The following is a 144179-nucleotide window of genomic DNA, read 5'->3' on the forward strand; positions in this document are numbered from 1 at the left end:
TTGACCGCTAACTCCCACCCCATTCTCAAGTCTACCCGGACTATGACACCTCTCCCTCCGTTGTTGATCTCTGTCCCCAACATTGCTTGTTGCAGGTTGACTGCACTGACTCCCACGGTTGCCTGTTCCTCTTCGCAGGGGACAGATATCAAATGAGATCTCGTATATAAACCCACTGACTCCCACAGTTATCTCAATGGGACAGGCAGCATCTCTGGAGAGAAAGAATGGGTGACATTTTGGGTCAACCCGCAACATCATCCATCCTCTCCAGAAATGCTGCCTGTCCCTCTGAGTTATTTTTTGTGTCTATCTTTGGTGCAAACCAGCATCGGTAGTTCCTTCCTACCCACAGTTACCTATTCCCCTTCGCAGGGGAGAGACCATTGACTGACCCCCCAGATATAAACCCACTGATTATCATGGTCACCTGTTCTCCTTCGTGGGGGGAAGACCATTGATTGACGTCTACTATAAACCCACTGACTCCCACAGTTAGCTTGACTACACTCAAATTCACTTGGACCACCTCTCTCCTTGTGTGGAGACCCAATCAGTCCCCCTAGCCTAACATTTTCGTCTGCCTGTCGGACCTCATCAATAACACTTCTCTTTTGACTCGTCACACTTTTTTCAAGCTAAAGGTGTAATGGCTATGGGCCCCAGCTATGCCTGCCTTTTTGTTGGTTATGTCAAACAGTCCTTGTTTCAGCATACAGTGGCCCCATCCCCCAACACTTTCTTTGTTACATTGATAACTGCATCAGGGCTGCCTCCTGTTTATTTCATCTTCCTTACCTGTACCTTCCACCCTGCCCTCAAATCCACTTGCACTATTTCTGATATTCCTCTCCCCTTTCTCAGTCTTGCTAACTCCCTACGCTTTTTCCCCATCCTACTCCTTGCAAGTTTGCCAATCCCTACTCTCAGTTTCTCTATTTCTGCCAGATATGCTCCGAAAATGAGGCTTTTCACTCTGGGACATTCGAGACGAACTCTTTCTTTAGTAAACATGGTTTCCCCCCCTGCTGTGTGGATGGACCCCTCACCCTTGTCTCCTCTTTGTCCTGTAGTTCTGCTCTCACTCCCCCCCCCCCAAGGGGAATAAGGATGGAATTACTCTGGTCCTTGTCGTTCACACCACCAGCTTCCACATCCACTTTAATTGTGGGCTGCATCAGTGAGGGAAGCTGAATACAGAGATGTGGTCAACGACTTTGTTGAGTGGTGTGGGCTGAATCAACTGCAGCTCAACACCGACAAGACTAAGGAGTTAGTGGTGGACGTTAGGAGGAGAGGAATACCCCTGTCTCCATTAAGGGTGTGAATGTGCAGCTTATCAAGAAGTAAAAATACCTTTGAGTTTAATTGGACAGTAAACTAGACTGGTCCAGGAACGCTGTGTAAGAAGGGACGGAGCTATCTACACTTTCTGAGGAGGCTCCGCCCTTTCTACGTCTGCAGAAAGACACTGCAGATGTTCTATCAATCAGTGGTGGCCAGTGTCATCTTCATTGCTGTCGTGTGCTGGGGCAGCAGGGTGACGGTATCAGGATTAACAAGCTTACCAGAAAGGCTTTCTCCATCTCGGGGTGGAGTTAAATTCAAGGGAGATGGTCTTCGAGTTTAGGATGCTCCTTAAACTGCAGAGCATGTTGGACAATACAGCTCACCCCCTCCATGACACACTGATCAACCTGAGGAGCACCTTTAGCAACAGACTGGTTCCACCAAGAGACAGCACAGAACACCGCAGGAGATCCGTTTTCCCTGTGGCTATCAAACTGCACAACTACTCCCCCTTCTGCCATGGGGTATACTGACCCCCCCCTCCCTCCTCCAATCTTTACACATCCCCAATCCTGGACTTTCCGCTTGTCACTTTAATTTCATGTATCTTATTGTGCTTTATGACTGTTGGCAGGCCAATTTCCCTCGTGATAAATAAACACATAATTCTCCTCAATTCTGCTACCTGCAACGTGATCCCACCACCAGTCATATCTTCCCATCATGACAGCTTTCCGTGGAGACCACTCCACCTGCAACTCCTTGCTTCACTCATCCCACCCAACCCGCCCCTTCCCCAAGTACTTTCCCCCACAACTGAAGGAGATATAACACCTGTCCCTATGCACCTCTTCAAATCTCAATTACATTTAGTAGCCTCCTTTGCATCAGCAGAGACCCGATGACCTTTTAGCTGAATATTTGCATTCTGTCCAACAATGCATACTGAATCTTGGAGTTGCTAACTATTTTAATTCCCCTTCCCATCCTGTCCTTGGCCTCCTCCATTGCCAGAGTGAGGCCACATGCAAACTCAAAGTACATCACCTAATATTTTGTGTAGGGAGTTTGCAGCCGAATGGTATGAACATTGTATTCTTCAACTTCCAAGGCAGGGTCCTGGGAAGTGTTGAACAGAAACCTTGGAGTACTTATAGAGTCATACAACATGGAAACAGGCCCTTCAGCACAACTTGCTCATGCCGATCACCATGCCCCATCTACACTAGTCCCACCTGTCTGCATTTGGCCCTTATCTCTATAAACCTATCCTATCCATGTACCTGTCTAAATGTTTCTTAAACATTGCGATAGTGTGTGTCTAGAGTTCTATAACATCACCCCTCCTGTGCTCCAAGGAATTCAGTCGTACCCTGTTCAACTTCTCCCTACAGCTCAGGCCCTCGAGTGCTGGCTACATCCTGATGGTGGTTGTGTGCAGTTTTGAAATTCTGCTTTATGCAACTGTTTTAATCTCAGTTTGTAGATTATGAAGCCACTGGAAGTAATTTAAAAATATTTATAAATTGTTTAATCTTTTCCTATCATGGTGAAAATCAGTCATTTTATGTTACAGGATTATATGGAGACCCTGCAAAAATTCCAGTGACACCACAGTAATCTCAGCTGCAGCAAGGATAATAAAACCGCAAAGGCTCACTGCATCAAAACATTGGAACAATGTTTGGGCTGTTTGGTAAGAATGTTTTAAGAATATATCTGTAAAAAAGTTGAATAAAGGACACATCAATTTAAATTTTATCGCAGTATAAACTTTTGTTGGTGTTCTTAGCTCCACCAAATTTTTAGTGACAAAGTAAATAGTCTATTGAAGGCAAGAAAATGAATGTTAGTTTCTTTATATAGAAGTTCTACAATGCTAAACATAGTAGCTGCATAGATTAAAGCTCCAGTTTTGTGAGAGAAATGCAACTGGAAGCTTAGTTATCTTTTTTCGAGTCACCTAGCTAAAGTCAGGTTCAGAGGAGTCGGGTAGTGGATATTTAGTGCCTGTAGTTTTCTAATATTTAGTTCAGAACGTAGATATTATTAGCAAGGGTGCTATTTGTTGCCCATTGTGTTACCCTGAGAAGGGAGGGTCATGGATGGTTTTGGTCAAGATGAAAAGCAACCTGGTGGGTGTCTCTTTCTGGTCAAATTTCCTGAATACTGCAAAGGGACCTCAAATGCTTATCATGGAGGGATATGGGTTATATGCAGGCAGATAAGTGATGGTTTTGACATACGCCGAACCTGGGATTCATTGTATTCATCTGGTAACCCAAACCTCATCCTTGCTCTGTGCCTGCATGGATTCATTTTATGGACTTTGTGTGTTCTGTTGTGGGCCGATCGTCCTGTTCCTTATGCTTACTGTTCTGATTTAAAAGAGACAAATAAATGTCCCTAGTAGCAAGGAGCATTCATGGAAGAGAAGTGGCAGTAAATTACATGGAATTTAAAAAAAACAACTCCACAGACTGGAAATTTGAAACACAAACAGAAACTGCTGGAGATGCTCACCAAGTCATGGAACATCTTTGATAAAAGAAACATTTAACATCTCAGAACTTGTCCAGTTTTTCCCAATAACTGCAAAAAATTAGATCTTGCTTTGTTGAAAGTGATAGGCTGTTGAGGGAAAATTGCATTCTAGTTTGGTAAAATGTACATAAAATATATTTTCTGCTCATTTTTCTCTTTCATTCTTATAGGACTCATCACTTTATCTCATTTGCAACTTGGTGAGTCACAATATTGCTGGCAAATGCAAAACCTCCTTCATCTCTCAATTGTCCATTTTCTTAGAATGCTGTAAATGGTTAAACAATAAACTCAGAATCTGCATGTTGGACAGGTATTTAAAATATTTATGGGAACATTTTAAAACAGTATCTCTTAGATATTTTTATTTCTATCATCCTGCACATTAGAGGCAGGAAACATGTTCCCAATGTTGGGGGAGTCCAGAACAAGGGGCCACAGTTTAAGAATAAGGGGCAGGCCATTTAGAACGAAGATGAGGAAGAACTTTTTCAGTCAGAGAGTGGTGAAGGTGTGGAATTCTCTGCCTCAGAAGGCAGTGGAGGCCAGTTCGTTGGATGCTTTCAAGAGAGAGCTGGATAGAGCTCTTAAGGATAGCGGAGTGAGGGGGTATGGGGAGATGGCAGGAACGGGGTACTGATTGAGAGTGATCAGCCATGATCGCATTGAATGGCGGTGCTGGCTCGAAGGGCTGAATGGCCTACTCCTGCACCTATTGTCTGTTGTCTAAAATTAAGTGCCTATGTTGCACAGAAGTAAATTTCAGTAAGATCGTTGTGATAGAGAAAACAGACGGGTTAAATAATGGTATTGATTTTGCTTTCAACTGCATGAATATTATACTGAAGATCAATCTTCCCCATTTATTTTGAAATATTTCCATTTTAGGCAGTAATGACAAACTTGTCTGTTATTTCACAAACTGGGCACAGTATAGAACTGGGATTGGCCGTTACATGCCTGAGAACATTGATCCTTTTCTGTGCACCCATCTGGTGTATGCTTATGCCAAGATGAATACAAATCACCAACTTGTTACTGTCGAATGGAATGATGAAACTCTTTACAAGCAATTTAACGATCTCAAACTGAGGTGCGTAAACATACTTTCCATACTAAAAGTTGCAACTCATGGCTTTTTCCCTATATGGACCCTTTTCTTCTGTACTTCCATTATTCCTCTTAAATCCTTTATCGTGTCTTCAAAGTGCTTTATAATGTACAACACGGTCGTTAACAACTTTTCTGGCTTTCCAGAATGGATACTGACATTTATGCAAGAATTTGAAGAGTTGCCCAAAAGTTATCTTAAACAGTGTCTCTCCACTGTTAATTTGCAAAAGTACAGATAAAATAATAAGCAGTGTTTTCTTTTGGGATGATATGTATCATTATGGTGTACCGGCTCCTCTAACAAGTTAAATGTAACTTTGATATCCAGCCATGTCATCTTACATTAATTAAAGGTATGCACTGGCATCTTTCTGTCTACAAAATAAGCACTGATAATAATCTTTGGAAAAGTTAGAAGTACGTCAATAAATCTGCTAATGGTGTTTTAATTTACCAACTTTTTAGTACTATTATTATTGCTCATTAGAGAAGGTAGATCTGCATGATACAATTTCAGTTTTATGTGGATTAATGTGAACCTTCAGATTTGGAATTGAAAATAATTCAAGAGAAATCAACAATGGGTTTGAGTTATTCAAAAGGTCTGCAAATATACTGTTTGATTTCATGTGCTGTTGGGATGAAAGCGGAAGGAGGCAGAGACTTTTTGCTGCTCATTTTGATTATAGATACAGCATGGCAACTTCTCTCCTAACTTTTGCAAAGACAATGCAGAAAAAAAAGAAAATTTTAACGACCCCCCCATGCAACAGATGTCGGATATAACGGACGGACCTGTTGTCCCATCCTTGGCTTGCACCGTCTCAACCGTAGTTTAGAGCCCTATCTTTCAAAGTGCACCAGCGAGCCCTTCTTCACACACTGAAAGGACACTGAAAGTGCTCAGGAAAGTGCAGATCAGTCTGAAGATGGGTCTCGACCCGAAATGTCACCCATTCCTTCTCTCCTGAGATGCTGCCTGACCTGCTGAGTTACTCCAGCATTTTGTGAATAAATACCTTCGATTTGTACCAGCATCTGCAGTTATTTTCTTATACTGAAAGTGCTGGAGTAATTAAAGGGTCAGGATCTATGGAGAACGCCAGTGCCACTGGTCTGCATCTGCGAGCCCTTCTTCACCGGTTCACGGGGCTGTCTTTGCGGCTCACGTTGTCAACCCTGGCACTCGTTCATCGTTGGGCTCCGTCCCTTCTCATCTGCTGTTGCTTCCAAGTCATATGTTATTGACTCCAGATGAGAAGGAGGAGGTGGTGATGGGAGGAGGGGGCGGCAAACAGAGGAAAGCGTTGTGCAGTGGGGAAGAAGGGATCACTGGTGCACTTAGTGAGTTGGGAGTGGAGTCGTAAGCCGGGGCTCTAAATGTCGGGGGAAACGATGAGAGCCTGGAATGGGTCGGAAGTTTATTCCTTTCATTCGTATTCAGTTTACATTTTATATTAGTTGCGTTTAAGTTTTTGGCACTCTACGCTGCTTTGAGGCATGGGAGGGGCGACATTAGCGGGCTAGGGGTGTATTGTCATTTCATTATCACGTGACCTCTGTTCAGAAAATCAGATCATCCAGAAAGACTCTGGAATCAAGGTTGCCGAAAAATCGTTGTTCAACCTGTATATACTTTTTCACCGCTGAAAGCAGCTTTCAAAGCCAAAATTATTCGAATTAAGTTAGTTGTTAAAGTTGCGGATTTCCGCCTTTTTAAAATCCATTTTCCGCGCTTTTTGCATGGTTTCCGCGTTTTTCATTTTGCCAAATAAACAAAGAAATCGGATCGAAAAAAGAAAAAAAAAGATGTACAGACTTGTACATCTAGGGGTTCCGCGAGAAATCCATCCCCCCCCCCTCGCGCGCCCTGAAAGTCTCCCCATAAATGTGGCACCTAGGCTGGGCAAGGCAGCCAATCTCTACCTCATCGGGACTTCCAACGGCTGATCGGAGGGTTGAATTTGCAACCTGCGGCCAGGGCTCTGGAACTCCAGCCCAGCAGGAGTCAGCAAATTATTCCCCATAGCCGACTTCCTTGGCCTGCTGGATAAACCAACAAAGCTCTGGAACCAAGAGTGCCATAAAATCAGTGGTGGAACTGTAATGAGTAAATATTAAATTTAAGGGCAAGATTATATAACTAAATTAATTAAGACGTGGTTAAAATATAAAACACAGCAGAAAAGCCAATTACCACCTCTTTGGGCTGATTATCAATTAATGTGCGAATTTACTTAAATGTTATTAGTGTACAGTGACATATTCACATTATGTTGACATGGATAGAAAATTGGTTGGCAGACAGAAAGCAAAGAGTGGGGATAAATGGGTCCCTTTCAGAATGGCAGGCAGTGACTAGTGGGGTACCGCAAGGCTCGGTGCTGGGACTGCAGCTATTTACAATATACATTAATGACTTGGATGAAGGGATTAAAAGTAACATTAGCAAATTTGCAGATGACACAAAGCTGGGTGGCAGTGTGAACTGTGAGGAAGATGCTATGAGGTTGCAGGGTGACTTGGACAGGCTGTGTGAGTGGGCGATGCATGGCAGATACAGTTTAATGTGGATAAGTGTGAGGTTATCCACTTTGGTGGTAAGAATAGGAAGGCAGATTATTATCTGAATGGTGTCAAGTTAGGAAAAGGGGACGTACAACGAGATCTGGGTGTCCTAGTGCATCAGTCACTGAAAGGAAGCATGCAGGTACAGCAGGTAGTGAAGAAAGCCAATGGAATGTTGGCCTTCATAACAAGAGGAGTTGAGTATAGGAGCAAAGAGGTCCTTCTACAGTTGAACAGGGCCCTAGTGAGACCGCACCTGGAGTACTGTGTGCAGTTTTGGTCTCCAAATTTGAGGAAGGATATTCTTGCTATTGAGGGTGTACAGCGTAGTTTACTAGGTTAATTCATGCCGGAATGGCGGGACTGTCGTATGTTGAAAGACTGGAGCGACTAGGCTTGTATACACTGGAATTTAGAAGGATGAGAGGGGATCTTATTGAAACATGTAAGATTATTAAGGGGTTGGACACGTTAGAGGCAGGAAACATGTTCCCAATGTTGGGGGAGTCCAGAACCAGGGGCCACAGTTTAAAAATAAGGGGTAGGCCATTTAGAACAGAGATGAGGAAAAACTTTTTCAGTCAGAGAGTTGTAAATCTGTGGAATTCTCTGCCTCAGAAGGCAGTGGAGGCCAGTTCCCTGAATGCTTTCAAGAGAGAGCTAGATAGAGCTCTGAAGGATAGCGGAGTCAGGGGGTATGGGGAGAAGGCAGGTACGGGGTACTGATTGAGAATGATCAGCCATGATCACATTGAATGGTGGTGCAGGCTCGAAGGGCCGAATGGCCTACTCCTGCACCTATTGTCTATTGTAATGTCGGTTTTTACTTTGAAATGCACTAAAAGAAGCGTGAAACTGGTAATTTTGTGTTTAAATTTTTGACCCCTGTTGTACGCCTCGCGCAAGCGCTCAGCTCTTTTCCTCTGTTTTTACCTCACGCATGCCTGTTTATTGCTTGAAGGAATACCAAGTTGCAGACACTGCTGTCAATCGGAGGAGTGACGTTTGGTTCTACACTGTAAGTACACATTCATGCATATTAACAAACAAAATAAATGTAACAAATGTCATATATTCACAATATTTTCCTGTAAAAGATGTTAAATGTATAAGACTGGAGAGACTGAAATCACTGAAGTAGCTAGCTCTGTAGGAAAATAACGTTTCGGGTCGAGACCCTTCTTCAGACTGAAGAAGGGCCTCGACCCGAAACATCACCCAATCCTTCTCTCCTAGATGCTGCCTGACCTGCTGAGTTACTCCAGCATTTTGTGATACCTTCGAAGTAGCTAGCTCGGTCAGAGCACTTGAGGTTCTGATAGTTTTAAAAGCAGAAGTTCATTAATATTTGTGGAAGACTAGGCTACTGCTATTTTTTTCTAACTTCCTTGTCCAGTGCAAATTAACTTTTCACTCTTTTCTCTCTTCCACCAAATTCTCCCCGACTATTGTTCTCAGGGGTCCGAAGCACTTTTGAATGTCAAATACTTAGAGTTGTTGGGGGAAAAGTCTAAACTAATATATGTAACTATGAGCTGCAGCTGGAACTATTTTATGCTGCTTCATCCATGACCTTATTTAATCCCTTCCGAAATAATGGAGGGGTGGATGGGTGCAATTAAAATCGAGATTACTGAATCCGACATTGATTTCTCTTTTCTATGCTTTGTCTGAATAAACCAGGTATCTCAGGACAGATCTTGGGCTAATTTTAGAATTTTTTCAATTTATAGTTTTTGTATCATCTCATTTAGTCAACAATTTATTTCGATTTTTGAGTTGAGTATTAGTCAATTTAAAAGTAGATGTTTCTACTTTTATACCAGCATTTATATCTCAAAATGTATGTATTTATCCACAGTCTGAGCTTTTTTCAGTAAAATATGTAATTTTATTTTATTACTTGTGCAGTATTTTCAAATCAAACATGTCATCAACATAAGTTTGTTTACATTGTTACAATGTTGATGAAATAACTCAACCAATTCTTATTATTAACTTCTCCCACTCTGGTTGCTCCCTCACCTTTAATAGCATGGTGTCTACTCTGGCAAATAGACAAGGATTAATCAATTCTGTGATTAGTTTTGTGAGGAAGTATGGGTTTGACGGGTTTGATCTGGATTGGGAGTTTCTAGGTTCCGAAGGAAATCCACCAGAAAATAAACAACGTTTCACAGCATTGGTAACGGTAAATAAAACAATATTCTGATTAAATAATTTTAATTGAGCAGTGCTGCTTCATTATTGATTCTGAATTGTTACAAACCTTCTGACAATATGTGCCATTTTTTAATTTAAATTTGCAATTGAAGTTGTTCCAAAGGAAATTATTATAAATGTTTTGAATATGTTGGTACCAGGTAAATGTTTTGAATGTTGGTACCAGGTAATGCACTTTGGTAAGTCATATTGTAGTAGGACAAAGAAACATAGAACCATAAAAAATAGGTGCACGAGTAGGCCATTCGGCCCTTCGAGCCAGCACCACCATTCAATATGATCATCCAGAACCTGTTCCTGCTTTCTTCTATATCCCTTGATTCCATTAGCCCTTGGAGCTGTAACTTAATCTCGTTTGAATACATCCAGTGAATTTGCTTCCACTGCCTTCTGTGGCAGAGAATTCCACAGATTCACAACTGTCTGGGTGAAAATGTTTTTTTTAATCTACTGCAATAATCTTTTACCAGCAATGCCACCACCACTTCCTCTTCCTTTCTGTCTATCCTTCTTGAATATTGAATACCCCTGCATATTGAGCTCCCAGCCAGGGGAGGGAGGAAGGAGGGAGGGGAGATGGGAGGAGGGGAGGGGGTGGTGGAGGAGAGGGTGCTACACCAATGCAGGAGAGGTTTGGGTCCACTTGGTTTAGTAGAAAGTAAATGGGAAGACCTCCAGAGCTTTGGCAAAGGGGGCACAAGAACATGGCCTGGAAAGTGGTGAAACAAGTGTATCGATAGTGAAGAAGACATTTGGTATGGTTGCCTTCCTGGAATTGATGGCTTTGTGGATGGAATTGATGGCTTTGTGGCCAAGTTTGAAGATAATACAAAGAAAGGTGGAGGGTCACCAAATGGAGAGGAAGCAGGGAGCCTGCAGAAGTTGGAAGAATGGGCAAAGAACTAGCAGGTGGAATACAACGTAGCAAGGTGTGCGGTCATGCACTTTATTAATAGGAATAAACGCGTGCACTATTTTCTAAATGGGACGAAGATTCGGAAATCGAAGGTGCAAGGGACTTGGATGAGATTCGTCCTTGATTATGCTGATGGCCTTGCTGAAGCAGCGTGAAGTGTAGATGGAGTCAATTGAAAGGAGGTTAGTTTGCATGATAGTCCGGGCTGTGTCTACACTTCTCTGCGATTCAATGCGGTCTTGGATGGAGCTGTTCTCAAACCTTCCTGTGATACATCCCGATAAAATGCTTTCTGTTGAAGTTGGTGAGAGTTGTTGGGGACACGCCAAACTTCCTAAGCCTTCTAAAGAAGTAGAGGCGTTGGTGTGCTTTCTTGGCCATAGCTTAGATATCGCTAGTCCAGGGCAAGATGATATTTACTCCTTGGAACTTGAAGCTTTCAACCATCTCTACTTTGACGATGTCAATGTATGTGTGCCGCTTTGCTTCGTGAAGTCAATCACAATCTCCTTTGTTTTATTCACTTGGAGGGAAAGGAATTGTATCGATACCACGTTATGAGGTTAGGCATAACGGTCAGCATTGATGAGGTGTCATTTATATTCTGCACAATTCTGTGATGCAAGGGTGAACACTGGTATGGTTGGTGTTATAATGACATTCTCCCATAAAATTTATAGAGTTTAATTATCAAACTAAATTTACGGTGAACAGTTTAAGGCAATTCCAGAATGATAGGTCAACGATTGAGCATACACTAAGCTTTAATGGGGAATCATGGGTGGAATAGCTGTTGAAAGCAGGAATAGTTTAGGAAGGCAAAGCTAGGAGTTGGGTCTTCCCGATGTTTACCAATAAAACATTTCTGATTTACCTGCTGCGTGTCTGACCAGAATTCTAACAATTTAAAGGTTGCTGGAGGGTCAATAGAGTTGATGGTTGTCATCATTTTGATCTATCAAAAGCTAAGGAGAATTTCCAACATTTCTTCCTGTGTCCAATACCTCCCATCGGGTTTTAACTCTGGCTTTTTCAGGATGGGTGATGTAAGTAGGTTGCAATTTCTGAATGTTAAATGTTCCTCCATTTAAATGCTGTTGCTTTGGAAGTTTCTTTTTGGAAATGGATATGTATAAGATGAAAGGATGGTTATAATCTTGAAGTTACAGTTATCTCTCCTGTCATCACAATAAACGTTTGCTGAGATCATGGACCATAATATTATCTATTCAGTTATCTGTACCCCCAGGAAATGAAAGCCGCTTTTGTAAAGGAAGGAGCAACATCAGGAAAACCTAGATTACTGCTTGTGGCTACCGTGGCTGCTGCTAAAGGCATCATTGACGCTAGTTATGAAGTGGCTAAAATTGCTGAGTAAGTACAATCTTTTGGGTGCAGATATTTTTATGTTGTACAGTTCTTTCTGTAATTTCAAGCCAAGACTAAGGAACAAAACCGGGTTTTGTGACCCGGCGTGGGAGGACTGCTGTGAGGGAGGGAGAGGGACATTGGACAAGCCGGAGTAGGGGGACTGCCATGAAGGAGGGGGGAGGGACATTGGACAACCCAGAGTAGAGGGACTGCCATGAAGGAGGGGGGAGGGGAAGTGAGAACATTTTAGTTAGTAAATAGTTGGTGACTAGGTTCATTTCATCACTTTGCTGATAATCGAGATTAAGACAAAGTAATAATTAAGTAGATGAGATTTATTCAGCTTATTGTGTACAGAGTACGTTTTGGGCACTTTTTGACTGCTCAATGCCATTGGTGCAAAGTGGAACAGTATTCTGGAAGAACAGCTGCTTTTGTAGCAATAGTCTTCAGGACGGCAGGTGGAATCTTGTGAGGATACGGTCTATGTTGCATCCAATGAAAAGCATTTATTAATGTCACATTAGCAGAATGGAGGCAGCATCAGAGGTCATGAAGATAAGTCATATCTTGGCAATTCTGGCATAAACACCAACCATTACACTCACATATTGGACTCTTCCATTACTGTTGAGCAGTTTGTGGAGCTGTTTTATTGTCTAAAATGTAATTATCTCCAAATGTGGCAGGATCTTGCAACTTTGATGTGAACCATTTATTATAATATTAAATAGGAGCATAATTTGTTTTAGACTGTCTGTGATAGGCTGTAATTTGACTATTCGTTGGGACAGTTTTCCCAATGTTTTATCTTGGCCGTGGAGAAGCCCGGGTCGGGGCCTCATGGGTTGGAGGAGCCTCGCCTCGCAGGTCGGAGCCCGTCAGAGCGGCCAAAGGAGCCCGCGGCTAGGGCCCGTGTTGGCACCACGGAGGCCTCAGGAGAGGACCCGCAGCGTTGTGGAGAGATCGGTGCAGCGGCGATGATGGCGCAGACCGACGGGTGAGACAGACACGTGAAGTAATGACGTTGCTGCTGAAGGAAGGAACGAAGGAGAACCCGGTGTGGGGGGACCGCTGTGAGGGAGGGGGAGGGACAATGGAGGATCCGGCAAGGAGGGACCGCCGGGTGGGGGGGAGAACAAAGGGGGAACTTGTGAGGGGTGGGGGGGGTAGAGATTTGTAACTTTGTAAGTGTCGTTCATGAGTGGTGTGCAAACAAAGACCTTTATGGGATTAACTTTTTTCTTTGCCTTTGTCAAATTAATTTCCTTGGTGAGTGCTGGTTTGTTATATAAACATTATTCTTACTTAGTTTTAGTCGAGTGGTTTTCTAGGCCATTTCTTCTTTCTAGGACGACAGTGAACCAGTTGAATTTTTACAACAAATGGTTGGTCTCGTGGTTAACTGTTATTGATGGTAGCTTTTTAATCCAGATTTAGGTAATTAAGTGAATTAAAATTCCATAACTTTGCATGATTTGAATTTGTGCCATCAGTTCATTAGCCCGGGACTCGTCCTATATGGGAATGCAATTATTAATGAATTATTATTGATGATTGTGTACATTTTGGAATCTAAATTGCTGCCTTGAGCGAGTTTCATGTTACTTCCTTAAACAGCAACTGGGTTTCAACAGCAAAGAGAATTTATTCAAACTGATACGTATACAATTTATGCATTATTCTATATAGAGGCATGACTCATCCAACCGCTACTGGAGAGCAGTCCTGAACGATCATCAACCTCAAAGGTGACCCTCTGACTATCTTTGATCTGACTTTACTGGCTTTACATTGCAGTAAACGTTATTCCCTTATGTATCTATACACTGTAAATGATTGTAATCATGTATTGTTTTTCCGCTGACTGGATAGCACGCAAGAAAAGCTTTTCACTGCACCTCAGTACACGTGACAATAAACTAAACTGAACTGTTTATTTATCGGCTGGAGAAATTGGCGTTACAGTTAATAATTATTTATTACATTTTCACTTTTTAGACAACTGGACTTTATGAATGTGATATGTTATGATTACACCGGTGGCTGGAACACTTTCACTGGGCACCATAGTCCTATGTTTGTTGGAAGCAATGATCGTTGGGACTTTCTCTTCTCCAATACAGTATGTTTGTAAATTATCATTGTGCCTATGCGTGGCAGTAGCTCTGTCACTTTCTAGTTCTGTGACTTTTTGAACCATTTTTCCAAAAGCTTGAAAATGTGCTTAATCTTTCTTGAACTCATTTGCAGAATTATACCGTTAATTATTATCAAACCCAAGGAACACCCAGAAATAAGCTGCTAGTTGGAACCGCAACTTATGGACGAAGCTTTAAACTTACTTCTAGTGATACAAAGGTTGGTGCTCCAGCATCTGGTTCTGGACCGGAAGGCACAATAACGAAAGCAGACGGTATCCTGGCAAATTATGAGGTAATTAAACTTGTGCGCATTCTTAGTAGAACCAGTTTCCATCACATTAAATTGGTAATAGTGAGTTATTTATTTTGAAGATAGACACAAAAAGCAGGAGTAACTCAGCAGGTCAAACAGCATCTCTGGAGAAAAGGAATAGGTGACGTTTCGGGTTCAGACCCAAAATGTCACCTATTCATTTTCTCCAGAGATGTTGTCGGACCCACTGAGTTACTCCAGCATTTTGTGTCTATCTTCGATTTAAACCAGCATCAGCAATTACTTCCTGGTTCTGGGTGTTGGGGGAGTCCAGAACCAGGGGTGGAATTATCTGCCACAGACGGCAGTGGAGGTCAATTCGCTGGATGTTTTCAAGAAAGAGTTAGATTTTGCTCTTAGGGCTAACGGAATCAAGGGATATGGGGCAAAAGCAGGAATGGGGTACTGATTTTGGATGATCAGCCATGATCATATTGGATGGCAGTGCTGGCTCAAAGGGCCGAATGGCCTACTCGTGCACCTATTTTCTTTGTTTCCTATACAAGTTATTTATCTTATCTGGGTTTAAGTGCATGGCCAGGTTTGTGATGCATGCTACTGCTTTCACATTTTTCACTGGCTTGTGAGTGACCTCAACCCGAGTGGGACCTTTTGACTAATTTGTTTTACCGATTGTTTCCCCCTCCAAATCACAAAATCACTTGCCACACACTGTCTCTTCACCATCACCAACAACTTCTCCATCACCATTGCAAAAGCAGTAATCTCTAACTGTGATAGATAATTGTAGTACCCTATAGACCTCCTTATTGCCACATATTCCTGGCAGCCAAACCTCGCACCAAACCCCCACCTCACATGCCCAATCCACAATCCTGTTTTCCCAGGTCACTGCCCCTCTGGAATTTCTACCCCTGTTCCCGGGATCCAGCCATTCAAGACCAGGAATAGCTGTTAGATTATGTGCACAACATTGAAGGAGTACACAATAGAAAGGATATGGTACACTACTGAATACAACATAAAGTAAATCCACAACCACTGGTCAGCATGGGGCTGCTGGGCCAAGTTGTTTGTTTCCATGCTGTGTGATTCAAATGACTTTTGATAAAGATCTTTGGATCATGTCTAGCCACAGGTGAGGTCCCGGAAGAGTAGCGAGTTGCTGGTGTTGTTCCTTTGCCGAAGAAGGGCAGAAGATATTATCCAGGAAATTATAGGCTGGTGAACCTCATGCCGGGGGAAAGAAGCTGTTGGAGAGGATTATTTAGGATCGGATTTGCTTGTATTGGGAAGAGAATGGAATTATTAGGGACAGTTGACATTTTATAAACCTCTATAACGTCACTTCTCTGCCTCCTCAGCTCCTGGGAAAATAGACAGCCTGTCCAGTCTCTCTTTATAACTCAAACCCTCCAGATCTGGTAATACCCTCGTCAGTCTTTTTTAGTACGCTTTCCATTTCAGTAACATCCTGCCAGGGTAACTAATATTGTAATGACCTGTAGTTTAATCGAATAAACAAGGAAACCTTTAATAAATTTACAGTATATGAGAATTGAATTAGCTGAATGTGTCCTCCGGCAGATATACCTCCTCTGTCTGGCTGATCTTCATATTGTTGACTATTTGTGGTCTTCACATCCCACATGCAACATTACCAGAAAAATATAATGCCAATCACCTCTTCAATTAATAAATCAGTGGCTCTAACAATACATTCCATATTAATCTCTTGGCAAAATATACCAACAATGCACCATCTTTCTCCTTAACAGGTTTGTGACTTTTTGAATGGAGCTGAAAAACATTCGATTGCAGATCAGGAGGTTCCGTATGCAGTCAAGGGAGATATATGGTTGGGTTATATTAGCAAAGACAGTATTATTACCAAAGTAAATAATTTATTTTGAAACTATTTTAATGATATATTTGTATTAATTATAGAAAATATCTTTAATTTGTTGATGATTCAGGTATTCATTAGTTTTGAAAATACTTTGAATAGTACTGACAAGATGTTAGTTTCCTTGGTAGGCAAGTGACACATGCGTTGCCTGGTGTAGGCAAAGATGATCCAGAGCAGAGAGTCTAAAATTGAATTCCTGTGTGTTGTAACTGCTTCTAAGGCAGCCCTCAGGATCAAGGCCAACCTGCGTACACACTGTCTCTGACAGATGAGGCCCCTGGGAATCGCAGACTCTTCCTCATTTGGGGCATTAGGAGCCTGATTGGGTGGGTGAATACTTTATAGCAACATACAAACGGAAACGGGCCCTTCATCCCAACTCATCCATGCCAACCGAGATGCCCCGTCTAATCTCATCCCACATTTGAGCCATATCCCTCCAATCCTTTCCAACCTGTCCAATTATCTTTTAAAATAGTTTTAGTACCTGCCTCACTGACCTCTGGCAGCTCGTTCAATATACCCACCAGCCTCTAAGTGAAAGTTTTGCCCCTCAGGTTCCTATTAAAGCATTCCAAGGAATAAAGTCCCAGCTTGCCCAATCTGACCCGATAGCTCAGGCCCTTGAGTCCTGGCAACATCTTCATAAATGTTCTGTGCAATGTTTTCAGCTTAAATGTTCTGTGCAATGTTATCCTTCCTTTAACCAGGTGAGCAAAACTGAACAAAATACTCCAAATGAGGACTCATCAATGTCTTGTACAACTTAAACATCCTGCAGTTCACGTACCAAACAAAGATGGGGGTTGAGGACGCCATCATCCACCTGCTCCATAGTTCCTGTGCTCACCTGGATAAGCCGGGAAGCATTGTGAGAGTCATGTTTTTTACTTCTCCAGTGCTTTCAACGCCATCCGGCATGCACTGTGAGGAAGCAAACGGCCGAAGATGCAGGTAGATGTTCCATTGGTGTTCTGGGTCACCAACTACCTGACTGGACGACCACAATATGTCAGGCTACAGAACTGTCGCAGATGTGGTAGTAAGCAACACAGGGGACGGTCCTCTTTCCCTTCCTGTTCACAATCTACACCTTTGACTTCAGATATAACTCAGACTCCTGCCACCTGCAGAAGTTTTCAGATTACTCTTCAATTGGGGGCTGCATCAGTGAGGGGAGGGAAGCTGAATAGGGAGGTGTAGTCAACGACTTTATTAAGTGGTGTGGGCTAAATCACCTGCAGCACAACACCAACAAGACTAAGGAGTTAATGGTGGACTTTAGGAGGAGAGGAGCACTCCTGTCACGTTTCCATCAATGGTGTGGATGTGCAGTTTACCAGGGAATACAAATACCTTGGAATGTACCTGGATAGTAAACTGACTGGTCCAGGAATGCTGAGGCCCTGTCCAAGAAGCAATAGAACCGGCTGTACATTTTGAGAAGGCTCCGCTCTTTCAATGTCTGTAGTAAGATGCTGCAGATGTTCTACCAATCTGTGGTAGCCAGTGCCATCTTCTTCGCTGCCGTGTGCTGAGGCAGCAGGGAGAAGGCCGCGGATGCCAAAAGGATCAACAAACTGATCAGGAAGGCTGGCTCAATCCTGGGGAAGGAGTTGGATACATGGGAGGTGGTCTTGGAGTGGAGGATGTTCCTCAAACTGCGGAGCATCCTGGACAATACAGCTCACCCCCTCCATGACTCACTGGTCAACCTGAGGAGCTCCTTCAGCTGAAGAATGGTTCCACCAAGATGCAGGACAGGACGCCACAGGATTCCCTGTGGCTATCAAACTGTACACCTCCTCCCCCTTCTGTCATGGGGAAGACTGAGACTGCCTACCCCCAATCTTTGCACATCCCCAATCCTTTCTACTCATCACTTTAATCTCAAGTATTTTGTGTTTTTATGACTGTTGGCAGAATAATTTACCTCCTGGGATAAATGAAGTTCTATCGTTTTGTCAACAGACTGTTCCAACTTCTTTACTCAGTACACTGACAGATGAAGCCCATGAACTAAAAGCTTTCTTTAACTCCCTGTCTACCTGTGATGCCACTTTGCGAGAGATATGTACCTGTACTCCTATATCCATCTGCTCTATAACACTCACCAGGGCCTTAACATTCACTATGAAGGTACTGCCCTGGTTTGACTTTTACCATTGAAATTCTGTAAAGCCTGAGGATTTTGATGTTTACCACAGCCATTTACATTAGGCTTGTGGGTTGGTCTTTCATCTACTCCCAATGCATGAATTTGAAGTATTTTTTGCAAACCCAAATGCTTCTTTGGGATACATTGTGTAAATATATCTTAACTAGGCCATATAAAGAGATTACAATCCTTGACGCAGGCACAGGGGGACAATAGGTGCAGGAGGAGGCCATTCGGCCCTTCGAGCCAGAACCGCCATTCAATGTGATCATGGCTGATCATTCTCAATCAGTACCCCTTTCCTGCCTTCTCCCCATACCCCCTGACTCCGCTATCCTTAAGAGCTCAATCTTGCTCTCTCTAGAATGCATTCAGAGAATTGGCCTCCACTGCCTTCTGAGGCAGAGAATTCCACAGATTCACAACTCTGACTGAAAAAGTTTTTCCTCATCTCAGTTCTAAATGGCCTACCCCTTATTCTTAAACTGTGGCCCCTTGTTCTGGACTCCCCCATATTGGGAACATGTTTCCTGCCTCTAACGTGTCCAACCCCTTAATAATCATATATGTTTCGATAAGATCTCCTCTCGTCCTTCTAACTGCGTACAGGTTCACCTACAAGTCGTTGACTTTTTTAGCATGGTTGCTGCTGGTTTTAATCCTGAAATTCCATAACTAAAAATACAGTTTACAGATACTGCGTGGTAACAAACCCCTTGGCCTACCGAGTACACATCAACCATCAATCACCCATTCGCACTCGTTCCATGTTGAACCAGTTTCGCATCCTACACATTTGGGGCAATTTACAGAAGCCAATTAACCTACAAACCTGCACATCTTTTTTTAATGTGGGAGGAAACTGGAGCTTCCAGAGAAATCCCATGGGGTCATAGGGAGAATGTACAAACTCCACAGAGACAGTTCTCATGGTCAGGATAGAACCTGGGTTGCCTCTAGGAATGCTTCTCATGATCTCCCGTTAAAGGAACAGGAGTTCTGCACTGAGTTCTGTAAACCATGAGGATTTTAATATTTACAGCACCATTTACATGAGATGGAATATTTTCAGACCCATAGATCTCACAATTTGAACTAAATACCTCCATCTTCTCTCGCATCCCTTGTGTGTGGAAGTATCTGTTCAAAATATAAACCAAATTTGGCAACATAATTAAACTTATTGTGGAGTACCAATCTGGTTCTAAAAAATCTAACACTTGGTTTATCTTTAGATTAAATGGATGAAGAAGCAAAGGTTTGGAGGAGCTTTTGTGTGGACACTTGATTTTGATGATATAAATAACCATTGTAAACAAGGTGGACATCCTCTAGTGCAAACGGTGAGAAACGAGCTTTCAGGCGTTTCAGGTTGGTATATAATTTTTGTATCAGCTATTTACAATGATGTGCATAAGTAGAAAGATAGTAGTTTTTGACTTACTCGGGTGGCATCGTGGCGCAGCGGTAGAGTTGCTGCATTACAGCGAATGCAGCGCCAGAGACCCGGGTTCGATAGCGACTATGTGTGCTGTCTTTACGGAGTTTGCACGTTCTCCCAGTGACCTGCGTGGGTTTTCTCCGAGATCTTCGGTTTCCTCCCACACTCCAAAGACATACAGGTATGTAGGTTAATTGACTTGGTAAATGTAAAAATTGTCCCTAGTGAGTGTAGGATAGTGTTAATATGCAGGGATCGCTGGTCGGGGCGGACCCGGTGGGCCGAAAGGCCTGTTTCCGCGCTGTATTTCTAAACTAAACTAAACCTGATGGCACAACAATATCCAAACTCAAAATCTCTTGACAATATCCAAACATACTCTGGCACCATATCCCAACTCTTTCTCCGCTACATCAATGACCGCATTGGCTGCCTCCTGCACCCGTACAGAGCTTGTTGACTTACCACTAACTTCCACTCTGCTCTCAAAATCAATTGGACAATCCCTTACACCTCATTCTCTTTCCTTGATCTCACTGTTACCATCATAGAGGGCAGATTATCGACTGATGTTTACTACAAACCTACCGACTCTTACAGTTATACCTCCTCCCAACCTGTCTCATGCAAACACGTTATCCCCATCTCCCAATTTCTCTCTCCATCACATCTGGATGACTGGAAGGTGGCTAATTCTATTTAAAAAAGGCCTACAGGAAATTCCTGGGAACTTTTGATCAGTGAAGGTAACATCTGTGGTAGGTAAATTACTGAAGAGGATTCTGACGGATAAGATGTGACTGTATTTGCATAGACAGACCGATAACGGATTGTCAGCATGGTATTGTATGTGGGAGAACAATAGACAATAGGTGCAGGAGGAGGCAATTTGGCCCTTCGAGCAAGCACCGTTATTCAATGTGATCATGGCTGATCATTCTTAATCAGTACCCCGTTCCTGCCTTCTCCCCATACCTCCTGACTCCGCTATCCTTAAGAGCTCTATCTAGCTCTCTCTTGAATGCATTCAGAGAATTGGCCTCCACTGCCTTCTGAGGCAGAGAATTCCACAGATTCACAACTCTGACTGAAAAAGTTTTTCCTCATCTCCGTTCTAAATGGCCTTATAAATTTGAACTTTTTGAAGAGGTAAGCAAAAAGATTGCCGAGGCCGTAGCCATTGTCTAGATGGACCTAAGCAAGGCCTTAGCTAAGGTTCTGCATGTTAGATTATTTTGGTTGAGATTTGAATGAGAATGTACAGCAGGATTTACAGATTAAAGTGGGCGGTATCATAGGTGGCAAAGATGGTTAGCAAAAATTACAACAGGCTCTTGATCAGCTGGGCAAGTGGGCTGACCAACTGTCTTGTACAACTTTAATGTAACCAACATAACGTCCCAACTTCTATGCTCAATACCCTGACTGAGGAAGGCCAATATACTAAAAGCCTTTGTTACCACCCTATCTACTTATGACATTACTTTCAGGGATCTTTGTACCTGTACTCCTAGATCTCTCTGGTCTACAATTGTTGCCAGTGCCTTACCATTCATTGTGAAGGTCCTACCCTGGTCCCACTTTCAAAAATGCAACACCTTGCACTTTTCTTCATTAAACTCCATCAGTCATTCCTCAGCCCACTTGCTCCACGTTCCTCAGCTGATTAAGACCCTGCTGTAATTTTTGAGAGCCATCTTTACCATCTACAATACCACCCACTTTACATATCAGTACTATCTGCATACGTATTAATCTTGCCATATATTACTCATTGGACTGTTGGTGAACAAAATCTCAAACTTAATGCTGCAGAGATAAATCAGAAAAAGTGACATGCCCTTGTTAAAAATGTGGTATAAACCATAACATGACCATTAAAAATACTGAATACTACTTTGTTAGGTGTGGAGAACTGATGAAAATTAGGAGAATGCAAAGCATGCCCAACATGACTAGTTTCACAGCCTTCACCCCGAAAAATAACCTGAGAAGTAGAAATCTACAAACCGAACTATTTAACCAGAGGGTAATTTGAATAGTACTACTGTGAAGCACAAAATAAATGTGTTTGGAAAATTCTTTGGAAATCTTCACTTTACTGGACTCTATACTATTTGACATATCATTTAAATCGGCCAGCATTTTGAGAAAAATCCTTTTCTCCGCAAACAAATAAATTTGATAGAAGTGGTCTTAATAATCTCCATCACCAAATTGGCAAAATGCTCCGGAATTCACTAATTCCAAGCAACATCCTTAAGAATTCTAACCTTGTTCAGCCATGAAGTCCAAACACCAGTGACGTAAGTTTAAGGTGAGAGGGGAAAGATTTAATAGGAACATAAGGGGCAACTTTTTCCACACAGGATGATGCATATATGGAATGAGCTGCCAGTAGATGTAAATGAGGCAAGGACTTTAACGACATTTATAAGACATTTGGACAGGTTGATGGATTGGAAAGGTTTAGAGGGATACGGGCCAAACATGGGCAGGTGCAACCAGTGTTATAGACTATAGACAATAGGTGCAGGCCCTTTGAGTCAGCATCCCCATTCAATGTGATCATGGCTGATCATTCTCAATCAGTACCCCGTCCCTGCCTTCTCCCCATACCCCTTGACTCCGCTATCCTTAAGAGCTCTATCTAGCTCTCTCTTGATAGCATTCAGATAATTGGCCTCCACTGCCTTCTGAGGCAGATAATTCCACAGATTTACAACTCTGACTGAAAAAGTTTTTCCTCATCTCCGTTCTAAATGGCCTACCCCTTATTCTTAAACTGTGGCCCCTTGTTCTGGACTCCCCCAACATTGGGAACATGTTTCCTGCCTCTAACGTGTCCAACACTTAATAATCTTATATGTTTCAATAAGATCCCCTCTCATCCTTCTAAATTCCAGTGTATACAAGCCTAGTCGCTCCAGTCTTTCAACATACGACAGTCCCGTCATTCCGGGAATTAACCTAGTGAACCTACGCTGCATGCCCTCAATAGCAAGAATATCCTTCCTCAAATTTGGAGACCAAAACTGCACACAGTACTCCAGGTGCGGTCTCACTAAGGCCATGTACAACTGCAGAAGGTCCTCTTTGCTCCTATACTCATCTCCTCTTGTTATGAAGGCCAACATTCCATTGGCTTTCTTCACTGCCTGCTGTACATGCATGGTTCCTTTCAGTGACTGATGCACTAGGACACCCAGATCTCGTTGTACGTCCCCTGTTCCTAACTTGACACCATTCAGATAATAATCGGCCTTCCTATTCTTACCACCAAAGTGGATAACTTATCCACATTAAACTGCATCTGCCATGCATCCGCCCACTCACACAACCTGTCCAAGTCACCCTGCAACCTCATAGCATCTTCCTCACAGTTCACACTGCCACCCAGCTTTGTATCATCTGCAAATTTGCTAATGTTACTTTTAATCCCTTCATCCAATTCATTAATGTATAGTAAATAGCTGCGGTCCCAGCACCGAGCCTTGCGGTACCCCACTAGTCACTGCCTGCCATTCTGAAAGGGACCCATTTATCCCCACTCTTTGCTTTCTGTCTGCCAACCAATTTTCTATCCATGTCAGTACCCTACCCCCAATACCATGTGCTCTAATTTTGCCCGCTAATCTCCCATGTGGGACCTTGTCGAAGGCTTTCTGAAAGTCAAGGTACACTACATCCACCGGCTTTTCCCGTCCATTTTCCTAGTTACATCCTCAAAAAATTCCAGAAGATTAGTCAAGCATGATTTCCCCTTCGTAAATCCATGCTGACTCGGAATGATCCTGTTACTACTATCCAAAAGCTCAGCAATTTCGTCTTTTATAATTGACTCCAGCATCTTCCCCACCACTGATGTCAGACTAACTGGTATATAATTTCCTGTTTTCTCTCTCCCTCCTTTCTTAAAGTGGGATAAGTGTTGTACATCTTGGTCAGCATGGGCCTGTTTCCGTGCTGTACAAGTCTATGACAAACCTAAGTCAAAGTGTGCATTCAAATAAATATCTGCAGGGTTTTTCAAGTGGTAAATTCAATGTTTTATTACATTTATTGATGCTGCATTTTAAAACAAACTGGGTAATGATATTATACTTTGCCTTTAAGGAAATCTTCTCCATTTTACATAACTTGTACTTTGGAGCCTGGTGTGTTATTTAAAAATATTCTGTTCAATTGCACTGTATTCAAATCAATTTAATACGATTATCCTTGTACTCACAAATTGCTAATGTGTGTGGTAGCAGGTTGGGCATATTTGTCTGTTTCATATAAAGAGCAAGAGGTTATGAAAATTAGAAACATACAGCACAGACCGCCTCTGGGGCCCAGCTCGTCTAAAAAAAATTATTTCCATCTTCAAAAATTTTGTGGCATTGTTGTACAGAAGTCAACTTCAATAAGAGTTTAAATCGTTAATAAATAGAGAAAATATGCATGGCTTAAATACTGGTATTGATTTTGCTTTCAACTGCATAAATATTACACTGAGGAATTTGCTTTAATATTTATTTTAAAATATTTTAATTTTAGGTAGTACTTACAAACTTGGCTGTTATTTCACAAACTGGGCACAGTATAGAACTGGGTCTGGTCGTTACATGCCTGAGAACATTGATCCTTTTCTGTGCACCCATCTATTATGTGCTTTTGGCAAAATCGATGCAAATCACTAACTTGCTACTATCGAATGGAATGATGAACCTCTTTACAAGTCATTTAATGATATCAAACTGAGGTGAGTAAACATACTTTCCACACTAAAAGTTGAAATTCATGTTTTTTTCTACATATGGAACATTTTCTTTAATGCTTCCATTGTTCCTCTAAAATCCACGATTATGTTTTCAAAGTAGGGATGAAAGTGCTGTTTAATATAGAACACATTATCAACTTTTCTGACATTCCAGACTGGGTATCATATCATCATATCATATATATACAGCCGGAAACAGGCCTTTTCGGCCCTCCAAGTCCGTGCCGCCCAGTGATCCCCGTACATTAACACTATCCTACATCCACTAGGGACAATTTTTACATTTACCCAGCCAATTAACCTACATACCTGTACGTCTTTGGAGTGTGGGAGGAAACCGAAGATCTCAGAGAAAACCCACGCAGGTCACGGGGAGAACGTACAAACTCCTTACAGTGCAGCACCCGTAGTCAGGATCGAACCTGAGTCTCCGGCGCTGCATTCGCTGTAAAGCAGCAACTCTACCGCTGCGCTACCGCGCGTACTTGCATTTATGCAGGAATTTGAAGAGTGGCCCAAAAAATGATCTTGAGCAGTATCTCTCTCTACTGTAAATTTGCAAAAGTATAGATAATATAATAATCAGTGCTTTCGTTTGAGATGGTATGTGGCATTATGGCTTATCGGCGCCTCTAAAAAGTTAAATGTCATTATTTTGATATCCAGCCATGTCACACTTAAATTTAGTAAAGGTGTGCACTGGCACCTTTCTGCAGGCATGTGAAGCTTCCGTGGATTTCCGTGTTGTTAAAATCCATTTTCCGTGCTTTTTGCATGGTTTCTGCGTTTTTCACTTTGCCAAATAAACGGAGAAATCGGAGCGGAAAAAAGAAAGAAAAAAAACCGATGTATAGACTTGAAATGAACACTAGGTTCCGCTAGAGGTCGCTAGGGGTTCCACGAGAAATCCCCCACGCCATGGAAGTCTACCCGACAATGTGGCACCTAGGCTGGGCAAGGCAGTCGATCTCGACCTCATCAGGACTTCCACGGCTGATTGGTGGGTTGAATTTGCAACCTGCGGCCGGGGCTCTGGAACTCCAGCCCAGCTGGAGCCAACAAATCTATTCCCATAGCCGTCTTCCTTAGCCTGCTGGATAAACCATCAACGCTCTGGAACCAAGAGTGCCAGAAAATCAGTGGTAATGAGTAAATATTAACACTGTAATGAGTAAATATTAAATTTAAGTTCAAGATTATATAACTTAATTAATGAAGACAATGGTTAAAATATAAAACAGCAGAAAAGCCAATCACCACCTTTTTGGGCTGATTATCAATTAATGTGCGAATTTACTTCAAAATGTTATGAGTGTACAATGACAAATTCACATTATTTTGTAATGTCTGTTTTTACTTTGAAATGCACTAAAAGATGCTTGAAACGGGTAATTTTGTAGATCTGCATGATACATTTCAGTTTTTAGCAGATTAATCTAGAGGTGAACTGTCAAACTTGGAATTTAAATGAATTCAAGAGAAACTAACAATGGGTTTGAGTTATTCAAAAGGTCTGCAAATATATTGTTTGTTTTCATGTGCCGTGGGGATGAAAGAGGAGGGAAGCAGAGACTTGTTGGTACTCATTTTGATTAGATACAGCATGGAAACGGGTCCTTCGGCCCACCAAGCCAACCAACGATCACCCATTCACACTAGTTCTACGTTATCCCTCTGCCTACACACTAGAGGTAATTTACAGTCCAATTAACCTTCAAACATCCACTTCTTTGGGATATTGGAGGAAACCCACTCAGTCACAGGTAGAATGTGCAAACTTCACAGAGTCAGCACCTGAGGTTAGGATCAAACCCAAGTCTCTGGCACTGTGAGGCAGCAGCTCTACCAACTGTGCCACCCATTTTCTCCGTGTCATGTCCACAAACAAAATGGTGGTTGGTTGATTCCACAACGACCAATAAATATCAAAACAAACCATTCCCATCTTCACCACAGGATAATTGTGCGGATGCAATCAATTCCAGCTTCTTAGGAATGAAATCCAGTTGGGAAATAATGGGAGTAAAAAAGCAAGGACAACTCTCTTGCCCCTTGGCCTAGAAATAGTTCCATAAAACTACCCAAAGCTGCGGTTTCAGACCTCAAAATATATTATAGAAATAATTGAATATATATTTGGAATTTTAAGCCAACATTTCACAAAATGATGATTCATTAAAGATGGAAGATCAGGTTTTTGCACATCATCTCTCGTATCATGAACAATTGTCAATTATATTCCAAAGCTATTATATCATTTTTAACCACGGAAGGCAGTCTTTAATGCCAAAATTATCCAAATTTAGTTGGTTGTTAAAATGGCACCAAAAATGTTTTTATTGCTTGAAGGAATGCCGAGGTGAAGACACTCCTGGCACTTGGAGGAGGTGCGATTCCTTGTAGAATGTAAGTACGCATTCATACATATTAACAAAATGTATAAATGTAACAGATATCAAGTATTTACAATATTTTTCTGTAAAAGATGTAAGATGTATATGACTAGAGAGGCCAAAATCACTGACGTAGCTAACTCGGTCAGAGGACTAGAGGTCCCGAAAAGCCTTAAAAGCAGGAATCCATTAATGTTTGCTGAATGGCTAATACTATTTTTTTTTCTGACTTCCTTCTCCATAGCATGTGCTGCAAACTAACCTTTTCTCTCTTCCACATAACTCTCCCCAACTATTGTTGAGCTTGGGGTTCTGAAGCACTTGTAAATGTGAATACTTTGCGTTTTAGGGCAGGAAGTCGATAGAAAAAGGGTTGAACATAAAGAGCTGAAATCAGAAGCAATTACTTTTTCGATCAATTCCTTCAATCATCCCTTCCCATGAGCCTTTAGCATCCAAGAATGCAAGCAAAGAATTTCCTTGCCAAATCTCACCACCCCTTCATTCTTTTACTCTTTCAAGATGTTACTTAATATTCTATTAGAGCAAAAGTTATATACTGTAAGTAACTATAAGCAGCAGCTGTGACTATTTTACCCTGCTTCATCCATGACATTATTTAATCCCTTCTGAAGTATTGGCGAGGAGGATGGATGTAATTATAATCAAGGCCACTGAATCCGTTATTGATTTCCCATTTCCATTCTTTGTCTGAATAAGCCAGGTAGCTCAGCACAGATCTAGCACTAAATTTAGAATCCTTCCAATATGTAATTTTCGCATCATAGTCAATAGTCAATAGTCGTTTATTTGTCACATACACATAAATGTGTAGTGAAATGAAACATTACCTGCAGTTGAACAATAAGACCAATAAGAATAATCAATAAAAATGTAATAACACATACAATCACAAACTAACACCAAACAAAAAGAAACATCCATCACAGTGAGTCTCCTCCAGTCCCTCCTCACTGTGATGGAAGGCCAGAATGTCTTTTTTCTTCCCTGCCGTCTTGTCCCGCGGTCAGGCTGTTGGAGTTGCCACGTCGGGGAGGTCGGGGCTCCCGACATTGAAGCCCCCGCTGGGCGGTGAAAAACCCGCGGCCTATTTCAGGCCGCGCCGGACGGTGAAAGATCCGCGGCGGGCCAACCCAAGCCCCGTGATTCGGGGCGGGCGAACACGCTGCCGCTGCCGGTGCTCCCGATGTCGGCCCCCATCCAGGGGCCTGCGGGCTTCCGACGTCCACGCGGCCCGCTCCGGAGACGAGTCGCAGCCGCTCCCGCAGCATCCGCAGGCAGCCAGCGCCGCAGGTGGTGAGTCCGGGCCGCGGGCTCTGCGAACCAGAGCCCCAGGTGGTCCCAGGTGCATGGCCGGTGGTAGGCCGCAGCGGGAACGGAGACACGACACAGAAACAAAGGTCGCGTCTCCGTTCGGGAGAGAGAATTTTACAGTTCCCGTTTCCCCCCCCCCAAACATAAACATACAAACACTACACCATATTAAAACTACAATTCAGACAAAAACAACAAAAAACACAAAAGACAAACGGACTGCAGGCAAGCAGCAGCTGCGACGGCAGCACTGGATCCTCCCTAATTTAATTGACGTTTAATAAGCGAGACTGGGAGCTAACTTCACAAGTACGGCTAATATCAATAATTTCTTAAAACCATCCAGTTGAGAATGAGGCAATTTAAAAGTAGATGTTGTTTATTTAACCAGCATTTATATCTCAAAAGGTATGTATTAATCCACAATTTGAGTTTTTTTTAATGGAAAATATATAATTTTATTTCATTACATGGATTTTTAAATCAAACATGGCACCAATGTAAATTTGTTTACATTGTAAATGTCAATTAAATAACGCGACCAATTCTTATCATTTGCTTCTGCTCTGGGTTCTCCCTCAACTTTAATAACATGGTGTCTACTCAGGCAAAGAGACAAATATTCATCAATTCTGCGATTGTTTTTCTGAGGAAGTACGGGTTTGACGGTCTTGATCTGAATTGGGAGTTTCCAGGTAGATCAGGAAATCCACCAGAAAATAAACAACATTTCACAGCCTTGCTAACGGTAAATAAAACAGTAATCCGATTTAACTATGTTAAATGAGCAGTGCTGCTTGATAATTGATAGCGAGTGCCATTTTTTATTTTAATTTGCAGGTGAAATTGTTCCAAAGGAAATTATTATTTTGATAAATGTCCCTGATTTGTTTGTATCAAGTAATACACTTTGGGAAGTCAAATTGTAGTAGGACATATAAAGTAAATGAGGAGACCTCGGGAGCGTCGGTAGAGGGATCTTGGCGTACAAGAATATAGCCTGGGAAGTGGTGGAACAGGTGTACAGATAGTGAAGAAGGCATATGGTATGGTTGCCTTCCTGGAAATTGATGGCTTTGTGGCCAAGTTTAAGGATGATATGAAGGAAGGTCGTGGGGAAACTAGTGTAGAGGAAGCAGAGAGTCTGAAGTAGGACTTGGACAAGTTGGTAAGTGGGCAAAGAAATGGCAGATGGAATATAGCGTAGCAAAATGTGCGGGTTATGCACTTTGGTAGTAAGAATAAAGGCATAGAATATTTTCTAAATGGGGAGAGGATTCGGAAATCGGAGATGCAAAGGGACATGGGATTAAAGATAGTCCGAGGGTCTGCAGTGAGGTTAACGGTGGATCAGGATTGCTATCTAGTTAGTGATAGGATGGTTCCGCTGCCAGATAACAGCTGGGTAGAATCTGTCACTGAATCTGGAGGTATGAGCTTTCGTATTTCTGTACATCTTGATCGATGGAAGAGGGGAGAAGAGGGAGGGTCCTGGTTCATCCTTGATTATGTTGGTGGCCTTGCCGAGGCAGCTGGAGTGTAGATGGAGTCAATAAAAGGGAGGTTGGTTTTCGTGCTTGTCTTGGCTGCGTCCATAACGCCCTGCAATTTCTTACAGTCTCAGATGGACCTGTTTGAATCATGTTGTGATGCATCCTGATTAAATGTTTTCTACATCACATCTGTAGAGGTTGGTGAGAGTTATTGGGGACATGCCAAACTTCCTAAACCATCTAAAAAAGTAGAGGCATTAGTGTGCTTCTTTGGCCATAGCTTCGACTTGGCTAGTCCAGGACAAGTTTTTGGTGATATTTACTCCTAGGAACTTGAAACTTTCAACCATCTGTACTTTGGTGCTGTCAATGTATGAAGTTGATCACAATCTCATTTCGTCTTACTCACATTGATGGAAAGGTTGTTGTCTTGACACCAGGTTATGAGGTTCGGCATAACACTCGGCATTGACGAGGTTTTCACAAGTTATAGAAGCAGAATTAGGCCATTCAGCTCATCGAGTCTACTCCATCATTCAATCATGGCTGATCTCTGCCTCTCAGTACCATTTTTCTACCTTCTCCCCATAACCTTTGACACCCGTTCTAATCAAGAATTTGTCTATCTCTGCCTTAAAAATATCCACTGACTTGGCCTTCACAGCCCTCTGTGGCAATTGGTTCCACAGATTAACTGCCCTTTGACTAAAGAAGTTCCTCCTCACCTCCTTTCTAAAAGAGCGCCCTTTAATTCTGAGTCTCTGACCTCTGGTCCTAGACTCAACCTCCAGTGGAAACTATCTTTCCACATCCACTCTATGCCTTTCAACATTCTGTGAGTTTCACTGAGGTCCCCCCTCAACCTTCTAAACTCCAGTGAGTAGAGAGGCCTAGTGCTGTCAAACGCTCATCCGGAATCATTCTTGTAAACCTCCCCTGGACCCTCTCCAGAGCCAGCATATCCTTCCTCAAATATGGGGCCCAAATTTGCTCACATTACTCCAAATGCGGCCTGACCAGCGCCTTATAGAACTTCAGCATTACATTTCTGTTTTTGTATTCCAGTCCTCCTGATATAAGTGCTAGCATTGAATTTACCTTCCTTACTAACGATTCGAATTGCAAATTAACTTTTTGGGAGCCCTGCACCAGCACTCCCAAGTCCCTTTGCACCCCCGATTTATGGATTCTCTAGCCATTTGGAAAACAATCTACGCCTTTATTCTTATTACCATAATGCATGACTTAGCACTTTGCTCTACTGAATTTCATCTGACACTTCTCTGCCCACTCTCCTACCCTGTCCAAGTCCTTCTGCAGAGTCCTTGCTTCCTCTACACTACCTGCCCCTCCACCTATATTAGCATCATCTGAAAATTTGGCCACAAAGTTTTCAAGCCCCTTATCCAAATCATTAATACACAACATGAAGAGAAGCGGTTTATTCACAAAATGCTGGAGTAACTCAGCAGGTCAGGCAGCATCTCGGGAGAGAAGGAATGGGTAACGTTTCGGGTCGAGACCCTTCTTCAGACATGAAGAGAAGCCGCCCCAGCACTGACCCATCTGGAACTCCACTGGTCACTGGCAGTCAACCTGAAAAGGCACCTTTTATTGCAACTCTTTCCTTCTGCCATCCAGCCCATGGGCTCTCATCTTTCCCAGCAGCCTTTTCTAGGTAAACATCATCCTCAGCCTCCCCTCTGTCCTGCTATTAACTTCCTGCAGAACTAAAGTAGTAGTATAGTAGTATTATAGAATACCACTATAAAGAACACCAGCAGATTCGTTAGGCAAGATCTTCCCTTCACAAAACCAGATATTCCCTTCTAAAAACCAGATCTTCTCTTCCCATTTGTCATTTATGTTCTGCACAATTCTGTGGTGCAAAGGTGAACGGTTGGTGTTATAATGACATTGTTTCATCAAATTTACAGAGTTTCATTATCAAACTAAATTTACGCCGAACTGTTTAAGGAGATTCCAAAAAGATAGGTCAAAGTTTGAGCAAATCACTAAGCTTTATTGGAGAATCATAGGAGGAATATCTGTTGAAAGTAGGAAGGATTTACGAAGGCCAAGCTAGGAGTTGGGTCTTCCCGATGTTTAACAATAGGAAATTTCTGGTTTACCTGCTGCCTGTCTGACCGGCATTCTAACAATATAAAGGTTCTGGAGGATCACTAAAGTTGATGATGATTGTCATCAACTGATGTTATGATTTCAGATGGTGTTGCCTGGGGGCAGCGGTGGATGAGGTGCAGGACAGAACAAGGTATAAATTCTGTGGCTAGTGAGTTTGTGAACCTATATTATTTATCAGTATAACAAATAATTGTTTTGATAAAATAATGATTTTGGTGGAGTTTGAAACGTCTGACCCTTAGCTCCAAACTTAACGTGGACTGCATGGTGCTACATGATTAACCCACAGAGATTTGTTTGAATTGTGACCTATCAAAAGCTAAGGAGAATTTCCAACATTTCCACCTCTGTCCAATACTTTGTATCAGGTTTTAACTCTGGCTTTTTCAGGAAGAAGATTGTAATTTCTAAACATTAAATGTTCTTCCACTGTTGCATCGGAAGTTTGTTTTTGGAAATGGGTATGTCTTGGAAAAAAGGATAGTTATAATTTTGCAGTTACAGTTACAGAATTATAGTTAGCTCACCTGTCATCACGATAAACATCTGCTCCGATCATGGACTATAATATTATCCGTTCAGTAATTTGTACCCCCAGGAAATGAAAGCTGCTTTTGTAAACGAAGCACGAAGATCAGGGAAACCTAGATTACTGATTATGGTTGCTGTGGCTTCTGCTAGACGCTGGATCGAGACTAGTTATGAGGTGGCGAAAATTGCTGAGTAAGTATAATTTTTAAGTGCAGATATTTTTATAGTTATATAGTTCTGTAATTTTAGGACAAGACTGGAATAAAACCGGGTATAAGTGAGAATATTTTAGTTGGTGAATAGTTGATGACTAGGCACCTTTCATCACTTTGCCGACGATCGAGATTAAATTGAAGTGATAAATAGGTGGATAAGATTTATTATGTTTTTGTGGACAGCATTTCCTCAACAGATATGTGATTTTTTGAAAGGAGAAAGACGTTGGATTGAAGATCAGAAGGTTCCGTATGCAGTCAAGGGAGATGTATGGGTGGGCTATGATGACAAGGACAGTATTATTTTAAAAGTAATTTACTATGAAACTATTTTTATATGATATTGTGTTATTACAGAAAATACTTTTAAGTTATCAATGAGCTCTAAGATTGAATTTCTAAGGCAGCCCTCAGGATCAAGGCCAATCTGCAACCACTCTGTCTCTGACTGATGAGGCCCCTGGGAATCGTAGACTCTTCCTCAGATGGAAGTAGGAGCCTGATTGGGTGGGTGGGTACTTTATAGCAACATACAAATGGAAACAAGCCATTCGTTCCAACACATCCATGCCAACCGAGAAGCCCCATCTAACCTAATCCCATTTTTCCTATCCACGTAGCTGTCCAATTATCTTAGAAATTGTTTAAGAACCTGCCTAACCTACCTCCTCTGGCAGCTCGTTCAATATACCCATCACCCACTAAGTGAAAAGGTTGCCACTCAGGTTCCTATTGAATCCTTCCCCTCTCACATTAAACCTGTCCTCGAGTTCTTGATTCCCCAATCCTGGGTAAAAGACTGTGCATTCATTTTATCAATTCCCTTCATGATTATATGCAACCCTTAGCCTCAAGTATTCCAAGGAATAAAGTCCCTTACTTTTAAAAAAAATTCAGTCAGAGAGTTGTAAATCTGTGGAATTCTCTGCCTCAGAAGACAGTGGAGGCCAATTCTTTGAATGCTTTCAAGAGAGAGCTAGATAGAGCTCTTAAGGATAGCGGAGTCAGGGGGTATGGGGAGAAGGCAGGAATGGGGTACTGATTGTGAATGATCAGCCATGATCACATTGAATGGTGGTGCTGGTTTGAAGGGCCGAATGGCCTACTCCTGCATCTGTTGTCTATTGTCCCAACTTGCCCGATCTCTCCCGAGAGCTCAGGCCCTCTAGTCCTGGTAGCATCCTCATAACTTTTCTCAGCACTTTTCAGCTTAATGACATCGTTCCTATAGCAAGGTGAACAAAACTGAACACAATATTCCAAATGCTTCAATGTCCTGTACAACGAAAACATACCTTCCCAACTTCTGTACTTAATACACTGACAGATGAAGCCCAATGTACTAAAAGCTTTTTTTACACCCTGTCTACCTGCGATGACACTTTGAGAGAACAATGTGCCTGTGCTCCTATATCCCTCTACTCTACAACACTCACCAGGGCTTTAACATCCCATGTGAAGGTACTGCCCTGATTTGACTTCAACCATTGAAATCCTGTAAAGCAGGAGGATTTTGATGTTTGGGACAAAGACCCATCATTTATTTATTTGCCTCTGTACTCCACAATGTGAGATTTGTGATAGAAAAAAATCACATATGGTTAAAGTGCACATTGTCAGATTTTAATAAAGGCCATTTTTATACATTTTGGTTTCACCATGTAGAAATTACAGCTGTGTGTATACATAGTCCCCCCATTTCAGGGCACCATAATGTTTGGGACACATGGCTTCACAGATGTTTGTAATTGCCTCCTTAATGCAGGTATAAGAGAGCTCTCAGCACCCAGTCTTTCCTCCAGTTTTTCCATCACCTTTGGAAACCATTATTGCTGTTTATTAACATGAGGACCAAAGTTGTGCCAATGAAAGTCAAAGAAGCCATTATGAAACTGAGAAACAAGAATAAAACTGTTAGAGACATCAGCCAAACCTTAGGTTGACCAAAATGAACTGTTTGGAACATCATTAAGAAGAAAGAACTGGTGAGCTTACTAATCGCAAAGGGACTGGCAGGCCAAGGAAGACCTCCACAGCTGATGACAGAAGAATTCTCTCTATAATAAAGAAAAATCCCCAAACATCTGTCCGACAGATCAGAAACACTCTTCAGGAGTCAGATGTGGATTTGTCAATGACCACTGTCCACAGAAGACTTCATGAACAGAAATACAGAGGCTACACTGCAAGATGCAAACCACTGGTTAGCTGCAAAAATAGGATGGCCAGGTTACAGTTTGCCAAGAAGTACTTAAAAGAGCAACCACAGTACTGGAAAAAGGTTTTGTGGACAGATAAGATGAAGATTAACCTAACTTATAGCAAGAGCAAAGTATGGAGGAGAGAAGGAACTGCCCAAGATCCAAAGCATACCACCTCATCTGTGAAACACGGTGGTGGGGTGTTATGGCCTGGGCATGCATGGCTGCTGAAGGTACTGGCTCACTTATCTTCAGTGCTGATGGTAATAGCATAATGAATTCTGAAGTGTATAGACACATCCTATCTGCTCAAGTTCAAACAAACACTTCAAAACTCATTGGCCGGCGGTTCATTCTACAGCAAGACAATGATCCCAAACATACTGCTAAAGCAACAAAGGAGTTTTTCAAAGCAAAAAAATGGTAAATTCTTGAGTGGCCAAGTCAATCACCCAATCTGAACCCAATTTAGCATGTATTTTATATACTGAAGAGAAAACTGAAGGGGACTAGCCTCCAAAACAAGCATAAGCTAAAGATGGCTGCAATACAGGCCTGGCAGAGCATCACCAGAGAAGACACCCTGCAACTGGTGATGTCCATGAATCGCATACTTCAAGCAGTCATTGCATGCAAAGGATATTCTACAAAATACTAAACATGACTACTTTCAATTACATGACATTGCTGTGTCCCAAACATCATGGTGCCCTGAAATGGGGGGACGATGTAGAAACACTGCTGTAATTTTTACATGGTGAAACCAAAATGTATAAAAATGGCCTTTATTAAAATCTGACAATGTGCACTTTAACCATATGTGATTTTTTTTCTATTACAAATCTCACATTGTGGAGTACAGAGGCAAATAAATAAATGATGGGTCTTTGTCCCAAACATTATGGACGGCACTGTATCACAGCCATTTACATTAGGCTTGTGGGTTGGTCTTTCATATATTCCTGATGCTTTGACGATATTCTGGTGCTAACCCAAATGCTTCGTTGGGATACATTGCATAAAACTATCTTAACTAGGCCAGATAAAGCGATTAAAATCTTTGACGCAGGCACATCTGGACATCACTGCTTGTAGGTACACCTATAAGTCGTTGACTTTTCTGACATGGGTGTTTTTGGGTGTTAATCCTGGAACTCCATAACTAAAGATACAATTTAGAGGTAATGTGTGGCAACATGCCCTTCGGCCCACCAAGTACACACCAACTAGTACACTAGTTTCATGTTATCCCACTTTCACATGCTACACACTGGGCAATATACAGAAGCCAATTAACCTACAAACCTGCACGTATTTTTAATGTTGGAGGAAACCGGAGCACCCAACAAAATCCCATGGGGTCATAGGGAAAATGTACAAATTCCGCAGTGACAGTCCCTGTAGTCAGGATCGAACCCAGGTTGTTCCTTGGAATGCTCCTCGTGATCTCACGTTAAAGTTACTGGAGTTCTGCACTGAGTCCTGCAACACCAGGGGGATTTTAATTTTTATCAGGACCATTAACATTAGCGATGAGATCTTTTCAGAGCCACAGATCTCACTATTTGAACACTAAGTATCTTCTTCTTCTCTCGCATCCCTCATTGCGTGTGGAACTGTCCATTCAAAATATGAAGCAAATTTGACAACATATCATATCATATCATATCATATACATACAGCCGGAAACAGGCCTTTTCGGCCCTCCAAGTCCGTGCCGCCCAGTGATCCCCGTACATTAACACTATCCTACACCCACTAGGGACAATTTTTACATTTACCCAGCCAATTAACCTACATACCTGATTAACATAATTAAACTTGTGAACTATCGAACTGTTCTAAAGAATCTAACAGTTAAGTTTATCTTTGTAGATTGAGTGGGTGAGGCAGCAAAAGTTTGCAGGAGCTTTTGTGTGGACAATTGATTATGATGATGTTAATAACAATTGTAAACAAGGTTCACATCCTCTAGTACAAACGATCAGGCGGGAGTTTTTAGGCATTTCAGGTGAGTATATAATTTTAGCATAACTTTTTTATAATGATGTTCATAAGTACAAAGATAGAGGTTTTTGATTTACTAGACCTGGTGGTCACATCAGCATCAGACCTCAAAAGCTCTTGGCAATTTCCAAACACACTCTGGCTCCATCCCCTAACTCTTTCTCTGCTACTTTGATGACCGTATTGGACTACCTCCTGCACCCGTACAGACAAAGACAAAGTCAGCATGGATTTACAAAAGGCAAATCATGTCCGACGAATCTTATAGAATTTTTCGAGGATGTAACTAGTAGAGTGGATAAGGGATAACCAGTCGATGTGTTATATCTGGACTTTCAGAAGGCCTTCGACAAGGTCCCACATAGGAGATTGGCGTACAAACTTAAAGCACACGGTATTGAGGGTTCAGTGTTGAGGTGGATAGAAAATTGGTTGGCGGACAGGAAGCAAAGAGTAGGAATAAACGGGTCCTTTTCGGAATGGCAGGCAGTGACTAGTGGGGTACCACAAGGCTCAGTGGTGGGACCCCAGTTATTTACAGTGTATATTAATGATTTGGACGTGGGAATTGAATGCAACATCTCTAAGTTTGCGGATGACACGAAGCTGGGTGGCAGTGTTAGCTGCGAGGAGGATGCTAGGAGGCTGCAGAGTGACTTGGATAGATTAGGCGAGTGGGCAAATGCATGGCAGATGCAATATAATGTGGATAAATGTGAGGTTATCCACTTTGGCGGCAAGAACAGGAAAGCAGAGTATTACCTGAATGGTGAACAATTAGGAGAAGGGGAGATGCAACGTGACCTGGGTGTCATGGTGCACCAGTCATTGAAAGCAAGCGTGCAGGTTCAGCAGGCAGTGAAGAAAGCGAATGGTATGTTGGCATTCATACCAAGAGGATTTGAGTTTAGGAGCAGGGAGGTTCTACTGCAGTTGTACAGGGCCTTGGTGAGACCGCACCTGGAGTATTGTGTGCAGTTTTGGTCTCCTAATCTGAGGAAAGACGTTCTTGCCTTAGAGGGAGTACAGAGAAGGTTCACTAGATTGATCCCTGGGATGGCGGGACTTTCATATGAAGAAAGACTGGATAGACTAGGCTTGTACTCGCTGGAATTTAGAAGACTGAGGGGGGATCTTATAGAAACATGTAAAATTCTTAAGGGGTTGGAGAGGCTAGATGCGGGAAGATTGTTCCCGATGTTGGGGGAGTCCAGAACCAGGGGTCACAGCTTAAGGGGAAGTCTTTTAGGACCGAGATGAGAAAACATTTCTTCACACAGAGAGTGGTGAGTCTGTGGAATTCTCTGCCACAGAAGGTAGTTGAGGCCAGTTCATTGGCTATATTTAAGAGGGAGTTAGATGGGGGGCTTTTTGCTAAAGGGATCAGGGGGTATGGAGAGAAGGCAGGTACAGGTTACTGAGCTGGATGATCAGCCATGATCATAATGAATGGCGGTGCAGGCTTGAAGGGCCGAATGGCCTACTCCTGCACCTATTTTCTATGTTTCTATGAACTCGTTGACTTATCTCTAACTTCCACTACCGACCACTAACTTCCACCCTGCCGTCAAAATCACTTGGACAATCCCTGACACGCCTTTCCCTTTTCTTGATCTCTTTGTTTGCATCACAGAGGACAGACTATCGACTGATGTCTACTACAAACCCACCGACTCCCACAGTTGGAGACCGCACCTGGAGTATTGTGTGCAGTTTTGGTCTCCAAATTTGAGGAAGGATATTCTTGCTATTGAGGGCGTGCAGCGTAGGTTTACTAGATTAATTCCCGGAATGGCGGGACTTTCATATGTTAAAAGACTAGATCGACTAGGCTTGTATACACTGGAATTTAGAAGGATGAGAGGAGATCTTATTGAAATGTATAAGATTATTAAGGGGTTGGACACGTTAGAGGCAGGAAACATGTTCCCAATGTTGGGGAAGTCCAGAACAAGGGACCACAGTTTAAGAATAGGGGGTAGGCCATTTAGAACTGAGATGAGGAAAAACTTTTTCATTCAGGGAGTTGTGAATCTGTGGAATTCTCTGCCTCAGAAGGCAGTGGAGGCCAGTTCTCTGAATGCATTCAAGAGAGAGCTAGATAGAGCTCTTAAGGATAGCGGAGTCAGGGGGTATGGGGAGAAGGCAGGAACGGAGTACTGATGGAGAATGATCAGCCATGATTACATTGAATGGCGGTGCTGGCTCGAAGGGCCGAATGGCCCCCTCCTGCACCTATTGTCTATTGTTATCTGGATTACACCTCCTCCCACTCTGTCTCTTGCAAAGACGTTAACCAAATTCCCAACTCGCAGAAAACCCATGTGGTCACAGGGTGAATGGGCAAACTCTGTACAGATAGCATCAATAGTATCAAACATGGGTCTCTGGCGCTGTAAGGCAGCAGCACTACCATTGCGCTACTCCTAGATTGCAGTGAGAATAATCTGATTTTTTAAATGAATAATAATGTTGTTTATAGTAAGATAACATGATTTTTCTGATTGTGAAATAGTGCTATTTGTTGTCAAACTAATCTGATTTTTCTTTGCAAAGCGGACGGCCGACCTGAATGGAAACTGAATGATACGCATCCTGCTCTGGGCTCTGTGTTGGGGATTTCATTTAAAGTGCATATGTTACTAGTTGGACTGTTGGTGAACAAAATCACATACTTAATGCTGCAGAGATAAATCAGAAAAAGGACATGCCCCAGTTAAAACTTTGGTATAAACCATAAAAAATACCACTTCATTAAGTTCTAAGGACTGAAAATGAGGAGAATGCAAAGCAAGCCCAATGTGAATAATTTAAATTATATTTAAGTTTCAGATTCATCGAGCCATACAGCATGGAACTTGGCTTTTCGGCCCATCTGCCCATGTGACCTGGATGCCCTAGCCAAGGAAGTACTATTTGTCTGTGCCTAGCCCACATCCTTCCAATTCTTTGCTATCCATGTACCTGTCCAATGATAGACACAAAAAGCTGTAGTAACTCAGCGGGTCAGACAGCATCTCTGGAGAAAAGGAATAGGGTGATGTTTTGGGTCTTGCCCAACGCTGAGTTACTCCAGCTTTTTGTGTTAATCTTTGGTTTAAACCAGCATCTGCAGTTCCTAACTGTCCAATACCTGTCCAATGAGCTCATTCCATAAACCTAGCACCCTTTGTATGAAAATTTGGCCCCTCAGGTTCCTATTTAATCGTTCTCACAAGCCTATGCCCTTTAGTTCTTGGTTCACCTACTTGGGAAAAAGATTCAGCCTATCTCGTCCACTCATGATTGTGTACATCTCCATAAGATCACCCGCAATCTCCTGATAACAACCTTCACTGTCTAAGATACCACCTATTTCGATGTCATCTGCAAACTTAGTGATCATGCCTTGAACATTTTCCATCCAAACCTTAAAATATAAAATAAAGACCATTTAAAATACACCCACCACTCTGCCCTCATCAACCTATATGATTAATTCCTCAAAGAACTCTACTAATTTTGTGAGACATGATCTCCCATGCACAAAACTATGCGAACTATCCCAAATCAATCCCTGTTTTTCCAAGTGCATGTATATCTTAATACTCAGAATCCTCTCCAGTAACTTTTCTACCAGATGTTAGGCTAACCCAGGGTTTTCATTGTAGCTTTTCCTAAATAGAGGCACAACATGAGTTATTCTGCAGTCTTCTAGCACCTCACCTACGTCTATGATGATTGATATAACTCGGCCTGCATTCATCTTCCCAGTGCCATTTGATATACCTGATCAGACCCAGGAAAATTATCTGCCTTCATACGCCTTTGCTTGTCGTCCACTTTCACAACTGTGATATGGACTGTTCATAAGACATCCCATTAGTTTCCCAAGTCTAGTCTTCATGTCCTCCTCTGGTAAAAACAGATAAAAAATGTTCATTGAGGACATTGCCCATCACCTGCGGAGATGATCACTTTGTTTGCAGGGAGGCCTTATTCTCACCCCGTTTACCATTTTCCCTTATACTTACGTAATCTATCTCCTTTCTCAATCTTATGTGTCAGAGGCATCGCATGCCACCTTTTGCCTTTCTCAAATATGCTCTTCAATTCCCTGTACCTCTTTAGGGATAGACTTGATGCCAGCTGTCTATACCTGACCCATGCCCCCTTTTTTCTGAACAATTTATCACGTCATTGAGGCTTTCTACTCTTAACTGCCTTGCGCTTCATGAGCATGCATACTTCTAACTCTTACTTAAAACCATCCCACTTTCCAAAAGTGCCTTTGCCCACAAACAGCCTACTCCAATTGTCTTTTGCAAGTTCCTGTCCAATATCATCAACGTTGGCTTTGCTCCAATTTAGAAGTTCAGCTTGTGGACTCGCCCTAGCCTCAATGAACACAATCGAGGGGAAAGTTTGTTGATTGGCTTTTTCATTAAACTAACCAACGGGTAATTTGAATGGTATTACTGAGAACCACAATACAAATGTGTTTGGAAATCTCCACCTTACTGGACTTTATCCTGTTTTGTTAGTGTGTTTCCTTTCTGTAACCTGCTCCATTACAGCTACACAACTAATTAACAGGCTTTACACTCGAGTCTTGGGTTCAGCCATTTTAATTCAGGATCTGCTTGGCTACTGCCTCATGGGTAATATATCCCCGGTACTACACCACTGGGTGCGCTATTCCCATAACATCCCCCTTTATTTACAAAACAGATATGTACAGGAACTTTACATGTATAGCCATAAATTAAATTCTTCCATGGCATCTTATTTCACTGAGTCCAACATGTCTCCAGTCCATTTTCCAACATGTCTTTGACAATCCATTTCCGTGGTAGCTTCCAACTTTTCCTCCCTTGGATCCGCGACAGTTCAGTGCTCGGAATTATCTAAACTTTGAACAACAAATGTCTGGTTCCTCATTCCCTTTTTATTTATCAATTTGTTTGTTTATTTATTTAGTTTTAAAATGGCCATTACCACTACTTCTACATAAAACAATGCATATCAAACTATAACTGAAAATATAACATTAACTTTTTAAACATAACCTAATAGCCTTTATATCTATACTCAACTACATGTACAGGCCCTATCCTTATTTGGGCACATAATCCTGCAGATAACGTGGTTTTCAAACGCATCTACCAGATCTTCTTGTCAGGCTTTGATGACCTGGGGCTCATAGGTCGATTTTCTCGCTCCGGTACAGGCAACGTCACCAGGTCATCTAGGACAACATCAACGCGATGAAATGGCTCGTTGGTCTTCCTCAGATGATCTCGCTCCGGTTCAGGTGACGTCACTAGGTCATCCAGGTCAACATCAGCGCGATGACATGGCTCGTTGGCCTTCCTCAGATGGCGCCGATTCCGACAATAGATGACGCCGTCCTCGGTTCTAACTTCATAAGATCTGGGTTGCGCAACACGGCCTACAACCACAGCCTTCCTCCAGGACTGATGTCGATCATCGGTTGGCTTCACTCGAACTGGATCGCCAGCTTTCAGGGGAATCAGATCTTGAGATCCTCTATTGTAGTAGTCTGCTTGTCTGTCTCTAGCTCTCTCAACTCATCTCCTTTTTTCTGAATTTCAGGTTTGAGCAGCCTCTGAGTAGTCGGTAGAATGGTCCTGGTATGTCTGTTCATCAATCTTTGAACTGGACTGCTGCTCATGCCAGGTGTTGGTGTGTTGCGAAAAGCTAGTATGCTCAGGTAAGGGTCAGCTCCGGCAGCCTTAGCCTTCCTCAGCAATGACTTAGCAACTTTCACACTGCTCGCCGCCTTTCCATTACTCTGTGGATAATAGGGTGATGTGCTCGTATGTTCAAACTGCCACTTCTTGGTAAATCTCTTGAACTCCTCAGCTGTGAACTGTGGCCCATTATCTGTGATGAGCTGATCTGGTATTCCATATCTTGCGAACTGGCCTTTGATTTTATGGAAAACATTCACTGCCAGTGTTTTCTCTAGATAGTCTATTTCCCAATATCCTGAGAAATAGTCCACAGTGACCAAATAGTTCCTTCCATCCAAGTGGAACAAATCTGCACCCACCTTCACCCATGGTCTCTCTGGAATTTCATGGGAATGCAGTGTTTCTTTTGGTTCCTCTTTCCCTTGAGCTTGACATGTCTCACATTTCTGTACAAAGTCCTTGATTTCTGCACTCATTCCGGGCCAGTGCAGACATTCTCTTGCCCTTCTTAGACAGCCATTCACCCCAATGTGGGAATCATGTACTCTTGTGAGCATGTCGCGTCTCCTGGCTTTAGGGATGATTATTCTCTCTCCCCTAAATATGAGGCCATCTCCAACACTCAGCTCGTCCCTCACATGGAAATAGGAGATAAGTTCTGGGTCAACCTCCTTCTTGTTCTCTGGCCAACCTCGTTTAATCACCTCTTGCAGTTTCTGCATAGTCTCATCTGTTTTTGTTGCATTCCTTATGCCATTTAGCAGAGGCTGTGCTATTGGGATGTGCCTTGCCAGGTTTACAGTCTCCAGTTGTCTCATGGTCTTGTCAGTCTTGTCAATCTGAATATTTGCTCTGCTCAGCGTGTCTGCAAGCTGCATCTCCTTCCCAGGTCTATATCTTATTGTCACATCATAGGTCTGCATCCTCACCAGCATCCTCTGCAATCTCTTTGGTGCACGATGAAGTGGTTTTGTGGCGATTATCTCCAGTGGCTTATGGTCTGACTGCACATTCACTGGCCTTCCATATGTGTACACATGGAACCTCTCTAGACCAAACATTACTGCCAGCAATTCTTTTTCTATTTGTGCATATCTGGTCTCCGCATCCGTCAGGGCCCTGCTGGCATAGGCAACTGGATGGCCCTCCTGCATCAGCACCGCACCGTCCAGTTTCTGACGGGTCGGCCTGTACTGTCAGCTCCTTGGATGGATCATAGTATCTGAGTACTGGCTTGGCAGTTACTAGCTTTATGTCCATCACTGCCCTGTCATGCACCTGTGCCCACTACCAAACTACATCCTTCTGTGTCAGCTTGCGTAGCGGTTCACATAGGTCGCTTAATCCAGGAAGGAATTTGCTCAAGTAGTTAACAAAGCCAATAAATCGCTGAACTCCTTGGACATCCTTTGGGTTAGGCATCTGTAGCACTGCTTCTACCTTCCCTGGATCTGGTTTCAGTCCTGCAGCAGAGACTCTATGTCCTATGAAAGTGACTTCCTTCACCTTCAGTTTTGCCTTCTCTATGTTCAGCTTCAGGTGACGGTCACGACATCTCTCCATCAGAGCTTTAACCTTCCTGTCATGGTCTCTTTCTGCTTCCTCTGCCGTTTTTCCTTTCCCAAACACTAGGATGTCGTCAGCAACAGACCTTGTTCAGCCATGAAGTCCAAACATCAGGGACATAGGTTTAAGGGAGAGGGGAAGGATTTAATAGGAACCTCAGGGGCAACTTTTCCCACAGACACGGTGGTGCATATATGGAACTAACTGTCATAGGATGTAGATGACACAGGGACTTTAACAACATGTAAAATACATTTGGACAGGTACATGGAGGGGAAAGGTTAAGAGGGATAGGGGCCAAACGTGGGCAGGCGTGACTAGTGTGGTTGGTCATCTTGGTCAGCATGGGCAAGTTGGGTCAACAGAAGCTCACTCTGTTCAATATCCGGTCCCTCAACAATAAAAGCCACATTCTGAATGACTTCATCCTGGAAAATAAACTGGACTTCCTCTGTCTGACAGAAACCTGGCAACAACCTCTGGATTACCTCCCACTCAACCTCACTACACCCAACGGATACTCCTACATCAATAAACCACGCTCGGAAGGCCGAGGTGGTGGGATTGCCGTAATTCACCGACTTCAAGATCAACCTCATCTCCATCTCATCTGCTGCTTCATTTGAACACCTGGCTTTCAAACTCTCTGGCCACACACAATTAGTCATGGCAGTTGTCTACCGCCCTCCCAAACCACACCCATCATTCCTTTCTGACTTCTCTGACTTTCTGACCCAGTTCTGTTCTCTCTCCCCCTCAATCCTCCTCCTCGGTGATTTCAACATCCATATGGACTCCACAATAACCGCTGACTTCACTGAAATACTCAACTGCTTTAACCTCACTCAACACGTCAATTTTTCCACCCATAACCGTGGGCACATTCTGGACCTTGTCTGCTCCACTGGACTAAATCTACATCACCTCTCTGGCTCCGACCCCACCCTCTCTGATCACTTAGCCATCACCATGTCTGTCAACATTCCCACCCCAGCTCCAAAGCAAAAACGCAAAATCAACTTCCGTAAGCTGAACTCTGTTTCACCTACCTCGCTCTCATCCTCCCTCTCTGAAATAATGTCCGCCTCTCCCTTCGTTGACCTCCACAGCCCCTCTGACCTCACTGACTACTACAACCGCACTCTCTCCTGCCTCGACCAGCTTGCACCTATAAAAACCAAAACAGTTTCCTTCACCCACTCTGCTCCCTGGTTTACCCCTGAACTCCGCATGATGAAAACTCATGCCCGCCAACTTGAAAGACTCCGCAACAAAACAGGTCTCACAATTCACTCCCAAGCCTACAAAGACCACCTGCAGCACTACAAAGATGCCCTCTCCCGCGCCCACTCCACCTACTACTCTCAAATAATTCACTCTGGCTCCGGAAACCCCAAAACACTCTTCTCTACAATAAACAAACTCCTCAGCCCCCTGGACACCATCTCCCAATCATTCACAGTTGACAAATGCACCACTTTCCTTTCATTCTTCCAAAGCAAAATAGACAACATCTACAGCACCTTAACCACCAACGCACCTGCTCCCCCTTATCCTGTCAACCCCTGCCTCAGTTCTCCCCAGTCTCCACCACTGACCTCTGACCTCTTCACAGGAATAAAAACTGCCACCTGCTCTCTGGACCCCATCCCCTCCAGCTTTGTCAAGGCCTGCCTTCCTGCTCTCTTTCCACTTATCACTGCAACAATAAACTCCTCCCTGTCCACTGGCATCATCCCGCCATCCCTCAAAATCGCTGCTGTCACCCCCATTCTGAAAAAACCTGGTCTAAACCCTGACACCCCAAACAACTTCAGACCAATCTCCAACCTACCCTTTCTGTCCAAAGTTTTGGAACGTGCTGTAGCTTCCCAACTCAAATACTACCTCTCTACCAATAACCTGTATGAAACTTTCCAATCCGGATTCCGCTCCAACCACTGTACTGAAACTGCGCTCCTCAAAATCACAAACGACATTCTCCTCTCCTCCGACGCTGGCAACCTCAACATCCTCATCCTACTTGACCTCAGCGCCGCCTTTGACACCATAAATCACTCCATTCTCCTCACCCGACTTGAAACCTCCCTTAACATCACCGGCACAGCCCTATCCTGGTTCAAATCTTACCTCTCTGACAGACACCAGTTCATCTCCATTAACAACTGTAAATCCCCCACCGCTCCCCTCCCCCAAGGTGTCCCCCAAGGCTCAGTCCTTGGCCCCCTCCTCTTCATCCTCTACCTGTTCCCCCTTGGTCAATTAATCCGCCGTCATGGTCTCAACTTCCACTGCTTCACCGATGATATCCAGCTCCTCATCTCCACCAAGTCAATCTCCCCCACCACACACTCTACACTGACAAACTGCATCACTGAAATAAAATCTTGGCTTCAATCAAATTTCCTCAAACTCAATTGCAACAAATCTGAAATCATCATCATTGGTCCAAAAACGCTCACCAAATCCACCCAAAACTTCATCCTCAACATTGATGGTCTCCCAGTATCCACCTCCCCTCACATCCGGAATCTTGGAATCATCTTTGACCAAACCCTCTCCTTCGACAAACACATCACAAAGACAGCCTTCTTCCACCTCAAAAATGGCTCCCCATCCCCCAGAGAATCAAGTACAAAATCCTCCTCATAACCTACAAAGCCCTCCATAACCTGGCCCCATCCTACCTGACCGACCTCCACAGGCACACTCCCACCTGCACCCTCCGTTCTGCTGCTGCCAATCTATCCCCCCACATCCGGACCAAACTCAGATCCTGGGGGGACAGGGCTTTCTCCATCGCTGCTCCCACCCTATGGAACTCACTACCCCAAACCGTTAGAGACTCCTCCACACTCACCACATTCAAAACATCGCTGAAGTCTCACCTGTTCAGTACTGCCTTCAACCACTGAAGATCACCCCACCTTCTGTCTCCTTTCTCTGTTCGTTTACTTATTTATCTATTTATTCATTTCCCTATGTTCTCTAAATATCTGTAAAGCGTCTTTGAGTATATGAAAAGCGCTATATAAATAAAATGCATTATTATTATAAAGGGCCTGTTTCCATGCTGTATAAGCCTTCAACGAACTTAAGCCAAAATGTACTTTTAAATATATATCGGCAGGATTTTTCATGTTATAAATTCAATGTTTTATTATTCATTGATCCTGCGTTTAAAAAAAATAATTGTGGGTAGCGATATTATACTGTGCCTTTGATGAGGAAATGGTATCCATTTTACATAACTTGTACTTTGTAGTCTGGTACGTTATTTTTAAAAATATTCTGTTCAAATTCATTGTATTCAAATCAATTTAATAAACTTATCCTTATTGTACTCACAGATAGTTTAACGATTGTGGTAACAGGTTGGACATAATTATCGGTTTCATAGAAAGAACAAGAGCGAATGCACAATAGAAGCATACAGCACAGAAGAAAGGCCTCTTTGGCCCAGCTCATCTATCCGGATGTTTTGCCTATCTACAATAGACAATAGGTGCAAGAGGAGGCCATTCGGCCCTTCGATGGCTGATCATTCTCATACACTAACTAAAAATGAACATTTCCCACCATTATGCCCACAATCCTTTATATTTTCCTTTACCTGTTCCAAATGCCTTTTAAACATTTTAATTATATCTGAACCCATCACCTCTGGCAGCTTTTCACTACCCTCTGTACAAAAAAAACTGACCTCTCAGTCCCTTAAATTCCTCCTGTAGACGGCCTTGCACTGGAGATAAGATTTCAACTACCCCAATTATGTCCCTCGTTGTTATATAAACCAAAGTGAGGTCACCTCACAGCCTCCTACATTCCAGTAAGAATATACCCAGCCTTTCTAATCTCCTTGTAATTACAGAATTATTATTAAGAGTTCTATACAATGTGCACCCACAGGAAGCCTCGTGGGCGGCACAGTAGAGTTGTTGCCTTACAACGCGTGCAGCTCGAGCTCCGGGTTCGATCCCGTCTGCGGGTGCTCTCTGTACATTTTCCCCATGGCTGCGTGGGTTTTCTCCGAGATCTTCAGTTTCCTCCCACACACCAAAGATGTGCAGGTTTCTAGGTTAATTGGCTTCGGGTTGTATACTCGGTACAAGTGTAAATTGTCCCTAGTGTGTGTGTAGGATTGTGTTAATGTGCGGGGATCAATGGTCGGCACGACTCGGTGGGCTGAAGGGCCTGTTTCCGCACTCTGTCTCTCAAAAACTAAAGGTGCATTTCTGGCAGATTTCTGATTAAGTTGTGAGCCTACATCATAATAAACTGAAGAAAACTCTAGCTATGATACGGCGCGGTGAGCGGCTGTGCTGTGGACCCGTTGCCGTGTTATCGGAGGCGCGGCGAGCGGTTGTGGACCAGTTGCCGTTTTATTGGAGACGCGGCGCGGCGAGCGGCTGAACTGCGGACCAGTTGCCGTGTTGTTGGAGACGCGGCGCCGCCGCCATTCCCCTCCAGGCCTCCGCTGGGGGTGTGGGCGTCCCGCCGGCTGCGCACGCGCCGCGTTTTGGCGGGAGCGGTGGTTGTCCGCCGGCCGTCGAGGAGGAGAGATGAGCTGCCGGTGGGTGGGAGGGAGGGAGGACTGTCAGGGTTCACTGCATCAAAACGGTGGAACAATGTTTGGCCTGTTTGGTAAGAATGTTTTATGAATATAACTAAAAACTTTGAACATAGGACACATAAATTGTCTCCACCTATATCCATCCTTTGTCCCGCCCCCCTGACACCAGTCTGAAGAAGGGTCTCGACCTGAAACGTCACCCATTCCTTCTCTCCTGAGATGCTGCCTGACCCGCTGAGTTACTCCAACATTTTGTGATACCTTCGGTGTAAACCAGCATCTGCAGTTTATTCCTGCACATTCATTTAAATTCTGCTGTAGTGTGAACTTTTGTTAGTCTTAGGTCCACCTAACGTTTAGTGGCAAAGTAAATGGACAAATGAAAGAAATGCAACGAATATTTAGTGTCTTTACTAAATATCTTAGCTGCATAGATTAAAGCTCCAGTTTTGTGAGTGAAATGCAACTGGAAGCGCCTTAGTTATCCCTTTGCGAGTCACAGCTACAGAGTCAGGTTCAGAGGAGTCGGGTACTGAATATTTAGTACCTGTAGTTTTCTAATATTTAGTTCTGAACGTAGATATTATTAGCAAGGGTGCTATTTGTTGCCCATTGTGTTTCCCTGAGAAGGGAGGGTCATGGATGGTTTTGGTCAAGATGAAAAGCAACCTGGCAGGTGTCCCTTTCTGGTCATGTCTCCTGAATACGTGTATTACAAAGGGACTTCAAATGTATGTGGAGGGATACGGGTTAGGTGATGGTCTTGGAATCATATTCAGCAGACATTGAAGGCCGATCAGCCTGTTCATTATGTTTACTGTACTTATTTAAAAGAGACAATTAAAACTCCCATCAGAGAGAAGAGTTCCCTCATTCCAGCCATTCCTGGAAGAGAAGTGGTAGTAAATTGCACGGAATTCATTTAAAAAAAACTCCAGAGACTGGAAAATTGAAACACAAACAGAAACTGCTGGCGATGCTCACCAGATCATGGAACATATCATATCATGTATCATATCATATATATACAGCCGGAAACAGGCCTTTTCGGCCCTCCAAGTCCGTGCCGCCCAGTGATCCCCGCATATTAACACTATCCTACACCCACTAGGGACAATTTTCACATTTACCCAGCCAATTAACCTACATACCTGTACGTCTTTGGAGTGTGGGAGGAAACCGAAGATCTCAGAGAAAACCCACGCAGGTCACGGGGAGAACGTACAAACTCCTTACAGTGCAGCACCCGTAGTCAGGATCGAACCTGAGTCTCCGGCGCTGCATTCGCTGTAAAGCAGCAACTCTACCGCTGCGCTACCGTGCCGCCCATGTTTGATAAAATAAACATTTAACATTTCAGATTCCTGACCTTCAATCAGAACTTGTCCAGTTTTTCCCCCATAAGTGCAAAAATATTTAGTTTTGCTTTGTTGAAAGTGATAGGCTGTTGATGTAAAATTGCATTGTGGATTGGTAAAATCTACATAAAATATATTATTTTTCTCCTTTGTTCTTTTAGGACTCGTCATTTTATCTCAATTGCAACTTGGTGAGTCACAATATTGCTGACAAATGCAAAACAGTGCTTCATACCCCTGATCCATTTTCTTAGAATGTTGTAAATGGTTAAACAGTAAACTCAGAATCTGCATATTGGACAGGTAATTAAATATTTATGAGAACATTATAAAACAGTAAGCATTGTTTAAATATTTTTATTTATCATCAAATATAAGTGACATGTTGAACAGAAGATATCTTCCGTAAGATTTTAATTGTTGTGATAGAAAAAAACAACTTAAGTACTGGTATTGATTTTGCTGTCAACTGCATATATATTATACTACATTTATTTTGAAATATTTCCATTTTAGGCAGTAATTTGAAACTTGTCTGTTATTTCACAAACTGGGCACAGTATAGAAGTGGGATTGGTCGTTACATGCCTGAAGATATTGACCCTTTTCTGTGCACTCACCTGGTGTATGCTTTTGTCAAAATGGATACAGATCATAAACTTATGAAAGTCGAATGGAATGATGAAGTGCTTTACAAGTCATTAAATAATCTCAAACTTAGGTGAGTAAACATGCATTCCTCATAGTTCTTTTTCACTGTAAAAGTTGTAAATCGTGTCTTTTTCCCCATATGGAACCTTATACTCCTGAGATGCTGCCTGACCTGCTGAGTTACTCCAGCATTTTGTGAATAAATACCTTCGATTTGTACCAGCATCTGCAGTTATTTTCTTATATTCTGTACTTTTATTGTCCCTCTTAAATACCTTATGTTTTCAAAGTAGGGATGAAAGTGCTGTTTAATATAGAACATAAATGTTTTTGACTTTCCTGAATGTGAACTTGTATTTATGCAAGAATTTGAAGAGTTATAGTCATAGATCGATACAGTGTGGAAACAGGCCCTTTGGCCCAACACGCCCACACCGGCCAACAATGTCCCAGCTACACTTGTCCCACTTGCCTGTGCTTGGTGTGTAACCCTCCAAACATTCAAGAGAGAGCTAGATAGAGCTCCTAAGGATAGCGGAGTCAGGGGGTATGGGGAGAAGGCAGGAACGGGGTACTGATTGAGAATGATCAGCCATGATCACACTGAATGGCGGTGCTGGCTCGAAGGGCCGAATGGCCTCCTCCTGCACCTATTATCTATAAACCTGTCCTATCAATGTACCTGTCCAACTGTTTCTTAAGCGATGGGATAGTCCCAGCCTCAAATACCTCCTCTGGCAGCTTGTTCCATACACCCACCACCCTCTGTGTGAAAACGTTATCCCTCGGATTCCTATTAAATCTTTTCCCCTTCACCTTGAACCGACATCCTCCGGTCCTTGATTCCCCTTTTCTGGTAAAAAAAAAACTGTGCATCTACCTGATCTATTCCTCTCATGATTTTGCATACCTCTATAAGATCTCCCCTCATCCTCCTATGCTCCATGGAATAGAGACCCAGCCTACTTAACCTCTCCCTATAGCTCACACCCTCTACTTCTAGTCCTTGCAACATCCTCGTAAATCTTCTCTGAATCCTTTCAAGCTTGACAATGTCTTTCCTATAACATGGTGGCCCAGAACTGAACACAATATTCTAAATGCACTCTCACCAATGTCTTATACAACTGCAACATGGCCTCCCAGCTTCTATACTGAATCAGTCACTCTACACTTCCATTGGATGTCCAGTCACTCTACACTTCCATCCCCCACAAGGATGGTCTCGAAGCCCTCCGTTTCTTCCTCGACCATAGAACCAGCCAATCCCCGTCTACCAACACTCTCCTCCGCCTAGCAGAGCTGGTTCTTACCCTCAACAACTTCTCCTTTGACTCCTCCCACTTCCTCCAAACCAGAGGCGTAGCTATGGGCACTCGCATTGGCCCTAGCTACGCTTGCCTCTTTGTCGGGTACGTCGAACAATCCCTGTTCCGGGCGTACACCGGCCCCATCCCCGAACTCTACCTCCGCTACATCGACGACTGCATTGGTGCTACCTCTTGTACCCATGCAGAACTCACTGACTTCATACACTTCACCTCCAATTTCCATCCTGCCCTTAAATATACCTGGACTATCTCCGACATCTCCCTCCCATTTCTGGACCTCACCATCTCCATCACAGGAGACAGACTAGTGACGGACATTTACTATAAACCCACTGACTCGCACAGCTCTCTGGACTACACTTCTTCCCACCTGGTCCCCTGCAAAAAGTCTATCCCCTACTCCCAATTCCTCTGTCTACGCCGCATCTGCGCCCGGGATGAGGTGTTTCACACTAGGGCTTCAGAGATGTCCTCGTTCTTCAGGAAACGGAGCTTCCCCTCCTCCATTATAGATGAGGCTCTCACTAGGGTCTCTTCTACATCCCGCAGCTCCGCTCTTGCTCCCCCTCCCCCCACTTGCAACAAGGACAGAATCCCCCTCGTTCTCACCTTCCACCCCACCAGCCAGCGGATCCAACAAATCATTCACCAACATTTCCGTCATCTACAACGGGACCCCACCACTGGCCATATCTTCCCATCCCCTCCCCTCTCTGCGTTCTGCAGAGACCGTTCCCTCCGTAACTCCCTGGTCCACTCGTCCCTTCCTACCCAAACCACCCCAACCCTGGGCACTTTCCCCTGCAACCGCACGAGATGCAAAACTTGTCCCTTTACCTCCCCCCTCAACTCCATCCAAGGACCCAAACAGTCTTTCCGGTTGAGACAAAGGTTCACCTGCACCTCCTCCAACCTCATCTATTGCATCCGCTGCTCTAGATGTCAACTTATTTACATCGGCGAAACCAAGTGCAGGCTCGGCGATCGCTTCGCTGAACACCTGCGCTCGGTCCGCATTGACCAAACTGATCTTCCGGTGGCCGAGCACTTCAACTCTCCCTCCCATTCCCAGTCTGACCTTTCTGTCATGGGCCTCCTCCAGTGCCATAGTGAGGCCCACCGGAAATTGGAGGAACAGCACCTCATATTTCGCCTGTGCAGTTTGCAGCCCAGTGGTATGAACATCGACTTCTCCAACTTTAGATAGTTCCTCTGTCCCTCCCTTCCCCTCCTCCTTCCCAGATCTCCCTCTATCTTCCTGTCTCCACCTATACCCTTCCTTTGTCCTGCCCCCCTGACATCAGTCTGAAGAAGGGTCTTGACCCGAAACGTCACCCATTCCTTCTCTCCCGAGATGCTGCCTGACCTGCTGAGTTACTCCAGCATTTTGCGAATAAATACCTTAAATTTGTACCAGCATCTGCAGTTATTTTCTTGTACTTCTATCTGACTGATGAAGGTCAAAATGCCAAATGCCTTTTTGGCCACCTTATCTACCTGCGACTCAACCTTCAAGGAACCATGCACTTGCATTCCTAGATCCCTCTGCTCTACAACACTACCCAGAGGCCTACCATTTACTGTGTAGGTCTTGCCCTTGTTCGGCATCCCAAATTGTAATACCTCACACTTCTCTGTATTAAATTCCATTAACCATTCTTCCTCCCACCTGGTCAATCGATCCAGATCGTGCTGCAATTGCTTACAGCCATCTTTACTATTTGCAAAACCACTAACTTTGTGAAGAGTTACCCAAAAATTATCTTGAGCAGTGTCTCTCCACTGTTAATTTGCAAAAGTACAGATAAAATAATAATCAGTGCTTTCTTTTGGGATGGTATAGAAACATAGAAAATAGGTGCTGGAGTCATAGGTGCTGGAGTCAAGCCAGCACTGCCATTCAATATGATCACGGCTAATCATCCAGAATCAGTACCCTGTTCTTGCTTTCTCCCCATATCCCTTGATTCCATTAGCCCTAAGAGTTATATCTAACTCTTGAATGCATCCAGTGAATTGGCCTCAACTGTCTTCTGTGGCAAAGAATTCCACAGATTCACAACTCTGGCTGAAAAACTCTTTCTTCATCTCAAGCCACAATTTTAGGCCCACCCTACTCACCATTCCTCTATGGTGTGAATAAACCCACTTTTGTTACTTTTTAAAATCAATTTACCTTATAAATTTTAATAAATCCGTGTGTAACGTTAATAAATCCGGGAGGGACAGGGGAGGGGTGAAGGGGATGAGGAGGGGAAGGGGTGAGGGGGAGGAGAGGAGGGGGTCCTGACCCAATGTGTACACTTGGTCCACTAAAACTCTCATCTTGTTTGTCCCGTGTGCGTTTCTTATGCGTTGCATTTCTTATGTGCTTTTTTCTTCCGTTTGTGTGTGTGGTTTTTACCCCCACACACGAGATAGCGCAACAATTTTAGGACTACCTTACCATTGTCCTGGGATCACTTTCATCCAAGTTTCATTCAAATTGGTCTTATATTTTTAAAGTTAGAGAGATTTTAAAGTTTATAAATTACCTTATTAAACAGATTGCTTGCCATGTTCAGCGTATGACCCGCCCAAGTGACGGCCAATGAGGTCCGCAGTTGGGTCCCGTTCATCCAATACTTGTATGTCCCCGAGTGGGGGGAGTTCAATTTAAAGTACTTGCGTGCGCAGAACAAACAGGTCCGCGCCTGTGCAGTTGGGGCCCGTTGTTCTAATAATTACGTAAGATGGCTGCCGTATCCGCATGTGCGCACAACACGAGTCCGCGCCTGCGCAATTAGGGCCCGTTGATCTAATAATTACGTAAGATGGCTGCCGTATCTGCGTGTGCGCACAACACGAGTCCATGCCTGCGCAATTGGGGCCCGTTGATCTGATATATAAGTTGGCCGCCAGATCCGCGCATGCGACAAGTCCGAAAAGGATGGGGTGGGGGAGGGGGGCGGGTGGGGGAGGGGAAGGGAGGGGGTGGAGGGCAGGGTGCTAGACCAATGCAGGAGAGGTTTTGGGGAGTTTTAAGGGGTATTGAGCAGGGTGGGGTGGGGGCAGGGAATGAGGAGGGAGGAGGGAGGGATAAGGGGGGTTGAGTGGGTAAGGAGTGGGTGAGTGAGGAGGGAGTGGGGCTAGACCAATGCAGGAGAGGCTTTGGGTCCATGGTTCGCGCTGGTGGCACGGGGCTGAGGTGAGTAGCATCCTCTCCCCTTCCCTGTCCCCCCCCTCGCCCACCAATGACCCCAGGGGACACTCCCCGCCCGGCAACGGGCTTTGTCATTTGGAGAGGGTTGCCAGGCCCGCAGAATCGTCAGTTGGGGAGGGTTGCCCCAGGAGAGGCCCGCAGAGGAGATTTGGACCCAACGGGTCCACCTCAGTCTAGTATTTATTAAAAGTGTGCATTGGTACCTTTCTTTCTACAAAATAGGGACTAATAATAATCTCTGGGAAAGTTAGAAGTACGTTAGTAAATCTACTAATGACTTTTTAATTTATCTACTTTTTAATAATATTACTAATTAGGAAAGTAGATCTGCATGATACAATTTCAGTTTTTAATTCAGAGGTAAACCTTCAAACCTGGAATTGAAAAGAATTCAAGAGAAACCAATGATAGACATTAGACAATAGGTGCAGGAGGAGGCCATTCGGCACTTCGAGCCAGCACCGTCATTCAATGCGATCATGGCTGATCATTCTCAATCAGTACTCCGTTCCTGCCTTCTCCCCATACCCCCTGACTCCGCTATCCTTAAGAGCTCTATCTAGCTCTCTCTTGAATGCATTCAGAAAATTGGCCTCCACTGCCTTCTGAGGCAGAGAATTCCACAGATTCACAACTCTGACTGAAAAAGTTTTTCCTCATCTCAGTTCTAAATGGCCTACCCCTTATTCTTAAAATTGATTTGAGTTATTCAAAAAGTGCAAATATTCTGGTTGTTTTCATGTGCTGTTGGGATAAAAGAGACTTGGGGCTCATTTTGGGTTGGCAGAGACCTGGGGCTCATTTTGATTATGGATACAGCATGGAAACGGGCCCTTTGGCCCACCAAGCCAACCATCGATCACCCATTTACATGAGTTCTATGTTATCCCACTTGGTCCCAATAGTCTTGAAAGCAGGAGTTCATTAATGTTTGCTGAAGACTAGGCCACTGTTTTTTTTTTTTCTGACTTCCTATTCCCAGTGCATGTGTTGCAAACTAGGGACAATTTGCAGAGTCCAATTGACCTACAAACATATCGGGTCCACAACCAAAATGGTGGTGGTTGATTCCACAATGACCAATTACATGTCACGAGCACCAATACATTTCTAAACAGAACATTCCCATCTTTATTCCTGGATAATTCTGCTGACGCAATCAATTTCAGCTTTTTAGGAACGAAATCCAATTGGAAAATAATGGGAATAAATCGGCAAGGACAACTCTCTGCCACCTTTGCCTTCAAACAGGTCCATAAAACCACCCAAAATTCAGCTCTCAAAATATTGTATAGAAATAATTGAATATAGATTTGGAATAACAAGCCATGGATTCACAAAAGATGATTCATTGAAGATGGGAGATCAGGTTTGAAGATGTTTTACCTGATAATCTCATCAAAAAACAATTTTATTCCAACGGTATAAAATCATTTTTTACCACTGAAGGCAGCTTTCAAAACCAAAATTATCTGATTTAAGTTAGTTGTTAGAGGCACCAAAAATTATTTTATTACTTGAAGGAATAGCAAGTTGAAGACACTGCTGGCACTTGGAGGGGCAAGTTTTGGTTCTACACTGTAAGTACGCATTCATGCATGTTAACAAACTATATAAATGTAACATATGTCAAGTATTCACAATATTTTCTTGTAAAAGATTTTAAATGTATACCAATATAGAGGCCGAAATCATTGAAGTAGCTAGCTTGGTCAGAGGACAAGAGGTTCCAATAGCCTTAAAAGCAGGAGTTCATTAATGTTTGCGGAATACTTGGCTACTATTTTTTTTTTCTGACTTCCTATTCCCAGTGCATGTGTTGCAAACTAACCTTTTCTCTCTTCTACCCAACTCACCCCAACTACTGTTGAGCTCGGGTCTGAAGCACTTGTGAATGTGAATATTTAGGGTGTGGGGTGGGGAAGGAAGGAAGGAAGGGGGGGTTAATGGGAAAAGGTTCGAACATAAAGTGGTCAAATCACAAGCAACTACGATCCATTCCTTCAATCATCCCTTCCCATGAGTCTCAGTTTTATAAAGCATTATATTATATGAAAGCAGGTTATTATTAAATGAGCTAAAAGTAGCTGGAGCCGGGACTATTTTACCCAGCTTCATCCATGATCTTATTTAATCCCTTCTGAAATACTTGAGGGGAGGGTGGATGCAGTTAATGAGACCACTGAATCTGTCAATGATTTCCCCTTTTCATACTTTGTCTGATGAAGCAGGTGTCTCAGGACAGATTCTAGTGCTAAATTTAGAATGTAATTTACAATTTTCATACATCATTTCATGAGGGAGACTGGGAGCTAAGTATGCTTAATGTCAGCTATAGTATTAGTCAATTTTAAAATAGATGTTTCTTATTTACCTAGCATTTATATCTCAAAGTATGTATTAATCCACAGATTGCATTTTTTTCTGGAAAATATGTAATTTTATTTCATTGCATGTAGTTTTAAATCGAATATGTCACCAACGTAAGTTTGGTAACATTGGTACAAATGTCAATGAAATAAGTTGACCAATTCTCATAATTTCCTTCTCCCGCTCTGGATTCTCCCTCAGCTTTAATAGCATGGTGTCTACTCTGGAAAATAGAAAATAATTTATCAATTCTGTGATTAGTTTTGTGAGGAAGTACCAGTTTGATGGTTTAGATCTGGATTGGGAGTTTCCAGGTTCCGATGGAAATCCACCAGAAAATAAACAACGTTTCACAGCATTGGTAAAGGTAAATAAAGCCGTATTCAGATTAAATTATGTTAAATGAACAGTGCTGTTTGATTATTGATTATGAATTGTTATAAATCTTCTGACAGTGTATGCCAATTTTTATTTTAACTTACAGATGAAATTGTTCAAAAGCAAATTATTATTTTGGTAAATGTCCCAGATTTGTGTGTACCAAGTAATGCACTTTGGAACATCCAATTGTAGTAGGACATGTAAAGTAAATGGGAAGACCTCGGGAGCATCGGCAGAGGAATCTTGGGGTGAAAGAACGTAGCCTGGAATGTGGTGAAACAGGTGTATAGATAGTGAAGAAGGCATTTGGTATGGTTGCCTTTCTGGAATTGATTGCTTTGTGGCCAAGTTTGAGGATGATAAGAAAGTAGGTGATTGAAGAGGTAGTGTAGAAAAAGCAGCGAGCCTGCGGAACGACATGGGCAAGTTGGGAGAGTGGCAAAGAAGTGGCAGGTGTAAAACAACATAGCAAAGTGTGCGGTCATGCACTTTCATAACAGGAATAAAGGCGGGGGTTATTCTCTAGATGGCTAGTGGATTCGGAAATTGGAGGTGCAAAGGGACTTGGGAGTGCTGGTGCAGGATTCACAAAAGATTAACTTGCAAGTTGAATTGATAGTCAGAAAGGTAAATGTAATGTTAACACTTTTTTTCGAAAGGACTATAATAATGCTGAGGTGTCTGGTCAGATCACATTATGGGTATTGTGAGCAGTTTTGTGTTCCATATCTGAGGAGGAATTTGCTGGTCTTGGAAAACGTCCAGAGGAGGTTGACTAGGATGATCCAGGGGTTATTGGGTTAACGTATGTACGTTTAACGGCTCTGGGCTTGTACTCACTGGAGTTTTGATGGACGAGGGGACACCTCATTGAAATTTACTAAATAGTGAAATGACTAGATAGAGTGGACGTGGAGACAATGTTTCCACTAAAATGTGAGTCTAGGACCTGAGGACACAGCCTCAGAATAAAAGGACATACCTTTAGAAAAAATATGGAGGAATTTCATTAGTCGGGGGTGGTGAATCCGTGGAATTCATTGACACAGATGGCTGTGGAGGCTGTCATTTTTAAAGCTGAGATTGACAGTTTCTTGACTAGTAAAGGTGACAAAGGCTATGGGGAGAAGGCAGGAGAATAGAGTTCGATTGGAAAGATAGATTAGCCCTGATTGAATGACTAGATGGGCTGAATTGCTTAATTAAGAAGTAATAACTCCCGCACATGCATACACACATGGGTGGACTTTATTAAGTCGTTCAATCAATGAAACATTGCATGGATATTATATATCACAACATCCCCCCTTTTTCCAAAAGATAAATACTGTCAGATGTATGTTGTAAAAAAATACTTTTTAAAAAGTAAATGTACCTTAAACATTGATTCTCTAACAATTTGAAAAATATATTTCTTTACTGTGTAATGTGACTACACTTGTCTATTACCATGACATTTATGAACTCCATTACCATGAACGTCATTTCTAAAAAACATGCATCATCAAACATAACAAGTGACAATGACAAAATTGATGTGTCACAAAATCTCTGAGATATTTTGGCAGTCTCACTGCGACCTGAACCAGTTTTCATTGTTTTGTTCATATCAATGTCAATGTTTTTGTCAGCTTGCTTTGTAGCTGTTTTCTCTTCACTAGTTTTGTTCATATCAATGTAATTGGTTTTGTCAGCTTGCTTTGCAGCTGTTTTCTCTTCAGGGTGTTGTTTAAACGCCTGTGTTGCGTTGGTTGTAGTCGGTGTTGTAGACGCGTTCTGGTCATTGATGGTCTGGCCGTGCTTCACGTGTTGGTGTGCGACTAGCTCGTCTGGTGGATTTTCACAGGTGAAGTACGTAATAGCGATGGTAGATGCCAGAAGGGGTCTGAACCACATATGAACGCTCATTAAGCTGGTGAGAAACGATGGCTTTCTCCCAACTCTTCTTTCTTTATACGAGGGGTTGCAATCGCACTGTATCCCCTTTGTAAAGTGGGGCCAGGTCTCTAGCTGACCTGTTGTAATTATCAACTTGCTGCTGAACGTGCTGCTTCATGTGTTCGTGCACTACTCTGGGTTCGAGTGGGCTTGCTGTCGTAGGCAGAAGTGTACGCTTGCGAGGATTCATGAGGCACTGAGCGGGACTTGTGCTCAGCCCTTGCAAAGAAGGCGTGTTACGATGATCCAACATTGCTAGGTAGGGGTTGGATTGCGATTTGTTGCTCTTCGTCATGATTTGCTTTACTGTTTTGACGGCAGATTCTGCTTTCCTGTTTGCTTTGCTATTACCAGGACTGCTGCACAGATGCTCAAAATCTCATTCTCTCGCGAACTGGCGAAATGCGGTCAATGTGAACCGCGGTCTGTTATCACTCACAATGTGTCGGGCTGCCATTTCTCGCGAAATGAGCTTTGAACTTGCAAATTATGGTTGGACTGCTCTTGTCTCTCAGCCGGTCTACTTCGAAGACGATGGTGACAGATCTTGTCACGGAGCAAGTTGTCCGTCATTCACTGGCAGAAATTACAGGACTTTGCTAGTGTCCTCAGGCTAGCGAGAAACGATTCAAAGTTCTCTCCTGCCTCTTGCTGTCTCTTGTTGAAGAGGTATCGCTCATACGTCTCATTCTTCTCACCAATGGTGTAGCTCCTGAACGTGCAAATGATCTCGGCCAGTTCGTGGCTCTCCTCGTCGCTGGCGAACACGAAGCAATTGTAAATCTCTAGTCCTGACGGGCCAATTGTATGGAGAAAGAATGCTGTCCATGAGGCTGAAGTTTGCCTGTCTAGCTATGCGACTAAGCTGTAGTTAGTCCACATCTGCCTCCATATTTTCCAACCCTCAATCACTCCGATTGACGGTTAATGTGGTCGGTGGTCATATACCGCTCACGGGAGGCGGACCAGTAGCGTGCTGTGGAGTGTGACCGGTTGCTAGCTGAGTAAGCTGCTGGTCGCTTGTCCCCTCATCCTTAGCACTCGTCACAGCGTGCTGCTGAACAGTCGACTGCCCTTCCCCTAGAGTGGACATGTCATTTTGCGGCTGGAATTACTTTTTACTTGCCTTGAATCCTGCTCCCACACTTGTTCCTCGGCGCTTGACACTTTCGCTAATCTTTAGCTGCGAACTGTTGTAGCCGGGACTTGCAAGTTGCGACAGAAAAGGCGATTTTCTAAGGCACTACCACTGCCACCATGTTTGGAGACACATTTCCAAGAAGAAGTAACTCCCACGCATGCGTACGCGCATGCATGGACGTAATAAAGTTGTTCAATCAATCAAACATTACATGGATATTATGTATCACAACATAGGTGATATATGATTATCCCACTGAGATTTATTTGAACTGCAACCTATTAAAAGCTCAGGAGAATTTCCAATATTTCCCATCAAGTTTTAACTGGCTTTTTCCACGACGGGTGACGTAAGTAGGTTGCAATTTCTAAATATTAAATGTTCCTCCACTGGTTTCGGGAGACCTATATTACATTCTGTTGCTTTGGAAGTTTGTTTTTTGGAAATGGATATGTTTTGGATAAAAGGATGGTTACAATTTTGGAGTTACTGTTATCTCTCAGGTCATCACAATAAACATCTGCTGAGATCATGGACCATAATGTTATCCATTCGGTTATGTGTATCCCCAGGAAATGAAAGCTGCTTTTGTGAGGGAAGGAAAAACATCAGGGAAACCTAGATTACTGGTTACAGCTGCTGTGGCTGCTGGTAAAGGCACCATCGATGCTAGTTATGAAGTGGCTAAAATTGCTGAGTAAGTGTAATATTTTTGGTGCAGCTATTTTTGTGTTGTACATTTCTTTCTGTAACTTCAGGTCAAGACCAACGAACAAAACAAAGTGTAAGTGAGGAGATTTTAGTTAGTGAGTAGTTAATGACTAGGTTCCTTTCATCACTTTGGTTGAATCAAGTTGAATTGATAAACAGGTAGATAAGATTTATTCAGCTTTTTGTGGACAGCACATTTTGGGCACTTTTGGACTTTGCTGGGTGCCAATGTTAGTGCAAAATGGAACAGCCTTGCTGGAAGAACAGCTGCTTTTGTAGCTATAGTCTTCAGGACGACAAGTGGAATCTTGTGAGGACACGGTCTTTGTTGTATCTAATAAACTCAAGCATTTATTAATGGCACATGTAGAGTATTAAAATTGAGGGAACATCAGAGATTACCATGCAATTCTGGCATAAATATTTCAACCATTACACTCACATGTTGGATTCTTCCATTACTGTAGGACAGTTTGTGGAGCCATTCTGTTGTCTAAAATGTAAATATCTATGAACATCATAAGCTAATGTGGCAGACCCTTGGAACTTTGATGTGAACCATTGATTATAATAAATAGGAACATGAGGAGTAGGCCATTTGGCCCTTTGAGGCATCACCGTCATTCAATATGATCATGGCTGATCATCCACAATCAGTACCCAGTTCTTGCTTTCTCCCCATATCCCTTGATTCTGTTAGCCTCAAGAGCTAAATCTAACTAATGAGTATATCCAATGAATTGCCCTCCACTGCCTTCTGTGGCAGAGAATTCCACAGATTCACAACTCTCTGGGTGTTAAAGGTTTTCCTCATTTCAGTCCCAAATGGCCTACCTCTTATTCTTAAACTGTGACCCCTGGTTCTGGACTCCCCCAACATGGGGAGCATCTTTCCAACATCGAGCCTGTCCAATCCCTTAAGAGTTGTATATGTTTCTATAAGATCCCGTCTCATCCTAAATTCCAGTGTATATAAGCCCAGTCAATCCATTCTTTCATCGTATGTCAGTCCCGCCATTCCGGGAATTAACCTGGTGAACCTGCACTGCACTCCCTCAATAGCAAGAATGTCCTTCCTCAAATTAGGAGACTAAAAATGCACACAATACTCCAGGTGTAGTCTCACCATGGCCCTGTACAATTGTAGAACCCAGACAAAAAAATTTGGAATTACTCAGTGGGACAGGCAGCATCTGTGGAGACATTTTGGGTCGAGAACCTACTTCAGACTGGCATCAGTCACCCATTCCTTCTCTCCAGAGATGCTGCCTGTCCCGCTGAGTTATTCTAGCATTTTGTGTCTACCTTCGATTTAAGCCAGCATCTGCAGTTCTTTCCTGCACATGCTGTAGGACCTCCTTGCTCCGGTACTCAAATCCTCTCGCTATGAAGGCCAACATGCCATTAGCTTTCTTCACTGCCTGCTGTACCTGCATGCTTACTTTCAGTGACTGATGAACAAGGACACTTAGGTTTCATTGCACCTCCCCTTTTCCAAATCTGACACCATTCAGATAATAATCTGCCACCTTGTTCTTGCCACCAAGGTGGATAATCTTGCATTCATCCACATTATACTGCATCTGCCATGCATCCACCCACTCACCCAACCTATCCAAGTCACCCTGCAGCCTCAGAGCATCGTCCTTGCAGCTCACACTGCCACCCAGCTTTGTGACATCCGCAAACTTGGAGATGTTACATTTAATCCCTTCATCTAAATCGTTAATATAGTAAATATCTGGGGTCCCATTACTGAGCTTTGCGGCAGCCCACTAGTCACTCCCTACCATTCTGAAAAGGACCTGTTATTTCCTACTCTTTGCTTCCTGTCTGCCAACCTGTTCTCTATCCGTGTCAATACCCTTCCCCCGATACTACAACCTTGCATAATTTGAATTTGTGCCATTAGTTCATTAGCCCGGAACTTGCCTAATATGGAAATGGAATTATATGGAATTATTATTGATGATTGTGTACCTTTTGGAATCTTCTTTACTGCCTTGAGCAAATTTCACGTCATTTCCTTAAAACGTAACTGGGTTGCAACAACAAAGAAAAATTAAAACTGATAATTGTTCAACAACAAAGAAAAATTAAAACTGATAAGTGTTCAAATTATGTATTATTTTATATAGATGCATGTTTATTTATCAGCCACAGAAATTTGGTGTTGCAGTTAATTATTACATTTTTACTTCTTTAGACAACTGGACTTTAAGTGTGATGTGTTATGATTACACTGGTGGCTGGAAAACTTTCACTGGACACCATAGTCCTTTGTTTCGTGGAAGCAAAGATCGTTGGGACTTTGTGTACTACAATACAGTATGTTTGTAAATTACCATTGTGCCCATGTATAGGACTAGCTCTGTCACATTCAAGTTCTATAATGTTTGAACCACTTTTATAATAGCTTGAAAATGTGCTTAATTTTTCTTGAACTAATTTGCAGGCATATACAGTTAACTATTATCGAACCAAAGGTGCGCCCAGAAGTAAGCTGCTAGTTGGAATCGCAATTTATGGACGAAGCTTTAAACTTGCTTCTAGTGATACAAAGGTTGGTGCTCCAGCATCTGGTCCTGGACCAGAAGGCGCAATTACGAAAGCAGAAGGTATCCTGGCAAATTATGAGGTGATTAAACTTGTGTACATTTTTAGTGGAGCCAGGTTAAATCAATTCAAATTGATATGTAGACAGCAAGTTATTTATTTTACCTGCGTTTAAATGCATGGCCACATTTGTGATGCATGCTGCTGCTTTCACATTTTTCGCTGGTTTGAGTGACCTATACTCGATAGGCCAAGGGCAGAAAACGCTTGTTGGAGTGATATCCAGACCACCAAAAAGCAGGAGGGAGGTTGGGGATAGCATCAAGCATGAAATTAGGGATGCGTGTAGCAAAGGTACAACGGTTATCATGGGTGACTTTAATCTACAAATGATTGGGCCAACCAAATTGGTAACAGTGCTGAGGAGGAGGATTTCCAGGGTTTTTAAACTAATATGTAGTGGGCAGGCCATCCTAGACTGGGTATTGTGTAATGAGGAAGGATTAGTTAGCGATCTTGTTATGCAAGGCCCCTTGGGCAACAGTGACCATGATATGGTGGAATTCTGCATTCGGATGGAGAGTGAGTCAAGAGTGTTTTATTGTCATGTGTCCCAGATAGAATAATGAAATTCTTACTTGCTGCAGCACAACAGAATATGTAAACATAGTACACTGTAAACAATATGGTAAACGAGAGAGAAAAAAAAAGTTCTGTGTGTATATACCTACAAGCACGCGCATACAAACATTTAAAAAAAATTCCGAGATTTGGCCGTGGGACTACGCCAAAACGGTAAACGATAGCGCCACAATTTTAGCACCACCTTAATCACCATTGTCCTGGCGACTGTCAATGAAATGTTTTATTTAAATTGGTCTTATATTTCTAAAATTAAAGAGATTTTAAAGTTTAAAAATCACCTTTAAATCCGACTTAAAGGTCCTCAGCGTGTGATGTCAAACTTGGGACACGCACAACTTTAATTGTGCTCCTTTCCTTCCCCTCTGGGGAGCGCGGCGCCAGAGAGAAGAAGAAACAAGATGACCACTGCCAGGAGGGCGCCCTGGAACGTGGTCAGTGGCTCCCTCTTCCTTTTCCTCTCGCCCGCACCCGGCCCCGGGGGAGACTCCAAGCAGACAATGTCAACTGCTCGTTCCCCTCCGTCTCCTCGAGCGCCCGTATCAACCGACGGTGTCGCTGAGTCCCCGCTCACGCCCGGGCCCGGCGCCACGCACCATCACCGGAATACAATCCCCAGCGGGCAGCTTCTGCTCCTCCTCCCGCTTCTCCAGCGCCTGCTTCAACCGACAGTGTCGTCGACGACTCCACAAAATGGCTGCTGCTCTCCTCCTCCCGCTCCGCCATCTTGTGCGCGTCTCCCGCCGCCGCGCTGCCTGCTGCGAGATGTAGCCATAGTTCGCGCTGCCCGCTGGGAGGTAGAGTCCCAGCTCGTGCAGCCCGCTGAGAGGTGTAGTCCAAGCTCCGGGGGGGAGGGGAGGGGCTAATGGGGGTGGGGGAAGGGGAGGGGCGAATAGGGGTGGGGGCAAGGGAGGAGGCAAGTGGGGGTGGGGGCTGGGAAGGGGGAGTGGGGGTGCGGGCAGGGAGGGGAAGGGGGAATAGGGGTGGGGGAAGGGGATGTGGGAGTGGGGGCAGGAATGGGGGGAGGGGCGTGGAGTGGGGGGTAGTGGTGGGGAGGAGAAGTCGGGGAAGGGGAGTAGGGGTGGGGCAGGGATGTGGGAGTGGGGGCAGGGATATGGGAGTGGAGGGGTGGGGAGGAGTAGGGGGGGGATAAGGGGGATTGAGTGGGGGGGTGAGGGTGCTAGACCAATACAGGAGAGGCTTTGGGTCCATGGCTCGGTCTGGCTGGCTTGAGAGTATATCTATTATACTCAAAAAACAAATAGTAGTACAATAACAATAGTCTATTGCAGTTCAGAGCTTATTTGAGGTTGTAGTGTTTAATAGCCTGATGGCTGAAGGGAAGAAGTTGGGGGGTAGTGTGAATTGTGAGGAAGATGCAATAAGGCTGCAGGGTGACTTGGACAGGTTGTGTGAGTGGGCGGATACATGGCAGATGCAGTTTAATGTAGGTAAGTGTGAGGTTATTCACTTTGGAAGTAAGAATAGAAAGGCAGATTATTATCTGAATGGTGTCAAGTTAGGAGGAGGGGGAGTTCAACGAGATCTGGATGTCCTAGTGCATCAGTCAATGAAAGGAAGCGTGCAGGTTCAGCAGGCAGTGAAGAAAGCCAATGGAATGTTGGCCTTCGTAACAAGAGGAGTTGAGTATAGGAGCAAAGAGGTCCTTCTACAGTTGTACCGGGCCCTGGTGAGACCGCACCTGGAGTACTGTGTGCAGTTTTGGTCTCCAAATTTGAGGAAGGATATTCTTGCTATGGAGGGCGTGCAGCGTAGGTTCACTAGGTTAATTCCCGGAATGGCGGGACTGTCGTATGTTGAAAGACTGGAGCGATTGGGCTTGTATACACTGGAATTTAGAAGGATGAGGGGGGATCTTATTGAAACATATAAGATAATTAGGGGATTGGACACATTAGAGGCAGATAACATGTTCCCAATGTTGGGGGAGTCCAGAACAAGGGGCCACAGTTTGAGAATAAGGGGTAGGCCATTTAGAACGGAGATGAGGAAGAACTTTTTCAGTCAGAGGGTGGTGAAGGTGTGGAATTCTCTGCCTCAGAAGGCAGTGGAGGCCAGTTCGTTGGATGCTTTCAAGAGAGAGCTGGATAGAGCTCTTAAGGATAGCGGAGTGAGGGGGTATGGGGAGAAGGCAGGAACGGGGTACTGATTGAGAGTGATCAGCCATGATCGCATTGAATGGCGGTGCTGGCTCGAAGGGCTGAATGGCCTACTCCTGCACCTATTGTCTATTGTCTATTGTCTATTGTTCCTGAATGTGAACGTTGGTTTCTGATGATTGTGGCTGCCTTTTTGAGCGACTCCGATAAATACCTTCAATGGTGGGGAGGTCAGAGCCGATGATGGAGTGGGCAGTGTTCACAACATTTTCCAGTCTTTTCTGCTCCTGGGCATTCAAGTTGTCTAACCAAGCCATGATGCAACCATCAATATGCTCTCTACTGTACACCTGTAGAAGTTCAAGAGAATCCTCGCTGACATACCGAGTCTCTGTAATCTTCTCAGGAAGTAGAGGCGTTGATGTGCTTTACTTAAAATTGCATCAGTGTGCTGGGTCCAGGAAAGATCTTCGCAAATATGCACGCCCAGGAATTTGTAATTTTTTACTCTACCATCGTCTCGTTGATATCAACAGGGTTGTCTCATCTTTCCTCTTTCAAAGTACACAATCAGTTCATTGGTTTTACTGATATTGAGAGCCAAGTTGTTGTGCTGGCACCAATTGGTCAATCTCACTTCTATACTCCGACTCATCATCTGTAATTCGTCCAACAACGGTGGTGTCATCGGCAAACTTGAAGATGGAGTTCGCACTGTGTCTGGACAGTCATATAACCATATAACCATATAACAACTACAGCACGGAAACAGGCCCGTTCGGCCCTACCAATCCATGCCGACCACTCTCTCTGACCTAGTCTCATCTACCTGCTCTCAGACCATAACCCTCCAATCCCCTCTTATCCATATACCTATCCAATTTACTCTTAAATAATAAAATCGAGCCTGCCTCCACCACTTCCACCGGAAGCCCATTCCATACAGCCACCACCCTCTGAGTAAAGAAGTTACCCCTCATGTTACCCCTAAACTTTTGTCCCTCAATTCTGAAGCTATGTCCCCTTGTTGGAATCTTCCCCACTCTCAAAGGGAAAAGCCTACCCACGTCAACTCTGTCCGTCCACTCTGAGTAGAGAGTGAATAAATCAGGGGGCTGAGCACACAGCCTTGAGGTGCTCCTGTACTGATGTTAATGAGGAAGTATTTCTGCCAATTCGAACAGACTCTGGTCTGTGGATGAGGAAGTCGAGGATCCAATTGCAGAGGGATGCGCAGAGACCCAGTTTTGTGAGCTTGGTAACTAGCTTGGAGGGGATGATGGCATTGAACGCCGAGTTGTAGCCTACAAACAACAGCCTGACATAAGTGTTTTTATTGCCAAGTGGTCCAGTGCGGAGTGGAGAGCCAGTGAGATTGCATCCTCCGTTGAGAATGATCAGCCATAATCACGTTGAATGGCGGTGCTGGCTCGAAGGGTCGAATGGCCTCCTCCTGCACCTATTGTCCGTTGACCTGTTGTGACAGTAGGCGAACTGTAATGGGTCGAGGTTCTTGTTGAGGTCGGAGTTGATATGCACCATAGCCAACCTCTCAAAGTACTTCATCACCATGGATATTAGTGCCACTGGTCGATAGTCATTGAGGCACGTCATCTTACGCTTCTTGGGCACTGGTATTATTGATGCCCTCTTAAAGCAATTGGGAACCTCAGACCTCAATAATGAGAGGTTGAAAATGTCTGCAAAAACTCCAGCCAGTTGGTCTGCACAGGTTTTGAGAACTTGACCGGGTATACCATCAGGTCCAGGCACCTTCCGAGGGTTCACCCCCTCTGGTTAATTCAGAGACTAGGGTCCTGAATTTGAATAAAGGAGACTTTGAAGGTATGAGACGGGAATTGGCTAGGATAGACCGGCAAATTATAGATTCAAGATTCAATTTATTGTCACATGTACCAATGAAGGTACAGTGAAATTTGAGTTACCATACAGCCATACTAAGTAAAAAGCAACAAGACACACAGCCACATAAAATAAAATGTAACATAAACATCCACCACAGCGGAATCCACATTCCTCACTGTGATGGAAGGTAATAAAGTTCAATCATCTTTAGATTTATTTTTAGATTTTTGATTTAGAGATGCAGCGCGGAAACAGGCCCTTCGGCCCACCGAGTCCGCACCGCCCAGCGATCCCCGCACATTAACACTATCCAACACACACTAGGGACAATTTTCTTTTTACATTTACCCAGTCAATTAACCTACATACCTCTTCCTCTTTGTTCACCTGCGGTTGGGGCTGTTGAACCATCCACAGTTGCCGCTGCTAACGGTCTGATATCCGAAGCCCTCGCGTCGGGATGATCAAAACTCCAGCGTCAGGACAGATTGAAACTCTCTCCGCGGCATGGAGCTCCCGAGTCGGCCTCTTCTTACCAGAGACCGCGGGCTTCACGGTATTAAAGTCCACAGGCCCCGCGGTTGGAGCTCTTCACAGTCGATCCTCGGCAAAGGATTGCAGTCTTCAATGTTAAAGTCCGTGCCCTGCCCGCAGCTTGAAGCACCGATCCAGTCTCCGGGAAAAGCCGCACCATTACGATGTGAGGCCGCAGTGGGGACTGAGATGTGATATGGAGAAAAATCGCATCTCCGTTGGGGTAAAAAATTGAAAATGGTTTCCCGCAATTCCCCCCACCTCCCACATAAAACAAACCACGAAACACTCGGTTTCTTAAAGGGTTGACAGTGGAGATGCAATGGCAAAGATTTAAAGACCGCATGGATGAACTCTAGAAATTGTTCATCCCTGTCTGGTGAAAAAATAAAACTGGGAAGGCGACTCAACCATGGCTGTCGAGGGAAGTCAAGGATAGTGTTAAAGCCAAGGAAGAGGCAGATAAATTGGCCAAAAGAAGCAGCAAACCAGAGGACTGGGAGAAATTTAGAACTCAACAGAGGAGGACAAAGTGGTTAATTAAGGGGGAAAAAAGAGCATGAAAGAAAGCTTGCAGGGAATATAAAAACTGACTGTAAAAGTTTCTTTAGGTATGTAAAAAGGAAAAGATTAGTGAAGCTGAATGTAGGTCCCTTACAGTCGGAGACAGGTGAATTTATATTGGCGAAACAAGGGAATGGCAGAACAGTTAAATAAGTACTTTGGTTCTGTCTTCACTAAGGAAGACACTGAAGTGGGACATGGGTGTCAAGCAAAGCCAATGAAGCGGGACACTGGTCAGGCGAAGTTTTCTTTATTCGTCAAGCACCATACAGCTCCCCAACCAGTTCAAGTCCTCCTGGAACTCCACTACCAACTGCCACTCCTCCTTATTCCCCAGAGAGTTGTGAACCTGTGGAATTCTCTGCCACAGAAGGCAGTGGAGGCCAATTCACTGGATGCTTTCTCGAGAGAGAGAGTTAGATTTAGCTCTTGGGGCTAAGGGAATCAATGGATATGGGGAGAAAGCCGGAAATGGGGTACTGGTTTTGGATGAGCAGCCATGATCAAATAGAATGGCGGTGCTGGCTTGAAGGGCTGAATGGCCTACTCCTGCACCTATTTTCTATGTACAGTGTAAAGATAATTAATCTACAGACTAGCTTTTCAGATGTCTACATATTTCCCTTTAGTTTAGGGACATTCTGAACATGTCTCAGGCCTGTATTGCATACTAAACCCAAGTGTGACCCTTTGATTAATTTGCTTCACTGATTGTTTCCCCCAACAAATTGCAAAAACGGTTGCCACATTCATCAAATCCGCTTTGTCTCTTCCTCCAATTGCCATTGCAGATCGAGTAATCTCCATCTGTGATAGATAATTGAAAGACCAAATACACCCTTTTATTTTTTGCCACTGATTCCTGGCAACCAAACATCATACCAACTGTCCACCCCCATATGCTTAATCCACAATCCTGTCCTCTTTGCTCACAGCCCCTTGGCCTTTCTGCCCCTGTTCCCTAGACGCAGCCATTCAAGACCAGGAATAGCTGTTAGATTATGTGTGATCAACATTGGAGGTGTGCACAATGGAAAGGATATGGTACACTACTGAAAACAACATAAAGTAAATCCACAAGCACTGGTCAGCATGGGCCTGATGGGCCAAACTGCCTGTTTCCATGCTGTATCATTCTAAACAATCTCTAATTTTTGATTAAGATCTTTGTATATTGTCTAGCCACAGGTAAGGTCCCGGAAGTCTAGAGAGTTGCTGGTGGTGTTCCTTTGTCGAAGAAGGGCAGTAGATGTAATCCACGAAATCATAGGCCAGAGGGGGCAAGAAGCTGTTGGAGAGGATTCTTTGGGATCGGATGTTTGTATTTGGAAAAGAATGGAATTATTAGGGACAGTTGGCATTTTATAAACCCCTACGTCACCTTTCAGTCTCCTAAGCTCCTGTGAAAATAGACAGTGTGTCCAGCCTCTCTTTATAACTCAAACCATCCAGATCTGGTAATACTCCCATAAGTCTTTTTTCATACCTTTTGTATACCAGGGCGACCAAACTGTGATGGCCTGAAGTTTAACCAAGTAAACCATTCTGAAATTTAGGCTATACTAAACCAAGTGGACCCGTTGGGCCCAAACCTCACCTGCATTGGTGCAGCACCCTCACCTTCCCCTCCCCCTCCCCCCACTCAACCCCCTTTATCCTCCCTCCACCTCCCCTCTCCCTCCCTAGGAGATAGATTTAAACTTTAAAATGTGAATAACTTTTAAAATATTACACCGATTTCAATGAAACTTCTTCCATTAGCACCAAAGGGACGACGGTGAGTAACGTGGGCCTAAAATTGTCACGCTATCATGTACCATTTTGGCTGTAGTTCAGGAACAAACAAACGAGAGTTTTAGTATATAAAAGAAAAGATGAGATTTGAATTACATGAATGCTTTTTCCTACAGATATACCCCTCTGCCTGGCTGGTCTTCATATTGTGACTATTTTTGGACATTACGCCCCACATGCAACATTATCAGGAAAATGTAATGTCAGTCATCTCTAATTCATAAATCAGTGGCTCTTAACAATACATTCCATGTTAATTTCATGACAAAAGTGTAACCTCCAGGTCATCTTGAGTAACTTCAGAGAGAAAAGCTTGTACGTACTAACAAGGCACAATTTTTCTCCTCGACAGATATGTGACTTTTTGAAAGGAGCAAAAAGATATTGGATTGAAGATCAGAAGGTTCCGTATGCAGTCAAGGGAGATATATGGTTGGGCTATGATGACAAGGACAGTGTTATTGCCAAAGTAAAGTTAATTTATTATGAAACATTTTTTATGATCTGATATTTATGTTAATTGTAGAAAATATCTTTAATTTGTTGATGAATCAGGTATTGGCTAGTTTTTAAATTTTTTGGAATATTACTGACAACATGCTGGTTTCCTTGGTGGGCAAAGATGAATCATAGCAGATAGAGATTAAAATCTTTGACGCAGGTTCACCTACAAGTTGTTTACTTTTGTGACATTGTTGTTGGTTTTAATCCTGGTACTCCATAACTAAAGAAACAGTGGATACAGGTTAGAGAATCTGAGTGGAAACAGGCCTTTCGGCCCATCGAGTGCATGCCAATCATCAATCACCCATTCACACTAGTACCATGTTATCCCACTTTCGCATCCAACACACTGGGCAATTTACAGAAGCCAATTAACCCACAAACCTGCATATATTTTTAATGTGGGAGGAATCTGGAGCATCCAGAGAAACCCACGTGGTCATAGGGAGTAGGTACAAACTCTGCATAGACGGTACCTGTAATCAGGATCAAACCTGGGTTTCTGGCCCTATGAGGCAGCATCTCTGCCACTGTGCTGCCCTTGAGTGTTACTACCTTTTTTTATATTTCAGATTTACAGTATATGCAATATTTTTGATTTTCAGTAAATACAACTTATGTGAAACTGATGAGTCGAATGCTCCTCGTGATCTCACATTACAGGAACTGGAGTTCTGCATCAAGTGTCCTGTAAACCAGAGGGATTTTGATATTTATCAGGACCATTTACATTAACGATGCAATCTTTTCAGAAGTACAGATCTAACTATATGAAGACTGAGTATCTCCATCTTCTCTTGCATCCCTCGTTGTGTGTGGAAGTATCCATCCAATATATAAAGCAAATTTGACAACATAATTAAACTTGTTGAGTACCAATCTGGTTCTGAAGAATCTAACAGTTAGTTTATCTTTGTAGATTAAGTGGATGAAGGAGCAACATTTTGGAGGAGTTTTAGTGTGGACACTTGATTTTGATGATGTACACAACCATTGTAAACAAGGTACAAGTCCTCTATTGCAAACGGTGAGGAATGAGCTTTCAGGTTGGTATATAATTTTTGCATCTGAGATTTTTACAATAATGTGCATAAGTAGAAAGATAGTGGTTTATGACTTGCCAGACCACAATGGTCACAATAGTATCAGCACTTAAAAACTCTTGGTAATATCCAAACATATGCTGGCACCATCCCCTCGAGTCTTTTTCCTTTATATCGATGACTGCATTGGGCTGCCTCCTGCACCTGCACAGAACTCGCTGAGTTACCACTAACTTCCACCCTGCCCTCAAAATCACTTGGACTATCCCTGACACCACGTTCTTTTTTCTTGATCTTTCCATCTCCATCACAGAGGACTATCAACTACAAACCCACCGACTCCTACAGTTGGCTGGATTACACCTCCTCACATCCTGTACCTCTGTGGTAGGTAAATTACTGAAGAAGATTCTGACAGATAAGATGTATTTGCATAGATCAATTGATTAGAGATGGTCACCATGGTTTTGTACCTGGGAGACCGTGTCTTACAAATTTGAGCTCTTGAAGAGGTGACTGAAAAGGTTGAAGAGGGAAAGGCTGTTGCCATTGTCGATATAGACTTAAGCAAGGCCTTTGATAAGGTGCCACGTGTTAGGCTGCTCTGGATGAGATTCGGATGAGAATGTACAAGGCAAGATTAGTAAATTTGCAGATTAAAGTGGGTGGTACCATAGATGGCAAAGATGGTTATCAAAAATAATAGTATGCTCTTGATCAGCTGGGCAAGTGAGCTGACCAATTGTCTTGTACAACTTCTATACTCAATACCCTGACTGATGAAGGCCAATGTGCCTAAAGCCCCCTTTTTAATTTCCACCTACCTCGACTCCATCCTATCCCCCCCCTGGTCAAATCCCTCCCCACCTATGTCCAAGATACCTCGCATGCTCTCCGCCTCCTCAATAACTTCTGGTTCCCAGGCCCCCACTCCCTCATCTTTACCATGGATGTCCAGTCACTCTATACCTCCATCCCCCACAAGGATGGTCTTGAAGCCCTCCGTTTCTTCCTCGACCGTAAAAGCAGCCAATCTCCATCTACCAACACTCTCCTCCGCCTAGCAGAGCTGGTTCCTACCCTCAACAACTTCTCCTTTGACTCCTCCCACTTCCTCCAAACCCGAGGCATAGCTATGGGCACTCGCATGGGCCCTAGCTACGCCTGTTTTTATTCACAAAATGCTGGAGTAACTCAGCAGGTCAGGCAGCATCTCGGGAGAGAAGTAATGGGTGACGTTTCGGGTCGAGACCCTTCTTCAGACTGATGTCAGGGGGGCGGGACAAAGGAAGGATATAGATGGAGACAGGAAGATAGAGGGAGATCTGGGAAGGAGGAGGGGACGGGAGGGACAGAGGAGCTATCTAAAGTTGGAGAAGTCGATGTTCATACCACTGGGCTGCAAACTGCCCAGGCGAAATATGAGGTGCTGTTCCTCCAATTTCCAGTGGGCCTCACTATGGCACTAGAGGAGGCCCATGAGAGAAAGGTCAGAATGGGAGGGGGAGTTGAAGTGCTCGGCCACCGGGAGATCAGTTTGATTAATGCGGACCGAGCGCAGGTGTTCAGCGAAGCGATCGCCGAGCCTGCGCTTGGTTTCGCCGATGTAAATAAGTTGACATCTAGAGCAGCGGATGCAATAGATGAGGTTGGAGGTGGTGCAGGTGAATCTTTGTCTCACCTGGAAAGACTGTTTGGGTCCTTGGATGGAGTTGAGGAGGGAGGTGAAGGGACAGGTGTTGTATCTCGTGCGGTTGCAGGGGAAAGTGCCCGGGGTTGGGGTGGTTTGGGTAGGAAGGGACGAGTGGACCAGGGAGTTGCGGAGGGAACGGTCTCTGCGGAACGCAGAGAGGGGAGGGGATGGGAAGATATGACCAGTGGTGGGGTCCCGTTGTAGGTGACGGAAATGTTGGTGGATGATTCGTTGGATCCGCTGGCTGGTGGGGTGGAAGGTGAGAACGAGGGGGATTCTGTCCTTGTTGCGAGTGGGGGGAGGGGAAGCAAGAGCAGAGCTGCGGGATGTAGAAGAGACCCTAGTGAGAGTCTCATCTATAATGGAGGAGGGGAAGCCCCGTTTCCTAAAGAACGAGGACATCTCTGAAGCCCTAGTGTGAAACACCTCATCCCGGGCGCAGATGCGGCGTAGACGGAGGAATTGGGAGTAGAGGATAGACTTTTTGTAGGGGACCGGGTGGGAAGAGGTGTAGTCCAGATAGCTGTGCGAGTCGGTGGGTTTATAGTAAATGTTCGTCACTAGTCTGTCTCCTGTGATGGAGATGGTGAGGTCCAGAAACGAGGGAGATGTCGGAGATAGTCCAGGTATATTTAAGGGCAGGATGGAAATTGGAGGTGAAGTGTATGAAGTTAGTGAGTTCTGCATGGGTACAAGAGGTAGCACCAATGCAGTCGTCGATGTAGCGGAGGTAGAGTTCGGGAATGGGGCCGGTGTACGGCCGGAACAGGGATTGTTCGACGTACCCGACAAAGAGGCAAGCGTAGCTGGGGCCCATGCGAGTGCCCATAGCTACGCCTCTGGTTTGGAGGAAGTGGGAGGAGTCAAAGGAGAAGTTGTTGAGGGTAAGAACCAGCTCTGCTAGGCGGAGGAGAGTGTTGGTCGATGGGGATTGGCTGGTTCTACGGTCGAAGAAGAAACGGAGGGCTTCGAGACCATCCTTGTGGGGGATGGAAGTGTAGAGTGACTGGACATCCATTGTAAAGATGAGGGAGTGGGGGCCTGGGAACCGGAAGTTATCAAGGAGATGGAGGGCGTGTGAGGTGTCTTGGACGTAGGTGGGGAGGGATTTAACCAGGGGGGATAGGATGGAGTCTAGGTAGGTGGAGATAAGTTTGGTGGGGCATGAGCAGGCAGAGACAATGGGTCTGCCGGGACAGTTCTGTTTATGGTTTTTGGGTAGGAGGTAGAATCGGGCTGTGCGGGGCTGGGGAACTATGAGTTTGGAAGCAGTGGGGGGTAGATCGCCGGAGATGGTGAGGTCCGTGATGGTGCTGATGATAAAGGTCTGGTGTTTATCGGTGGGGTCATGGTCTAGGGATAGGTAGGAAGAGGTGTCTGAGAGTTGTCGTCTGGCCTTGGTCCGGTAGAGGTCAGCACGCCAGACTACCACAGCACCTCCCTTGTCAGCGGGTTTGATGATCAAGTCCGGGTTGTTGCGGAGTGATTGGAGGGCTGCACGTTCAGGAGGGGAGAGGTTAGAGTTAGTCAGGGGAGTGGAGAATTTGAGGCGGTTAATGTCACGCCGGCAGTTGGAGATATAAAGTTCTAGTGAGGGTAGTTGGCCAAACGGGGGGGTCCAGGAAGAGGGGGTCCGTTGGAGACTGGAGAAGGGGCCATCAGTGGGGGTGAGGACTCTTCCCATGGAAAAAGGCTCGGAGGCGGAGGCAGCGGAAGAAGAGCTCCACGTCATGGTGGACGCGGAACTCGTTGATGTGGGGGCGGAGGGGAACAAAGGTAAGGCCTCTGCTGAGGACAGACCGTTCGGTGTATGAAAGGGGGCGGTCAGGGGGGATGGTGAACACCCGGCAATGGTGGGGGTTGGGGTCGGATGGAGGCAGGGGGGCAGGTGGAGGTGGAGGGGATGTATGGTGAGGGGTTAATGGAGCAGAGGGGGGCATGAGGACCGATGTGGGGAGTAGTTGGGGTCACCTGGCTAGAGGGGGAAGGGGAGACCCAGTGGAACCCCTGCTGTGGTTACCTGTAGTAGGGGGTGGGCAGCTGGACTCAGCGGTGCTGTGGGACTCTGCCTGGTGGGGTCTGTGGGCCCAGCGCGGTGTCTGTGGGCCGGGTGGAGCTGCAGCCTGTTGTTGGTCCCGGGGGCCGGGTACAGCGACGGCTGCGACCCGCTGCTGGGAGGTTGAGCGGTGTGGATCGAAAAGGTCGCTGGGGGAGGCCCGCAGGGAATTGGAGCCCGGGTAAGTGGCGGTCGGCCCGGTCAGCGGATGGCCGGGGAGGGCGTGGGCGGCAGTGAAGAGGTCGGGAAGGTCAGCGGCAGCGGTGAAGAGGTCAGGAAGGTCGGCGGTGGCAGCGGCAGTGAAGAGGCCTTGGACGTCGGCGGCAGCGGCCCCGGGGAGGCGGTGGAGGTCGACGGCGGTGGCCTCAGGTACGCCTGCCTCTTTGTTGGGTACATCGAACAATCCCTGTTCCAGACATACACTGGCCCCATCCCCAAACTCTACCTCCGCTACATTCACAACTGCATTGGTGCGACCTCTTGTACCCATGCAGAACTCACTGACCATACATTTCACCACTAATTTTCATCCTGCTCTTAAATATACTTGGACCATCTCCGACATCTCCCTACCGCTTCTGGATCTCACCATGTCCATCACAGGAGACAGACTAGTGATGGACATCTACTACAAACCCACTGACTCCCACAGCTATCTGGACTACACTTCTTCCCACCCTGCCTCCTGCAAAAAGTCTATCCCCTACTCCCAATTCATCCGTCTACGCCGCATCTGCGCCCAGGATGAGATGTTTCACACTGGGGCATCAGAGATGTCCTCATTCTTTAGGAAACGGGGCTTCCCCTCTTCCATTACAGATGAGGCTCTCACTAAAGCCTCCTCTATATCCCGCAGCTCCGTTCTTGCTCCTCCTCACCCCATTCATAACAAGGATAGAGTCCCCCTTGTCCTTACCTTCCACCCCATCAGCCAGCGTATACAACAAATTATCCTCCAACATTTCCGTCACCTCCAACGGGATCCCACTACTGGCCACATCTTCCCATCTCCTCCCCTTTCTGATTTCCGCAGAGACCATTTCCTCCCTGGTCCACTCGTCCCTTCCTACCCAAACCACCCCCTCCCCAGGCACTTTCCCCTGTAACCGCAGGAGATGCAACACCTGTCACTTTACCTCCCCCCTCAACTCCATCCAAGGACCCAAACAGTCTTTCCAGTGGAGGCAGAGGTTCACCTGCACCTCCTCCAACCTCATCTATTGTAGCCGCTGTTCCAGATGTCAACTTCTCTACATCGGCAAGACCAAACGCAGGCTCGGTGATTGTTTTGCTCAACACCTTCACTCAGTCCGCCTTAACCAACCTGATCTCCCGGTGGCTGAGCACATCAACTCCCCCTCCCGCTCCCAGTCTGACCTTTCTGTCATGGGCCTCCTCCAATGTCATAGTGAGGCCTACCGGAAATTGGAGGAACAGCACCTCATATTTCGCTTGGGCAGCTTACAGCCCAGCGATATGAACATTGACTTCTCTAACTTTAGATAGCTCCTCTGTCCCTCTCTTCCCCTCCCCCTTCCCAGTTCTCCCACTGTCTTCCTGTCTCCACCTATATCCTTTCTTTGTCCCGCCCCCCCCCTGACATCAGTCTGAAGTGGGGTCTCGACCCGAAACGGCACCCATTCCTTCTCTCCAGAAATGCTGCCTGACCCGCTGAGTTACTCCAGCATTTTGTGATACCTTTGAAAAGCCCTCGTTACCTCCCTATCTACTTGTGATGCTACTTTCAGGGAACTGTATAGCTGTGCTCTCAGATCTCTCTGGTATACAATTATTGCCAGGGCCCTACCATTTATTTTGAAGGTTTCACTTTCGAAAATGTAACACCTTACATTTATCTGCATTAAATTCCATTGTCATTCCTCACCTGCCATGCTCTGTCATTTTCACGTCTTGCATTCTCTTTGTACCCTTCCATATCTCTAGTTTCACTCTACCCTGAATCTCAGTCTGAAGAAGGGTCTCGAACCAAAACGTCACCCATTCCGTCTCTCAGGCATGCTGCCTGTACTGCTGTTACTCCAGCATTTTGTGTCTAACACTGGTTCTACCCTACATGAGGGACGATTTATAGAGGCCATTTAACCTGCAAACCTGCATAACTTTGGACTGTGAGAAGAAACTGGAGCACCCAGAGAAAACCCACACGGTCACAGAAAGAACGTGCAAACTCCGTACAGACAGCACCTGTAGTCTAGGATTGAACCCGGATCTCTAGCGCTGTAAGGCAGCATTACTACCACTGCATCATTGTGCCACCCCTAATTTGCAGTTCAGATTTTTAAAATATGTTTTATAGTAAGATAACCTGATTTTTTTAAAATGTGAAATAGTGTTGTTAGTGGTCAAAATAATTGATTTTTCTGTCCTGTGACGACGGTGATCAAGAGAGGAAACCTTCAAAGAATCCTACGAAGGATCCTGATCTGGAAAACATGTCTGTGTTGAGGATTTCATTTAAAGTGCATATATTACTCATTGGACTGTTGGTGAACAACAACTCAAACTTAATGCTACAAAGATAATCAGAAAAAGTGACATGCCCTAGTTAAACATGTGTAAACCATAAAATAACCACAAAAATAATTAATTAAAATACTGAATACTGCTTTGTTTGGTTCTGAGGACTGATGAAAATTAGGAGAACACAAAACAAGCCCAATGGGAATAGTATAAATTATATTTAAGTCTCAGGGTCATCGAGTCATACAGCATGGAACTAGGCTTTTCGGCCCATCTGCCCATGCGACCAGAATGCCCTATCCAAGTTGGTACCATTTGTCTGCTCCTGGCCCACGTCCTTCTAAACCTTTCCTAGCCATGTACCTATCTAATGAGCTCTTTCCATATACTAACCAGTCTTTCTGTGAAAAATTGGTCCCTCGGGTTCCTATTGAACTGTTTCCTCTCACCTTAAATCTATGCCTTTTAATTCTTGATTCACCTACTTTGGGGGAAAAAGATTCACCCGATCTTGTTCCCTCATGATTATAAACACCTCTAAAAGATTGCCACAGTCTCTAGATAACAATCTTCACTGTCTAAGATATCATCTATTTTGGTGTAATCTGCAAATTTAGTAATCATGCCTTGCTATATTCCCATCCAAACCTTGAAATCTAAAATAAAGACCATTTCAAATGCACCTACTGCTCTGCCTTCGTCAACCTATGTGATGCCAGTTGTCTATACATGACCCATGCCTCCTTTTTTCTGAACAGTCATCGAGTGATACAGGGTGGAAACAGGCCCTTCGGCCCAACTTTCCCACACCGGCCAACAATGTCTCGGCTACACTAGTCCCACTTGCCTGCGTTTGGTCCATATCCCTCCAAACCTGTTCTATCCATGTACCTGCCTAAATCTTTCTTAAACAATGGAATAGTCCCAGCCTCAACTACCACCTCTCGCAGCTTGTTCCATACATCCACCACCCTATGTGTGAAAACGTTATTCCTTGGATTCTTATTAAATCTTCTCCCCTTCACCCTATGTCCTCTGGTCCTCGATTCCCCTACTCTGAGCAAGAGACTCTGCATCTACCCGATCTATTCCTCTCATGATTTTGTACACTTCTATAAGATCACCCCTCATCCTCTTGCACTCTAAGGAATAGAGACCCAGCCTACTCAACCTCTCCCTATTGCTCATACCCTCTACTCCTGGCAACATCCTCGTAAATCCTTTCTGAACCCTTTCAAGCTTAACAATATCTTTCCTACACCATGGTGCCCAGAACTGAACACAATATTCTAAATGCGGTCTCACCAAAGTCTTATACAATTGCAACATGACCTCCCAACTTTACTCAATACACTGACTGATGAAGGCTAATGTGCCAAAAGCCTAGTTGACCACCTTATCTACCTGTGACTCGACCTTCAAGGAACCATGTACTTGTACTCCTAGATCCCTCTGCTCTGCAACACTCCCCAGAGGCCTACCATTTACTGTGTAGGTTCTGCCCTTGTTAGACATCCCAAAATGCAACACATCACACTTCTCTGTATTAAATTCATAGAAACATAGAAAATAGGTGCAGGAGGAGGCCATTCAGCCCTTTGAGCCAGCACCGCCATTCATTGTGATCCTGGCTGATCGTCCCCAATCAATAACCCATGCCTGCCTTCTCCCCATATCCCTTGATTCCACTAGCCCGTAGAGCTCTATCTAACTCTCTCTTAAATCCATCCAGTGATTTGGCCTCCAATGCCCTCTGTGGCAGAGAATTCCACAAATTCACAACTCTCTGGGTGAAAAAGTTTTTTCACACCTCAGTTTTAAATGGCCTCCCCTTTATTCTGACTGTGGCCCCTGGTTCTGGACTCGCAAACATTGGGAACATTTTTCCTGCATTTAGCTTGTCTAGTACTTTTATAATTTTATTTTTCTATAAGATCCCCTCTCATCCTTCTAAACTCCAGTGAATACAAGCCCAGTCTTTTCAATCTTTGCTCATATGTCAGTCCCACCATCCCAGGGATCAATCTCGTGAACCGACGCTGCACTGCCTCAATTACAAGGATGTCAATAGACAATAGGTGCAGGAGTAGGCCATTTGGCCCTTTGAGCCAGCACCACCATTCAATGTGATCATGGCTGATCATTCTCAATCAGTACCCCGTTCCTGCCTTCTCCTCATACCCCCCTGACTCTGCTATCCTTAAGAGCTCTATCTAGCTCTCTCTTGAAAGCATTCAGAGAACTGGCCTCCACTGCCTTCTGAGGCAAAGAATTCCACAGATTTACAACTCTGACTGAAAAAGATTTCCCTCATCTCTGTTCTAAAAGGCCTACCACTCATTCTTAAACTCCTGGTTCTGGACTCCCCCAACATTGGGAACATGTTTCCTGCCTCTAACGTGTCTAACCCCTTAATAATCTTATATGTTTCAATAAGATCCCCTCTCATCCTTCTAAATTCCAGTGTATATAAGCCTAGTCTCTCCAGTCTTTCAACATACGACAGTCCCGCCATTCCATCAACTATTCCTCAGCCCACCTGGCCAAATGATCCAGATCCTGCTGCAATGTTTCACAATCATCTTCACTATCTGCAAAACCACTTACTTTTGTATCATCAGCAAACAGGCTATCTTGCCCCGTATGTTCTCATCCAGCTCATTGATGTAAATGACAAACAGCAACGGGCACAGCACCGAACCCTGAGGCACACCATTAGTCACAGGCCTCCAGCCCGATAAGCAACCTTCCACCATCACCCTCTGCTTCCTTCCATGGAGCCAATTTGCTATGGTGATGGTCGACTCGTAAATTTCTGCCAGGGCTCCCGCTATTTCCTCTCTATTTTCCCCGCAATGTCCTCGGATATATCTGATCAGGCCCTGGAGATTTGTCTACCTTCATACACGATAGTACTTTCAGTACTTCTTCGTCGGTAACACTGACTGCTCTCAAGACATTTCCATTGACTGCCCCAAGTTCCTCCATCCTACTGTCTTGCTCGGTAAATACAGTGGAGAAATACTCATTGAGGACCTTGCCCATCTCCTGTGGCTCTACACAGAGGTGACTGCTTTGATTCCTGAGAGGTCCCACTCTCTAGTTACCCTTTTCCCCCTTATGTATTTATAAAATCTTTTGGGATTGTCCTTAATGCTACCCGCAAGAGCTATGTCCTGACCCTTTTGTGCCCTTCTGATCTCCTTTTTCAGTTTACTCCTTAATTCCCAAAATTTCTCCAGGAATGCACTTGATCCCAGCTGCCTATACCTGTCCCATTCATCCCTCTTGCTTTTCACCAATTTCTTTCATCATCCAGGTTTCCTTACTCTTAATTGCCTTGCCCTTCACTCGAACATTAACATACATACCTGGAAATCTAACTATAACACTTAAAAGCATCGTACTTTCCAAAAATGCTTTTGCCCACAAAAAACCTACTCCAATTGTATTTTGCAAGTTCCTGTCTAATGCCATCAAAGTCGGCCTTGCCCCAATTTAGAACTCCAGCTTGTGGACTTCGCCCTACCCTCCATGAACACAATTGAGGAAAAAGTTAGTTGACTGGCTTTTTCATTAAACATTTTGTGAAATAGAAATCTATAAACCAAACTATTTAACCAAAGGGTAATTTGAATAGTAGTACTGTGAACCACAATACAAATGTATTTGGAAAGTGGTTTGGAAATCTCCACCTTACTGGACTTTATACTTTTGAAATGTCCTTAAATCGGCTAGCATTTTCAGAAAATTCCTATACTCTGCAACAAATATATTTGATAAATGTGCTCTTAATAATCACCATCAGCCAGTTGACAAAATGCTCCTGAAGTCATTTATTCCTCGCAACATCCTTAGGAATTCTAACCTTGTTCAGTTATGAAGTCCAAACAACCAAGGGCATATAGGAGCAGAATTAGGCAAATCATGGTTGATCTATCTCTCCCTCCTAACCCCATTCTCTTGCCTTCTCCCCGTAACCCCTGACACCTGTACTAATCAAGAATCTATCTCAGCCATAAAAATATCCATTGACTGCCTCCACAGCTTGTGCCGATGAATTCCACAGATTTGTCACCCTTTGACTAAAGAAATTCCCCCTCATCTGCTTCCTAAAGGAATATCCTTTAATTCTGAGGCTATGCCAGTGGAAACATCCACTCTATCCAGGCCTTTCACTATTTGGTAAGTTTCAATGAGGTCTCCCCCTCATCGATTTAAGGTGAGTGGGGAAAGATTTAATAATAACCTAAGGGGCAACATTTTACCCCACACAGGGTGGTGCGTATATAAACTGTCAGTAGATAACATTTAAAAGACATTTGGACAGGTACATGGATGGGAACGGTTTAGAGGGATATGGGCCAAATGCAGAGAGGTGGGACGTATAGATGGAGTATTTTTGTCAGCGTGGGCAAGTTGGGTCGAAGGACCTGTTACCTTTCTGTACGAGACTATGACAAACTTATGCCAAAGAAGGGTGCATGCAAATAAATATTTGCAAGGTTTTTCATGTGGAAAATAGCGTGTTTTATTAGATTTATTAATGCTGCATAATTAAAATAAATTGTGGTTAGTGATATACTGCGTCTTTGACCAGGAATTGTTCCTCCATTTTACCTAACTTATACTTTGTAGTCTGGTATGTTATTTAAAAATATTGATTCTGTTCAGTTTCATATTCAAATTGATTTAATAAATGTAAACTTATACTCGCAAATTAATGTGTGTGATAGCAGGTTGGACACAATTGTGTTTCATAGAAAGAGCAAGAGCTTATGAAAAATAGAAGCGTACAGCACAGGAGGCCTCTGGCCCAGCTCCCTTATACCAAATGTTTTGCCTATCTACGCCAACTCCTTTTCCCCCTGCATTAAGCCCACAATCCTTTACATTTTTCCTATACCTGCTGTTAAATATATTTAAAACATTTTAATTATATCTGAACCCACTGCTTTTCACTACCTTTGGTCCAAAATAACTGACCTCTGTCTTTTAAATTCCTCATAATCCCCTTGCACTGGGAATAAGATTCCAACTATCCAAATTATGTCCCTTATCATTCCCCTTATGTCCCTTACCTCTGAGGTCACCCCTCAGACTCCTACATTCCAGTAAGAATATACCCAGCCTATTAACATCTCCAAGTAACTATGTAATTATTTTCTGCACTATTATAAATAGTTCTATACAATATGCACCCACAGGAGCATTTCTGCCAGATTTCTGATTAAGTTGTGAGCCGACATCATAATATACTGAAGAAAACTCTAGTTATGATATGGTTGCATCCAAATCTGCTAAAGCTGACCTCTGACATGTTTTGGGTAATGTTTGATCAATGATGATCCAAGGAAGGTGACTGGAGGCGGTACACATCCTTCCCCCTAGTATTACTAATACAAACTACTAGGGACAGATGATACCAGAACAAGTCAAATGTGTTACCCTGTGTTACATATGCTACATATTCATTGTAGCAGTCCCAACCTCCTGCACTACTTTGTATCAGGCACACTCACCACACACACACACACACTGTGATTAGGTATGTAAGCACTTTTCAGTATCACTACGCCACACAGGCAAGGAGCTGAATAAAGGAGTAAATTAAGGCAACTGAAACAACCTGAATTGTGTCGTTATTATCAGGACATCAAACCCGAAGACACAACATGGTGGCAGCGGTGACTTTCGAGTAAAAACCCGCGCTATTGTGAATCGCTATTGTGAATTAGGAACAGCGGCTGCAGAGAAATTGATTTTTTTTGTGCACCCGCCTAACAACACAAGATGGCGGCCTCCACAGCAGCAATGAGCCTCCACCCTACGATGAACTGGGACGCCGATGATGTGGTGGAGGCGTTCAAGAAATTCAAACAAAAGAGCCAGCTGGCATTTAAAAGCTTCCTGAAAGGAACTGCAGATGAAGAGAAGGTCAGTTATATTTTACTATGGCTCGGGGAGAAGGGTCTAGACATTTTTAACAGTTGGAGCTTAACAGAGCCTGACTGCAATAATCCGGGAATAGTCCTTGAAAGGTTTGCGAACCATATGGAGCCCAAATCAAACCACAGAATCCATCGGTATGAGTTCCAAGGGCTAAGACAAGACCCACAAGAAACAACCGACACTTTCCTTTCGAGACTAAGGAACGTGGCCAAGAAATGCAGATTTGGTGATGAAGATGACAGAATTGTCGACCAGCTAATATGGGGGTGCGCCCACCAAGAGGTCCAAAAGTCCCTAATAGGGAAAGACACCCTCAACCTAAAAGACGCCGTAGATGCTGCCAGAGCTTTCGAAGCCACAAGGAAACAAATGTCCTCCCTCTGCCTTCAAGTTGGCTCATCTCAGAGCAGCACCAGAGTGAATATAGACGCTCTCTCAAAACGTGACCCTGGCTCCACCTTAAAGGCTCCAAAGCAGACATTTTCTAGGCATGCAAACAAACAAGCAAGCCAAAGAAGCTGCTGGAACTGCGGTACAGAGCATGCATTTGATGATCGCAGGGCGTGCCCAGCATACGGGACTACCTGCAACTCATGTGGGAGGCCTAACCACTGGAAGAAAATGTGTAGGTCAACAAAATCATACAGCACCAAGCCAAAGCAGCAATGGTCAAAGAACGATAGAAATACGAGAAGGAAACAAATACACGCACACGTCCAACAGGAAGAGGAGATAACCTCAGATACCTCTGAGGAAGAATTCCTTTCCGTTGGGACCATTGACGTCCACGAAATGGGAAACAGCAAAACACATAGCAACAGAGAGGAAGCATATACTATAATACAACTACAGAAAAAAGTGGGAAAGAAAAGAACAACGATTAATCTAAGGCTCAAAATTGATACTGGAGCCCAGAGCAATATCTTACCAGTCAATCTTTACGGAAAGATATTCCCTGAACACATGACAAAAGATGGCAGCGTCAGGAAAGGAATCCTTGGAAGTAGCGATGTAGTCCTAGCTGCATACGGAGGTTCCATAATCCCACAGCTAGGCAAAATAATCATAGCAGGAACATACAAAGGGAAAGAAGTGAAATGCCCCTTCTTCATCACTAAATCGAAAGGACCTGCTATTCTCGGCCTGAACACGTGCCAAAGACTGAAGATTGTGTCAATCAACTATGAAATCAAGACAAACTCCTGCAGAATTGACAGAAACATACCCATCAAAAACCGGCCGCCCATCAGGAACAAAGAAGAATTGATGGACATGTACCCAGAGTGTTTTGACGATACCGTTGGTTGTTTTGAGGAATACGAATACCATATCACAGTAGACCCCAGTGTGAAGCCAGTGATCCACCCACCCCGCCGTGTTCCCCTTGAACTGAAAGAGAGGCTAAGGGAACAACTAAACGAAATGGAAGAAAAGGGCATCATCACAGCAATAACTAAACCAACTGATTGGGTAAATTCAATTGTTATCAAAGAAAAGCCAAACGGAAAACTAAGGATATGCCTTGATCCCAGGGATCTGAACAATGCATTGAAGCGCGACCATTATCCAACTCCAACCCTTGAAGAGATCACACCCGCACTAGCCGGTTCCAAGGTGTTCAGCAAGCTGGATGCTAGCAATGGATATTGGAACGTCAAAATAGACCGGAAGTCATCAATGCTCACCACTTTCAACACGCCATTTGGCAGATTCAGATTCAACAGGCTCCCATTCGGGCTGAAGGTGAGTCAAGATGTCTTCCAGCGGAAAATAGATGAAACATACAAAGGCTGTAAAGGGGCAATCGGGATAGCAGATGATATCCAAGTATACGGCAGAGATGAAAACACGCATGATTACAACCTCCATGAGGCTATGGAAAAAACTCGAAGAGCCGGCATAAAGCTCAATGCAGACAAATGCATAATCAAAGAAAGGGAGTGCAAATTCTTTGGACTGATTTACTCTGCAGAAGGAGTGAAACCGGACCCTACAAAAGTGGATGCTATCAACCACATGGAGGAACCCAAAGACAAGAAACAGTTAAGAAGTTTCCTAGGGCTCATACAATACATGGGAGTCTTCATACCTAAGCTTGCTAATCATACAGCAAATCTCCGTGAATTGATGAAAGACGACGCTGAATTTGATTGGTGTGCTTCACATAGCCAAGATTTTGGGAAATTAAAACAACTCATCAGCAAAGAAACGATCCTGCAGTACTATGACAGACAGAAACCTGTAACACTCCAAGTTGATGCCTCCATGAGAGGAGTTGGAGCAGTACTGATACAAAATGGCCGACCTATTGCGTATGCATCCAAAGCACTCACTCCTACAGAATCAAGGTACGCAAACATAGAGAGAGAACTCTTAGCAGTAGTCTATGGCTGCGAGAAATTTCACACTTACCTATATGGAAGGTATTTCGACATCGAAACAGACCACCGCCCTCTAGAACAAATCGGAAAAAAAAACCTCACCAAAGCACCAGCCAGACTACAGAGACTATTACTGAGGCTACAGAGCTACGACTACAACATCAGATACAAGCCAGGAAAAGACCTGCTGCTAGCTGACGCCCTATCCAGACTATCAACACATGACAAACAAGAGATGGAAGGGCTGAGCATAAAGATCCACCACATTGTGAGTGTGACAAGCGTGAAGCTGGAACAGATTAAAGAGGAAACAGCCAGAGATGAAGAACTCCAGCTCCTCACCCAAATGGTAATACAGGGGTGGCCAGAAAAGAGACAACAAGTTCAGCCTATCCTCCGCGAATACTGGACCATCCGTGATGATATTTCGGTAGAGAATGGAGTCCTGCTGGCCGGATCACGAATCATCATACCCAAGTCCATGAAAAAAGAAATCCTCGAAAAGATCCACCAAGGACACTTAGGAATGGAAAAGTGCAGACTCCGTGCTAAATCCGCTGTGTACTGGATAGGCATGTACAAGGACATAGAAAAGCTGGTATCTACATGCCACATATGCCAAAAATACAGGAATTCACAACAGAAGGAGGAAATGACACCCAGTGATATCCCAAGCCGGCCATGGCAAACCATCGGAGCAGACCTGTTCACAGAGAACCAGCAATGGTATTTGATTATGGCCTGCTACTACTCCAAATTCCCATTTGTGAGAAACATAAAGGACTTGAAAGCTAAAACAATTGTGTCAATTGTTAGAGGGTTGTTTGCAGAGCAAGGAATACCTGAGCAGATCGTATGTGACAATGGAACCCAATTCACATCTCGGGAATTCAGAGAGCTGGCCACCGAATACGGGTTCAAAATCACAACATCTTCACCACATTACCCAAAGGGCCATGGGTTTATTGAAAGGCAAGTACAGACAGCCAAGAAAATACTAATAAAATGCCGAGAGGCAAAGGAGGATCCAAACCTGGCACTATTATCCTTACGGGCAACTCCACTAAAGGCTGACATGAAGTCTCCTGCAGAAATGCTAAATGGCAGGAAATACAAAACCACCCTGCCAAGCAAAATCCAACCCCCTATCGACCAAGAAGAAACAAGGGCAAAATTGGCAGCTGCCCAGGAGGAGGGGCTGAAACAATACAACAAAAATGCACAGTACTTGCCTGAACTATTTCAAGGCCAAAACGTACATGCTCAGGATCCAATAACAAAGAAATGGACCCCAGCACAAATCACCAGTAGGGCTGGAACCCCAAAATCATATATCATAGAGACAGAACCGGGCAGGCAGTTGAGACGAAACAGAATTCACATCCGCCCGACACCTGAAATGTCAACACCTGCAACTTCAAAGACAACACCAGCAACTCCTAGGACACCACCCACAGCAACAGCAACACCTGCCATTGATGACAACACATTCTCACAAACTGCTACCAGTGAGTTATATAGTCAACCAGCACCAACCAATGGCCAGGAAACGACTCAACAAGTCACCAATACATCGAGTGCAACACTGCAGGCAACAACCAGATCTACTAGATCCAGGAGCAACATCTTACCCCCAGCGCGTTATCGCTAGCACTGGAAGGGACAAGTCACAAGTCACGCCAAGACATGACTCTTGACTGGCTACGCACTACCTGAAAGAAAACAAGCTGCCATTATATATTTTGTTGTGTAGTATAGTAGAAAGCAGAATGCCATGAATGTGGGCAGAATAATCCCACGGTATCTGCTACAGGATTGCCACCCTCGCTCTGGAAATCCTCTAGTGTCACTAACTTTTATTCTTTTCTTTTGAGAAGGGGGGATGTTACATATGCTACATATTCATTGTAGCAGTCCCAACCTCCTGCACTACTTTGTATCAGGCACACTCACCACACACACACACACACTGTGATTAGGTATGTAAGCACTTTTCAGTATCACTACGCCACACAGGCAAGGAGCTGAATAAAGGAGTAAATTAAGGCAACTGAAACAACCTGAATTGTGTCGTTATTATCAGGACATCAAACCCGAAGACACAACACCCTGCAACTTTGTAAAGGAACAAGGTGATGCTTTTGGGAAGAGTTTAAAGCAGCTTGGCAGGGTGAATAGGAAGGGTCTCGACCCAAAGCGTCACTTATTCCTTCTATCCAGAGATGCTGCCTGTCCCGCTGAGTTACTCCAGCATTTTGTGTCTATCTTCAGTGTAAACCAGCATCTCGTTCTTTGCCACATAAGGTGAACCCGAGAGGAGAATCAGTTGGAAAAAACAAAACTGGAAATTTAGTAAGCAAATAAGCAATTGAACCAATAGCATGCAGGAAATGGGGTCAGAGCATGGAAGGACATTAAAATACTCAATTGAAAGACTACATGTTACATCTGCACCAAGTTCGACGAAGGGAAACAGAAGGAATTGCAGATACTGGAATTTTGAGCAAAACACAAAGTGTTGGGGGGGGGGGGTCAGGCAGCATATGGGGAGGGAATGGACTTTACAGCAGATTTGAGAAGGGCGGCCGATGAGAGCGGCTCCTGTGGAGGGTCGGAAGGTAATTGCACATAAACCGCCCCTCCCAGACATTGTCATCCGCGGGTCGCATCCTGTTTTCTGCTGCACAACCGCCAACAGCTTGGCTATCTCGTGCATCCGCACCGGCTCCCGTCCGGCCGGCCTGCCGCGGGGATATGAAAGGGCGGCGAGCGGCTGTGGACCAGTTGCCGTGTTATAGTGGACCAGTTGCCGTGTTATTGGAGGCGGCGAGCGGCTGTGGACCAGTTGCCGTGTTATAGTGGGCGAGGCGAGCGGCTGTGGACCAGTTGCCGTGTTATAGTGGACCAGTTGCCGTGTTATAGTGGGCGAGGCGAGCGGCTGTGGACCAGTTGCCGTGTTATAGTGGACCAGTTGCCGTGTTATAGTGGGCGAGGCGAGCGGCTGTGGACCAGTTGCCGTGTTATAGTGGACCAGTTGCCGTGTTATAGTGGACCAGTTGCCGTGTTATAGTGGGCGAGGCGAGCGGCTGTGGACCAGTTGCCGTGTTATAGTGGGCGAGGCGAGCGGCTGTGGACCAGTTGCTGTGTTCTTGGAGACGCCGCCATTCATCCCCCCCCCCCCCCCCCCGCTGCTGCGCATGCGCGGTGCAGGGTGTGGGCGTCCCGCCGGTTCTACGCACGCGCCGTGTTTTGGCGGGAGCGGTGGTTGTCCGACGGCCGTCGAGGAGCGGGAGGAGGAGAGACGAGCTGCCGGTGGGTGGGTGGGAGAGGAGAGGAGAGACGATAAACGATCGGCCGCAGGTGGAGCAGCGATCCCCGCTGAGGAAACAGCTAGATGGAACAATAGACAATAGGTGCAGGAGTAGGCCATTCGGCCCTTCGAGCCAGCACCGCCATTAACCGTGATCATAGTGGAGCAACAGGTAGTGCAAGACTTAACCGTGATCATGGCTGATCATCCACAATCAGTACCCCGTTCCTGCCTTCTTCCCATATCCCTTGACTGCTATCATTAAGAGCTCTATCTAACTCTGCCTTGAAAGCATCCAGAGAATTGGCTTCCACAGCCTTCTGAGGCAGAGAGTTTTACAACTTCACAACTCTGACTGAAAAGGTTTTTCCTCATCTCCGTTCTAAATGGCCTACCCATTATTCTTAAACTGTGGCTCCTGGTGAGCGAAGGGTGTTGGCTGCAGGACGGTCTGGACAACCGGTGGTTGGGGTTTCCCCACTTCTATGTGGATGGATCCCTCACCTTGTCTCCTCTGAGTCTTGTAGTTCTGCTCTCACCCCAGATAGAATTCCTCTTGTCCATAACTTTTACCCTACCAGCCTCTGGCCTCTGCATTCAACACATCGTTCTCCAAATTTTCCACTACCTGCAACGTGATCCCACTACCAAAGACGTACAGGTATGTAGGTTAATTGGCTGGGTAAATGTAAAAATTGTCCCTAGTGGGTGTGGGATGGTGTTAATGTGCGGGGATCGCTGGGCGGCACGGACTTGGAGGGCCGAAAAGGCCTGTTTCCGGCTGTATATATATGATATGATATGATATGATACCAGTCACATCTTCTCAGCCCCACCACTCTCCGCAGAGACCACTCACTCAGCAACTCCTTGGTTCATTGACCTGTTCCCACCAAACTGCCCTTTCCCCTGAATCTGCAGGAGATGTCCCTACGCCTCCTCCATCCTGGACTCCCGGAAACCCTTCTAAGTGTGACAGAGGTTCACATGTATTTCTTCAAAGCTGGTCTTGTACATTTGGCTGATCATCCAACTCGGTATCCCGTACCTGCCTTCTCTCCATACCCCCTGATCCCTTTAGCCACAAGGGCCACATCTAACTCCCTCTTAAATATAGCCAATGAACTGGCCTCAACTACCTTCTGTGGCAGAGAATTCCACAGATTCACCACTCTGTGTGAAAAAAAGTTCTCATCTGGGTCCTAAAAGACTTCCCCCTTATCCTTAAACTGTGACCCCCTTGTTCTGGACTTCCCCAACATCGGAAACAATCTTCCTGCATCTAGCCTGCCCAACCCCTTAAGAATTTTGTACGTTTCTATAAGATCCCCCCTCAATCTTCTAAATTCCAGTGAGTACAAGCCGAGTCTATCCAGTCTTTCTCCATATGAAAGTCCTGCCATCCCAGGAATCAATCTGGTGAACCTTCTCTGTACTCCCTCTATGGCAAGAATGTCTTTCCTCAGATTAGGAGACCAAAACTGTACGAAATACTCCAGGTGTGGTCTCGCCAATGCCCTGTACAACTGCAGCAGAACCTCCCTGCTCCTATACTCAAATCCCCTCGCTATGAATGCTAACATACCATTCGCTTTCTTCACTGCCTGCTGCACCTGCATGCCTACTTTCAATGACTGGTGTACCACGACACCCAGGTCTCGGATCTCCCCTTCTCCTAATCGGCCACCATTCAGGTAATAGTCTGCTTTACTGTTCTTGCCACCAAAGTGGATAACCTCACATTTATCCACATTATACTGCATCTGCTATGCATTTGCCCACTCACCTAACCTATCCAAGTCACGTTGCAGCCTCCTAGCATCCTCCTCACAGCCAACACTGCCCCCCAGCTTCGTGTCATCCGCAAACTTGGAAATGTTGCATTCAATTCCCTCGTCCAAATCATTAATATATATTGTAAATAGCTGGGGTCCCAGCACTGAGCCTTGCGGTACCCCACTAATCACTGCCTGCCATTCTGAAAAGGACCCGTTTATTCCTACTCTTTGCTTCCTGTCTGCCAGCCAGTTCTCTATCCATATCAATACTGAACCCACAATACCGGGTGCTTTAAGTTTGCATACTAATCTCTTATGTGGGACCTTGTCGAAAGCCTTCTGGAAGTCCAGATATAACACATCCACTGGTTCTCCCTTATCCACTCTACTAGTTACATTCTCGAAAAATTCTATAAGATTCGTCAGACATGATTTACCTTTCATAAATCCATGCTGACTTTGTCCAATGATTTCACCATTTTCCAAATGTGCTGCTATCCCATCTTTAATAACTGACTCTAGCATTTTCCCCACTACCGATGTTAGACTAACTGGTCTGTAATTCCCCATTTTCTCTCTCCCTCCCTTTTTGAAAAGTGGGGTTACATTAGCTACCCTCCAATCCTCAGGAACTACTCCAGAATCTAAAGAGTTTTGAAAAATTATCACTAATGCATCCACTATTTCTGGGGCTACCTCCTTAAGCACTCTGAGATGCAGCCTATCTGGCCCTGGGGATTTATTGGCCTTTAATCCATTCAATTTACCTAACACCACTTCCCGACTAACCTGGATTTCACTCAGTTCCTCCATCTCATTTGACCCCCCGGTCCCCTGCTATTTCCGGCAGATTATTTATGTCTTCCTTAGTGAAGACAGAACCAAAGTAGTTATTCAATTGGTCTGCCATGTCCTTGTTCCCCATGATCAATTCACCTGTTTCTGACTGCAAGGGACCTACATTTGTTTTAACAAATCTTTTTCTCTTCACATATCTATAAAAGCTTTTGCAGTCAGTTTTTATGTTCCCTGCCAGTTTTCTTTCATAATCTATTTTCCCTTTCCTAATTATGCCCTTTATCCTCCTCTGCTGGACTCTGAATTTCTCCCAGTCCTCTGGTAGGCTGCTTTTTCTTGCTAATTTGTACGCTTCATCTTTTGTTTTGATACTATCCCTAATTTCCCTTGTTAGCCACGGATGCACTACCTTCCCTGATTTATTCTTTTGCCAAACTGGGATGAACAATTGTTGTAGTTCATCCATGCGGTCTTTAAATGCCTTCCATTGCATATCCACTGTCAACCCTTTAAGAATCAATTGCCAGTCTATCTTGGCCAATTTACCCATTATAACTGTTTTACCTTTGTTGCACGCATTTCTAATTTCCTGTTTGATGCCATCCCCAACTCTACTACTACTGTTAGGTGGCCTGCACACAACTCCCACTAGCGTTTTCTGCCCCTTAGTGTTTCGTAGCTCTACCCATATCGATTCCACATCCTCCAAGCTAATGTCCTTCCTTTCTATTGCGTTATTCTCCTCTCTAACCAGCAACGCGACCCCACCTTTTCCTTTCTGTCTATCCCTCCTGAATATTGAATATCCCTGGATGTTCAGCTCCCAGCCTTGGTCACCCTGGAGCCATGTCTCCGTAATCCCAACTATATCATATTCATTAATAACTATCTGCACATTCAACTCGTCCACCTTATTACAAATGCTCCTTGCATTGAGACACAAAGCCTTCAGGCTTGTTTTTACAACACTCTTACCCCTTATACAGAGTGGAAGAACGTCACCCAATATTCCGTGTGTGTAGCTTACAATGGTATGAACATTGAATTCTCCAACTTCCAAGGCAGGGTCCTGGGAATCTGGATGTATAATGTACACTTGTTTTAACTCACAGTTTGTGGATTATGGAGCCACTTATGTAGAACCTGACTACGGGCGCCGTCTGTACGGAGTTTGTACGTTCTCCCCGTGACCTGCGTGGGTTTTCTCCGAGATCTTCGGTTTCCTCCCACACTCCAAAGACGTACAGGTATGTAGGTTAATTGACTGGGTAAAATGTAAAAATTGTCCCTAGTGTGTGTAGGATAGTGTTAATGTGTGGGGATCGCTGGGCAGCACGGACTCGGTGGGCCAAAGGGCCTGTTTCCGCGCTATATCTCTAAATCTAAAAAAAAAACTAATGGTTGCAAGTAATTTGAAACATTTATAAATTGTATGTAATGTATTCCTATCATGGTGAAAACCAGGCATTGTTTATGTTGTAGAATTATATGGAGACACTGCAAAGTCCCAGTGACACCACAGTAACTCAGCTGCAGCAAGGATAATAAAACTGCAAACATAGGCTCCTAGCATCAAAACATTAGAACAATGTTTGGACTGTTTGGTAAGAATGTTTTTAAGAATATATCTGCAAAAACATTGAACAAAGGACATATAAATTTAAATTCTGCTTCAGTGTAAACTTTTGGTGTTCATAGCTCCACAAAAGGTTTAGTAGCAGAGGAAATGTATAAATGAAGACAATAAAATTAATGTTTAGTTTCTTTGTGCAGACTTGTCTAAGCTACTAAACATATTAGCTGCATAGATTAGAACTCCAATTCTGTGAGTGAAATACAACTAGAAGCTTAGTTATCCCTTTGCGAGTCACCTAGGTAAAGCCAGGTTCAGTGGAGTCTGGATGCGGATAGTTAGTGCCTGTAGTTTTCTAAAATTTAATTTTGGAATGTAGATAATTAGTAACGGTGCTATTTGTTGCCCTTTGTGTTACCCTGAGAAAGGAGGGTCATGAATAATGTTTGTCGGGATGAAAAGCAAACCTGCAAGGTGTCCCTTTCTGGTCAAAATGTCAGAATACTGCAAAGGGACTTCAAGTACCTAACCTACTGTGGACTTGTTTTTTTCTAATTATATTTTGATATTAATGTCTTCCTATTCAAAATGTTATGTATAATTTGTTTTTGTGTATTTGTCTGAGTTTGTGGCTCTGATGTTGCTGCATGGAAGATTTTCATTGTAACGACCTCACCGTACTTGTACATATGACAATAAACTCAACTTGACCTGAATTTAGGCTACGATTTGAAATGCTGAATAGTATGAACAAACTTGTGATAATAGTTGGATCTGAACTGTGAAGGATGGAATTTCATTTTGAATCTGTATGGAAATAAGTTGGAACTGAAGACGTATTTGCAGAACCTTGTCTATGGAAGTTTTTATCACAACCTTTCAAAAACAAAAAGGAAACAAATCATGTACAAGGTAAACTTGGACGTATCCAAGATACTAACTTGATCAATTTTTTTGAGGTGGTGACGAAGGTGATCGATAAGGGTAGGGTGGTGGATATGTTCGACATGAATTTTAGTAAGGCATTTGATAAAGTCCCCCATGGTAGGCTGATCCAGAAGATTAAGATGCACAGTATTAATAGTGGCTCAGTCGTTTGGGTTTGGGTCTGACTTACTGATAGAAGACAAAAAAAAAAAATTTTTTTATTTTTTTTTTTATATCAAAAAATACTTTATTCAAGTAATAAATATCATTTACAAACCATCATTTTTAAACAAACCCATCCGACATTTCCGGAGGTTACATATTCAATACAGGCATTTACTTAGACATTTACATACATTTACATACATATCCCTTATTTGGAGGGGCGTCTCTCTCCACCACACCCTGCCCCCCATGTCCAGCAGCGGAAGGGCCCTAGACTGTGGTCCTCCCCCACAGGGCCTTGGCGTTGGCTGCACCGAGCTTCAGAGCGTCCCTCAGCACGTACTCCTGCAGTCTGCAGTGGGCCAGTCGGCAACATTCCTTGACGGACAGCTCGCTCCGCTGGGAGGTCAACAAGGATCGGGCAGACCAAAGAGCGTCTTTCACCGAGTTGATGACCTTCCAACAGCACTCGATGTCAGTCTCGGAATGCGTCCCTGGGAACAGTCCGTAGAGCACAGAGTCCTCTGTGACGGAGCTGCTCGGAATGAATCGTGACAGGGACCCCTGCAGACCTCTCCAGACTCTCCTGGCAAATCCACACTCTTTGAAGAGGTGGGCCACCGTTTCCTCTCCGTAGCAGCCGTCCCGAGGGCAGCGTGCGCTGGTAGTGAGGTTCCGGCGGTGCAGGAAGGATCTGACTGGGAGGGCTCCCCTCACCGCCAGCCAAGCCAGGTCTTGGTGCTTGTTGGTGAGTACTGGCGATGAGGCATTTTGCCAGACAAGCTGGGCAGTCTGTTCTGGGAACCACGCCACAGGATCCATGGAGTCATTCCCCTGCAGTGCCTGCAGGACGTTCCGTGCTGACCACTGCCCGATGGACTTGTGGTCAAAGGTGTTGGTCCGGAAGAACCTGTCCACAAACGACAGATGGTTCGGCAATGTCCAGCTGACTGGCACATTGCGTGGCATCTGCGCCAGGCCCATCCTTCGCAACACCGGGGACAGGTAGAACCTCAGCAGGTAGTGGCATTTGGTGCCCACGTGCCTTGGCTCTATGCTCCGCCTGATGCAGCCACACACGAAAGTGGCCATCAGAATGAGGGCGACGTTGGGCACGTCTTTACCCCCGTTGTCTGCCGACTTGTGCATTGTGGCTCGTCGCACCCGGTCCATCGCCGACCCCCAGATGAAACGGAAGACGGCCCGGGTGATCCCCGTGGCGTAGGAGGGAGGGACGGGCCACACTTGCGCCAAGTACAGCAGCCCCGAGAGCACCTCACACCTGATGACCAGGTTTTTCCCCGTGATGGAGAGGGAGCGCTGCTTCCACAGCTCCAGCTTCTTCCCCACCTTGGCTATCCACTCCAGCCAATTTTTGTTACATGCCCCAGCCTTCCGCTGGAAAGATAATATTCAGGCTGGAGATCTGTGTCCTGGGGTTTCCACTGAGATATATAAATGACTTGGACGTAAACGTAGACCGGTTGACTAGCAAGTTTGCAGATGATACTGGGATTGCTGAGGTCGCAGACTGTGAGGAAGGTTGTCAAAGTAGATCAGGCACAGAAATGGGCGGTGAAATGGCAAATGTATTTTAATCTGAGCTAGTGTAAGGTGTTGCATTTTGGGAGGTCAAATGTAAGGGGAAAACATACAATTAATGACATGACCATTAATGCACAGTGGGACCTTGAGGGTAGCTTTAAGGTGAGAGGAATAAAGTTTAAAGAAAGTTGTGGAAAAAATTGTTATACACTGGGTGGTGAGTGCCAGGAATGTGCTGCTGAGGACGATGGTTGAAGCAGATACAATAGAGGCATTTAACACTTTTGGATAGGGTTATGTGCAGGTAAAGTTATGGTCTTGGCATAATTTTCAGCACAGTCATTTTGGGCCGAAGGGCCTGTTCTTGTGCTTGCTGTGTTTTATTTTAAAGGGACAATTAAAACTCCCATCAGAGGAGCAGACCTCCCTCATTCCCGCCATTCCTGGAAGAGAAATGGCAGTAAATTACATGGAATTAAAAAAATGAAGATTTCCAGAGCCTGGGAATTTGAAAAACAAACAGAAACTGCTGGGTATGCTCACTAAGTCATGGAGCATCTTTGATAAAATAAACATTTAACATTTCAGATCCCTGTCCTTCAATCAGAACTTGTCCAGTTTTTCCTCATAACTGCAAATTAAGTCTTGCATTATAGAAAGTGATAGACTGTTGATGTAAAATTGCATTTTAGATTGGTAAAATCTCCATTAAAAATAGAGAGAGAGAGAGAGAGAGAGAGAGAGTCCTACAGCACAGAAAGAGGCCCTTCGGCCCATCGTGTCTGCGCCGCCCGTTACCAAACACAGTCTAATTTTAATCCCATTTTCCCGCATTTGGACCGTAGCCCTGAATGTTGTAGCATTTCAAGTGCCCATCCAAATGCCTCTTAAACGTTGTGAGTGTTCCCGCCTCCACCACCACCCCAGGCAGTGAGTTCCAGACACCAACCACCCTCTGGGTGAAAAAGTTATTTCTCACATCCCCCCGAAACCTCCCTCCCCTTACCCTGTATCTATGTCCCCTCGTTGTTGAACCTTCCACCAGTGGAAGAAGTTCCCCGCCATCTACCTTATCTATGCCCCTCATGATCTTGTACACCTCGATCATGTCCCCTCTCAGCCTTCTCTGCTCCAGGGAAAACAACCCCAGTCTGCTCAGTCTCTCCTCATAGCCGAGGCCCTTCATCCCTGGCAGCATCCTGGTGAATCTCCTCTGCACCCTCTCCAAAGCTATCACATCCTTTCTATAATGTGGTGACCAGAACTGTACACAATACTCCAGCTGTGGCCTCATCAGTGTTCTGTACAATTCCATCATTACCCCCCTACTTTTATATTCGATGTCCCGGCTAATGAAGGCCAGTAACCCATATGCCTTTTTGACCACCCTGTCCACCTGTCCTGCTGCCTTCAAGGACTTGTACTCCAAGGTCCCTCTGTACCCCTGTCTTCCCTAGGGTCCTTCCATTCATGGTGTACTCCCTCTCCAAGTTATTTCTGCCAAAGTGCATTACCTCGCACTTTTCAGGATTAAATTCCATCTGCCACTGCTCCGCCCATCTGACCATCTCATCTATATCTTCCTGCAGCTTGCAGATCCCTTCCTCGCTATTCACCACCCCCCCTACCTTTGTGTCATCTGCAAACTTGCTGATCATGCCCTGTACGTTAACATCCAGATCATTTATGTAGATTACAAACAGTAAGGGACCCAACACCGATCCCTGCGGCACCCCACTGGACACCGGCCACCAATCACAGAAGCACCCTTCTACGATCACCCTCTGCCTTCTGTCACTAAGCCAGTTTTTTTATCCATTTTGCCAAGGTGCCCTGGATCCCATGGGCTCTTACCTTACCTAAATAGCTGATTATTTTTCTCTTTCGTTCTTTTAGGACTCATAATTTTATCTCAATTGCAACTTGGTGAGTCACAATATTGCTGACAAATGCAAAACTTACTGCTTTATATCTCAATCGTCCATTTTCTTAGAACATTGTAAATGGTTAAACAATAAACTTACAATCTGCATATTGGACAGGTATTTAAATATTAATGGAAACATTTTAAAAATGTAAGTATTGTTTAATTTAGTGGCCGCGTTTTACAGAAATAAACTTCAGTAAGATTTTGTATCCTTTTGATAGAGAACGCAGGCTTGTGTTAAATACTGGTATCGATTTTGCTTTCGATTGTATTAATATTATACTAAAGATTTTGCTTCAAAATTAATTTCAAAATATTTCCATTTTAGGCAGTAATTACAAACTGGTTTGTTATTTCACAAACTGGGCACAGTATAGAACTGGGATTGGTCATTACCTCCCTGAAAACATTGATCCTCTTCTCTGTACCCATCTGATCTATGCTTTTGCCAGCATGGATGAAGACCATGAACTTGCTCCTTACGAATGGAATGATGAAAGTCTTTATAAGTCATTTAATGATCTCAAACTGAAGTGAGTAAACAAGCATTCCACAATAAAAATTGTAAATCATGGCTTTTTCTCGTACGGAACATTTTCTTCTCTAGTCCCTCTTAAATCCCTTCTCAGGTTTTCAAACTAGGGATGAGTGTGCTGTTTAACATAGAACATATTACCAACTTTAAATAGACACAAAATGCTGGTGTAACTCAGAGGGACAGGCAGATCTCTGGATAGAAGGAATGAGTAACGTTTCGGGTCGAGACCCTTCTTCAGACTGGGAATCAGAGTAGAGGGAGACATAGAGATGGAAGGATAAGGTGTAAATACAAAACATCAAAAGAGATGTCTCACTTGAATCACCAATAACTTTCTAGACAAAACATCTTCATCACTGGAATAATTGGGCTGATGTAATAATTTTCACCTTCTCAGGAAGAAGATGGGGAATAATGGAAGTGAGTGAGGAAGAACAACTCTCTGCCTCCTTTGTCTTGAAATAGTTCTGTTAAACCACCCAAAACAACTGTTTCAGCCTTCAAAATATATAATGGAAATAATCGAATATAGATTTGGAATTACAAGCTATGGTTTTTTTCAAAAGATGATTCATTAAAGATGGAAGATCGGGTATGAAGATGTTTTCCTAGATAATCTCTGTTCATAAACAATTGTGAATTATATTCCAAAGGTATTATATCATTTTTACCTTCAAAGCCAAAATTATCCGATTTAAGTTAGTTGTTAAAGTGGCACCAAAATTTATTTTATTACTTGAAGGAATACCAAGTTGAAGACACTGTTGGCACTTGGAGGAGCAAAATTTGCCTCTGAACGGTAAATACACATTCATGCATATTAACAAAATGTATAAATGTAACAGATGTCAAGAATTCACAATATTTTCCTGTAAAAGATGTTAAATATATACGACTAGAGAGGCCGAAATCACTGAAGTAGCTAGGTCAGTCAGAGGACTAGAGGTCCCTATAGTTTTAAAAGCAGGAGTTCATTAATGTTTGCGGAAGACTTGCTACTACTATTTTTTTCTGACTGACTTGGCCAATGCATGTGCTGCAAACTAACCTCCTTTTCTCTCTTCTACCCAACTCTTCCCAACTACTTTGAGCTCAGGGTTCTGAGGCACTTGTAAATATGAACATATAGGATTTTCCTCCTTGTTAGAGAATCTACAAATATGAGGGGAAAGTCAATAGAAAAAAGGGTTGATCATAAAGAGCAGAAATCAGAAGCAATTACTTTTTCACTCAATTCCTTCAATCATCCCTCCTCGTGAGTCTCTGTAATGCCTACATACCTTCACTTCTGGCCTAATGATCTTTTTCAAATTTAATCACTGCTGTATTGATTGATATGCCTTTAGCACCCAAGAATGCAAACTAAGAAGTCCCTTGGCAAAACTCAACACTTCCTTCCGTCCCTTTACTCTTTCAAGATGTTACTTAAAATTCTATTAGGGCAAACTTTTTTGATTTTGTTGTACAAAACATTATATGAAAGCAGATTATTATCAAATGAGCAAAAAGTAATATGAGTAACTACAAGCAGCAGCTGGGACTATTATAACCTGCTTCATTCATTGCCTTATTTAATCCCTTCTGACATACTGGAGGGGACGGCGGAAGCAATTAAAACCGAGGTCACTGAATTCATCATTGGTTTCCCTATTCCATGCTTTGAATAAACCAGGTATCTCAGGACAGATCTAATGCTAGATATGGAATCTTTCTAAGTTACAGTTTTTGTATCATGTCATTTAATAAGCGAGACTGGAAGCTAACTTAAGTATGCTTAATTTCAACAATTTAAGACCATCGAGTTGAGTACTTGCCAATTTAAAAATAGAATTTTCTTATTTAAAAAAAATCTTATTTTATACCTCAATGTAAGTATTAATCTGCAGTCTACACATTTTTGGAAAATGTAATTTTATTTCATTACATGTATTTTTTAATCAAACATGTTACCAATATAAGTTTATTTATATTGTTATAAATGTCATAAGTGATAGGAGCAGACTTAGGCCATTCGGCCCATCAAGTCTATTCCGCCATTCAATCATGGCTGATCTATATCTCCCTTCTAACCCCATTTTCCTGTCTTCTCCCCATAACCGCTGACACCCCTACTAATCAACAATGAGTCACTATGAATCATTAATGTCAATGAAGTAACTCAACCAATTTTTATAATTTCTTCTGTTCTGGGTTCTCCCTCAGTTTTAATAACATGGTGTCTACTCCTGCAAATAGACAAGTATTCATCAAGTCTGTGATTAGTTTTGTGAGGAAGTATGGGTTTGACGGGTTTGATCTGGATTGGGAGTTTCCAGGTTCCGCAGGAAATCCACCAGAAAATAAACAACGTTTCACAGCATTGGTAACGGTAAATAAAACAATATTCAGATTAAATTATGTTAAATGAGCAGTGCTGCTTAATTATTGATTATGAACTGTTGCAAATCTTCTCACTGTATGTTAGTGCCATTTTTTATTTTAATTTACAGATGAATTTGTTACAAAGGAAATAATTATTTTGGTAAATGGATTTCTTTGTATCATATAATGCACTTTGGGGCGCAGTTGCTGGATAACTCAGCAGGTCAGGCAGCATCTTGTACAAGCTGCGTGTCTGACTAGCATTCTAACAATTTAAAGTTGCGGGGGGGTCAACAGAGTTGATGATGGCTGTCATCGACTGATGCTGTGATTTCAGGTGTTGCCTGGGGGCAGCAGTGGATGAGATGCAGGACAGAACAAGGGGTCAATTCTTGGGGTTCACCAGAGATAGTTATTTTTTATTCCTACTAACATTTTTAAGTTTGTTCGCCAGCAGCCAGACTTGCCTTGTAACTGCTAATATGTTTGAAGAGGCTAGCTAATTTGTAAACCTTTATAATTTATCAGTATAACAAAGATATATTTGAATAAAATATTGATTTTGTGGTGGAATTTGAAAGGCTGACCTTAGTTCTAAATTTCACGTAGATAGCATGGTTAAACAGGATTAACCCATTGAGATTTGCAAGTGAGGACGAGGGCATTTTATCTTACGGGACTTCATTTAATATGCTTGAATCATGGCTAAAGAGAACTTTCAACACTTACAGTTAGTTATCTCTCCTGTCATCACGATAAATATCTGCTCAGATTATGGATGATAATTTTATCCATTCGGTTATCTGTACCCCCAGGAAATGAAAGCTGCTTTTGTAAAGGAAGAAAAAACATCTGGAAACCCTAGATTACTGATTACAGCTGCTGTATCTCCTGCTAAAAGCACCATCGATGCTAGTTATGAAGTGGATAAAATTGCTATGTAAGTATAATTTTTAGAGTGCAGATATGTTTGCTCCTTATTGTAATTTCAGTTCAAGACCAACGAACAAACGGGTTTGTTTGTGAGGAGATTTTAGTTAATGAATGGTGCTAGATGCAGAAGGTCCTTTCATCACTTTGCTGATGATCGAGAATAATTTGATAAAGGGATAATTAGACAGATGGGATTTTTTTCAGCTTTTTGTGGACAGCATGGTTTGGGCACTTTTTGACTTTGCTGTGACAGTGTTGGCGCATAGTGGAACAGCATTGCTGGAAGAACAGCTGCTTTTGTACCTATAGTCTTCAGGACGACATGTGGAATCTGTGAGGACACGGTCTTTGTTGTAGCCAATGAACTCAAGCATTTATTAATGTCACGTTGAATATTAGTATGAAGGGAGCATCTGAGATTACCAAGGTAAGTCATTCTCTTGGCACTTCAGGCATAAACACTTCGACCATTACACTCATTACCGTTGGGCAGTTTGTGGACTGGTTTTGTTGTCTAAAATATAATTGTCTCTGAACATCTTTCGCTGATGTGGCAGAACCTTGGGACTTTGTGAATCATTGATTGTAGTGTCAGTTAATTGAATTGAAATTCCATAACCTTGCATGATTTGAATCTGTGCCATCAATTCATTAGGCAGGACTCAGGATTACTCATCCATTATGGAAATTTAATTATTATTGATGATTGTGTACATTTTGGATTCTAATTTATTGCTTTGAGCAAATTTCGTTATTTTCCTAAATAGCAACTGGGTTTCAACAGCAATGTATTGAAAATGATACGCGTACAAATTATGCATTATTTTATGTCGATGCCTGCTTTATTTATTGGCCGCAGAATTTGGTGTTGCAGTTAATTATAGTTTATTACATTTTCACTTCTTTATAGACAACTGGACTTTATAAGTGTGATGACTTATGATTACACCGGTGGCTGGAACGCTTTCACTGGACACCATAGTCCTTTGTTTCGTGGACACAATGATCGTTGGGACTTTATCTACTACAATACAGTATGTTTGTAAATTATCGTTGTGCCTCTGCATGGCAGTAGCTCTATCACATTCTAGTTCTGTGACTTTTTGAACCACTTTTGCAGTAGCTTGAAAATATGCTTAATTTTTCATGAACTCACTTGCAGAATTATACCATTAATTATTATCGAACCCAAGGTGCACCCAGAAATAAGCTGCTAGTAGGAATCGCAACTTATGGACGAAGCTTTAAACTAACTTCTAGTGATGCAAAGGTTGGTGCTCCAGCATCTGGTCCTGGGCCAGAAGGCGCAATAACGAAAACAGACGGTATCCTGGCATATTATGAGGTGATTAAACATGCGTACAATTTTAGTAGAGTGAGTTTACACCAAATCAAATTGTTAATTAGATGGAAAGTTATTTATTTTATCTGGATTTAAGTGTAAAGCCAATATTACGATACATGCTACCGCTTTCACATATTTCACTGGCATGTGAATCTGTATCTTCCTATACAGTTTAGAACTGAAGTGAGGAAAAACTTTTTCAGTCAGAGAGTTGTGAATCTGTGGAATTCTCTGCCTCAGAAGGCTGTGGAGGCCAATTCTCTGAATGCATTCAAGAGAGAGCTAGATAGAGCTCTTAAGGATTGCAGAGTCAGGGGGAATGGGGAGAAGGCAGGAACGGGGTACTGATTGACAATGATCAGCCATGATCACATTGAATGGCGGTGCTGGCTCGAATGGCCTCCTCCTGCACCTATTGTCTATTGAAAGATAATTCATCGACAAGTAGGCTTATAAGATGTCTGAAGTCCGTTTTCCTGTATTTTAAGTGACTGTTCTGAGCATATCCCAGGCCAGTATTGCAATCTCAACCCAAGTTGGACCCTTTGACTAATTTGCTTTACTGATCTCTTCCCCTACTAAATTACAAAAGTGCTTACCACATTCATCGAACCACTCTGTCTCTTCGTCCAATCACCATTGCAAGTAATCTCCACCTGTGATAGATAATTATAAGACCCTATAGACCTTATTGCCACTGATTCTTGGAAGCCAAACTTCACACCAAACTCCCACTTCACATGCCCAATCCACAATCCTGTCCTCCCTACTCGCTGTTCCTTGGCATTTCTTCACCACAGTTCCCTAGTCAACGCCTCTACTTTGGGCTTAGGAAGTTTGGCATGTCCTCAACAACTCTCACTAACTTCTACAGATGCACCGTAGAATGCATTTTATCTGGCTATATCACAGCTTGGTTTGAGAACAGCTCCATCCAAGACTACAAGAAATTTCAAAGAATTGTGGACGCGGCCCAGACTGTCACACAAACCAACCTCCCTTCTATTTATACCTCGCGTTGCCTTGGCAAGGCCAGCAGTATAATCAAGGACAAGTCACACCCTAGCCACTCCCTCTTCTCCCCCTCTCTCATCGGGCAAAAGGTATAGAAGTGTGAAAACGCACACCTCCAGATTCAGGGACAGTTTCTTCCCAGCTGTAATCAGGCAACTGAACCATCCTACAACAACTAGAGTTGTGAACTACTATCCATCTCATTTGGAGACCCTCGGACTATCTTTGATAGGACTTTACTGGCTTTATCTTACACGAAACGTTATTCCTTTATCATATATCTGAGCGGTGTAAATGGCTTGATTGTAATCATGTGTTGTCTTTCCACTGACTGGTGAGCACGCAACTAAAGCTTTTCACTATCTCAATACGTGTGACAATAAATTAAACTAAACCAGCCATTTCAGATGTGTAGGAAGGAACTGCAGATTCTGGTTTAAACCAAAGATAGACACAAAAAGCTGGAGCAACTCAGCAGGTCAGACAGCGTCTCTAGAGAAAAGGAAGGGTCTCGACCTGAAACGTCACCTATTCCTTTTCTCCAGAGATGCTGTCTGACCCACTGAGTTACTCCAGCTTTTTGTGTCTATCTCCAGTTATTTAAGGCCAGGAAAAGCTGTTAGATTATGTGTGATCAACATTAAAGGTGTGCACAATGGAAAGGGTATGGTCCATAGAGCTCAGAGGACTATTGGACAGTTACCAGCCTTGGAGGGCATCTACAACACACGATGCCTCAGAAAAGCTACCAGCATCCACAAAGACTCTTCACACCCCTGCAACAGTCTGTTTGAACTTCTACCATCGGGCAGACGATACAAGGCCTTCTACGCCCACACCTCCAGACTCAGGAACAGCTTCATCCCCAGGGCCATAGCTGCTATGAACCGGTCCTGCTGAGCCGGATGGTCACATCGCACAGTGAACTGGCACAGATCTACTTGCACTTTATTCTGTTTTAAAACTATTCTAATTTGTTTCATCGGGTTGTTTAAATTAATACTGATTAGCTAATTAATTTATTGCATCGAATGGAAGTCGTATTCCCAATCTCGTTGTACCCCTGTACAATGACAATAAAGATATATTGTATTGTCTTGTATACGACTGAAAACAACATAAAGTAAATCCACAACCACTGGTCAGCATGGATCTGATGGGCCAAACTGCCTGTTTCCATGCTTTATCATTCTAAATAATTTCTAATCTTTGGAATCTGTCTAGCCACAGGGCAGGTCCCGAAAGACTAGAGAGTTGCTGGTGTTGTTCCTTTGTTGAAGAAGAGCAACAGATGTAATCTAGGAAATCATAGGCAGGTGAGCCTCATGCTGGAGGAAAATATTCTTTGGGACAGGATTTGCTTTGATTTGGAAAATAATAGAATTATTAGGGACAGTTGGCATTTTATAAACCTCTATAACATCATTTCTCAATCTCCAAAGATCTAGGGGAAATGGACAGACTGTCCAGCCTCTTTCATTCAAACCCTCAAGATTTGGTAATGCCCTCGTAAGTCTTTTAGTAGCCTTTCGAGTTTAGTGGCATCCTTGCTATACCATAAAATCTTACCGCATTGAAACAGGCCTTTCAGGCTAACTTGCTCACACCTGCTAACATGTCCCTACTTGCCTTTGGCTCATATCCCCCTAAACCTGTCCTATCCATTTACCTGTCTGAATGTTTCTTAAACATTGCAATAGTACCTGCCTCAACTACCTACTCTGAAAGCTCGTTCCATTCACCGCCACCCTTTGTGTGGAAAAAGTTGCCACTCAGGGTCCTATTAAATGTTTCCCCTCTCAACTTAAACATATAATAATAATAATAATGTATTTTATTTATATAGCGCTTTTCATATACTCAAAGACGCTTTACAGAGATTTAGAGAACATAGGGAAATGAATAAATAGATAAATAAGTAAATAAATAAACGAACAGAGAAAGGAGAAAGGAAATGTTTTTGAGGTGGAAGAAGGCTGTCTTTGTGATGTGTTTGATGTCTTCTGGTTCTCGATTCCCCTACTCTGGGCAAGAGACTACTTGATCCATTCCTCTCATGGTCCAGGTACCAGGACGAGCAAAACTAATGACCTGAAATTTAATCAAATGAACAAGAAAACCTTTCAGAAATATAGTTTATGAGAATTGCATTACACAAGTGCATCCTCCTACAGATCTACCTCTTCTGCCTGGCTGGTCTTCATATTGTGACTATTGTGCCCCACATGCAATACAACCAGGAAAATATAATGTCTATCTCTTCACTTAATAAATCAGTGGCTCTAACAAAACATTCCTTGTTAATTTCATGACAAAAGTGTAATCTCCAGGTCATCTTAAGTAACTTCGGAAGGATCAGTTTGTATATAGTAACAATAAACCATCTTTTTCCTCAACAGTTATGTGACTTTTTGAAAGGATCAACAAAATATTGGATTCAAGATCAGAAGGTTCCATATGCAGTCAAGGGTGGTATATGGATGGGCTATGATGACATGGACAGTATTAATGTCAAAGTAAAGATAATTTAGTATGAAACAATTTTCATGATCTGATATTTGTGTTAACTACAGAAAATATCTTTAATTTGTTGATGGTACTAATGCGTTAATGGTACTAAAGGTATTAATGCATAACTTTGAATAGTACTGAAAACATGTTAGTTTCCTTGGTGCGCAAGTGACAAATGCGTTGCCTGGTGCAGGCAAAGATGATCCAGCGCGGAGTCTAAAATTGAATTCCTGTGTGTTGTAACTTCTAAGGCAGCCCTCAGGATCAAGGTCAACCTGCATCTACTCTGTCCCTGACTGGTGAGGCGCCTGGGAATCGCAGACTTCCTCAGATGGGGCAGTAGGAACACGATTGGGTGGGTGGGTACTTTATAGCAAAATACAAACCGAAACAGGCCATTTGTCCCAACTCATCCATGCCAACCAAGATGTCCCATCTAATCTAATCCCAATTTCCCACATTTGGCCCTTATTTCTGTAAACTTTTCCTATCCATGTACCTGGCTAATTATCTTTTAAACATTGTTTTAGTACCCCCTCACCTACCTACTCTGGCAGCTTATTTAATATACCCATCACCTTCTAAGTGAGCCCCTCAGACTCCTACTAAATCCTTCCTTTCTCACCGTAAACTAATATCCTCTAGTTCTTGATTCCCCCCACGCTAGGTAAAAAGACTTTATGCATTCACTCTCTCTATTCCCCTCATGATTTTATGCACCTGAAAAGATCACCCTTTAGCCTCATTCCCCAAGGAATTGAATGAATGAATAAGTTTATTAGCCAAGTATGTGCATATACAAGGAATGTGCCTTGGTGCTCCGCTTTTAAATGACAACACAAACATACAGTTAACAATTAAGAATAAAGCATAAACACATCAAAACAATAAGGAGACAACATTACAGTGTAAACATGTGGGTGAAAATAAACCAGAGCAAAAAAGAAACTACAGACTTTGGTTATTGAGTAGAACTACCACTCGAATTGTCCTATTGTACCACTAGAATTGTCCTAGCTCTCCCTATACTTGGGCCCTTGAATCCCGGCAATATTCTCAAAAATCTTTTATGCACTGTTTCTAGCTGAGTGACATCCTTCCTATAGCCGAGTGACCAAAATTGAACACAATTTTCCAAATGCAGCTTCATCAACATGAAAGAATGGGTGACGTTTCGGGTCGAGACCCGACTTCAGATTGAGAGTCCAGGGAGAGGGAGACACAGAGATATAGAAGGGTAAGGTGTGAAAATGAGACATCAAAAGGAAAGTTCAAGGAAAATGTAGAATAGTATTAGGTAGGGGAAAGTGACAATGAAGCATACAAAGATAAAATTTAATCGGGGAACTAGGTTAGGGGAGGGATGGAGGGAGAGGGGAAAACAAGGGTTTCTTGAAATTAGAGAAGTCACTACTCATACCGCTGGGTTTTAAACGGCCCAAGCCAAATATGAGGTGCTGTTCCTCCAATGTGCGTTAATTGATGTAAGGGTCTCAACCCGAAACATTACCCATTCTTTCTATCCAGAGATGCTGCCTGCCAAAGTCAATGTACTAGAAGCCTTCTTTACCATCCTGTCTAGCTGTGACACAATTTCAGAGAACTATGTGCTTGTACTCCTATATCCCTCTGCTCTACAACACTCCTCGGGTCCGTACCATTCAATGTGAAGGTCCTAGGCTGGTTTGACTTCAACCATTGAAGTCCTGTAAAGCAGGAGAATTTTGATGTGTACCACAGCCATTTACATTAGGCTTGTGGGTTGGTATTTTGTGTACTCCCAATGCATAGATTTGATATTCTGGTGCTAACCCAAATGCTTCTTTGGATACTTGGTGTAAAACTATCTTAACTCGGCCAGAGAAAGAGATTAAAATCTTTCACCAAGGCACATGGGGACATCACTGCTTGTAGGTTTGCCTACAAGTCGCTGACTTTTCTGACATGGTTGTTGGTTTTAATTTTGCAATTCCATAACGAAAGAAACTGGATACCTGCTGAGTTTTTCCAGCATATACTGTATTTTTGATTTTCAGTAAATACAACTTATTGAATGTGAAACTGATGAGCAGGAATGCTCCTCGTGATCTCACTTTAAAGGAACTGGAGTTCTGTATACCAGAGCGATTTTGATATTTATCAGGACTACTTACATTAGCAATGAGATCTTTTCAGAGCCACAAATCACACTATTTGAACACTAAGTACCTCCGTCTTCTCGCATCCCTCGTTGTGTGTGGAAGTATCCATTCAATATATAAAGCAAATTTGACAACTTAATTAAACTTGTTGAGTACTAATCTGGTTCTAAAGAATCTAACAGTTAGTTTATCTTTGTAGGTTCAGTGGATGAAGGAGCAACATTTTGGAGGAGTTTTAGTGTGGACACTTGATTTTGATGATGTACACAACCATTGTAAAGAAGGTATAAGTCCTCTAGTGCAACAGCTGAGCCGCATCCTTCCAGGCACTTCAGGTCAGTGCATAATTTTTGCATCTGGGTTTATTTTACAATTATGTCATAAGTAGAAAGATGGTGTTTTTGTTGCCCCTGCACAAATCGTTAAATTTTCCATTAACTTCCAACCTACCCTCAAAGTCATTTGGACTACCTCTGACACTTCTTTCCCCTCTCTTGACCTCTCAGTTTCTATCACAAGGGACAGATTATCAACTGACATAAACCCTTCGACTCCGAGTTATCTGGACTACACCTCCTCCCACCCTGTCTCTTGCAAACACGTTATCCCCAGCCCCCAATTTTTCCATTTCTGCCATGTCTAGATGACTGGAGGGTGGCTAATGTCGGTTTCATCTCTGGCTTTTGTCAAAACATATTCCTATCAAAAATCCACCTCATCTATATCTATCTATCATTTGCCAGGCTTTACCCTGCCCCCACCTCTCCTAGCTTCCTTCTCCCCCTCCCCTTCATCACAATCAGTCTGAAGAAAGGTCCCAATCCGAAACGTCACCTATCTGTGTTCTTCAGAGACATTGCCTGACCCACTGAGTTACTCCAGCACCATGTATTTTGGAAATATCTTATAATTTACCAGTAAAATTTAAATTAGGACTGTCCAAATATTTTGAGAACCTCAGCACTATTTCATAATTATCCTTCCGCTTTGCCTCTGTCACTTCATGGTCTGTATAAAAGTTACATTGAAAAGTTAAATCTTTAAAAAACAATTATCTTTGGTCTGATTAACAATTATTTTTTTCCCTGCTGGAAAAGGAAAGACCACATGGCTGTCCTTAAATCGCTTCCATACATAGGTTGGCTGGTCAAGAGCTGGCACGATAACGTTTAGAGGACATGAGATCTGCATTAAGAAGCAGATCATGTAGTACCACTTAATGTGCCACTGCTCATTTGCTTAATGGTGCAATTGTGGCACCATCTGATGATCAAGCCACTTATTGATTGAACTTCGTCAGTAGAGCTGGAACAATCACGGGACTGGGTTTTGGCGGGGAGGAGGGAGAGGGGAGAGAGAGAAGACGTCAGTCAAGTGGTGTGTTCCACAACAGCAACAGGAACTTTCCCTCAGTGTGCACCACAGCAACAACAGGAACTTTACCATAGTGTCAATCAAACGCGTGCGCATGCAATAGCTGTAACTGTTAATAAAACATATTGTACACGCCAGTGGTGACCCCGTCTATCCAAATCGGTATTTTGGATTCTCGCTATGGATGCCGCCGCCAACCCAGCCCAGCTAAACGCAGCCTCCATTAAACTGCCTGTTGTCTGGACCTCTCAGCCCTGCATGTGGTTCGAGCAGGCTGAGGCCCAGTTTCACATTCATCACATCACGGCAGATGCGACCCGATATTATTACGTGATCAGCCGCTGGACCAAGACACCGCTGGTCGCCTTATTAATTACCTGAGCCTACGGCAGGCAAGTATGAGCCTCAAAGCGCTTCTTTTGCATATTTTCGGGCTCCGCCGCCACAACCGGGCTGCTCGGCTCCTCCACATGGATGGTCTTGGCGATCACAAGCTGTCCATGTTGATGGGCGAGATGCTTGCTTTGATGGACGGACATCGGCACTGCCTCCTGTTTGAGTAGGTCTTCCTGGAGCAGATGCCCGACGATGTCCATCTGCTTCTCTCGGGTGAGGATGTCACTGATCCCTGGCAACTGGCTGCCCATGCGTTCAGGCTGTGGCTGGCCAAGCAGCAGGGTGGAGCCTCGGTCAATCGTGTGTTGGAGGTTCCTCGGTGGTTCCAACGGCCGGATCCAGCCTCCATCGCGGCAGTGCAGCCGGTCTCGAGTCAAGCCGGCACAGGTACGTGGTGCTACTACCACAAGCGGTGGAATTCTGAGGCCCGTCGCTGCCAACCACCCTGGACGCATCCGGGAAATGCCTTGGCCGGCCGCCAGTAGTGGCTGTCGCGGCTGGCCAGTAGCATCGCCTCCACGTCTGGAATCGTCATTCCGGACACCATTTTTCCTTGTCAACACAGGAGCAGAGGTTAGCATATAGCCCCGTCAGGGGTCGACAGTCGTGCTGGTAAACAAGGGCATGCTCTGATCGTCATCAACGGCAGCTCCATCCGGACGTACGGTACTCGCACGGTCCCTCTCATTTTCAGTTCCTGCCATTTCACGTGGGCTTTCATTATTGCCGTGTCTCCTATTATAGATGAGGCTCTCACTAGGGTCTCCTCTATCCCGCAGCTCCGTTCTTCTCCCCATTCGTAACAAGGATAGAGTCCCCTTTGTCCTCACCTTACACCCCATCAGCCGTCGTATACAACAAATTATCCTCCAACATTTCCATCAACTCCAACATGATCCCACTACTGGCCACACCTTTCAATCCCCACCCCTTTCTGCTTTCTGCAGAGACCGTTCCCATGTAACTGCCTGGTCTACTCGTCCCTTCCCACTCAAACCACACCCTACCCAGGTACTTTCCCCTGCAACTGCAGGAGATGCAACACCGGTCCCTTTACCTCCCCCCTCGACTCCATCCAAAGACCCAGTCTTTCCAGTTGAGGCAGAGGTTCACCTGCACCTCGTCCAACCTCATCAGTTCTTTTGGGTGGGCGGTTGGAGCGGTTGGAGTAGCGGCCGGGCGGTAGGTTTAGTAACCGAGCGCGGGGCTTTGTTTGGAGAGTATGACTGCCAGGGCAGTTTTTTGTTCTGGGTGTCGGATGTGGGGAATCTGGGAGTCTGATAGTCTTCCAGACATCCACATCTGCGCCAGGTGTGACGAGATGGGGCTCCTAAGGGACCGTATTAGGAACCTGGAGCGGCAGATTGATGACCTCCGTCTGATCAGGGAGAGTGAGGAGGTTATAGATAGGAGTTACAGGGAGGTGGTCACTCCTAGACCACGGGAGGTAGACAAGTGGGTCACTGTTAGGGGGGGCAAGGAACAGAGGCAGGGACTAGGGAGTACCCCGGTGGCTGTACCCCTTGGAAATAAGTACTCCTGTTTAAGTACTGTTGGGGGGGACAGCCTACCTGGGGGCAACGACGGTGCCCGGGCCTCTGGCAAGGAGTCCGGCCCTGTTGCTCAGAAGGGTAGGGAAAGGAAGAGGAGAGCAGTAGTAATAGGGGACTCTATAGTGAGGGGGTCAGATAGGCGTTTCTGTGGACGCAGTCGGGAGACCCGGATGGTGGTTTGCCTCCCTGGTGCCGGTGTCCGGGATGTGTCTGAGCGTGTCCAGGATATCCTGAAAGGGGAGGGAGAGGAGCCAGAGGTCGTGGTACATATAGGTACCAACAATATAGGTAGGATAAGGGAAGAGGTCCTGAAAGGAGAATTCAGGGGGCTAGGAAGAGGGTATAAAAAAAGGACTTCCAAAGTAATAATCTCAGGCTTACTGCCTGTGCCACGCGATAGTGAGAATAGGAATGGAGTGAGGTGGAGGATAAATACGTGGCTGAGGAACTGGTGCAGGGAGCAGGGTTTCAAGTTTCTGGATCATTGGGACCTCTTCTGGGGGAAGTATGACCTGTACAAAAAGGACGGGTTGCATCTGAACCCGAGGGGAACCAATATCCTGGCGGGGAGATTTGCTAAAATAACTGCGGAGACTTTAAACTAGTACGGTTGGGGGGAGGGACTCAAACACAGATAGCTAATAGGCAGTGTGTGAGGCAGGAGGCAGAAAAGGGAAACACTCAGACCCAATATGTAGGAGAGAAAGAAGGGAAAAGAAATAAACTGAGAATAAGAAATGATGGGTCCCTTAAATGTGTATATTTTAATGCTAGGAGCATTGTAAGAAAGGTGGATGAGCTTAGAGCCTGGATTGATATCTGGAAGTATGATGTTGTGGCGATCAGTGAAACATGGTTGCAGGAGGGTTGCGATTGGCAATTAAATATTCCAGGATTTCATTGTTTCAGATGTGATAGAATCGGAGGGGCAAGAGGTGGGGGTGTTGCATTGCTTGTCAGGGAGGATATCACAGCAGTGCTTTGGCAGGACAGACTAGAAGGCTCGATTAAGGAGGCTGTTTGGGTGGAACTCAGAAATGAGAAAGGTTTAGCAACACTTATAGGGGTGTATTATAGACCGCCAAATAGGGAACGAGAATTGGAAGAGCAAATATGTAAGGAGATAGCAGATATTAGTAGTAAGCACAGAGTGGTGATTGTGGGTGATTTCAATTTTCCGTATATAGACTGGGAATCACATTCTGTTAAAGGGCTGGATGGTTTGGAGTTTGTAAAATGTGTGCAGGATAGTTTTTTGCAGCAATACGTAGAGGTGCCTACCAGAGAAGGGGCAGTGTTGGACCTCCTGTTAGGAAATGAGATGGGTCAGGTGACGGAGGTATGTGTTGAGGAGCACTTTGGGTCTAGTGATCATAATGCCATTAGTTTCAATATCATTATGGAGAAGGTCAAATCTGGACCAAGGGTTGAGATTTTGGATTGGAGAAAGGCTAATTTTGAGGAGATGAGAAAGGATTTAAAAGGAGTGAAATGGAAATTGTTGTTTTATGAAAAGGATATAATAGAGAAATGGAGGATATTTAAAGGTGAAATTTTGAGAGTACAGAGTCTTTATGTCCCTGTTCGGTGGAAAGGAAAGAATAATAATTTGAAAGAGCCGTGGTTTTCCAGGGAAATTGGACACTTGGTTCGGAAAAAGAGGGAGATATACAATAAATATAAGCGGCAGAGAGTAAATGAGGTTCTTGAGGAATATAAAGAATGTAAAAGGAATCTTAAAAAGGAAATTAGAAAAGCGAAAAAAAGATATGAGGCTGCTTTGGCAAGTAATGTAAAAGTAAACCCCAAGGGGTTCCACAGATATGTCAATAGCAAAAGGATAGTGAGGGATAAAATTGGTCCATTAGAGAGTCAGAGTGGACAGCTATGTGCTGAGCCGGAAGAAATGGGGGAGATATTAAACAATTTCTTTTCTTCGGTATTTACCGAGGAGAAGGATATTGAATTATGTGAGGTAAGCGAAACAAGTAGAGTAGTGATGGAAATTAGGAGGATTAAAGAAGAGGAGGTACGGACACTTTTGAAGAATATAAAAGTGGATAAGTCTCCAGGTCCTGATAGGATATTCCCTAGGACATTGAGGGAAGTTAGTGCAGAAATAGCAGGGGCTATGACGGAAATATTTCAAACGTCATTAGAAACAGGGATGGTGCCGGAAGATTGGCGCATTGCGCATGTTGTGCCTTTGTTTAAAAAAGGTTCTAAAAGTAAACCTAGCAATTATAGACCTATTAGTTTGACGTCTGTGGTGGGAAAATTAATGGAAAAGATACTTAGGGACAATATATATAATTATTTGGATAATCAAGGCCTGATTAGAAACAGTCAACATGGATTTGTGCCTGGAAGGTCATGTTTGACTAATCTTCTTGAATTTTTTGAAGAGGTTACCAGGGAAATTGATAAGGGCAAGGCTGTGGATGTTGTCTATTTATGACTTCAGTAAGGCATTTGACAAGGTTCCACATGGAAGGTTGATTAAGAAGGTTAAATCGTTGGGTATTAATAGTGAGGTTGTAAGATGGATTCAACAATGGCTGAATGGGAGATACCAGAGGGTAACGGTTGACAATTGTATGTCAGGTTGGAGGCCAGTGTCTAGTGGAGTGCCCCAAGGATCTGTGTTGGGTCCACTGTTGTTTGTCATTTACATTAATGAACATTAATGATCTGGATGATGGTGTGGCAAATTGGATTAGTAAATATGCAGATGATACTAAGATAGGTGGAGTAGTTGATAGTGAGGTAGATTTTCAAAGTCTACAGAGAGACTTGGGCCTTTTGGAAGGGTGGGCTGAAAGATGGCAGATGGAGTTTAATGCTGATAAGTGTGAGGTGCTGCATTTTGGTAGGACAAATCAAAATAGGACGTACAGGGTAAATGGTAGGGAATTGAGGAATGCAGTGGAACAGAGGGATCTGGGAATAACTGTGCATTGTTCCCTGAAGGTGGAATCTCATGTGGATAGGGTGGTGAAGAAGGCGTTTGGTATGCTTGCCTTTATAAATCAGAGCATCGAGTATAGAAGTTGGGATGTAATGTTGAAATTGTACAGGGCATTGGTGAGGCCGAATCTGGAGTATGGTGTGCAGTTCTGGTCGCCAAATTATAGGAAGGATGTCGACAAAATGGAGAGGGTACAGAGGAGATTTACTAGAATGTTGCCTGGGTTTCAGCACTTAGGCTACAGAGAGAGGTTGAACAGGTTGGGTCTTTATTCTTTGGAGCGTAGAAGGTTGAGGGGGGACTTGATAGAGGTTTTTAAAATTTTGAGAGGGACGGACAGAGTTGACGTGGGTAGGCTTTTCCCTTTGAGAGTGGGGAAGATTCCAACAAGGGGACATAGCTTCAGAATTGAGGGACAAAGGTTTAGGGGTAACATGAGGGGGAACTTCTTTACTCAGAGGGTTGTGGCTGTATGGAATGGGCTTCCGGTGGAAGTGGTGGAGGCTGGCTCGATTTTATTATTTAAGAGTAAATTGGATAGGTATATGGATAGGAGGGGATTGGAGGGTTATGGTCTGAGTGCAGGTAGATGAGACTAGGTCAGGGAGAATGGTCGGCGTGGACTGGTAGGGCCGGACAGGCCTGTTTTCATGCTGTAGTTGTTATATGTTATATATTGTATCTGCTGTTCCAGATGACAATTATCTACATCGGCAAGACCAAACGCAGGCTTGGCAATTGTTTCGTTCAACAACCAACGTGCTCTCCCGGTGGCTGAGTACTTCAACTCCCACTCCCAGTCTGACCTTTCTGTCATGGGCCGCCTCCATTGTCATAGTGAGGCCCGGCGCAAATTGGAGGAGCAGTGTCTTGTATTTCACTTGGGCAGTTTACACCCCAGCGGTATGAACATTGACTTCTCTAACTTCCGATAGCTCCTCTGTCCCTCTCTTTCCCTTCCCCTTTCCCAGTTCTCCCACTGTCTTCGTGTCTCCTACTACATGCTATCTTTGTCCCGCCCCCTCCCCTGACATCAGTCTGAAGGAGGGTCTCGAAACGTCACCCATTCCTTCTCTCCTGAGATGCTGCCTGACCCGCTGAGTTACTCCAGCATTTTATGTCTACCTTCGATTTGAACCAGCATCCAGAGTTATTTTCCTACATAATGGGGGACCAAACATAGAGGAAGCGGAGAACAAACAAGATGAGAGTTTGAGTAATATATATCTATAGATAAATAGGTAAATAGATACCCTCCCCAATTAAGGCAAGGATGTCCAATGCCACCTTCACCACAATGTCTACCCATCTCTTGCCGCTGTACACAAATATAGTCATGCTAATCTTTATAGCGACCTATTTCACAAGCCACATTTGTACTCTTAATATAAAATCTGTTAACATTTTCCTTTATCTTGCCTGCGCTCCATTTTGCCCTCTTGAATGGCGCCTTGAGTGTACTGTCTAAGTGTACTAGCTTGTACTCGCAGAGGGATTTGGGTCTGCCTAAATCTGATATATACCTCATTTTTTCTGACTAGAGCCTCAACATCTTTTATCAAATAGGGTTCCCTAAACTTGCCACTTTTGCCCTTCATCTTAACGGAAATATGCTGCTCCTATATTCTTGCTGAATCATTTTTAAAATTCTCACACTTGCCAGCCATCCCTTGGTTTTTTTCCCCTCTTCCCCCACCCTCCCTACTACAATCAGTCTGAAGAAAGGTCCTTCCCCAAAAGGTCACTTATTCATTTTCTCCAGAGATGCTGCCTGACCCACTGAGTTACTCGGCATTTTGTGTCGATCTTTGGTAGAAACCATTATCTGCAGTTCCTTTTTATTATATTACTAGAGACTGCGTGGACCCGTTGGGTCCAAATCTCTCCTGCGGATCGGGAACCCTCCCGCAACTGACGATCCTGCGGGCCGGGCAACCCGTGGACCCGTTGCCTGGCGGGGTGTGTCCCCCGGGGCCGGGGGGGGGGCAGAAAAAAACCCACTGACCTTGGCCCTGTGCATCCAGCGCTGCAGGCAGAGCAAGCCGTGAACCCAAAGCCTCTCCTGCAGCACGGCGGTGACGGCCATCTTGTGGACCCTCTGCCGCCGCGATGCATCACGGGAGGAAGGTCAGGCTGGGATGAGCGCCGGTCCTTCGAGGGGGGGAGCTCATTTATTAAAGTTTATTAGGTAAATTGATTTTTAAAAGTAACAAAAGTCGATTTATTGAGACCGTGGGGGAATGGTGAATAGGGTGGGCCTAAAATTGTGCTATCGTGTACCGTTTTTCTCTGGATGAAAACGGCACAAAGAAACATACGGGGATCAAACATACAGGAAGAGGGAAACAAACAAGATGAGAGTTTTGGTAATATATATAGATTGTTCAATGGTGCTTTATTGTAACATGCACGAAGTACAAATGCACAGTAAAATTATTTTCCTACAAACAGTCCAGTAGAGTATCAATATACCACCACCAATTAGCAATTATATAGAAATAGTCTACTGAGCCCATGTACAAGAGGTGCCATGTTTTGCCCCATTTTCCAAGTGCAGTCCACGCTCCAGTTGTTATGAGCGATGCCGGATTCAAGCAAGCTGCTATGGGCTACCAGCCATCGCCTTCCTTGCCGACCAGCAACAGACATCCTCTCGTCGCCCATCCACCTTTGTTCCCTGGGGGTGCCTCCCACAGCTGACCTCGAGGGCACGGTAGGCCAGACTCCAGTTTCCTCTTCTACCGGCTTCGCTCCACGTCCATAGTTGTCGTCAGCTCCATCCTCCCATTCCCTGGTCTTCGGGGGGATGAGCACTGGCAGTTCAGCAGGCTCCCCCTTCTAGGCCACAATCTGCCGGTTCCTCCAACCATGGTGGTTACCACCTGCAGGCCAGGATATGATGAGTCTTGCGTTCGGCCATGGTCCGCCAGCTCGGCTGCTTCCCCAGTAGGTCGTGGTGCCTATTAACCCCTTATATTGTGCAGGAAGGAACTGCAGATGCTGGTTTACACCGAAGATAGAGACAAAATGCTGGAGTAACTCAACAGGACAGACAGCATCTCTGGAGAATCCCTTATATTGATTTTGTTGCCTTTTTGCCACTGATTTTTTTACATGAACATAGGCATAATTTAAATATCCCTGGTCTTTTGAGATCTGAGAACATGCCATATAATAGAATTGCTGAAATAAGTGCCAGAACATTCTTCTGATTTGATATTCGTATATCTGAATCTATATTCTTTTTTTTTCTTGCTTTATTAGGATTGCCGTCAGGCACAACCAAGCCATTTGTGACAATATTGGTGATAATTATGGCAACTTACATTTCCACAATGAAAATTCTAGTTGCATTGATCCAGGAATACTAAATACTAAATAACCTCTCATGAGTATTGTCCTGAACCTATACATTTTGTTGAAGCGTGTAGTTAAAAACATAATTTGAGATAATGCAGTAGTAGAATGAAAATAATGTTGTTTGTAATAAGAATTATCAGATTTTTCTGTACGAATGTTATTTGTGATCAAAATAATCTGTTTTTACTGTGGTATGGGAAAAACCTACAAGAGGCGAAATCTACGTAACTTGATTTTCCACTAGAAAATATGTCTGTTGGAATATATGGCTCGTTGGACTGTTGGTGAACAAAATCTCAAACTTAAAGCTGCAGAGATAAATCAGAAAAAAAGTGACATGTCCTAGTTAAAAATGCAGTATAAACCATAAAAAGTTATCTTTAAGTTTCAGGATGCCGTCACAAAAACAATCATTAAAAATACTGAATACTATTCTGTTAGGTTCTGAGGACTGGTGACGTTAAGAGAATGTAAAACAAACCCTATGTAAATACTTTAAATTATATTTATGTCGCAAAGTAATCGAATCATACAGCACAAAACTAAATCCTTCAGTTCAACTTGCGCACACAACCTCGATGCCCCATCCAAGCTAGTCCAATATATGCCTGGGCCCTATCTTTCTAAACCTTTCCTATCCATGTACTTCTCCAAATTGTTCCTTATACCCACCACCCTCTGGAAAAAGTTTCCCCTCAGGTTCCTATTAAATCATTTCCCTCTCATTTTAAACCTATGCCCACTTGTTCTTGGGAAGAAGATGCACCCTATCAAGTTCCCTCATCATTTTGTACACCTCTATAACACCACTCCGCAGTCTCCCGATAGTAATCTTCACTGTCTATGATACCATCTATTTTGATGTCATCTACAAACTTAGTAATCATGCCTTGAACATTCTCACCCAAATCATTGAAATATAAAATAAAGACCAGAAAGAATACATCTACCACTCTGCCCTCATCAACCTTTTGGTTACTTCAAAAAGCTCAACTTCTTTTTGTGGGACATGATCTCCCACGCACAAAAACCATCATACTGATTATCCCTAATCATTCCCTGTTTTTCCAATTGCATATATATCTAAACCCTTCGAATCCTCTCCAGTAACTTTCCAATCAGATTTTGGCCTAACCCAGGTTTTTGTTAAATCGGGCAGAGACTAAATCACTCTAAAGTCTGGCACTCACTTGTGACTAATGATAATTGATATAATTCAGCCAGAACTCGTTTCCCAGTGTCATTGGATATGCCGATCAGGCCCAGGAAAATTATCTGCCTTCATGTGCCTGAGCTTGCTCCCCCCCTCCTCGACTGTGACATGGACTGTTCAAGACATCATAATCATAATTGTAATTTATTAGCCAAGTATGTTTTGCAGCATACAAGGAATTTGTTACCATCACGATTAGTTTTCCCAAGTTCCCCAGTCTTCATGTCTTCCTTTGTGGTAAAAACAGACAAAAAATGTTCATTGAGGACATTGCCCATCTCCTGCGGCTCTACACATAGATGACCACTTGTTTTCTGAGGGGCATTATTCTGTTTCTGTTTACCATTGTCCCCTTAATATACTTATGAACTCTTTTTGTATTCTCCTCAATCTTAAGGTACCAGAGCTATCACATGCCCTTTTTAAATATGCTCTTCAATCCCCTATATCACTCTGGGGGTAGACTTGATGCCAGTTGTCTATACCTGACCCATGCCTTTTTCCTGAACAGTGCTTCGATTTCTCTTGTCATCCAGGCTTCCATACTCTTAACTGCCTTGCCCTTCACTCTAACATGAACATGCATACCGAGAATGCTAATTATAACACTTAAAAGCATCCCACTTTTCCAAAGTGCCTTTGCCCACAAACAACCTATTCCAATTGACCTTTGCAAGTTCTAGTCCAATACCATAAAAATGCCCCTAATTTAGAAATTCAGCTTGTGGACTAGCCCTATCTGTCTCCATGAATACTGTTGAGCAAATAGTTTTTCATTTTATTTTTCATTAGATATTTTGAAAATAGAAATCTACAACCAAACTATTTAACCAATGGGTAATTTGAATAGTATTACTGTGAACCACAAAACAAATGTGTTTGAAAAGTGGTTTGAAATGTCCACCTTACTGGACTTTATACTATTTGAAATGTCCTTAAATCGGCTAGTATTTTCAGAAAATTCCTTTTATCTGCAATAAATATATTTGAGAAATGTGCTCTTAATTATCTCCATCACCCAATTGACAAAATTCTCCTGAAGTCACTTATTCCAAGTGACATCCTTAGGAATTCTAACCTTGTTCAGTCATGAAGTCCAAACACCGAAGATGTAAAATTTACGGTGAGGGGGAAAGATTTAATAGGAACCTGAGGGTCAACCTTTTCCACATAGGGAGGTGCATATACGGAATGAGCTGCCAGAGAAGGTAGATGAGGCAGGGACTATAACAACATAAGACATTTAGACAGGTACATAAATAGGAACGGGTAAGATGGATATGGCCCAAATTCAGGCAGGTGCAACCAGTGGAGATGGGCATCTTGGTTGGCATGGAGAAGTTGGACCTGTTTCTGTGTTGTTCAGGTCTATGACGAACCTCAGCCAAAGTGTATATGCAAATATATGCAGGGTTTTTCATGTGGTAAATTGAATTCAATGTTTTATCACGATTATTGATGCTTTTTAAAAAATGTGCGGTGAGTGAAATTATATTGTGCCTTTGACAACAAAGAAATCTTCCTCTGTTTTACATAACTTTGTGGTCCTGTATGTTATTTAAAATGTTTTGATTCTGTTCAATTTCATTGTATTCAAATCAATTATTTAATAATTGATCCTTGTTGTAGTCCGATTGCTTAATGCATATGGTAACAGATTGGACATAATTTGTTTCATGTAAAGAGCAAGATTTTAAGAATAAAAGATTTGGAATCAGAAATCACATAGCATGGAAGGCCTCTTTGGCCCATCCCGTCGATGCCAAATGTTCTGCCTATTTACACTGACTCCATTTTCCTGCATTAGCCCCACAACCTTTTTTTTACATCTTTCCTTTCAATGTCCCAATGCCTTTTAAACATTTTAATTATATATGAACCCACCACCACCTTTGGTAGCTTGTTACCACCCTCTCTATACAACAAATAACCTCTTAGACCGCCTTTAAATTTATCTTGTAGACTCTTGTCCTGGTGAAAAGATTCTATCTATTTTGTTTATAGCTCTCGTTATTTTATAAAGCACTGCTTCAGCCTCCTACGTTCCAGTAAGAATAAACCCAGCCAATCTAATCTCTCCTTGTAACTACAGAATTATTTTCTGTCATATTTCTGATTAAGTTGTGAGTTACAGCATAATATACAGAAGAAAACTCCAGTTATAATATGGATCCAAATCCGCTACAGCTGACCTCGGACATGTTTCGGGTAATGTTTGATCAATGGTGATACAAATCATCACATCCTTCCCCCACCCTATCTTTTCTCTAGGAAACTAAAGTGCATTTTTCTTTCCCAATTACAACGGGTCTCTGACCTAAAATATTACTTTCTCATTCCACAAATGCTGCCTGACATGCTGAGTTCTTACAATATTTTCTGTTTTATTCTTCTTTTGTGTCCATCATCTATGTTTCAAATGTTACATCACTGTCATCGTCTGTCCTGAAAAGGGCGCAAGCTTCCGGCGACAATCAGTGGGAGCCATCACTTGTACAGTAGACGATGGTGGTAGCAGAATTAGTTCAAGATACTTCCAGTTTCCAGCCCCGTGACGTGGACGCTTCTGCTATGGGGCCTTCTGTTTTATTCAAAAGATGACACTGACAGCCACAACACACCCCGTAATGGGAGGGTAAAGAATCAGAAACTTGGGTCCTCATTACTAACAATGCCATGGATAGACATGTTCACCAGTTTTGGAATCTGGAGGCAGATTAAAAAAACAGGCTCTGAAGGTTAGACACAAACTGCTGGAGTAACTCAGTACATCTCAGTAGAATCATACTGTGAACACATGCAATGTGGGGTTTTTTCTGAACCCGGAGAAAGAGTTGGCAGATCAAACCAAGAACAACCCATCAAGTCATATACAAATAGATCAAGGACAACATTTCTCCCAAACTGCACACCGATTGTCAACATTCCCTCAAAATGCCAATTTATTTCCGAAATGTTGGCATCTCATATCCAGAATAGAGGCACTCCCATTTCTAACACTTGAACCAGGATTTCACATGGCCAGTGTGGAATTACAGTCTCTCTTTGAAATCAGTTCACAATAAATAGGAAGAAAACAAACTTAAAACACAGCTAAGACAAGACAAACTATATTTGCATTTCTCCTTTGTTAAAACTTTTGTAAGTAAGAGAAAAAAGAATAAAGAGTTAAAGTTCACATAGTTTCTAACACATCTCCAAAGAAAAAAAGAAAATATCTGTGTGTGGCTCCACCCACACACAATGTGCACAACTTCTTAAAGAGGCACTACCTCTTAAAATAAGAGATTCTACAAATATTGGAGGAGCAAAATCAGTTCAGTGACATCCTATTTTCGCTGGACTATAGGATGAATTCAAAATTCTCCCAGAACTGTCCCATTAACAAGTAACAATGTTTGATGCAGGAAAAATGTTCCCAATGTTGGGATGCAGGAAAAATGTCCCCAATGTAGGGAGACTCCAGAACCAGGGGATACAGTCTAAGAATAAAGGGGAGGCCATTTAAAACTGAGGCGAGAAGAACTTTTTCACCCAGAGAGTTGTGAATTTGTGGAATTCTCTGCCACAGAAGGCAGTGGAAGCCAATTCACTGGATGAATTTAAAAGAGTTAGATAGAGCTCTAGGGGCTAGCGGAATCACGGGATATGGGGAGAAGGCAGGCACGGGTTACTTGAAGATGATCACAATGAATGGCGGTGCTGGCTCAAATGGCCTTCTGCACCTATTTTCTATGTTTCTATGCAACTCACTTCATTCCTTTTTTTAACGTCCTAACATACAAATCAAAATCCACTCACAAGTTGCCTCACCTCATGCAATATGCTGAATCTCTCTGCTATTTACATACTTAAAACAATACAATTCTCATCAAAGTAAAACACACCTCAAGGAAATCATTCAAAGACTTTCACATAAGACTTTGATGCATCAAAAGACACGTTCATATTTTGTTCATACATACAACACATACAGAAGGGTCTCGACCCGAAACACGCATACACTTAAGACTCTTAAGCAGTAAACAATTTTAAACAAAATTCTGTAAACAGTAAACAATTTCAAATGACTAGTTTAAACTGTAATAGTTCCGTGTATGTTATTTGCCACCATAAACAGACCTTGTCAACTTTAAACCCAATTTTCTCCAATCGCGACTAAACCTTAGAACTTAGATTATACTCTTGGACCATCGACTAATTACCCTAACCTTATCATTATATTCTAGATTTGAGACCGTTCTCAAATGGAATTCTCAGTTTATCTTTGACGCCACTGTGAGATGTAACTTTGGTGCTCACAATCACGATGCCAGAGACAAAGTCGTGGTAACAAGAAATATTTATTTACGAGTCTGCAGAGCCGGGTGCCTCTCCAAATCGAGACACAGTGTCTTCTTTTTATACAATATTATTTCTTTGAATTTCCCTCCCCTTCAGGCTCCTTCCAATCAGAGCGCTGAGGTGCACAATCTTCTGTACCGCCCACGGTAACTCCCAGATCATACATCGCATGTAAATGGTAATTAGCAGTTTCAGGATCAGGGGCATATTTGCAATATTCATTTACCTCATTAAGCAAGCGCAGTAGCTATCTACATGACTCATTTTAACCCTTTCCTGCCGCGTAGACACCTTCTTAAGATTGTGGCTGATTGTGTAGCTTATCTCTGTCCACAATCATTCTCTCAGTGTCTTAACAAAGGCAGTGTTAAATTTTTGTCATCCTGTCTCTGGGTTTAATCATCCTGTCTCTCACAAACCCTCAGTCCCCCCCCCCCCCCCCCCCCCCTCCTCCATTCCTTCAGGTATTAATCATCCTGTCTGGTGGTTTAATCATCCTGTCTCTCACACCACTTTAAACTCATTCAACCTTACCTTAAACTTATCTATGCATTACTTTGACTATCAAAATCCTGCTAGGTACCTTTTATTCCTTTATCGGCAAACATCCCGGACGTTCTTTAATTACTTTTTACTCTTCACAGCAACACGTCCACGACGTGCCTTGTGCATCTCTGATGTCCGTTGGTACCTTTTACTCGGTAAACAAACGTCCCTAACACATTCTATCCAATTTCATGACAATTCACAATTTTGGTTACTTTTTATTCGGCAAACAAACGTCCGTAACTTGCCGAATGCATCCATGGTGCATCTTAATCAATTTCATGCCAATTCACAATGTATCTAAATGTAATGGGTACCTTTTATACAAAAAAAACACACGTCTCTGACGCGCCTTATACATCCCTGATGCATTGGTAGTCCCGGATGACAAACTTGCATGCTCTGTTACCTTGGAACTCCGATGCGTTAATATTCAGGATCCACTTTTACCAATCACAGTCTTTTTAGCACTTTTCTGCAAAGAGAAAATAATCAGTGAAAAGGTCGAAAGGTGATACGTCCGTCCTTGTTCAAGGGTTGGAACTGAGAGAGAGAGAGCCGAACCGTCAAGTCGGTGGAAAGCCCCCGCAGTACAATTGTACCACTGGAGGCCACAGGAAGACCTTTCAGCCGATAAACATCCCTGAGCAAGCGATCTCGGTGGAATGTCCAAACTGACAAAGTCAAATCTTTAATTAGACTCAAGGAACTATAAGAATAACATCGGCGGTGGGTTTTACTTGAACAAAGGGAGAAGTGTCTCAGTCAGATGCTGTGATCACAACTCCCAAGTTCAGTAAGTACAGCAGAACATTTATACACCCAAAAAGATAATAACTGAGGAAGTACAGAGGTGAGGTGATTTGACAGTGGATCGCGACTTCTCGGTTCTGCATGAAACTGGATAGAGATAATGGCAGTGAATGTGTTACGAGCAAATACCGGCTGCTGGCTTCTGAGTGCCGCGTGTGTAAAGGTAAGGACCATGAACATGTTGACAACTGATAATAGCTGGCGTCCTCTGAACTTAGCACACAGTGGAGTTCAAAGGTAGTGACAACAAACATGTTAATGGTAAGTGTGTGTATTGGAGGAATAATGGCAGTGGGTATGTTAAATACCAAATACTAGCTGGTGTCCTCTGAACTTCACACGGAACGGAGTTCAAAGGTAGAGAAAAGGAAGATGTTAAATAACATACTAACTGGCAGCTTGGTTTAATGTGCCAATGGATTGTACACCTTCAATAGCTTTTGGGACTTCTGCACTGAGATAGACACAAAGTGCTGGAGTAACTCAGTGGGTCAGGCAGCATCTCTGGAAAGAGGGAATGGGTGACGTTTCGAGTCGAGACCTTTCTTCAGACTGAGAGTCAATAGACAATAGGTGCAGGAGGAGGCCATTCGTCCCTTTGAGCCAGCACTGCTATTCAATGTGATCATGGCTGATCATTCTCAATCAGTACCCTGTTCCTGTCTTCTGCCCATACTCCCTGACTCCAGTATCCTTGAGAGCTCTATCTAGCTCTCTCTTGAATGCATTCAGAGAATTGGCCTCCACTGCCTTCTGAGGCAGAGAATTCCACAGATTCACAACTCTCTGACTGAAAAGGTTTTTCCTCATCTCAGTTCTAAATGGCCTACCCCTTATTCTTAAACTGTGGCCCCTGGTTCTGGACTCCCCCAACATTGGGAACATGTTTCCTGCCTCTAACGTGTCCAACCCCCTAATAATCTTATACGTTTCGATAAGATCCCCTCTCATCCTTCTAAATTCCAGTGTAAACAAGCCTAGTCGCTCCAGTCTTTCAACATATGACAGTCCCGCCATTCCAGGAATTAACCTAGTAAACCTACGCTGCACACCCTCAATAGCAAGAATATCCTTCCTCAAATTTGGAGACCAAAACTGCACACAGTACTCCAGGTGCGGTCTCACTAGGGCCCTGTACAATTGCAGGACCTCTTTGCTCCTATACTCAACTTCTCTTGTTATGAAGGCCAACATTCCATTGGCTCTCTTCACTGCCTGCTGTACCTGCATGATTCCTTTCAGTGACTGATGCACTAGGACACCCAGATCTCATTGTACGTCCCCTTTTCCTAACTTGACACCATTCAGATAATACTCTGCCTTCCTATTCTTACCACCAAAGTGGATAACCTCACACATATCCACATTAAACTGCCATGCATCCGCCCACTCACACGACCAGTCCAAGTCACCCTGCAACCTCATAACATCTTTCTCACAGTTCACACTACCACCCAGCTTTGTATCATCTGCAAATTTGCTAATGGTACTTTTAATCCCTTCATCCAAGTCAATGTATATTGTAAATAGCTGCGGTCCCAGCACCGAGCCTTGCGGTACCCCATTAGTTACTGCCTGCCATTCTGAAAGGGACCCATTTATCCCCACTCTTTGCTTTCTGTCTGTCAACCAATTTTCTATTCATGTCAGTACCCTACCCCTAATACCATGTGCTCTAATTTTGCCCACTAATCTCCTATGTGGAACCTTGTCGAAGGCTTTCTGAAGTCAAGGTACACCACATCCACCGGCTCTCCCCTGTCAATTTTCCTAGTTACATCCTCAAAGAATTCCAGAAGATTAGTCAAGCATGATTTCCCCTTCGTAAATCCATGCTGACTCGGACCTTTTCACTACTATCCAAATGCTCTGCAATTTCATCTTTTATAATTGACTCCAGCATCTTCCCCACTATTGATGTAAGACTAACTGGTCTATAATTTCCCGTTTTCTCTCTCCCTCCTTTCTTAAAAAGTGGGATAACATTAGCTACCCTCCAATCCACAGGAGCTGATCCTAAATCTATAGAACATTGGAAAATGATCACCAATGCATCCACAATTTCTAGCGCCACCTCCTTAAGTACTCTGGGATGCAGACCATCAGGCCCTGGGGATTTATCATCCTTCAGTCCCATCAGTCTACCCAACACCATTTCCTGCCTAATGTGGATTTCCTTCAGTTCCTCCGTCACCCTAGGATCTCTTGCCACTAGAACATCTGGGAGATTGCTTGTATCTTCCTTAGTGAAGACAGATCCAAAGTACCATAATAGATAATAGACAATAGGTGCAGGAGTAGGCCATTCAGCCCTTCGAGCCAGCACCGCCATTCAATGCGATCATGGCTGATCACTCTCAATCAGTACCCCGTTCCTGCCTTCTCCCCATACCCCCTCACTCCGCTATCCTTAAGAGCTCTATCCAGCTCTCTCTTGAAAGCATCCAACGAACTGGCCTCCACTGCCTTCTGAGGCAGAGAATTCCACACCTTCACCACTCTCTGACTGAAAAAGTTCTTCCTCATCTCCGTTCTAAATGGCCTACCCCTTATTCTTAAACTGTGGCCCCTTGTTCTGGACTCCCCCAACATTGGGAACATGTTTCCTGCATCTAATGTGTCCAATCCCCTAATTATCTTATATGTTTCAATAAGATCCCCCCTAATCCTTCTAAATTCCAGTGTATACAAGCCCAATCGCTCCAGCCTTTCAACATACGACAGTCCCGCCATTCCGGGAATTAACCTAGTGAACCTACGCTGCACGCCCTCCATAGCAAGAATATCCTTCCTCAAATTTGGAGACCAAAACTGCACACAGTACTCCAGGTGCAGTCTCACCAGGGCCCAGTACAACTGTAGAAGGACCTCTTTGCTCCTATACTCAACTCCTCTTGTTACGAAGGCCACCATTCCATTGGCTTTCTTCACTGCCTGCTGTACCTGCATGCTTCCTTTCATTGACTGATGCACTAGGACACCCAGATCTCGTTGAACTCCCCCTCCTCCTAACTTGACACCATTCAGATAATAATCTGCCTTTCTATTCTTACTTCCAAAGTGAATAACCTCACACTTATCTACATTAAACTGCATCTGCCATGTATCCGCCCACTCACACAACCTGTCCAAGTCACCCTGCAGCCTTATTGCATCTTCCTCACAATTCACACTACCCCCCAGCTTAGTATCATCTGCAAATTTGCTAATGGTACTTTTAATCCCTTCGTCTAAGTCATTAATGTATATCGTAAATAGCTGGGGTCCCAGCACCGAACCTTGCGGTACCCCACTGGTCACTGCCTGCCATTCCGAAAGGGACCCATTTATCCCCACTCTTTGCTTTCTGTCTGTCAACCAATTTTCTATCCATGTCAGTACCCTACCCCCAATACCATGTGCCCTAATTTTGCCTACTAATCTCCTATGTGGGACCTTGTCGAAGGCTTTCTGAAAGTCGAGGTACACCACATCCACTGACTCTCCCCTGTCAATTTTCCTAGTTACATCCTCAAAAAATTCCAGTAGATTTGTCAAGCATGATTTCCCCTTCGTATGCTGACTCGGAATGATCCTGTTACTGCTATCCAAATGCTCAGCAATTTCGTCTTTTATAATTGACTCCAGCATCTTCCCCACCACTGATGTCAGACTAACTGGTCTATAGTTACCCGTTTTCTCTCTCCCTCCTTTCTTAAAAAGTGGGATAACATTTGCTATCCAATCCACAGGAACTGATCCTGAATCTATAGAACATTGAAAAATGATCCCAATGCTTCCACTATTTCTAGAGCCACCTCCTTAAGTACTCTGGGATGCAGACCATCAGGCCCTGGGGATTTATCAGCCTTCAGTCCCATCAGTCTACCCAAAACCATTTCCTGCCTAATGTGGAACCAGTTCAACTCGTTTGCCATTTCCTTGTTCCCCATAATAAATTCCCCTGCTTCTGTCTTCAAGGGACCCACATTTGCCTTGACTATTTTTTTCCTCTTTGCATACCTAAAAGAGCTTTTACTGTCCTCCTTTATATTAGTGGCTAGTTTACCCTCGTACCTCATCTTTTCAACCCGTATTGCCTTCTTAGTCATCTTCTGTTGCTCTTTAAAAGAGTCCCAATCCTCTTGCTTCCCACTCTTCTTTGCTTTGTTGTACTTCTCTTTTATTTTCATGCTGTCCTTGACTTCCCTTGTGAGCCACGGGTGCCTCTTACTCCTCTTAGAATCTTTACTCCTCTTTGGGATAAATTGATCCTGCAACTTCTGCATTATTCCCATTGGGGATGTTCTCTGGAGATGCTTCCTGACACGCTTTGTTCAACCAGCACTTAGTACCTATCCATGTTCTCCAGAGATGCTGCCTGACCCTCTGAGTTACTCCAACACTCTGTATCAAAGATACTAGAGGAACAAGATGGGCCACTCCGTTGAAATCGCCGATACTGAAGCGTAACGTCCGCCATTTTAGTAGGCAAAACCCACCGTTCGCTCTGCCTCTCGCAGTGTAATCAGTGTTTTGGGGGAACAGTATGTGTGATGACACCATTAAAATGTAGAACATATCTCATCTATCAATTCACAGATTTTTGTTATTTTTCTTTTTAAATGTTTCTGCAAGTTTCTGCCTACTAAAATGGCGCCATGACGTACCACGGTTTTTTAGGGTCGAGTGGTCTATCTTGCTCTGGTATCTTTGCTCTGTATCTCTCCCCCCCCACCCCAGGCCGCCGCTGCGCCTGCGCGGCAGAGGCCACGAGCAGTTGGGCTGGTGCCGGTTGTGCGCATGCGCCGTGTATGGCGGGAGGCTGTGTTGTCCGACGGCCGTCGAGGAGCGGGAATCCCGCTGAGGAAGCGCGGGGGCGGGGGGGGGGGGGCATCGTCACCACAAAAAAACAAAGCGGCGCCCGTCCCGCATCACACGGCGACATAAAAACACCTCAAGGTGCAGGAAGCTGAGGATCGCTGTGAAATGCTGGCGGCGTTGGGCGTCCCTCCCACCAGCTCCGGGACCTCCTCACCCGACCGTGCTGTGGAGAAAACGTTTCCATCCTCTGTAAATCCACACTGACACTTTTTACCAGAGGAGTTTAAAAAAAACCTCAAGGTATCGTTTAACCTTTTCCAACCCAACCTGAATACTCAATTCTAACACTCTTCATAATTGAAGCCATACATACAGCACAAAACAGGCCCTGAGGCCCAACTTGCCCACGCCGACCAGCAACGTCCCATCTCTCCTTGTCCCACCTGCCTGCATTTGGCACATATCCCTCAAAACCTGGCCTATCCAAATGTTCTTTAAAATGTTGTGATCGTCCCTGCCTCAACCACCTCTGATGACTTATTCCATACAACTACCAACCTCTGGAAAAAGTTGCCCTCAGGTTCCTATTAAATCTTTCCCCTCACCTTAAACCAATATCCTTTGGTTCTTGATTCCCCCACTTTGGGTTAAAGACTGTGCATTTATCCAATCCCATTCATGATTTCATACACCTCCATAAGATACCCTTCAGGCTCCTGCGCTCCTAGCCTGCCCAGCCCCTCCTTGTATTTCAGGCCCTCACGGCCCCCACACTTGTTCCACCTTAAGACGTGCTTTGTTAGAAAAACTGAAGAACCCAGGGTCCTAGGAGGAATGAATGGTTGATGTTTTGAGTTGAAACTTTGCTTTCGGACAGGAACATTCCTTTTCTTCCACAGATGCTGCTCGACTCACTGAGTTCAGCAACAGATTGTTTCAGATTTCGGTGTTTGCAGTTTCTGTGTCTCCGGGGGATTAAAAGGGGTTAATGTTTGAAAAAGTGATTAAAGAGATCACAAGTGACCAACTTCAGGAACGGATTCTTCCCCGTTGTTATCAGTCCTCTCAAAAGCTAAGGGTGGAGTCCTGATTTTCCAACCTACCTCATTGAAAAATAAAAAGGGAATCAAGTCAGCCAACTGGCGAGAGATCTGATTGTCCCAGTGTACAATTTGGAAAATGCTAGTATGCAGGAAAAGCAATTAGAACTGCTCACTGAGCTTTATATACTATCGGGAAATTGAATATGGAAGTAGTAAGGTTCTGCCATGGCGAGACCATATCTGGAGCAATTTGTACAGTACTGATCTCCTTATGTAAGAGTATCGGTTTGACTCATGTTGGAGATTATCATTCTCAAGCACATTTGTGGCTTAGATATTTTTTTACACTTACCAACTTGTGCCTGATATTGCCCAGATCTTGTTGCATCAGTGAACATCCCTGTTCCTGACCATATAATGAAATGACGGTCATAATGAAGCAGCTAAAGATGATTGGGCCTGAGAAACTGTCCTCAGAAATTCCTGCAGTGTTGCCCTATGTTTGGTTAGATTTACCTCCATCAACAATAACCATCTACCTTTGCGAGGTATGTCTCAAGGTATTTTCTCCGTGATGCCACACTTGATCAAGTGCTGTCTTGATGTCAAGGGCAATCAATCTCACCTCACCTTTAGAATTCAACTCTGGTCACTATTTAGCCTTTGCAAAACCAAAATTGAATACATGGAGCTTGATAACGCTGCTAGTGAAATTTTACAACATTTGCTGATGATTGGGTAAATTGATAGGATGGACAGCTGGATTGTATAGAGCAATATGACGATACTGGAAAAAATTGGCTAAATACATGGATAATTCTGGATTGTAAGTCTTCAGTTTGACCACAAGGTTAGCCGTTGCTTTATCCAATGGTCATTTCTACAATCACACAGAATAGAAATGAGCTCTCCAGACTACCATGTTCATGACAATCATATGCGAATCCGATTTACCCGCATGAAATCCAAATCTACTCTGCCTGTTTACATGCCTACCTAAATGTTTCTTAAATGTAGTGATTGTATATGATTCCACCACTTCCTTTGAAAGTATATTTTAATTATTCCTTGGGAAAAAAATTCCCCTCAAATACCATTTAAACTTCCTTCCTCTCACCTATGCTCTCTTGTTTTTTAATAGTCCTACAATGGGAAAAAGATTCGGTCTATATACCCTATTGAAGACTCTTATAATGTATATGCCTCTTTCTGGTCACCCTTAGCCTCCTTCAGTCCAGGACAAAACAAACTCCAGCCTATCCAATCTCTGTTCATCAATATTGGATTGGCTGTTTTTTAATTTCGTTGTACTCGTTGCAATGACAATAAATGAATATTATTATTATTATTATTATTATCAAGCATGTGAATTTCCCGCGGATTTCCGCGTTTTAAAAATCAATTTTCCGTACTTTTTGCATGATTTCCGCGTTTTTCACATCGCCTAAATCACATTTACCAACGGAGAAATCGGATCGGAAAAAAAAGAAAAGAAACGATGTATAGACTTGTAATGAACACTAGGGTTCCGCTGGAGGTCGCTAGAGGTTCCGCGAGAAGTCCCCCGCGCCCTGGAAATCTCCCCGAAAATGTGGCACCTAGGCTGGGCAAGGCAGCCAATCTCAACCTCATCGGGACTTCCACGGCCGATCGGTGGGTTGAATTTGCAACCTGCGGCCGGGGCTCTGGAACTTCAGCCCAGCTGGAGCCAGCACATCTATCCCCATCGCCGGCTCCCTTGGCCGGCTCGATAAACCAGCAAAGCTCTGGACCAAGAGTGCCAGAAAATCAGTGATGGAACTGTAATGAGTAAATATTAAATTTAAGTGCAAGATTGTATTATTAAATTAATGAAGACGGGGTTAAAATATAAAACAGCAGAAAAGCCAATTACCACCTTTTTGGGCTGATTATCAATTATTGTACGAATTTAATTCAAAATGTTATTAGTATACAGTGACATATTCACATTATTTTGTAATGTCTTTTTTTACTTTGAAATGCACTAAAAGAGGCTTGAAAGTAGTAATTTTGTGTGTAAATTTTCCAATTTTTTGACCCCCGCTGTACGCCTTGCGCAAGCGCTCGGCTCTTTTCCTCTTTTTTTTACCTCACTCACATGCCTGCAATATTCGTTAGGGCCCTTTACTGTATTTGACTTCCTAAAAAGGTATTGCCTCCCAATAAAATTTCATCTGCGGATGTCCAGCCCAGCTTTCCATCTGATCTACAAGCAGTTCCCAAGTTTCATAAAGCTTCTATTCCTGAGAACTGTCTGTAAATCAATTTTTCCATGATTCAAAAATGAACAATTTCAATGAGATTCAATCAATACAAACACTTATTTATTCACAAAATGCTGGAGTAACTCAGCGGATCAGGCAACATCTCGGGAGAGAAGGAATGGGTGACGTTTCGGGTCGAGACCCTTCTTCAGACACTTATTTGTTGTCTTCCCCCATGTAGTTACAATGATACAGAATCAGAATGTTTCACATCCATTGGCTACTTTTGATAGCATAAATGTATCAGTGGATGCTATATTGCTTGACAAAGCATTATACATGTCAATAAAGAGCGTGTCTTGTTGGGTCCAAAATACATTTCTTAACGATCTTCCACTGGGAACCAGTAGCCAGCATGCTTCACAAACAATGGTTTCCATTTGATTAAAGCGAACATAAGTACAGAAATTAAATATAACAATTTTAATATAGAGGTGCTGTGGAAGGATATAGTCAGATTAAAGAAAATATATTGATTCTGATTATACACAAATGCTGCAATATATGAGTATGCTATTTACTAATCCTATATATAAACATAGTAAGGTTTTGTTTTTTAATTACATCTTTTCACTTTAAAATGTAATAAATTTACATAAAGGCTTCACTTCAAAGTAAAAGACCAAGCAATTTATTCACAAAATGTTGGAGTAACTCAGCAGGTCAGGCAGCATCTCGGGAGAGAAGGAATGGGTGACGTTTCGGGTCGAGACCCTTCTTCAGTCTGACCTGCTGAGTTACTCCAGCATTTTGTGAATAAATCGATTTGTATCAGCATCTGCAGTTATTTTCTTAAAAGACCAAGCAGTCAGGCAAATGATTTAAAACAGACCAATAATAGTACCCTCCATCATAACTATGGGGAATAATGTGCAGAGTTTTAACATTCTGCTTAATATTTCTGATTTTTGTTCAGCTTGTTGGTGAAGTAAATGGTCAGGTATCTAAGAAATCTGGTTGAAATCCATTTTGTTCCTCCCTTTTTGAATGCCAATCTCTGCTCATGAAACAAATGACTGTGTGACCATATATTATAGGTAATGTGGAGACATTGCACAGTTCCAGCAGTGTTACCAGGGTACCCTCCATTACGTCAAGAATAAAGCTATAGAGACAGTAACTCAACTCATCACAACATGGGAACAATATTCAAACTTTTTGGTAAGTATAGTTTATTAAAATATATTTAGAAAATATACAATTAAGCTTATGTAAGCAAAGAGTTATAATGATTTGGAATAAAAACATGAAATGCTGGAAAACTTAGCAGGTTAGGCAGCCACTGTGTGGGGGGTTGTCAAGATCTTTGACGTCTCGACCCGATATGTCACCCATTCCTTCTCTCCAGAGATGCTGCCTGTCCCACTGAGTTATTCCAGCATTTTATGTCTATCTTCGGTGTAAACCAGCATCTGCAGTTCCTTCCTATAGTTTTCTAAAACCACTGATCTTTGTGATTCCTATTACTGACGGCAATATTGTTTTCAAGACTGTTTTAAGTAAAACTGCCATAGCAAGATTATAGTACAAATTATCTGGATTATTAGTCAAAGCCTCTAGATACAGTTCAATTACATAACCATGATGCTTTATGTTAAGAATCCACATCAAATTATGCCTGGATAACTTCCCACAAGCCTTCAGTTTTAAAGGACACATTATTACAGTGTCGTGCATATATTTAGATCTTCATACCATTTATTTACATTTACCTTCACTGTAAATGGGTGTGATTGACTTTGTCATCAGTTTTCGTTTTTGTCCATATTTGTCTCAATTAGTACTTATTGGAATAGGCTGATTGCAGAAATTAACTGTGTTTTTAAATCAATGATCAAAACCACAGTGTGTGCTCTTTTTTAAAAACTGCTATTTTTCTTTTATTGCATGGATAGGTTGCGGAGCCTTGGGCTTATTTGTCCTTTATATAAGGTTACATCATGCTCAATTTAAAATCCCTATCTTTAAATATTTTCAGTTTAGTGTTTCTGCATGTGCATTATTGATTCAACTCTTGACACCTCAATCATTTTCAGGTGTGAAGGAATGCTTAGCCTATCGCGTGCATTACTTGATCAAACACAGGTGATCAGTGTTGATCAGGAGATCAATTCATCAGTTCTGAACAGGAGAACAAAACCATCTTCTGCATCCATAACTACCCACTCACAAAAATGCCCATTGGGAACATATTGAAATCTTGATCTAGGTTAGGATCAGTGTTATTATTGAAGCAATTGTCCCGCTATTTTTACGGAGAAATTACAAGAGGGAACCAATATTTGTGCTGATCCGTTGTGCCAGACTCATTTCCACGTGTGGCTAACCTATGATTACAGAGATTACCAGTGAAAAAGCAGTAAGGAATAAGTGGTCAGGTTTTTATGTCCCAGTACTTCCAATTTGCAGTTCTCATCCTAGTATTTTATGAATCCTTTTATGATTTTACCCTTTCCTCGTCTTTTCTACTCTTTGTCAACCCTGACAAAGAGTAGAAAAGACGAGGATATAGGGACATAGGGATTGGCCAGGTAATAGAACCCTCGGATTGGGTTACGGTCACGGGGTGAGGAAGCGCGGGGTATTTAAATGCTTGGCGCCAAACGTTAGATTAGAGATTAGAGATTAGATTAGTGAGTGAAGTTAGTGTTCGTGTTGCGTTTGTTACGGGTTTTATACCAATAAAGTATTTGGATAATACCACTCGTCTGGACTCACTACAAGGAAAGGATAAAATCATGCTCCTTTGATTCTAGGCTTTTTTACACCCCTCCTTTGCCCAACCACAGGCCTGGAGCCTTTAGATATCTGTCCTGATATTTCTTTTTAAACTATGCACCCAAATTTTGTGCCCTCATTCATGTCTGCTCTTTCCTTTTAAGAACCTTTTCAATCCTAATTTATTGGGCACTTTCATTTACCCTGTTTAATATTTGCTTCTTTGACCAATCTTTCTGTGAAAAGACAATACATTTTTGAAATATTAATTGTAATATACAAATTAGTTGCATGTCTCATACTATTTTTAATGAAAATGATAAAATAAGCTTTTTGACTTTTTTTCCCCAGTGGGATTCTTTATATTTTTGCAACTGCAATTGGGTAAGTCATAGTATTGTCATCAAATGCCAAAGCTACTTCTAGTCAACATATCTCAGCGATCTCTTTCATTAAAGTATTGTAAATTATTAATCAACAATCTTAATAGAAATTGTGTTTCAAGTGTGTTTTAATTTATTTTTTAATTAATAATTTTAAACTACTTTAAAAATGCTAATTTCTACCACAAACAAGTGACCTTTAGTAAAGTTTTAATTCTTTGTTGCTATGGATTTGGACTTTTAGTAAAACATAACAAATGATTACATTTAGGCATGATTAAGTTTTACACTGAATACTTATCCTGAGATAAAAAAACACATCTTACCATAACATGCTTTATTTTGTATATTACAGGCAGTACTTATATCCTTGCATGTTATTTCACAAATTGGGCACAATACAGAAAAGGAATTGGTCGGTATATGGTTAAGGATATTAATCCTTTTATGTGCACCCATTTGATTTATGCTTTTGCTGAAATAACTGAAGATCACAACATTTTTCTCCAAAAGGAAAATGATGATTCTTTAAAAGAATTTAACAATCTCAAGACTAGGTGAGTGGGGATGTGTTCCTCAGCAGTTTACTTATAAACCAAAACTTTTCTTAATCTGTAGTTCTTTCTCATGTTAAATGTTTTCATCCTTGAAAGCCGGTGGCGCAGCGGTAGAGTTGCTGCTTTACAGCGAATGCAGCGCCGGAGACTCAGGTTCGATCCTGACTACGGGTGCTGCACTGTAAGGAGTTTGTACGTTCTCCCCGTGACCTGCGTGGGTTTTCTCCGAGATCTTCGGTTTCCTCCCACACTCCAAAGACGTACAGGTATGTAGGTTAATTGGCTGGGTAAATGTAAAAATTGTCCCTAGTGGGTGTAGGATAGTGTTAATGTGCGGGGATCGCTGGGCGGCACGGACTTGGAAGGCCGAAAAGGCCTGTTTCCGGCTGTATATATATGATATGATATGATATGATGAAAGCAGTTGGACTTTTGAGAAGCAGTTAGTGAAGTCTATGGAAACACAAGAGACGACAAATGCTGGAATCTTTAGCAAAAAACAAACTACTGAAGGAATTCATTGGGTCAGGCAGCATCTGTGGAGGGAAATGGATAAACAACATTTCAGGTTGGCTACCTGTCCCGCTGAGTTACTCCAGCTTTTTGTGTCTATCTTCAGTTTAAACCAGCATCTGCAGTTCTTTCTTACACTGAATAAATAAAGCTGTAGTTTCTGGAAGGAGAGTAGTTATGTTCAAACTAAGAGCTCTGTAAGCAGTGTAATTGAGCAGTGTAGGTAGTGGGGAAACTAGTCGATGTCATGTATTTGTACGTCCAACAGCCATTTGGCAATATGCCATGTAGAAGATTGCTGCACAGATAAGGCATGTAGTGCTGAAGATAATAGCTTGGGTAGAGGACTGGTAAACTGACATAAAGCAGAGGGTATGGATAAATAGTTATTTTCTAATGGGCAAACTTAACTGGTGGAACACCATATGTTTGCTGGGACATCAATAATTTATAGACTACATTAATAATTTACACAAAGGGGCAAGTATTTGTATGGAAGTTTGCTCACAAAACAAATATAGGTGAGAAAGTTGGCAACAGAGAAAGGCATATAAAGGCATTTTCCAGACATGTGCCTCTGCGGTGTCTTCTTCCTGAACTGTGACTCTCTTTCTCCCATAGTTAATAGAAACTGTGCCTACATCTCATCTATTTGCACATCCTGTTTAGTTTCCTCTTGGACAGAAAAATATCATATTTCCCCTGGTCCTCACCTTGTACTGAACCAGCCTCCACATTCACTGGATGATCCCTCACAAATTCTGCCATCCTCAACATGATTTAACTATCAAACATATCTTCCCACCTCTTCCCTTTGAGCATATCAAAGGGACCATTCTCTTTGTGACTCCCTGGTCCATTCTTCCATCCCTACCAACCATTCTTCTTCTTATGGTACTTTACCATAAGGATCAACACCAGTTCTTTTACTTTTTCCCTTCCCATCATCAGGAACCCAAACTGTTCTTCAAAGTGAAGCAGATATTCATTCACTTGCACGTTTTCTACCTTGTGTAGTGCATGTGGTGTTCAGAATGTGGTCTTGTCAAGAGTGTTTAATTGTCATATGTCCCAGAACAAACAATGAAATTTTTACTTGCAGCAGCACAACAGAATATGTAAACATAGTAGACAAGAGACAATATAAGTACACTGTAAACAAAATAATATACGGGAAAGAGAAAAAAGTTCAGTGTGTTTATGTGTACACATACTCACAAATACACATATATATAGATCATAGGTATATATAAGAAAATAACTGCAGATGCTGGTACAAATCGATTTATTCACAAAATGCTGGAGTAACTCAGCAGGTCAGGCAGCATCTCGGGAGAGAAGGAATGGGTGACGTTTCGGGTCGAGACCCTTCTTCAGACTGATGTCAGGGGGGCGGGACAAAGGAAGGATATAGGTGGAGACAGGAAGATAGAGGGAGATCTGGGAAGGAGGAGGGGAAGGGAGGGACAGAGGAGCTATCTAAAGTTGGAGAAGTCGACGTAAATACCACCGGGCTGCAAACTGCCCAGGCGAAATATGAGGTGCTGTTCCTCCAATTTCCGGTGGGCCTCACTATGGCACTGGAGGAGGCCCATGACAGAAAGGTCAGACTGGGAATGGGAGGGGGAGTTAAAGTGCTCGGCCACCGGGAGATCAGTTTTGTTAATGCGGACCGAGCGCAGGTGTTCAGCGAAGCGATCGGCGAGCCTGCGCTAGGTTTCGCCGATGTAAATAAGTTGGCATCTAGAGCAGCGGATGCAATAGATGAGGTTGGAGGAGGTGCAGGTGAACCTCTGTCTCACCTGGAAAGACTGTTTGGGTCCTTGGATGGAGTTGAGGGGGGAGGTAAAGGGACAGGTGTTGCATCTCGTGCGGTTGCAGGGGAAAGTGCCCGGGGTTGGGGTGGTTTGGGTAGGAAGGGACGAGTGGACCAGGGAGTTACGGAGGGAACGGTCTCTGCGGAACGCAGAGAGGGGAGGGGATGGGAAGATATGGCCAGTGGTGGGGTCCCGTTGTAGGTGACGGAAATGTTGGTGGATGATATGTTGGATCCGCTGGCTGGTGGGGTGGAAGGTGAGAACGAGGGGGATTCTGTCCTTGTTGCGAGTGGGGGGAGGGGGAGCAAGAGTGGAGCTGCGGGATGTAGAAGAGACCCTAGTGAGAGCCTCATCTATAATGGAGGAGGGGAAGCCCCGTTTTCTGAAGAACGAGGACATCTCAGAAGCCCTAGTGTGAAACACCTCATCCCGGGCGCAGATGCGGTGTAGACGGAGGAATTGGGAGTAGGGGATAGACTTTTTGCAGGGGACTGGGTGGGAAGAAGTGTAGTCCAGATAGCTGTGCGAGTCAGTGGGTTTATAGTAAATGTCCATCACTAGTCTGTCTCCTGTGATGGAGATGGTGAGGTCCAGAAACGGGAGGGAGATGTCAGAGATAGTCCAGGTATAATATATTGAGCAGTGTACATATGTGAAAATGGAAGTGTAAAGTGCCTGTATATATAGTTGTATGAATTGTATGTCGAGAGGCTTCCCGTTAGTTTTCTTTTGTGTACTCTTTTGTGTTTTTAAGAACCTGTAGCAGGATGGAAATTGGAGGTGAAGTGTATGAAGTCAGTGAGTTCTGCATGGGTGCAAGAGGTAGCACCAATGCAGTCGTCGATGTAGCGGAGGTAGAGTTCGGGGATGGGGCCAGTGTACTTCTGGAACAGGGATTGTTCGACGTACCCGACAAAGAGGCAGGTGTAGCTAGGGCCCATGCGAGTGCCCATAGCTACGCCTCTGGTTTGGAGGAAGTGGGAGGAGTCAAAGGAGAATATATATATACACGCACACATACGTATGTACACAAAAAAATAGTGCAATAATAACAATAATAGTCTTTCTAGTTTAGAGCTTATATAAGGCTGTAATGTTTATATTGGAGAAACAAAATGCAGATTAGATACAGCAAACCACCAAGTGCTGGAGGAACTCAGTAGTTCAGGTGACATCTGTGGAGGAAATGGACAGACAACATATCAGGTTGGGACCCTTCTTCAGACTGGGTCTAGTGCAGATTAGATAATCACTTTGCAGAGTATCCGTACTCAGCGTGTAGGGATGACCCTGCGATTTTTGCTACCTGCCAGTTTAATTCTCCATCCGGCTCTCACCCTGACTTATCCAATGCCTCCTATACTGTTATAATTAGAACAACCATGAGTATAGGAGCCATTTTGCGTTTATTAGCTATTTTTGCATATTATTATTATTACCTTGTGTCCTGCTGTAGTTTGAACACTATAGAGTTAATGCGATGCTTACGTATGGGCTGGGCGGGGCTAGAGTTATGGCAGTTTTGGACGTGTTGGCAGTGGGAGCCAAGAAGTTGCTGACAGAGGTTTAGCCGAAAGTTCTGCCATTAGTCCTCCGACTTCATCTGCGGGATTTTCCTTTGTACTAACATATCTCCATTGCAATACGTCAGTAACATCCCTCACGAAAGCGATTCTGTTAGCTACAAACGTCTGAAAGCATTTGTTTTTGTTGTTGATGTATTTAAGCACTGTTGTGCTATCGGTCCAGAAAACGGATTTGTCCAGCTGGAGCTGTAATTCTTTTCGCAACATTACATTAACTTTAACAGCTAAGACTGCAGCTGTAAGCTTCATTCAGGGAATCATCATCTGCTTTAATGGTGCCACTCTGGCCTTACCCATTATAAATGCAATATGCACCTTCTTACTGTCATTTTCCAGTCTCAGATATGAAACAGTGCCCTAGCCATTTCCACTTGCGTCTGAGAAGTGTAGCTGTACATTTCTGATTTGACCAAAGTTGGTAGGCTTCATGCACCCGTCCACCTCAAACTCCGCAATCTTGTTGAGATCCGTCAGTCATCCTGTCCACTTCTGATGGAAAGTTTGGGGTATATTGTCATCCCAACCAAGCTTCTCCTTGCAGAGTTCCTGCATAATCAACTTAGCAGGCAGAGTAAATGGTGCTAGAAATCCTAAAGGATCATAGATAGAGCCAACGTGACAGGATGCCACGTCTGTTGCATAGTCGTTCCTGTACAGCAATTTTGAACTTGAACCCATCGGTTTCCACGCACCAGCGCAATCCTAGTGCTCTTTCCATCGGCAGATTGTCCTGGTCCAAGTCCAACTCCTTGATCTCTTTAGCTCTACTTGCTTGAGGAATGGATGCTAGTACAGAACGGCTATTACTGATCCACTTCGATAGTGTAAATCCTCCCATTTGGCAGATGTCAGTCAGGTCTTTTACCATCCGGACTGCTTCCAGTTCCGAAGGCATGGACTT

The 144179-nt window shown here is 43.5% G+C and overlaps 1 protein-coding gene and 3 pseudogenes across 3 annotated transcripts in view; all 4 read left to right on the forward strand.

The window, feature by feature from the left end:
• The first annotated feature begins 2910 nt into the window (after window positions 1-2910).
• Window positions 2911-44846, forward strand: LOC144605160 (chitinase-3-like protein 1; annotated as a pseudogene). Its single transcript, XR_013548826.1, has 15 exons — window positions 2911-2986; window positions 4005-4034; window positions 4723-4927; window positions 8477-8533; window positions 9550-9706; window positions 11904-12028; window positions 14027-14150; window positions 14279-14461; window positions 19746-19881; window positions 24494-24698; window positions 27066-27103; window positions 28742-28760; window positions 29027-29192; window positions 32681-32805; window positions 44761-44846. The product of XR_013548826.1 is annotated as a chitinase-3-like protein 1 (transcript).
• Window positions 44847-48926: 4080 nt separating this feature from the next.
• On the forward strand, window positions 48927-74027 carry LOC144605248 (acidic mammalian chitinase-like; annotated as a pseudogene).
• Window positions 74028-95614: 21587 nt separating this feature from the next.
• On the forward strand, window positions 95615-132419 carry LOC144605249 (chitinase-3-like protein 1). The gene is made up of 15 exons (XM_078420344.1): window positions 95615-95630; window positions 100133-100162; window positions 100492-100696; window positions 101444-101500; window positions 102904-103069; window positions 103878-104002; window positions 104906-105029; window positions 105158-105340; window positions 108754-108870; window positions 111206-111341; window positions 117992-118075; window positions 120062-120243; window positions 126859-126915; window positions 127198-127271; window positions 132296-132419. Exons 1-15 carry the CDS (start codon window positions 95615-95617, stop codon window positions 132417-132419), a joined length of 1680 nt encoding a protein of 559 aa, XP_078276470.1.
• A 178-nt stretch (window positions 132420-132597) lies between these two features.
• The window catches only part of LOC144605163 (acidic mammalian chitinase-like), a 34144-nt pseudogene continuing 22562 nt past the window's right edge, over window positions 132598-144179 (forward strand). The window contains exons 1-4 of the transcript XR_013548827.1: window positions 132598-132676; window positions 136742-136865; window positions 138774-138806; window positions 139161-139362. The product of XR_013548827.1 is annotated as an acidic mammalian chitinase-like (transcript). The remainder of the gene's footprint in view (window positions 132677-136741; window positions 136866-138773; window positions 138807-139160; window positions 139363-144179) is intronic.

This window comes from Rhinoraja longicauda, chromosome 24, assembly GCF_053455715.1.
Source record: "Rhinoraja longicauda isolate Sanriku21f chromosome 24, sRhiLon1.1, whole genome shotgun sequence".
Classification (NCBI taxonomy): Eukaryota; Metazoa; Chordata; class Chondrichthyes; order Rajiformes; family Arhynchobatidae; genus Rhinoraja; species Rhinoraja longicauda.

Bases quoted from the DNA above. Each gene is read 5' to 3' on its own strand.
- LOC144605249 (XM_078420344.1), top strand. The intron at 103,070-103,877 runs GTAAATAAAACA...CTGTACCCCCAG, and splicing joins GTTTCACAGCATTGGTAACG to GAAATGAAAGCTGCTTTTGT. The intron at 111,342-117,991 runs GTCAGTGCATAA...CTGCTGTTCCAG, and splicing joins CATCCTTCCAGGCACTTCAG to ATGACAATTATCTACATCGG.